The following is a 140825-nucleotide window of genomic DNA, read 5'->3' as shown; positions in this document are numbered from 1 at the left end:
GAAAATAATTTATCCCCCAGCCCCAATAGCCACAGCTGAAATGCTCAGCAGTCACATGCGGCGAGTGCAGATTTTCCCACCTCGGTGCCGGAGACATTTCGGACCAAAGAACTCTGAGGTGGGGCTGTCCTGGGGACCAGAGGGGGCTTAGCAGCGTCCCTGGCGTTGGTCCCCAAGTGCTGCCAGCCCTCCCACCCACTAGTTGCAGCCCAAAACGTCTCCAGACTTTGCCAAGCGTTCCCCGGAGGGTCTATGTGCCCCCAGTTGAGAACCACTGGGCTGGTGGCCATGGCCTCGGACAGCACAGCTGATGGAATATTTCCCTCATCACAGACCATACTATTGGACAGTCTGGTCTATAGGTCCTCCTCGTGTTGGCCCCTTTACAATGAAAACTTGATCCCCACTAAGGGTTTGGGGATGAATTTCTTATTTGTGAGCCGTATTGAGTCAGCACACGGAATGAACAAAAGTTATCTTATAAACGGGGCTATTGCTGGTCTGGAAGAACTCGTTTTCTTAAGAAAGGGTATGCTTGTTGGTCAAGAGTCGTTCTCTCTCGCTTCAGAGCCTGGCTCCGCTTGCCGCACTTAGGCATGTGCTCTCTGCCTTCTGTGCCTGCTGTTCTCACTGGCAATGGGGATTGTTTTAGCCAGCTTGGCTGCTGCCACGAAACACCGCGGACTGGGCGGCTTACACAGCAGACATTTCCCTCGCACAGTTCTGGAGGCTGGAAGTCCAAGAGCAGTGGAACGGGCAAATTCGGTGTCTGGTGAGGACCTGCTTCTTGCTGCGTCTTCACGTGGTGGGGGTTCCGAGGGCGCTCTGGTCTCTGGTGTCTTCCTTTTCCTATAAGGACACGGACCCCGTCATGGGGCTCCACTCTCACGACCTCATCTCAGTCTGATCACCATCCACAGGCCCCCATCTCCAAATACCGTCCCCTGGGGGTTGGGGGAGCACACCATTCAGTCCACAGCAACGATCATCAGGCTGAGCTGTCCAGGAGGCAGCGCCAGCACACAGTCAGCCTTCAGCAGATGGCAGGAAGTGGCTGGCACTGTTCTCAGTGAGGTGGCAGATGCAGCGACGGTGGCATGTGTGACTGCAGCATTGCTCTCTATAGGGAGGCGCTAGTGAATGTGAGCATTTGACAGATGTAACTCTCTCCGCCTCACGTGAAGGGCGATGAGCCGGCATGTCAACCCCGTGGGTTAACACTAGCTTGAGCTCCCCTTTTTTAAGCAGCCGGAAACGGTGTGGTGGGTTCATTGGCCCATTTCTTTATTAGGGCAGATTATAGGCACCTGGGGAGACACACTGGCAAGGTGAGCTGGGGTCCTGCCTAGAGGGGCTTGCTTTCTGTGGCGCTCATACCCGGCCCTGCCCGCTGCAGGCCCCGCCGGGCGGTGAATTTTGGTACCTGCTTAGCGTGAGCGGGAGTCTATCCTTCCATCCAGCCTTTTGCTTTCCGTACCGTTGCCCAGCAGCGTTCTCCGGCGATTTGGCCCACAGTGGGGCTTCCTTTAATTAGCCCTTGTCACGGCAGCTTTTCAGAAAGTTTTGCTTAAGCCAATCAAGCTGCTTTTTCAGTTTCGGCCACTGGCTTTGTTGCTCACTTCGTGCATTCGCAGCCATGTTCCCCGCACACAGCTGCGTGCTCTGTGATGTGACCCCGCACATCCCGGCAGCCTGCAGAGCACAGACGCCGGCTCGGTGCTTCTGTGCGCGGTGGCTACGCCCTCCCGGTCACTTCTGCTATGGGCTGGATAAGAAAGAAGCCGAGGCCTGGATGATTGCTCACTGATTAGAGCGTCGGCCCGGGCACCGAATGGTCACAGGTTTGATTCCCAGTCAAGGGCAAGTACCTCGGTTGCAGGTTTGATCCTCAGCCCCGGGCAGGGTATGTGCCAGAGGCAACCAGTTGATGTTTCTCTCTCTCCTTCCCTCTCCCTCTTCCTTCCCTTCCACTCTCTCTAAAAATCAATGGAAAACTTATCCTCAGGTGAGGATTTTTTTTAAAAGAGGGTGGTGCCGGATAAGAAATAAGCAGAGCCCTGGCCGGTTTCTCAGCGGTTAGAGCGCCTGGGGTGGGGGGGAGGGGGGGACCAAAGGGTTTCGGGTTCAATTCCTGGTCAAGGGCACATACCTGGGTTGTAGGTTTGCTCCCCTGTCTCCAGGCACATGTGGGAGGCAACGAGTTGATGTGTCTCTCTTAACATTGATGTTTTTTTCTCCCTCTCTCGCCCTCTCCTCCCTCCCTTCTCCTCTCTCTCTAAACATCAATGGAAAAAATACCCTCCGGTGGGGATTAAAAGATAAAAATGAAAGAGAAATCAGCAGAGCAAATCATTTAACTCGGCGGGGCCTCAGAAGTTGCCAGGACTGACCTATTAAGCTGGAGGCTGCTTTCCTCCTTCACTGGGCCACACTGTTGCTTTCTCTCATTACCAGGGAGACTCACCACCTCACAGGGCCCCTAGATCCTACTGACGTCTCACGCTAGGCATTGTGCGGGCTGTGGAGGTGACCGGGGTTCAGGGGGCACAGGACCCCTGAGCTTCAGAAGGGAGTCCGCCCGGCACCTTTCCCTGCCGGCTCTGGCTTCCACAGCCCTATTGCCAGGCCCGGCACCTGTGCCTTTGCCTGGTCACCATCACTCTGGCCCATTTCCCTTATTTGAAGACAAAGCTTATATTGCAACCTCAGCTTAAGACGGAAAGCTCTAGAACACTGATTTTCAGCCAGTGTGCCGTAGGAATGCCTAAGTCCATGGTCGGCAAACTGGCTTGCGAGCCACATGCGGCTTTTTGGTCCCTTGAGTGTGGCTCTTCCACAAATACCACATGCGGGTGTACGTACAGTGCGATTGAAACTTCGTGGCCCATGTGCAGAAGTCGGTTTTCGGCCTGGGCGAGTCAATTTTGAAGAAGTACTGTTGATATTTGGCTCTGTTGACTAATGAGTTTGCTGACCACTGACCTAAGTCATGCAACACCTGACCAATTAGTCAGGGACACCGACCTCTTCCCCTTAGGTCGTCAAATAAAAAATGACCACAGCCAATTGCCGCCCAGTGTGACTGAATCAAAATTATACCTGTTTCTTCTTGTCAGATCGACAAAAGGTATAATATACACTGAATGGCCAGATTATGATGACCACCCCATCAGTACAATGAAGTGAATTAGTTATGCAAATAATACTAATAAAACCTTGAGAGTATTTGCTTAGGGAGTTTTCAATATTCAGTATTTTTGGAAGTGTCAATGAAGTACTGATGGGGTGCTCATCATAACCTGGCCACCCAGTGTATTTTTGGTGTGCCGTAGAATTTCCATAATCAGTTTCTGTGCCATGCGACGAGAAAGGTTGACAATCGCTGCTCTGGAAAATAAAAAGTGCCAGGACTTAGGTGACCGAGAAAGCCCCTCCCCTGGGCCTTGCTGGGAAGCCGTTCAGCACTTGTAGTCAGGCGCTTTAAGACTAGGAAAAGGCGGCCTTGGTTTCTCCGGGATCCTTGGACAGGAAGCAGAGCCGGCGGGGGGAGTGTAACTTTACACCTGCAGGCAGCTCCGCTCGGAGTGTGAGTGTGCGCTGTGCTGTGCGCTGTGCAGAGGGCCAGTGTCTGCCTTTTCTTTCTCCTCTCCGTGGCAGGATCCCACGTTTGGGAGCAGCCCTGGTAAATAGGCCCCGCCAAGGGGACAGACCTCACTCCCCACCAGAGCCTGGTGGAGGCCAAGGAGGGGCAGGGGGAACGAACGTTCTGGATCTGGCCTTGGTCCTGGGACACCCAGCCCAGCTGTGCGGATGGAGCAGCCCCGAAAGGCAGTGTTTGATCAGATGTTACGATGTCACTGTACGCGTTTATTCTGTGACAAACTCGCAGGAAGGAGAGGAAACGGGCGCGCAAGGCCTTGCTTAACATTCTCAGCGAGTACCAGTCATCCGATCCCTTCCTGTGAGTGACACAGGCTGTGCACGAGACTGAGGCGCCTCGTTATTTTTCTGGTACTGAACGTGGCGCATGTTTGGAGGGAGGCATGCAGCTTGGGGTTATTTACTGAGAAAGTCTGAAAGCCTTTGGTCGGCATCGGGAAGGTGAAGAGCACACCCCTAGCGTCAGATGTTAACTCCAGCACAGAGAACCCACGCGCTGTTGGCCGCAATGGGGCTTCTCGGAGAGGAGTGCCAGCCCCGATTTAAGGCAGGGAGCCTAGGTTTTCCCTCCCAGAAACGGTTGTGCTGCGCCTGCTTCCCAGAATATCCATGTATTCTTTTCCAGAGCACCTCACCAGGAGTTTGGCCGCTCGGAACGTTTTCAACTAGGCTTGTTTATCTTGGTGAACTTTCCTGGCTAGCGAGAAAATCCATCATTACGCTGGGGTCCAAGTGAGGAAAAAAGAACCTTTTGTATTTTTTTTTTGAGTCTGTGTATGTTGTTAATTTTTGTAGATGGGAGCTGGCCATGAACACAGTCTCTGGGTTAATGATAGAATATGTACGTGTGTGTGTGTGTGTGTGTGTGTGTGTAATATATATAAACTTTTAATGATGGAAAATGTCAAACATATACAAAAGGAGAGAGAACAGTGTAATGGACCCCCTCGAGCACCCCTCGGCCCACTTCAGCGGCTAACACACAGCAGCTCACCTTGTTTGGTCGCACACCGCCTCATCCCCCAAATCTTCCTGCCTTATTGAAGCAAATCCTAGAATCATATGATCCATCACTGTCTCTCCTAAACGTACGGACTCCTTTGGAAACATAGCTCTAATGCCTATGCCCCGCTGAATAGTAACCTCTTAAACTGTCCCTTCTCCAGCGAGGTTGCCCATTTCTCTGGTTTATTGGGGTCCACGTTCAGGCGAGGCCCACACAGTGCGTTTGGCTGGTGTGTCTTAATCTCTACCCGCCTCGTCTGGGCTTTTCCTTCTGACAGCTTTGTTGAAGAAGCTGTTTGCTTTTCAGTCCCGTTTCCCTGACAGTGGATTTTGCTGCTTGACTGCGCATGTGTCATTTCACATGCTCCTGCTGTATATGCAAACTGCTGTCATTGGTATGAGGGGCTTCATCTGGTTCAAGTTCCGTTTCTTTTTCTTCCCCTTTTGGAGGGTACGTATGTTTTGTAGGTGGTGGTGGTGTTACTTCCATGTGGAGGTGCACACTCTCCAGCTGTCTGTCTGTCTGTCTCTCTTTTTGTTCATCCTCACCCAAGGATATTTTTTCCATTGATATCTAGAGAGAGCAGAAGGGAGGTAGGAGGGGAAGAGAGAGAAAAAAAGTCAACGTGAGAGTGACACATAGCTTGGTTGCCTCCTGCACGCGCCCCCACTGGGGCTGGGGAACCTGCAACTGAGGTATGTGCCCTTGACCGGGAATCGAACCTGCGACCCTCCGGTCCCTGGGGTTGACACTGTAACCACTGAGCAAACGGCCAGGGCGCGGCTGTCTGTTATTGTGGTGTGAAGATGATTGGTGGGTTCTGGCATTGTCTGCCTGGTACATCCATTTATAGTGTTGCCCATCAGCTTTTCACCTAATGCTGTGCACACGCAGATACAAAAGGTTTCAGCCTAAGTTCCCGAAACTGGGTTTGCTGGGTCGAAGGGCAAATGCACCAGTGGTATTTTTAGATATTGCCATTGCCCTCTCTAGGGGGCGCCCCATTTCGCATTCCCAGCACTGATAGGTGAGCGCTCCGGTTCCCACAGCTCTGCCAGCAGAAGGTGCTGCCAGGCTTTTGCGTTCGTGCCAGTCTCGCAGGTGAGAGATAATATCTCAGGGGAGTTGTCATTTGCATTCCTCTCGTGGTCCCGTATAAACGTCTTCAGAAAATAGCAGCAACATCTTTGATTAACAAAAGTCTTCAGCGAAATCGGGCTTTTCCGGTGAAAGCGCGGCTGGGCTCTGCGCTCGCCTGGAAGAGGCATCTCACTGGGCCTATACCAGCTCCCAGGGCCAAGGGCAGGGCTCGGGACTAGTCTGCGCTCAGTTCCCAGATGGGTGATGCGCAAGAGCGTGCCGAGTGCCAACGGGCGTGGGGAGATTTCCCTCTAGTTATTCTAGATCTCCTGCAGATCTGGAATGCGCCTCGTGTTAGATTCCCAGTTGTCCTGCAGCCAGGAGCTCACTTAGCATTGCTTCACCCCGGCTTTCCCACGCTCATGGCCCATTGAAGCCTTTTTCCGCCATGACACCTGCAACGTCCCTGCATGCTGGCACGGTGGCCCAGGACGCTGGGGGCGGGGGGAGAGGGGCACTGTGCTGACTGCCTTTTTGCTGTCTGCCTTTTCGTGGGGTGCTGTTTCCAGGCCTGGCACCCATTCATTCTCACAGCTTCTGCCGTGACCTGCAGCTGAGCCTGCCAGGCTCACCGTTCTCACACTCCAGCCCCAGGATTCTCTCTAAACGTCTCCTCTGCCGGTGACCCGCAGTGGCTTCCTCCCTCTTCCTTAGAATCCAGTCTAGACCCTCCATATGCTGGCCCCTCTCCTGGCCTCATTACCTTCCAGTCTCACCCTCACTCTCCGGCGCCCATCCCCGGCCACCCTGCTGGGTCTCCGTGCTGGAGCTGGCCTCTCCCCGCGCCTGGAACCCGCCCCCCAGATTTCCGCATGCCTGTTCCCTCCCTTCCCTAGTTGTCTGGACAAATGACATGTCAACCAGACCCTGGCTTACCCACTGGATCTAAAAAGGACCCTCCCTGCCCCATTCTTTTCCCAACCCAGCTCTGTTGTTCTTAAAACACGGATCGCTGCCCGACATAGTGATGTGTTTTGGTGTTGTCTGTCTCTCTGACCAACACTCACCTACTTGCTGTTGGGAATGCAAAATGGTGTGACACCTAGAGAGGGGAATGGCAGTATCTAAAAATAGCACCAATGCGCGGGGCCGGCATGGCTCAGTGGTTGAGCATGGACCTATGAACCACGAGGTCAGGGTTTGATTCCCAGTCAGGGCACATGCCCGGGTTGTGGGCACATCCCCAGTGTGGGGAGTGCAGGAGGCAGCCAATCAATGATTCTCTCTCATCATTGATGTTTCTATCTCTCTCTCCCTCTCCCTTCCTCTCTGAAATCAATAAATGATATTTTAAAATACTATAAAAATATAAAAATAAAAATACCACCAATGCACTTACCCTTTGACCCAGCAAACCCACTTTCGGGAACTGACGCTGAAATCTTTCGTATCTACAAGCGCACAGCATGAGGGCGAAAAGCTATAGGATGACAAGGATGCAGCCTTGGTCCCTGCTGCGCCTCAGGGCCCAGACAGCTCCCAGCGCAGGGCAGGGCTCAGCTGATGTCCCTGCTCCTGCCCCCTGAGCAGTCCCATAAGTCACTTCATTCTTGGCCACTGGGACCCCAGGGTGAGGGCCTGGGCGAGGATCTCGCGGAGGTCTCGGTACATGGCCATTCACCTTATTAACTGCCCTCTAGCATTTCCTTCTCTGCTACATACTATGTTTTAAGAAACCCCATTCCTTGTTACTGCTATTCAAGCCACAGAAAAGGGCTATAAACGAAATGTTCCAAATAACCAGTTTCCATGAGTTGCTTTCTTAGGCAGGTGGCCTCTTTCTTCCAGCCTGTTAATTGCCCGATGAACTCCTTTCCTAGTGGGGTAGTAGGAGTGAAGCTAAACCCACGTTCCCTTAAATCAGAGTCCCTGCTCTCTTCTGAGCGCTCAATACCAGAATGAGGCAGCATGAGATGTTGGAATTAGCATTTTCTGTCGGAGGGGATTTAGTGCTTTCAGAAGAGGGTAAGATTGTTCGCAGTTAGAGCGGCTTAGACCAACAATATCCCATTAACATAGCACATAAGGCACAGCCCGTGCGAAAAGGCCGGCACCGCTCAGATAACAGCAAAACATACAGCAACGGGCGGGAACAAAGGGCGCATTGTTCGCGCCGGGGGACAGGTCTGGCTCCACACAGGACCTGCTGTTGATAGAAAGCTGCCGGAAGCTCTCTGAGGCTCACGCAGGCCCCCTGCCAGCGCTGTGATGTAAAAGGTGGACTGTAACAAAACTTCTCATTCTTTCGGGTTGTAATGTGTGGTATTAACATGGAATATCTTTAGAGGCCTGGCAGCCCTGTTCTTCAAGACGTGGGTTTTAGAAGTCGTTTGGTTTTACTGCTGCCAGCGCAGTTCTCTCGACATCTGAAATGGAACAACGAGTATGGAAACTTGAGGGCAGCGGGAGTGGGGGGGGTGATGATAAACATCTCAGAAATGCCTTCTTGGTGGTGCTAGGGTCACCCTCTGAGACTGCGCCTTCTCCCCTGCTCTCAGCATTGCTCTCAAGAGCAGACCAGGAGCTCCAGTTTCGTTCAGGACATCGGACAGGCTGTGTGGGTGGCCTTCAGGTTTGACACAGTGCGAGTTTGCAGGCCTTGACTCGGAGCATATTGCTAAGCCGGTGATGAAAGGGATGCGTGCTGGTGTGAGGGGCCTCAGCGTGAACCTCGCTGTGCCTCTAACAGGCTGTGTGACCTTGAGCAAGTCACTTAACCTCCCCGAAGCTGCTGCAAAGTGCTGAGAGGTGAGAAGTGAAGACTGTGGTTCTGTGTACTGTTTTTTGTGGGTTTTTTCCCCCCATACTTTATCTAGTCCATTTGGGTGGCTATTATAACAAAACTAGAGGCTCAGTGCACAAAAATTTGTGCACTCAGGGGGGTCCCTCAGCCCGACCTGTGCCCTCTCGCAGTTTGGGACCCCTTGGGGGATGTCCACCTGCTGGCTTAGGCCCGATCACTGGGGGGATCGGGCCTAAGCTGGCAGTCAGACATCCCTCTGGCAGTCCAGGAGCCCTCGGGGGATGTTCACTTGCCAGTGGAGAGCAGGCCTAAGCTGCAGTTGGACATCTTTAGTGCTGCTGAGGAGGCCGGAGAGGCTCTCACCACCACCACTGTGCTGGCAGCCGTCAGCCTGGTTTGTGGCTGAGCAGAGCTCCTCCTGTGGTCAGTGTGTGTCATAGTGACCAGTCATTCCCAGTCGTTTTGCTGTTAGGGTCAATTTGCATATTCCTTTTATTATATGGGAATACCACAGACTGGGTGGCTCATAAACAACAGAATTGATTTCCCTTCGTTCCAGAGGCTAGAAGTCCAAGAACAGGGCACCCTCATGGTCAGGTGCTGTGTCCTGTGAGAGCCGCTTCCCAGTTCATAAATGGCCGCCTTCCAGCTGTGTCCTCACCTGGGGGAAAGGCAGGGGAGCTCTTGGGGGGGGTCTCTTTTATGAAGACACTGACCCCATTCAGGAGAATTTGGATGAGATGTTGGAATTAGCATTTTCTGTCGTGACCTGATCACCCCCCAGAGGCCCTACCCCTTAATACCTCACCCTGGGCGTTGGGATTTTAGCAAGTGAATTTTAGGGTGGGGTTGGGGGAACATAACATTCAGAACAGAGCACACTGTATAATAACGTATGCTGTCTAGTGCCACCTTTTAAATGTATATACTAGAGGCCCGGTGCATGAAAATTCATGCACTGGAGAGGGGTCCCTCAGCCTGGTCTGCCCCCTCTCACAATCTGGGAGCCCTCAGGTACGGGAGGTGACCTGGCGATCAGGGGAAGGTGACACCCCACCACACCTCTGCTGCTGCCACTGCTGGCAGCGCAAGCCTCGGCCAGCCCTGGTTACCTGAGCCTTGGGCGGCCCTGGGAGGCTGGGCAGCCACCATCCAAGGCTTGCCTGTGCCTCGGGCTGGCCCTGGGCGGCTGGGGGGCTGAGGGCAGGTCCGGCCACACCACGTGCCTGCCACCTCCCTGGCAGGGCTGCAAGGACTAAGGGACTCCGGCGGGGCTGAGGGGACTGGGCGCCGCCATCTTGTGGCTATGGGCACTGCCATCTTTGTGACAGCATGATGGTCAGTTTGCATATCACCTCTTTATTAGATAGGGTGTGTGTTTATTTATTTATTTTTTTATTGATTTCAGAGAGGAAGGGAGAGGCAGAGAGAGCTAGAAACATCAATGATGAGAGAGAATCATGGATCAGCTGTCTCCTGCACACCCCCTACTGGGGATTGAGTCTGTATCCCGGGCATGTGCCCTGACCGGGAATTGAACCCTGACCTCCTGTTTCATAGGTTGATGCTCAACCACTGAGCCACGCTGGCCGAGTAGTGCCACCTTTTGTTGAGCAGTTATCAATGTTCTGTCATGTTATTTGACATGTAAAAGCACTGTCTTAGACTCTGAATGAAAATTTTACGAAGAAAAAGACATTTCTTTGGCAGTCACAGATGTTAGGATTTTCTTTATGAAATGGAATATATTGTTATTTTAGAAAATATTGAATCATTGAGCCCATTATTTGATTTCATTCAAAGTTCTAGAGGGAATTGAAAAAAGGGAGAAAATTCCCAAATGAATCTTGTGGACGCGAAGGGAGAGCTCTCCTGGCCTCTGAGGCTCTGTGTGATGAGAGTGGATCCCACGGGGAGCAGGAACGGCCTGTGCTCTGTGGAGCATCTCTTGCCCGTGTCTAAACCTGTGGACCTCCATGGGCCGCTCTGAGCAAGGCTTCGCCTGTGGCTTTGGGGGGCGCCCGATGAAGACTTGAGAATCGGGAGATGGGGTTTGACCCCGGCTCTGCCACATCTTAGCTTGTCACCTTGGGCCACGTAGGTGCTCTCTCTGAGCCTCCATTTTTTCATTATAAAATCTGAGATTATGCTTATTTTGTAGAGCCATTGAGGGGATTAAAGGAGGTGACAACTGGGGAGCACACAGGAAGACTCTGACACCTAGTGAATCCTTGGTCCATTGAACTATTTCCATAATCATATAGTTTAATCAAATAATGTATGCTATATACGCTGTTTATGTAAGGTTATACTTATATGATATATAATCTTTTATTATGTAACTAGAGGCCCAGTGCATGAAATTCATGCAAGGGGCTCAGCCCTCGCAGCCCCAACTTCGTCCGGAATGTCTTCTGGATGGTCGTTCTGCTCTTCAGTCTAATTAGCATATTAGCTCTTTATTATATAGGATGATATGTTCTACAATAATAGAACTCTTTTGAAATGATAGTATTCCAGAGGTTCTTAGAACATCGAGATCATATTCTCAAATAGCTTGCCCACTTTTAAAAAATATACATATTTTTATTGATTTTAGAAGGGAGATGGAGTCAGAAACATCAATGATGAGAGAGAATCATGGATCAGCTGCCTCCTGCATGCCCCCTACTGGGGATAGAGCCCAAAACCCAGGCATGTGCCCTGACTGGAATAAAACCCGGGACCCTTCAGTCCACAGGCCAACACTATCCACTGAGCCAAACCAGCTAGGGCGCTTGCCCACTTTTTAACAGGGGACTCTCTTTTCCTTTCCTGCCCCCAAACATCGTCTTCCGTAGAAGCAGAGTAGCTGAGCCTGGAAGGGGGAGGTGCTGCCGAAGCAGGGCTGAGGGTCCCGGGCTCTTGTAGGCTCCCCCTCCAGCTCTTCCTGCTCACCACGTGGGGACACTCTTGGAATTGATTGAAAACAGCTGCTCTGGGCCAGTCTTCATTCTTCCTCAAGGCCTCAGAGCACTTGGGTAGAGTTAAGGCCAGAGCCCACGCCTGTGACCTTGAAGTTGAACTTCTAGGCCAGGGGTGGGCAAACTTTTTGACTCGAGGGCCACAATGGGTTATTAAACTGGACCGGAGGGCCGGAACAAAAGCATGGATGGAGTGTTTGTGTGAACTAATATAAATTCAAAGTAAACATCATTACATAAAAGGGTACTGTCTTTTTTTTTTTTTTTTTAGTTTTATTCATTTCAAACGGGCCGGATCCGGCCCGCGGGCCGTAGTTTGCCCACGGCTATTCTAGGCACTGTGCGGGTCTGCTGGTGGGGTGAAGCGCAGGCCCGCTGACCCCTCTCCCTGATGGGAACTGCAGCCGTTCCCAGCGTAGAACCTGGTGCCTCGGGAGACTGCTGGCTCCATCCCTGGTTTCCTGGTGGCTACGCTTAGGCTCTATAACTGCTCAAGCCAGAGGGAAACCACAACACAGTACCAAGCTGGGCTGACCAGGTTAGCATCTCATTGCAGCCTGAGCCGTGCTGTGTGTCTGTGGCTATCTGACTGGCATTGACTTTCAAGCAGTTGAAACAGTTTTGTTTAAGGCAGTCGAGTTTTCATTTCTCTGTGCCCGTGTCAGTGTCAGGGTGATCCATTTGCCGTCTTCATTGTGGAGGGGCCGTCTGACCTGCTTAGCAGGGGCTGTGGTCATTGCCTTGCGGAGAAGTCAGACTTTTCTGGCCTTGGGGCTTTTTTGTCTGGAAATGCTGTAACCCTTTTCTCCAGACTCCATCAGCCTATGTGGGCTGTGGTTTGTGACATCAATGAGCCGCATTGGGAAGCCTTTGATCAGAAGATGAATACAAGGAGACATTATTATGTAAATGAGTCTAGATTCCCCCCCCCCCCCCCCCCCCCCCCCCCCGCAAGAAAAGTCAGGCCACTTCCTCGCAGATGTGAGATGGATGGCTTTTTGCTGCTGTCTCGCCTTAGACTCTCGGTTCTCCATAGAATAGCTGAAGTGGAAAAACACATGGCCGGGCCATGTTGGGATTTGGGGGTGTCACCATTTAATGTGTGGGGTCCCCTGGTGCGCCTGCATCCGCTCTCCGTGGAAGAGGCCTTGGGAGCAGGTTTCATGCGTGTTTGATTTGTAACTGATGGCAGCCGCGGCGCTGCTGCCGAGCCGAGCCCGTTTCCAGGGGGAGGGCAGGCTTCCTGCTCGCGCTATTTGTCCTTCTCTGGTTCCAAGGGCGCTGACAGCTCAGCTCAGCTCCGGTGCTCAGTTTTGCTGTGAGTTGTGACGCATGTGGCCAGGAATTTGTTAATGATAATAAAGTACCGGGGTTGGTGAATTATTGACTTTTTCTCCCATGAGTAAGTAGATCCAGCATCGTCCTCATAATAGTAATGGCCACACAAACATGACACGCCAGGCCTCGGCCCGGGCGGCCCTCTCCTCCCATCTTCGCCCTAAGTGGGAGAAACATGGTTAGTGTCCTATGTGCGACACGAGGAGACAGGTTTAAAGAGGCGAAGTGACCTGCCCAGGGTCCCACTGTAGAGCTGGCGTGTCGCTTGTCCTCCGTGGCCTGCCGGGGTGCTTCCGTGAGTGCCAAGTTAGGGCGTGTGGGCTGGCCGTTAGGACCCAGGTTTTCAGTCGACGCGGGGCGACAACTCAGAACCAGAGCTGTGCGGTGGTGGGGCGGGACCTGCAGCTCAGCTAATGACCTTCCAGAGGAGCACATTCCATTTCTGGATGGAAGTATCCCAACTCCTTTAGCCCTGAGGGCTCCTACGACTCAAGGCTTAGGTATGGCGGACGTGACAGAGGACGTGCTGCCGGCCTCGTGCACTCAGGGGCGGGAGGGCAGCCAGAAGGCAGGAAAGGTGAGAAGGAAAGGAGGATGGATGAGAAGGAAGGAAAGATGGGTGAAAAGAAAGGAAGGAAAGAAGGGAAGAAGGATGGGTTAGAAAGAAGGAAGGATGGGTGAGAAGGAAGGAAAGAAGGATGGGCGAGAAGGAAGAAAGGAAGGAAGGACAAGTGAGAAGGAAGGAAGGAAGGATGGGTGAGAGGTAGGGAAGGATGGGTGAGAGGGAAGGAAGGAGGGCGAGAGGGAAGGAAGGATGGGCGAGAGGGAAGGAAGGAGGGTGAGAGGTAGGGAAGGATGGGCGAGAGGGAAGGAAGGATGGGCGAGAGGGAAGGAAGGATGGGCGAGAGGGAAGGAAGGAAGGATGGGCGAGAGGGAAGGAAGGAAGGATGGGCGAGAGGGAAGGAAGGAAGGAGGGCGAGAGGTAGGGAAGGATGGGCGAGAGGGAAGGAAGGATGGGTGAGAGGGAAGGAAGGAAGGAGGGCGAGAGGTAGGGAAGGATGGGCGAGAGGGAAGGAAGGATGGGCGAGAGGGAAGGAAGGATGGGCGAGAGGGAAGGAAGGATAGGCGAGAGGGAAGGAAGGATGGGCGAGAGGGAAGGAAGGAAGGATGGGCGAGAGGGAAGGAAGGAAGGATGGGCGAGAGGGAAGGAAGGAAGGAGGGCGAGAGGGAAGGAAGGAAGGAGGGCGAGAGGTAGGGAAGGATGGGCGAGAGGGAAGGAAGGATGGGCGAGAGGGAAGGAAGGATGGGCGAGAGGGAAGGAAGGATGGGCGAGAGGGAAGGAAGGATGGGCGAGAGGGAAGGAAGGATGGGCGAGAGGGAAGGAGGAAGGAAGTGTGAATTCATGGAAGGAAGGAAGGGCGAAGGGTGTTTGGATTAAAGACAAGAATTGAGGAGGTGCGTAGTAGAGAGAGCGAGTGATTAATTAGAACCAAGATGACATAAAAGAAAGAGGTACATAGGGAAGACATAAGAGTCTCCAGCTTTTGTACAAGGCGCCATTAATGACAGTTCACTGCTCTCTGCTGGTTCCCACATATTCTCCCTGCACACAGATCCGCTGCATGTTCATTTAGCGCCCCTTTTTGACCAGGTGCTGGGGATAAGCGAGTAAGACATGACCCTCCTCTCAAGGATTGAAAGCCTCCGGCAGGTGCTCAGCTGATGATCTCATTGCCTTATCATTAGAGGCTCTTCATGGAGCGCGGCCTCGGCTGCCCTGGCGCAGGCCGTGTCCCACAAGGCCTCGCACGGGATCTTTCTCTCCCTTTGCTGGAACCCATTTGCACTGTTCCCCACCTTTCTGGGAAGCTTTGAGTTTTCTGTGTTTAATGGAATGGGACGATCTCGCATGGAGTGACAATAGTTTTCCCCTTTAACCAGGATTGACCGCAAGATGTCAAATACTCACACCACCTACAAGCTGGATGAGGCCCAGGCTATCATGAATGAGCTGCGGACCATCAAGAAGGCCATCTGCACAGGCGAGAAGGAGCGGCGGGACCTGATGCAGGTGGGAGGCGTGCGCCCCTTTGCCCACTCGTCTAGCTTTTCTTTATGTAGAATTTTTACAATATCATATATTCGTGCCCACTTGTCTGCCTCCTTGTCTGTCTTCCCTTTGTTTAGAATTTTAAAAATATTATATACTTATTATATGCACAGTTCATATATATCCAAAGACATACATGTATATATGGTATTACATATGCATATATATCTTTAATGTGTGCGCGCACATATGTATTTAAAACAATGCATGCTAGTTTCCCAGGACTGCCATCACAGAGGACTGCAAACCGGGGGGCTGAGAACCAAGGAAATGGATTCTCTCAGAGGCTAGAGGCCACAGCCTGAAATCAAGGGGTTCGCAGGGCCGTGCCCTCTGAAGGCTCTAGGGAGGCCCCTTCCTGTCCCTTCCAGCTTCCGGTGGCCACTGGCAACCCTTGGCATTCCCGGGCGCGTGCCTTTGCTGTCGCATGGGGCCTTCCATGTGTCTCTGTCTAAATGTTCTCTTCTCATGAGGACGCCGGTCCTGGGTGAGAGCACGCTCTAAGCCAGTGTAACCTCATCTTGACTTGACTCCATCTGCGAAGACTGCAGTGGGCTCAAGTTCGCGGGCCCCGGGGGAGGACTTGAACATGGTGTTTGGAGGACACAATTCAAGCCACAGTGGGTGACACATTCATATTGCTCAGTAATCAAAATAACACAGAAAGTCTCTGATAAGTCTAGCTCTCTCCCCCTTCTCTCACGGCCCGTAACGACCCTTATTAGCGTGGTGCGGGCCCTCGGCGTGTTTCTGAAGACACGTGACAGGGCGAGCACGTGCTCAGCGGCCCTCAGGGACAGCCGGGACTGTGCCTGCTGCCCTGCACGGCTCCCTCCCGCATCGTGCCCCATCCCCTTCCCCGTGTCTGTGCACAGGGAGCTGCTTCGTCCCACGTGTCCTCCCATGGCCAGAGATTCAGCGATAAGGCTGGGATCATTGTAGCTTCATGTTGCTGTTTTTTTGCAACTTCAATTCTTGTAGTTCCTGTTGCTTTGAGAAAAAGCTGACTTTTTGCAAATGGATGCACGCTGGTCTTTCTGCTCCACATGGGCAGGCACCGGTTGGCAGCCGCTGCTCCAAAGGCTTCCTTAAACCAGCGGTCGCCAACCTTTCGGACCTCACGGACCACCAGTGCTCCACAGACCACCGGTTGGCGACCGCTGATCTGAGCGGCTTTGTTTTCTCGTACGAGCTTAATAATTCAGCCCCTTGCAGGACGCCCTGGTCTAGATCCAGCGCCAGCTGCGTTAGACCGCCCCTGGGCGTCCTGGTGTCCATAGAAACAGTCTTTTAAAAAATTGTAGAAAATCTGATTTCTCTTGAACTTTCACCCAAAGGGCTTCTATGTGCCAGAATACACACTTCCTCTGAGATCTGGCAAACTGGCGTATGTATGAGGTGACCTTGAACCATGTAGAATTATGATAGAAAGTCAGGCTGTGAAAACGTGTCAATATCATCTGGGAGCTGTCTTTGCCCCTGCGTGGTTTATGAAGATCTCAAAGTAGCATCCATCTCGGACTCCTTTACTGCTAGGACATGTGAGATGTGACTCCTTCCCCCACTTTATGGAGGCATAGTTCGCAAACAAATTTGTCTAGATTTAAGGTGTACAATGTGAAGGTTTGATACACATACAGATTGTGAAATGATTACCGCCATAAAATTATAACACCTCCACCACCTCACATAGTTAACCCTGTGTGTGTGTGTGTGTGTGTGTGTGTGTGTGTGTGTGTGGTGAGGGCATTTAAGGTTATTCTCTTAGCTGCATCAAGGCACACAGCACAGTTTAAGAGACTAAGTCACCTTGATGTATATTACGCATGTTATAACTGGAAGTTTGTACCCTTTGACTGACATCTCTCCATTTCCCCTCCCCCTAACCCCTGGCAACCTCTATTCTACTTTCTGGTTCTATGAGTTTGAGTGTTTTCTGAGGGAATGCTTTTTTTTTTTCCCCAAGAGTTTTGAAAAACAGTGAAAAGGGTACCACAGTTGTCCTCTGTATTGTTCACGCGCTACCAGGAGGACTCGATCGCTGTTTGATTTCAGTCACTGAGAGTTGTATTAAAGGTGCATGTCCTGGACATTTCTTTGTAATCCGATGAGAATGGGGTTGGGTGGCCAGCCCGCCAGTGGGGAAGCCGCCCACTGGGCGCGGAGTGAAATGCCTGCTCTTAGAGGGAGAGGCGCGCGCCCACCTCTGTCACAAGTGGCCCGTTCATTCTGTTGCAGAGCCTGGCCAAGCTCACCGACGGCTTCAGGAATAACTTCTCTCTGACCGACCCGCTGCAAGAAGTCCCTCCCCGCCCAGGCGCGGTGGGCGACTCTCACCAGTTCTGCGACGCTGGGTCTCAGACCGACATCATCGGAGAGGTAAGTCACCGGGGAAGAATCGAGCCAGAAGGGCTGCTTTTGTGTGGTCATCTCTCATTGGCTTTCCTTTTCCACTTCCTCTTCAGAAATGTTCTGGCTTTTGTGCCATTCGATTGGAAGAAAAAAATATTGTTTCTCACATCCAGCTGTGAAGGTTCAGTGGCCTGGGATACACTGAAATTGCTTATTACCTATATCTTTGTGATTCGAATTGTTAAAAATGGCAGAATCCTTTTGAGAATTGAGTTTAGATGTCTCTTTGACAAACGTGACTTTTTAGAGTATGGGTCAGCTAACTTTTCTGTATAAAGGTCCAGATAGTAAATATCTGGGGCCTTGCAGGCCATGCAGTCTCTGCCACACCTACTCTGCGGTGTTGTTATGCAAAAGCAGCCATGGGTGATATGTGAACTAATGGCAGGGGCTGTGTTCCAATAAAACTTTATTTACAAAAACAGGTGGTGGGCCGGATTGGGCCTTCGGGCCTTAGTTTGCTGATCTCTGGCTTAGACCAGTGAATCTCAAAGGCTTTGTGGCTGTGTCACCTTGGGTTCTATTTTGGTGCTATTTCTTATTCTAAAAGAATGTCAGGAAATGAAATTGAATTAAAATTAATTTTGTTTGGGACTTGAAAGAATTTCATAATACCCCTTTTTGATGATTAGTGAAACCTTGAGTTAGCCACACAAATAAAGTTGGCAGCCATCATTTGAAGCCACTACTTGAAGACACTGCTGCTGGAATGTCATTGAGTGGAGTGTGTCATTTGGTACAAATGGATAAACAGTTTATTCTGTTCCTTTGGGCTTGAAGATGAAATATCAGTAGACTACAGATTGCCCTCCTCCATATTAAATAAAAAGAGAAAAAAGAAAGGGAAGAGCCATTGACAAAAACCTCTGGGTTTTAAATAATTGGCTAATATTTTGAAATTTTAGCAGGTAGTGCTTCTTTGAGGGGACTATACTATCAGCAGATAATGACTTTTTATGCCTTGGATGTCCTGGAATAGCCCTATTTCATTATTCTTAAAAGTAGGATCAGACGTTTGAGGCCGGGCGGGCACCTTTGGTTTAAGGAATATGGTCGCCAGGAGAAGAATCTGTAAGTCAGAAATGTCTGGCATGTTTTGCCTAAAGATTTTGGCAGGAGGGAGGGAAAGAAGTTCAAGACTCCGAATTCCGTGAATAACTCATTGCTGCTTATCACAAGGTTGGAATTAGAAGTGAGGGCCTCTGGACTGGCCTGACAGAAGCAGGACAGATGGGAGGCTCTCTGATGGCGCTCAAGGGTCGGGGAGAGGCTGATGACCCGGCGCAGCCACTGAGGGGGGTGACTGGTTGCCTGGGTTGGCAGCTTCATGGCTCTTATCTGCATTTAAGTGGTTGTTTCCATCCCCTTGTGACGGGAGAGGGGATCGAGGTGCCAGGTTACCTAAGGTCACGTAGTCAGGGAGAGGCGGGCATGAGTGTGAGTCAACATCTCTGATCCCTGTGCTCTCTGCTACATCATGTTGTTCCAGAAAAATACAGTTCACCCTTCAACAGTGCGGGTTTGAACTGCACTTACATGATGTGTATCAATAGCTTCATCACTAATCATTCAGGTAGACGAGTTTCAAGTATTCGTTGACATGAAGTTATTTAAAAAAAAGCTTCATGGCCATACTATCTGGTCTAGTAAGGTCAGGTCTACAGATGGAGGTGATTTATTGAAACGAAGTCATGTGTTTTCAGGAAAGAAGGAGAAGTAACCAAGGAGAGCTACAGTCGCCTCCCAGCCAGGCGTCTCTTTCCTTCCGTTTAGGGATTTGCTCACTTCAGTGCGATCCATGTGGAAATATTTCAGCGCAGCTAGTGGTCACGGCAGAGCATGGCATTTCAGGTCTAACTCCTAAGGCGACGCTCCAGGCTCCGGCCATAGAACATTCGGAGTCCTGGTCCCTGCGTCACACAGCTAGTCTGTCATCTTAGATCTGGTGACTTCTTAGGAGAACAGCATTCTGTATTTATTAAGAAATGAGAGCATAATGGGGGGGGGGGAAGGAGACATAGGTAATACTTTGAACAATAAAGAATGAAAATCAAATAAAGAAATGAAAGAAATGAGAGAATATACTGCCCCAAATGAGCTGAATTTTTTTGCCTTTGTATCAGTTTTTATCAAGTCATTCCATATTTCCTTTAAAACGTAATTTGTTGTTTAGAATTACACAACAAATGAATGTGCGTTCACTGTTTCAAAAACGTTCACCAATGTCGGGAAAGCAAACATCCCAGCCCCCTCCCAGCGTCACTGTCCGTGGTGGCTGCTGGGTAGGATTTGGTGTGTTTCCTTCCAGGCCTTTGGAAAATGGAAACTGGAAGATGAATCACGATAGCCTTCATTGTTGCTGAAAGTTGAAATGAATGGTCTATTTTAAAAAGATGTTTCTAATATGCTTCCTTCCCCCCCCCCCCCCCCGCCTTGGAAGTTTGTCTTCGACGATAAAACAAGACTTGTGGACCGCGTCCGGCTGAACTGGCAGTACGAGGAGGCCAAGAAGAGGTAGGCCGCCCCTCTGCGCGTCCCGCTTGCTACCCCTCCTTTCTCTGCAGGGAGACTGGCTGCCGCATTCCCAGGTGTGACTGCCCACTTATTTGGAAAGCACAGTCCGACAGCATAAAAAGTAAAACATCTCCATTTCTGTGTAGCTTCTGAATACATTGATCAGACTTCACGTGCATTTAAAATGGTGACATTCTCAACGTTGCAAATAGGTATAAAGACATGATTTAATAAAAATACAGACGTTTTCAGCTTTCCTTGTCCTCTTGGGTAGTTCAGAACTTTCTACCTCCCTCCCTTCCCTCCCTCCTTCCCTTTTCTCCTTCCCTTCCTTCCCCCTCCTCCCCCGTTTCATCTGAGCAGCAGCCCCTCAGACCAGGTTAAGCAAAATGGCTTTCTCTCTTCACATGTGGCTTCTAACTCTATAGGTTAATGGGAAAAGTCACACACTGTGGGTTGAAAGATGGTTCAGTAAGGATTAGGTCCACGGGTGATAGCAGGATCCAACCCAGTTCATTCTGACGGAGAGAAGGGACAGGCGGGCGTTTCTGTTAACCTGTGTTGTAAATCACCTGCCTCCTGAACATCGAGACTTGACCTTGTTTGTGCATTTCCAAGGTTGTCTTTCCTCTCTCCCCTCCCAGCCTTAGCCACGGGGCACGGGCAGGATGGAGAGGCCGTGTGTAGTCGCCACCGGTGACACCGGAGTTCAGGGCGTCACCTCACCCCTGCAGGGTCCCTGCTTCCAGTGCTGACCCTGCCCTCGCTTTCATGCCCTCTTTTTAGAAACTCTCTCTCTCTTTTTCATTCTGGAAAGAGTCTTAAAACCAAATATTTTCGAGATATGTGCTTCGGAAAAGCTATAAAGCGTATCTTTTTAAAGTTATCTTGGGGGGGTGGGAGTGGAGGCGCGGCATGCCCGTGGGTGCAGGGTCCTGTCCGGGAGCTCAGCGTTGGGGTTGGGCCGGCTCGGTATACTGTATCATTCATGGAGGTCTGCAAACGCACTTTGTTGCCTTTTTCTAAAATGTAAAAATAGCAACAAAAGCAGATCATCTGACTCCCCGCTGGAGGGCCGGCTGGGGCTGACATGGGCCTTTGTTCGCCCGCCCGGGTGCTCTCCCCCATCTTCCCGGCTTTCCCCGAGGTGTTGGTGGGGGGCTTCCCATTCCTACATGGAGCTCGGCCAAGCCCCAAGCCGGGGCGGCCGCGTGCTTATCTGGGAGCTCAGATTCCCCGCGGCGGCTCCTTCCTCCTCCGAGCTGCTGGGCTTGGTCAGGGCGACCGTCCCTCCGGAGCGTCCCGCGTGTCGGCACACGTCCCTACTGGAGCTGCGCACTGTGGGTGCTGGAATGTGCTGTGTTGTCCAAAACGCAGACACTAGGTGGTTGCTGCACTTGGGAGCATAATTGTTACGTGTTTTGCTGTGGCATTTCCCAAACATAGCAAGTGATGTTGTTGTGTTCTAGAGCTGGTGTGCGGAGAGAACGCATTTGGGTAAAAAGTGGAGAATTTGAGAAAGTAACTCGGGAGGACACCGCCCTTCCCCAGTGTCTGTCCACTAAGAGCAGAGTTTCAGGATCGCATGGGCTGTGGCAAAAGACACTGCACTGGAGGGGGGCCCTGGCCCAGCCTTTCTTTTCTTTTTTTAAATATATATTTTGTATTGATTTCAGAGAGGAAGGAGAGGGAGAGAGAGAGAGAAATATCAATGATGAGAGAGAATCATGGACTGGCTGCCTCCTGCACTCCCCCTACTGGGGATCGAGCCCTCAACCCGGGCATGTGTCCTGACCAGGAATTGAACCGTGACCTTCTGGTTCATAGGTCAATGCTCAACCACTGAGCCACACCGGCCGGGCTTGTCCCAGCATTTCAACCTTTGTGGGACAGTAGGGGCTCCTGAGAAAGGCCTTTCGGGGCTGCACTGGCAACATTTAAAACGCAGGGATACGTAGCACAGACGTCCAGGGGAGGAGCATTTTGGCTGTGGTAGGCGGCCACCAGGGGTGCTGTTCCCCATCCTATACTGCACAGGACGCTCCCACACAAAGGATGGTCTCCCCCAGATGGCACCAGTGCCCAGCTGAGGACCCCTGCGCTGTGCTGCGGGGTTGTGACATCTTAGCGGGGCCATCCCTGGGTGGTTTCCAGCAGCTGGCCTGTGTGGATGACCCCCGTAGCTTCACCCCATAGCGACACTGCTGGGAACTGGGAGACTGTACTTCTGCTCAGCACCTGCCCTGCTCCAGGTGTTTTGAAGAAATTGTGTTCTTCGTGTGGTGCGATCACATGAGGTCTCTAACCTGTTCGGGAGATAAACTCCTTCACAACTAATGGAAATATGGAGCAGGAATACCCTGGTTGTGTATGGGTGTGTGTGCACACACGCACACACATGCACACACGCCAGGGTATACATGCTTGAACACACACAACACATTCATGTTTACATATATACATGCATACATGCACATGCATTTTCCTTATTTTTATTGCATAATCATACATGCATACACTGTTTTTGTCAAAGGCACAATCGATAGCATCCACCTTGCCCCTGTTTTACCCCCCCTCCCACTGTTAATGGCTGAGTGCGAAGCCTTGCAGTCTTTCATGTAAACATGGAATAAGCTAAGGCCACTGTAGCTGCGCAAAGGAAATTGCACAGCTTCTGTAGTGTGATAAGCACCCCTCCTTGGATGGACAGCTAGATGGCTGCAGTTTTCCCTTTTCACAAGCAGAGCCCATCTGTTAACGGGCCAGCCTTGCGATGGATGTCTGGGTCTAGAGACACGTGTATTGACCGTTGTAAAAGATGTCACCAAATCGCCTTCCGAAATGACTTACCCGCTTTACACTGCCACCGACGGGATCAAGCGTCCTGGTTTCTGTATCTCCTTAGCACCATTAAATATCATCATCCTGTAAATCTTACTAGCGTAATGGGCGGAGACATTTTCTCCGTTGCCATGGTGACAACGGTGCCGTTTCGCACTGGTGGTGCAGCTCAACATTGTTTTTGTGTGACTTTGGCTTATTGAGATAACCGTCTGAATTTTTTTTCAGACAAGTGATCCTTTCAAAGCATGTGAGATCCCATCATTCCTCTGCTCGCAGAGGCTCTCAACCATCCATGGGTGATTTTTGCCCCCAGAGGACATTTTTGTTTGTTGTGGCTGCAGGCGCCAAGTGGGTGGGGCCCCGGGATGCTGCTAGACAACCCGCAAGATGCAAGACGGCCCCAGAGCGAAGACCCAGGTGGCCCAGGCATCAGTAGCGCCACAGCTGTAAAACCTTCCTCTTGTCTTGCTCCTGAATCCCTACTGTGTGTGGACAACATGGGCCTGGAGGAGCAGGTGGTCTGCTGACTCGGTGCATTAGCCCACTGCCCCGTCCTGCTCACTTGCCTTGCTCCAGCCGCGTGGGCCCCCTTGCTGTTCCCAGACATGCCGGCCTCAGCGCTGCCAGGCAGACTGCTCACATAGCGCCTGGACCAGGCGGAATAGCGGCGCCCCGAGATGCCCATGTCCTAATCCCCAGAACCTGGCCTGTGTTGCTCTCCAAGCAAAACCTCCTGGGCTCTGCCATTTCTAAACCGGGAGAAGTTTCTGCATGTGTGTACAGCTTTGCTTGTGTATCTAGAGGTGAGATTTTTTTTCCAGAGTTGGGAAATCATCAGAATGCAGTGTCGTGGCCCGGCCAGCGTGGCTCAGTGGTTGCAGGCTCGATCCCCAGCATGGGGCGTGCAGGAGGCAGCCCATCCATGATTCTCTCTCATCATTGGTGTTTCTCTCTCTCTCCCTCTCCCTTCCTCTCAGAAATCAATAAAAATATTTTTTTAAAATATGGTGGTGTGGACAGTGAGGGGTTTCGTATGTATTTGAATTGAAAGGATGTTGGTGGAAGTGGAACTCATCATTGCAAATGGTAGTATGATTTCTAGAGACTTCTCCAGACCAAACCACCCCTGTCATGACTAGTTTTGTGTTTTCAACTCCGGTCACGTGAGATGTGTCCAAACAAGTGCCTCTTCCTTCCCCTGCAGGAGCACCGCCTTGGGCCTTATGATAGGGATATTGGTTAAACTTTATTGGTTAAAAATTTTGGAATTTTTCAAGGCCAGTTTGGAAGAACAGGTCTCCTGGAAGCAATGCCGATGACGCAGATGGCTCCTTATTTTTAACCTAAGAGCACTTGTTCCAGAACTGTGCACAAACTGTAGCTGTTTCCATAGAAACGCGCGCAGTCCAGATAGGAACAAAACATTCGGCCCATCCAGCTTCGCTGTGCCTTAGTGTTTGTTGCCAGGATGGGTCCTGCTGTTCATCCGTTGTCAGGAATGAGTGTGGTGTGAGGATTCCAGTGGAATTTGATCAGTCGCTTGGATTTTTCTTCATTTCTCAAGTGACTGTGTCTCTGGGTTGTGGGGGTGGAGCTTGGCTGTGAGAGACAAAAGCAGGCGTCCCTCACGTTGTAGCTCCCTCCTCCCCATTCAGGCCGAGAGGAGGCCTGCAGACGGCCTGCTTTTCATTTAAAGTTGTGGCTCTGAGGATCTGTAATTCAAACAGGCAAAGATGTGAGGGCAGGGAGGAATGCTGGGCTATCAGTAGACCCTTACACCGCACATTCTAGATCCAGACTTCTCGAATTTCCCATGTAGACTAAGGAGTTGAGCTGAGTGGACACTGGCTGATCGATATTTAGTTCACGCAGCTGAAGTGATCTCATCGTTCCTCTGAGATCTCAGCTGAGATGTTCTTGAGCGCTTGCTTTTCATTTAAATGGATATGTACACAAAGGAAACGAAGGAGAGCGGACTTAAGGAGCCTCAGGTCTGTGGCTGTGACTGACATCTGATGGCCGCGGCTCGGCTGATGCCGCTCCGTCACGTCGCATCACGGTCGCGTGGGACCGTGGCTTGCCTGGGCCGCCACTTGCGTTCTGAAAGCAGTATTTCCGGAACGCGCCGAATGCCTGGAGGTTACTCTGGATATGTTCAAATGCCTCAAAGCTGTGTAATACAGAAAGTGCATTTTTTTTCTTGGAAAAATTCAAATCCCATTTAAGATTTTCATGTGAATTGTGAGGGTCTGAGCAGCAGCTGCAGCATAAATGCGGTTTCCATTCATGGTTTCCTGGTGCTGGGTTGTCACCGAAAAGGCATTTGGGCCAAAATACGAAAGGAAAAGCGAGTCCTACTTCACTTCTGTCCACGTTGGACCTGTTCGGGGAATCGAACTTGGAAGTCACATAATCAGCATGAAACAGGAATGCTGGACGGAGGCTCGCCTTTCCTCTCTCTCTGCCGTGAGCATAGGGACACAGATTTTAAAGCTTCTAGAGGCATTTGTGAGAGGTTAGACATAGGCCGTACAATGTATTACCTATCAAAAGCGGGAATCAATAAAAAACACAGTTGACTTGCAGGGAGAAAAAAAAACCCTCGCCAATTTGAAGTTGCACTCAGTTCTCTTTAAAAATGAACTTGGAAAAGTTTCTTTTTTGTAAACTTGCATCATGACCTCACTTTGCTTCCATGTATTTAATTTCACTGAAGTGATTTTCAGAAAAGAGGCTTTCTGGAAAGTTTCTGCTGTGTTACCCAGAGTCGGATGATGCGCTCGCAGGAGGGTTCCGACCCTGGGTCAGCTGCTCGGCGTGGATGTGCAGGGACGTGGGGACTGCGCAGCCGTGCTCGGCCCCAGGCGGGCCTGTTTCCTCCAGTTACCCTGCCACTCGGCTGCTCCCGGGGTGGCTCGTTTCCAGGCCAGCAGCGTGGTAGACAAGGCGTATTGTTGTCAGGGCAAAGCCGTCTTGTCCGTCTCTTGGCGAATGTACAAGGGATCATCGAAGGAATCCTTCTAGAGCTTTTGGCTTCCAGGGTAGACAGACAGACACATGTGCCTCCCGACCTGGCTGAGAGCAGGCCCCCCGTGGCTGCGGCCAGAGTGTGGCTACAGGGAAAGAAATCGCACTATGCAGCAGATGCCGGTATTCTTCTAGACTCACGTACGGCTCTGAAATGGCCATGCAGTCATTCGCATCATTGTGAAATGGAATTCGTTTTTGAAAAGCACGATTCTTAAGCGCAGACATGCTGGCCTAGTGTTCGGCACAGCCCAAACAGCTTTTCCAGATGTGCTGCAGGAAGTCAGCTCCATCCAGATTTTGTTTCTGCTCCTGAGGTCGTCCCTCAGCGTGTGTCTTTGCATGTCTTTCTCGCCAGCTGTGGAAAGTTATGGTACCGTGTTGAAGTTGGGCCACGGTACTGCTTGTTTAACGCCCACGGTGGGCAGAACTTGTGAAATTTGCCCTTTGCCTCTCCTCCCTCATATAATTCCCTTTTTCTGCCTCATTTTCTTTTCTGATAGTGGTGTTCCTTGAGGTTTTCTGGGAAAGAGTAGGATTATCTAGCTTGCTGCTTCTGCCACTCTCAGCAACGAGAATCCTTGTAGGCATGGCTGCTAACCTGGAGCCAACTCAAATGCAATCTTTTAAAATATATATATATATCTTTATTGATTTCAGAGAGGAAGGGAGAGGGAGAGGGTGACAGAAACATCAATGATGAGAAAGAATCATTGATCGGCCGCCTCCTGCACGCCCCCACTGGGGATCAAGCCCCGCAACCTGGGCATGTGCCCTGACCGGGAATCGAACCGTGACCTCCTGGTTCATAGTTCGATACTCAACCACTGAGCCATGTCAGCCGGGCTCAAATGGAATCTTGATCCCATGTATAAACCTCAGAAATCTCAAAAGGCCTGATTCTAAAATATGCCTGCTTTCAGTGTACGTATATGAATTAGTACATATTACAAGGCGATGCTGACTTTAGCTGGGCTCAGCTAGGCTTCCTGTGGATCCACTAAGTTGAAATGGAAAGTTATGAGGACACAATGGATTTGCTCATTGTTCTTCATCTCTTTTATATTTATTCCTTACCTTTGACTTGTCTTGTTCTATGGTAGAATGTTCCAGAAATTTCATTGGGTATACTGTCTGATTTGGCACTAGTTTATTTGTGGGTCTGCCTGGGGTATATTTTCCTTGGGCATTGGTTATATGACTGCCATAAGTTTTAATTACACTAATTAGACATTGGTGGATGCCTAACCCCAGTTAGATTGCTAGCTCTATTCAGCTGCCTCTGTCATTAGTTTTTTCAGTGACATGATCTGGCGCCATTTTCCAACATATTCTCAGGAAATGAGTTTTAAGTTAGAAAAGAACGTGTCTAATAAAGCTACTGACATTCAACTATTTTCTTGACCGTATTGGTCAGTTGGATGTGAGCAAAATGTGTACATTTAAACTATTACCTGTCTACTGTGAGTCTTCTCATTGGTTTGGTACTTGAAGGAGTCTTGCCTGGTCAGGTAGCCGGGTCACGGTCCCCATGTGCATGTCTAGTTCAGGAGGAGCCCTACTTGGTGCAGGGCTGGCCAGCACGTCAATTGGCGGTACCTGCAGGGAGCACAGTGTTGAGAAGGATTCTGAAGTCTGGATCCTGCAGGCAGGATGCCAGCTTTGAATAGTGACACAGGCCCTGGGCACAGGAACTGGGAGTCCCAGGAGCATGCCTGCCATTCCCATTTTTGTGAGGATCGTCACATCAGTGTATAATGCAAGCCCCTGAGAGCCCCAAGGCCAGTGACCATCCTCCAGACCAGCCAGGCTGCCAGAAAGCAGAGGGTATCAAACATAAGCGGGCATTGCCGGGTGCATAAATTTTGTGCACCGGGCCTCTAGTAAAAATATTTTAAAAATTCTATTTCTGCATTCAAAGTATACTCTGAAAATACAAGCCACATCTATTTCACTTAATCTGCATTTGCCAACAACCCCGGGACACAAAAACTGGTGCATTCTGTTTGCTGGGCAAACGTGGACATTTAGGCGTGTGGAAAGGGACAACAGTCTGTATTTTGCACCTTGAGGCTGATGGTGCTGACACATTCAGTGTGGCTGATTAGCTCATGCCATGCTCATGCCCACGCTCACCGGGGCCGCCCCCCCCCCCCCCCCCGCATCTGCTGGCGCGTGTGTCCACTGCTCCATGCGGTCAGCTTTTGGTGACTGTCTGCTGTCTGCATGCGTTTGGAAGTTCACACACAGTCAAGGTCCCCAGGGCAGGAGAGAGCCCGCAGAGCCCCGGGCCCCTCCCTCAGAAGCGCTGTGATGGGTGCGCGTCGCCTGTGCTTTGTCAAGGCAGGTGTCAGCAGCTCGGCACTGCTGCGCAGGCAGGAGCTGGAAGGCCCGCCCATGTGGCCAGTGGTTTTAGCGGGCGGTGATGGGAGGTGGGGAGAAAAGAGCCAGCTGCCTCCTGCTCTGGGACAGGACCGCGCAGGAAACCACAAGTCCGAAACCACAGAGCACACGGGTGTGGGGAGGGCTGCAGCCTCATGTCAGGTCGTTGACACAAGCCCGATGTGCCAGACCGGGGCAGATTATGCAAAGGACACACGTCACTTTTTTACACATCGTTCCCCGATTCCTCACTGCTGCGACTGAAGGGTCACTCTGTGCAACCGTGCAGTGTTTACTTAGCAGAGTGAGTTTTTCGAGTCAGTGCCTGGTGCCGAGAACGCGCGAAGACGGTTTTGTAAGTTCGTGGATGTCTCTGTTTCCGTTTCTTGCAGAGTCTCAAATATCCAGCAGCAGCTGGCGCAGCTCGAGAACGAGTCGTGGCCGGGCATGGCCGAGGCCGACCGGGACCGGCTGCAGCTCATCAAGGAGAAGGAGGCCCTGCTGCAGGAGCTGCAGCTCATCGTCCAGCAGAGCCGGCCGGCGGAGGACACGGCCCGCCTGGAGGAGGAGCGGAGGCGCCTGGAGGAGGAGATCCAGCGCGCGCGGGCCACCTCCGTGCAGGGCGCCACGGAGAGGTGCGCTGGCCTCGCCGTCCGGGCGCAGCCCCGGCTGCCAGTAAAGAACCAACTCGCAAAGCGAGGCTCTTGGCTAGGGCAGCTACTGCCTGACCTGCTTCCTCCCCAAGCAGAGAAGGTGGAGGGAATGTGTGCCTCCCTTTCTGTCCGCCCACCTGTCCACCCACCCACCATCTATTGAGCTTCTGCAGGGCATTAGGCACTGGTCAGGGCACCAGTGGTACACTTTCAAGCAAGACAGGGGCAGTCTCTGTTATTTGGGCATCTAGGACTTAGACGTGCTTTAAAGAATTGAGCCATTTGAACTGAAATCACTGTGGGGAATTTATAGTTGAATTTCTTGTTAGGAAAATATACTCGCTATCTTTGAAATCCACCAATGGACTGTTCTCTTACCCACAGGATTCTACTTCAGGAAAAAAGAAATTGTCTGCTTATGCAGCTGGAAGAAGCTACTCGCTTAACATCCTATCTCCAGTCCCAGTTAAAAAGGTAGGTGCCTTTAAACGAGAAAGCTCCATTTCATTATCAAGTTAAAGGTAAGGTGCCTTTAAAAGAGAAAGCTATCCTTCACTACCATGTCATGAATACCATGTTATAATGACATGTCCGTGAACTTCACAGTTCCTTCAGCTTGGTTTTCTCCACCAGAACTTAGAACCGGAAGGGGTGTAAAAGACGGAAAAGTGGGTACATTTTATTTTTAAGAGGAGCTGCTAATACATGATTCAAGGCATAAGACCTAACTTGGCTCCAAAATAACAAGTCTGAAGTCAAATTTCTCCAAGGATTTTGTAATTCCCAGCTTTAGGGGTGTGTATGTCCATCTACAAACATGCACACAGACCTTATTATTTGAGCTTTTTAAAAAAGTGGTTATGGATATAGTTTTGTTATGGGTATTTTAAAATATGACTTGGATGCTCAATCATAGGTCTGGTTTCCAAGTCCTTACTGTATTGGGAAGCACTTTGTAAGGCTTTCTGTGTGTACTTTTCTGTTGTTCCTCGAAAGAATGCCAGGAGGTAGGAACTGTTTCGTCGCAGCCCCCGTGAGAAAGTGGGAAGCTGGAAAGGGCAATGAGTTGGCCACGTGGACTCTGCTAGCCCGCCTTGCAGCTGGACCGGGAACTCAGGCTTGACTCCTGATGTTAGCTAGTCTCCCTCCGATACCCAGGAAACAAAGGGCATATCACCGCAGGTGCCTCCTGGAGCTCGCAGGTGCTGACAGCCCCGCTGCGGTTCACGCAGGATGAGGCAGGCCCTGTTCCCTCGGGAACAGACTGGCCGCTCGCTGTGCCGGGGACAGTGGGGCTCCAGCGCCCATCGCAGGGCGGCTTTCCTAAGGGCGCGGGCGCTCTCGTTTCAGCCTGTCTGCCAGCACCCTGACAGTGTCTTCGGGGAGCAGCCGGGGGTCCCTGGCCTCCAGCCGGGGCTCGCTGGCCTCCAGCCGGGGCTCCTTGAGCTCCATCAGCTTCACCGACATCTACGGCCTGCCCCAGTACGACAAGCCGGACGCGGCAGAGTGCAGCCAGCTTTTGCGCTTTGATCTGATTCCCTTCGACTCCCTGGGACGAGAGGCCCCCTTCTCTGAACCCCAGGTTCCCCCGGGCTTCCACAAGCAGAGGCGCTCCCTGGACACGCCCCAGTCCCTGGCGTCCCTGTCCTCCCGCTCCTCCCTGTCCTCTCTGTCTCCCCCGAGCTCGCCCCTAGACACGCCCTTCCTCCCACCCTCTCGGGACTCACCCCTGGCCCCGCTGGGGGACAATTTGGAGGTGCCCGGCCTGGGCACCCTAGACAGACTACGGGCTCAGGCCTCGGCTCTGGGAGAGGAAGACTTGCAGGGCGCAGCGTCCCTGCCGCCGCCGAATGCATTCCCTGGGGATGGGGAAGGACCTCGCGAGCGAGGACCCCAAGTGGCAGCCATCGCCACTGGTACAAGTAAGTATGGACACGTCCTGGGGGTCTCCCGGGCCCTGGGAGGAAGGCTTCTGATTCAGGGAAGAAATCGTGTGTGAGGGCACGATGACTCTTCAGTGACAGCGAGCTTTAAGTTCGGGACCGTTGAGAGGACACGGAGGGGCGCAGGCCCGCTGTCACATGGGGCCTTCCCGCTCTGTCCTGGAAAGGCCATTGAAATTGGCAAAGGAGTCTTGCCCAGGCGTTCGGCTTGTTGTCAGGATGTGCTCAATCGCTGAAGACGAGAAGAGCCACACAGGCTTCTACATTCAGAGGCAGATAGAGAGGTGCCGGGGCCCAGCCGCAGGGAAATCTCTACTTCCCTTGTCTTAATGACTTCATCTCCTCATCCTGCGTCCTTGTAGTTTTCAAGGCTGTAGTTCTGTCGAGAGTGGAGTGAAAATAATTGGCATCATTTCAAAAGCTGTGCCGGTGAGCAGCCGTCATTTCTCCCAGATCCATTTCTCTGGTGGAATTCAAACCGGGAAACGGAGCCACAGGGAGCTTCAGCCATTCAGTCGCTGGTAATGCAGCTCCTGGCGGGAGGTGCTGCTGGCAGCCAGTGGGCGGAGACCAGGCTGTGGCTCAGCCCTGCAGTGCGGGGCGCCCCACCACGGAGAGAGAGTGGTCCAGCCCAGACAGCAGTAGTGCTGAGGCCGAGGTCCTGGCCGCATACTGTTGAGTAGTTTAGCAGCAAAGGGTAGAAATCAAACGTGAATACAGAACCAGGCGGTGTTGTGGGAACAGCCTCCTACTGGCAGCTCAGAGACCCGGCTTCTGAGCCCTGCCTGGTGGACTTGCCAGGTGGGTGACTTTGAGCACATCCCTGGATGTGGCTGAGTCGTAGCTTCCCTGCCTTTGAATGAGGTGATCTTTATGGGCTCTTCCATTCACCACCATTCTACCCATGAGTTTTTTTGCACATAACCATGCTGGTTACTATATATACATCTATATATATAAAAGCCTAAGGAACCAGCTGACCGGCCGACTGGCTGGTAGCTATGATGTACACTGCCCACAGGGGGCAGATTAGTGACAGCAGCTTGGTAGAGTGCCCTCTTGCACTCTGGGACCCCTCGGGGGATGTTGGACTGCCAGTTTGGGCCTGATCCCCACAGGCCAGGCTGAGGGACGCCACCTGCCAGAGGGACCCCACTCACTCTGCAGACGCCCTTCGAGCCCTGGCACCACCCCAGGTGCGGCCGGCTGGGGAGGGACCGTGGGAGGTTAGCTCCACGGTGTGTCCAGCCCATCTCGCCCTGTCCTGCCCCACCAGCCACCTTCTAATTAATTTCCTTTCAATGTGCACAAATCCATGCACCGGGCCTCTAGTATAAAACAATAGCCTCTGTTAACTCTTACATATTTAACCAGAGACTCATTCTGTTCTGAGGTAGCCCCAGGGCTTTTTGGCATCTATCATTTTATCTTCCCCTCGGTGTTTGCAAACACACCTCTCCTATCCCCAGACACACTGTTTCTGTCATTTACATAAACAGGTGATCTTCAGGCGCTTTGTTGTTCTTTATAATCACAGGTTCAGGGCTCCGTGTTTACTCCTTTCATTTCCAAAAGAAAATTCAAAATAAGGACTGAAGTGCACATCTGTTGTTGCTGAAGCTTACTGTCTCAGTGCCCCTGCCCCCATGCCAACTCCTCTTTAAAGGCTGAGACATGAGAGTATCAGCCTCATTCTGCAGGGGTCCACACGAGGCCCAAGGGCCCTTCTGGGTCAGGGGAAAGACAGGGTGGGAAAGAGAAGAGCTGACTTAATGTCTGATTCTGATTTCTTAGTTCTTCCCTTCCCCTTTGTGGCCTACATTACAATGCTTCAAGCTTAGACCGAAAGGTTGTTGCTCATGCTGTGGTCAGATACTGCCACCTGGTGGTGTATTCCTGCATAACACTGTCAGTTGACAGATCCTTACAAATTAGAAATGACCCAGTGAATGGGTCCTGGTGGGTGCCCCCAGAGGGCTGGGCTGGGTAACCAGTTTCAGGCAAGGACACGGGGTGACTCCTTGCTTCCCTTGGTGCTTGTGGTCATGCCCGATCCCAGAGTCATTGTCGCTTCGCAGAGTTGGCGAGGACCTTAGCACTCGTTATGTTACCCTGCCCTTCATTTCTGAAACCCAAGGCCACATAGCTCCCTCTGACTTTCCGTGCCAGTCTCGCTAGGTACAGTCTAAGTTTGACCTCAAACAAGCTTTAGTTAGATAAAATTTTAGGAAGATAAAATTCAAAATTGCCCAAGCATACAAGGCAAGCCCGAGGATATAATATCTTCTGTTACGTTTCAAACTAGTTTGAAGGAACAAGGTGGTACAGAGAAGTACGGCAACAGATTGTAATCTGTAACATTTTTTACATTTTTGCTACAGTGTTATCTTCCCTGAATTTCAGAAGTCCAATGTGTCATCATTTTGAAATACTTTCCATTTTTTCTTTCCCATTGGCATTTGCTAATCTAAATCCATGAACTCCTTGACTTTGCTTATCTGTTCCTTGATGTTTTTATTATATTCATACTTTGTTTAAAATTGTTGGCCCAAATTCTGCCGTTTTTTCACTTTGTGCTCTTTTTTATCTCTTTCTCATGCGACACGACAGAAGCGCTCACTGTAAGTGACCTTGGATTCTCCTTCACTCACCTTGTTGGTCAGGCTGTGGCACATCTTCATCCAGTGAACCCGTGTACTCAGGATGCTCGGGGGGTGGGCAAGGGGCACAGCTCATAGTTGTACTTTCATGAAGTTCAGCCATTGCCATGATTATGATTTCAGCATTAATATCCATGCCTACTAAAGTTGTGTAAGGAAGAACTTTTCTAAAAGCTTGAAGTCTTTATTCTTCTATATATTTCCCCCCAGACTTTTTAAAAAATATAATTTATATATATACATTTTTAATGCTTTTTTAAATTGACTTCAGAGAGAGGAAGGGGGAGAGAGAGAGAAAGAAACATCAATGATGAGAGAGAATCATGGATCGGCTGCCTCCTGCACGCCCCCCACGGGACCGAGCCCACGACCTGGGCCTGTGTCCTGACCAGGAATTGAACCCTGACCTCCTGGTTCATGGGTCGATGCTCAACCAGTGAACCACACCAGCTGGGCTCCCCCAGATTTTTAATGGCTTTCATGATTTTAATATGCTAAGTGGCAGCTTTGCTCACAGTGATCTTCATTATCTCTTCTTTTTGTCAAGTAGTGTTGATGTCCTTAGGTCTCAGTGTCTGTCTGTCTGTCTGTCTCTCTGTCTTTAATGATGAAAAGGTGAAATCTAGAAAATGACAGTTCGGAAGATGGTTTATCCCTGACCTCAGGGGCATTGCTCCCCTGGCCCATCTCGCTGCGCATCTGTTGCCTTGCAGCCTGACAGCGGGCTGCTGGGTCCGACGGGCGGGGGCTGCCGTGCGCTCTCTTCTCACCCAGGGCAACTGCTCACCGCATTCCTGCCGCCAGCTCTGCTCCCGGTTGCTCCATGTTTCAGTGGCTGAGCCTGGTGTCACTGAGGAGTAATTCCTTCATTTCCTTTGTTTCTTCATCCGCCTTGCAACGAGAGAGAAACTTGTCCGAGTCGCACCATCAGCGTTACTGGAAGTGCTTATAGCGCGGTGTTACTCCCTTAAAGCAGGGGTGGGAACGTCCGGCCCTTGGGCTCATTCAATGTCTGACCAGATAGAGCAGGCTCATGTTTAAGGTGATGATTTTGTAGGGCCCGAGAATGATGTTACAAATCTCCCCGTGGCCCTTGGCAGGAAAAGGTTCCCCACCCCTGCCTCAAAGGAACGGAAGGCCATGTCGGAGCCCTGCCGAGCGTCAGGGCTGGGAGTGGCAATAGCAGTTTTCGTGTGCTGGGATCCATGCATTAAACCGGAGGGTTCCACCTGCAATTCAGAGCCGGGGACTCTGTCCTTCCAGATGGCAGGGGTGACGACAAGAGCCGGACTTGGGAACGCTGAGCTACGGTGTGAGTCAGTGGCTCCAGCCACCGCGGGAACGGGGGCGGCTTCTGGCCCGGCCCGGGGGAGCCTCTGGAAGGCCAGCTCCCGGCTGCAGTTGAGACCACGGCCCCTCTGTTCTGTGTGTGGTTGAACATGTTTGGATTTCATTGGTGTGTGGACCGTAATTTGGTTGGAAAGGGAGATGGTCATAGGTGAACTTGTCATTTCCCTCAAGTTGGAGGTGGGCAGCTGCCTAGATTCTCAGTTTCCAGAGCTTAGATGGCAGAAGAAAAGCACAGAGACGCAGAGGGCCAGCGTTATTAGCAGGAGGCGTCCCCACGGCAGGGCGAGGCCCAGTGGGGGCCTGGGACACGTTCACACGTGCGGCAGGAACGTGATGGGCCTATTTTTATCTTATTTTTTAATATATTTTTATTATTGATTTCAGAGAGGAAGGGAGAGGGGGAGAGAGAGAAACATCCATGATGAGAGAGAATCATAGATCAGCTGCCTGCTACACGCCCCCCACTGGGGATCAGGCCCGCAACCCGGGCATGTGCCCTGACTGGAAATGGAACCCTGACCTGGTACATAGGTCGACGCTCAACCCCTGAGCCACGCCGGCCGGGCTAATTGGTTTTGCTAAAAGGCACTTGGTGCTAAGAGGGAAGGACGGGCCAGCTGAGGAAATGGTGAAAGGGAAGATGCCGTGGTCACCTTTGGCTCTTGAGTAACTTAGATAGGAGACAAAAGCAAGCTGCCCAGGAACGGGAGCGTCCTAACCCCAGGACAGCGCTTCTGGACGCGGAGCTGGGCTGCCGGGTGGGGAGGGGGGGATGGGAGGGGCGGGGAGGCCACTGCGGCTTGATGGACAGGGTTCAAGGGCACGTTTTCAAAGGCTGAGTCCGCATCCTACAGTGTTCTCTCACTCGAAAGTCATTACCTTTGTTAGGGTTTATTTGGGTACTTTTTTAAAATGTTGTTTTCTGGTTATGAAACGCTAGCACATGTTTATTGTAGAAAATACGGAAAATACCGAACAGCATAAAGAAGGAAGTGAAAAATGCGCACCCAGTCGGCCAGGGCAGCCGCTGTCCGCGTTCGGGGTGACACGTCCTCCATGAGTGCGACAGTCTCTCACGCGCAGTGCGAAGGGGCTCCACTGCCCTCACATGTCCTCTGCCCTCACTTGGGAGGTGACAGGAGACTTACAACAGTTCAAGGAGCTTTTACAGAAGTAGCCAGAAGTCGATTGCTTCGATTTTTCGTTTAAAAACAAGTCGCGTGCAGCGTATTGAAACACATGCACGCACGCGGCGGCGTGTCTCTGGGACGCAGTAACCGTGTCTGGGCTGGCACTCGGGGTGCGTTCCTGGGCACCGTGGTCCCGTCCCCCGAGCTGTCTCCTGACCCCGCATGGCTCTCGTTTGTAGCAGTGACTCTTCGAGAAGACGGCGCCAGGAGGCTGGAGAGGAGAGGGCGCCGCGTGTCCGCGTGCCTGTCGGACTACTCCCTGGCCACCGACAGCGGCGTATTTGAACCTCCAGCCAAAAGGTTAGAAGCTGACCTTCCCTCCTGCTCCCTCCGCAGCCGTCCCGCAGCGCGGCCGCTCAGCACGAAAGGGACCCATATGGGGCCTCCCACATCCTGGGCCTTGGTGTTGTGCATCCTCACCCAAAGATATTTTTCCCACTGATTTTTTTTTAAGAGAGAGTGGAAGGGAGGGGGAGGGGTAGAGAGCGAGAAACATCTATATGAGAGAGAGGCATTGATTTGTTGCCTCTCCCATGCACCCTGACTATGGCCCAAGATTGAATCCGCAACCGAGGTACTTGCCCTTGACCTGAATTGAACCCATGACCTTTCCGTGCTCAGGCCAATGCTCTAACCACTGAGAAACACCGGCCAGGGCGAGGGCAGGGCGAGGGGCGCTTCTTTTTTCTGGCTTCTCTCCAGGTTGGAGGGTGGGCCTTCGCAACCTGCACGGAAGAGTCTGGCTTCAGAGGCGTTTGGAGGCTGGGCCTCGTCCTGTGGTTCTAGGGCGACCGCTCTCTCTGGCCCTGGGGGCTTTCAGGCTTCAGCCCCGTGGAGCTGGAAAGGAGGATCCCTCCGGGGACCTATTTTTCCTTGGTTCCCTTCCCGCCATGGTTTCATCTCACTTGCTGTTAACGTTTCGGAAGTTCACGTTTGAGCTTTGCCCTGAATGTCACATGTGTCTTTGAAAGGTACGCAAAGTTCTATTCTGAAACAGCAGTTCACGGGCAGGTACCCAGTGAGATGCGGCGTGGCCCCGGGGACTGCTGCGCCCTGCAGTCACTGAAGAGTTTATTATGCCGCCATGTTTGTTGTTGCTCCTCACTTGAGGGTATTTTCCCATTGATTTTCAGAGAGAGGGGAAGGGAGGAGGAGAGGCAGAGAGAGAGGAACATCGATGTGAGAGAGACACATCGATGGGTTGCCTCCCGCAGGGGCCCCGACCAGGGCTGGGGATTGAGCCTGCAACTGAGGTACATGCCCTTGGCCAGAATCGAAGCCAGGACCTTTCAGTCCGCAGGCTGACGCTCTAGCCACAGAGCCACCCCGGCCAGGGCTTCTGTCGCAATTGAATAAAAGCTGCTCTCAGTACCAAGCACCCCTGACCAGCGAGAGCTTGCGCGAAGGCTGTGCTCAGCAGTGCCTGGGCACTAACCCTGTGACTTCCCGCTTGTGCTCAGGACCGAAGATGCCGAGGAGCCCGCACAGGGAGACACTCGCGCCATGGAAGGGCCGCAGATCCACGTGGGCTATTGGTGAGTACGGCGGGCTCCTTCCTGGTGCTGTAGCGATGCTCTGTAGATTGGGGCCACCTGGCCACTCACACCCCACGCTCAGGCCAGAAGGACAGAGGGACCCGGCGATAGGGGGCTGCTCACCCATCCGGATACCCCGAGCCCGCTGCAGCGGTCCCGGTGAGGGACACAGGTGGCGGGAAGGAGCACTGAGAGTCAGAGCTGGGAACTGGCACCTTGTGCAGCCGGGGCTTCGGGGCCATCACGCAGGGGCACCAGAAGCCCCCGGCAAGGTGGGCTCTTGGGAGAGTCCTCTGGCATGCTGGCGCCGAGTTGGTTCAGTCTGGCACAGGCAGCAGGCCTGCCCCTGCTCCCCAGAGCGAGGGACCAGCTGGTTTGCAAACATGGCTTTTTGGTTTCTAATTAGTTTCAATGGAGTTCAGACCAACAAGGCGGGGCATGCAGGCCCCAGGTTTCCTTTCGCTCGCTCTTGTCATTTCAGTGGAGTATTTCTCAGCATTGGCACCAGTGACACTGGGGACCGGACCCTTCTTTGTTATGGGGGCCGTGCTGTGCGCTGTAGGGCGCTGAGCAGCATCTCTGGTCTCCACCCACTAGCTGTCGGGGCGCCCCTCCCCAGTCCGGACAGTATAAACTATCTCCAGACATTGCACACGCCCCCCGGGGTGGGGTGCGGCAGGATCGCCCTCCCTTGGGGGCCGCTGCTGTAGTTCAGCCAGAGCATTTGTACACCGAGGGCACGTGTGGCTGAAGAATTGCTGTGTTATTTTCCAGGCACGACAGTGGCAGTGAGTGTCTCCTCGTGAAAGTGCTCCAGCTGAAGAACCTCGCGGGGCTGGCCGTGAAGGAGGACTGCAAGATGTAAGAAGCCGAACTGACAGTCAAACCAGGGAGTCCGGTTCGGAAAGCGGGGCTGTCAGTTCTGGGAAGAGTGCTTTGTTGTGCGAAGGAGATGAAGTTCATGGAGCCGGGCTGCTTGTGCTGCAGCGACACTAACAAAGGGCCAAGTGCTCCTCATTGGCCGCGTTGGGCCTAGAACACCCACCGGGGTCACTGGGCTGGGTGGTGACGAAGCCACACTCAGCTCTGTGAGCTGATGTGCCCGTGGAGGTGGCTGAGGGCTCCCTGGGACTTGCTCACCCCTGGGGACTTCGCGTGGTCACCAGTGTTTGAGCCTCCCCTGTGTGCTGACTGCCATGCTGGGGTGGACATGGCAGGACACCCCACGCCCAGGCCCGGTGGGCGGAGCCTCCACTGACTCCTCTCAAGTCCTGGCTACTGCCTCGGAAGTCTTCCTCTTGTTTTTTTAATATAATTTTATTGATTTCAGAGAGGGGGTGGGAAGAGAGAGAGAGAGAGGCATCAATGATGAGAGAGAATCATGGATCGTCTGCCTCCTGCACGCCCCCTACTGGCCCGCAACCTAGGCATGTGCCCTGACCGGGAATCCAACTGGGACCTCCTGGTTCATAGGCTGATGCTCAACCACTGAGCCACACGGGCCCAGCTAAAGTCTTTCTCTGTGTGTGTGGCTTTTCCCTAACCTCCCGGGCATGTAAGTTCCCTGGGCTCCCCCTTAGCTGAGAAAAGGACTTTGTCTGGAAGACCTGGCATTGCCACCCACGGGCGTCCAAAGAGTGGAACACGTGTCTGTGCGTGAATCGTGCGCACCCTCAGTAGCCTGACTCTGTGCTTCTCTCCTCTCTGCTTCCAGACACGTCCGCGTCTACTTGCCGTCACTGGACTCCAGCACACCAGACACTTACTGCTCCAAGGCGGTGGAATTCCAGGCCCCCCTGGTATTTAATGACGTTTTCAGAATCCCTGTGCACTCAAGCATGTTGACGTTGAAGTCCCTTCAATTATATGTGTGTTCAGTGAATCCGCAGCTGCAGGAAGAACTGCTGGTATGGCCTGCGCATGCGCAAGCTCTCCCCCGCCACCCCCCCCCCCGCCACCCCCCCCCCCCCGTCTTCTCCCTTCCCTGCTTCCCTCCTTCCTTTGTTTTTCCCTCATGCTTTCTTTCTTTGTGTGCCATTCTTTCTTCATCCTTCGTCTTTTGTTCTTCTCTGTTTCTTTCTTAGTCTTTGTCTATCTTCCTTTCTTTTCTCTCTGCTTTTCTCTCTCTCTGCTTTGCCTTTGTCACCCTCTCTCCCTCCCTTCATTCCTTCCCCTGTCTCCCTCCCTTCTTTCCTCTCTGTCCCCTCCTTCTGGTTTCCTGTGATGGGTTGCTTAGACGTTGTCCTGTTAAGGGTCTCTGTAACTGGGAGGACAGAAAGGGACGACAAACCAGCTGTGCTGTCACGTGTTTTATACATTCTCTCAAATAACACTTGCAGAGCTCCTACTTGACAGCATTTAAATTATTCCCATTTTTAGTCGAGGGAACTAAGTCGGGTTGGCAAATAAGAACATAGGGTGGTCCATTAAATTTGGATTTCAAGGAAACTGTAGATACCTTTTGAGTACTGGTATGTTCCATACAGGATTTGGGACATGCTGATACCTAAAAAACCGGTGCTTATTTGGAAGTCAGATTCACCTGGATGCCCTATATTATACCGGGCAGTCCGCCGCCAGGCCCGGGCCACCCACCGCCCGCCCAGGGCTTGCGGCCAGAGTGCTTTCTGTCCAAGGCTGGAATAGTGCCCTTTGTTCCTGGCCCCACAGCAGCAGAATTAGCGATTGGAGAGGTCAGCCAGGTCTCTCTGGTTTCCGAAATCCCTGAGGTCATCAGCTGCTCCACAAGCGGCAGACCCTGAGCCCGACCCAGCACTCCAGGGTGGCCATTCTCAGCCCCTGCTCCCCTTCTAGCTTTCTTTAAAAAAATATTTCTAATGATTTCAGAGAGGAAGGAGGAGAGAGAGAGAAATGTCAATGAGGAGAGAGAATCATGGATCAGCTGCCTCCTGCACGCCCCCTACTGGGGATCGAGCCCGCAACCTGGCCATGTGCCCTGGAACCATGACCTCCTGGTTCCTAGATTGATGCTCAACCACTGAGCCACACGGGCCGGGCTTCTGGTGCTTTCTGATTGGGCTGAACAAGCAATGGAGGAGCTGTCCCAGTCCCTATTAGGATCTTCTGTAACCGCTCTCATTTGATTGCAGCCCTTTGAATGGGGTGAAACATCTGACCTCCTCTCTGGTCAGGATTGGGGTGACCTGGATGTTCCAGAAGATTCGTGTTGGTGTTTTAGTGGAAATCACTCACTGCCTGTTCTGTTTCTTTTGAACACCGCGCAGGGCATCGCTCAGATTAACTTGGCCAACTGCAGCGGCCCGAGTGAGATGCAACTGCGCTGGTACGCGGTGCAGGTGTTCACCAGCCCCGAGCCGCCCCGGCTGAAGGAGAGCCAGCGGGCCGAGAAGAGCGGTGCCCGGGACCCCGTGCCCACCGCCGCCGCCGCCGCCGCTGCCGCCACTGCCGCGGCCGCTGCCGCTGGGAAGACGGTGCGTGCCTGGCTACAGAGCAGCTCCCTCCGCCTCCTGGCTTGAGACGGGCTGTTATCAGGGGAGGGCCTCTCAGAAGCCGCAGTTTAAGGGAAATCATAGAAATGGAATGTCTCGGTGTGCATGGCTATTCATGATAGTGTCTTTTTAAAAAATAGTTTAAATTGATTTTTAGAGAGAGAGGAAGGGAGAGGGAGAGAGAGAAACACCCATGATGAGAGAATCATGGATCGCCTGCCTCCTGCACGCCCCCTACTGGGGATGGAGCCCGCAACCCGGGCCTGTGCCCTGACCGGGAATCGAACCGTGAACTTCTGGTTCATGGATTGATGCTCAACCACTGAGCCACGCCGGCCAGGCACGATAGTGTTTTGAACACGAACACGTTCATGATCGTGAATGGCACATGGGTTGTGTTTAACCGTGAACCTTCAGCTACAGGAAGCCTGCTACCAACACTGGGGAGAGCAGCCGAGGGCGGCCACCCGCCGGGAGGAAGGGCCTCAGTGAGGGCTGGGCGCCACGCCTGTCGGTCTGAGCTGGTTCTCAGACATGGCCCTGTCCTCCCCCAGGACGCGGTGACGGTGCTGCTGGCCAGAACCACGGCCCAGCTGCAGGCAGTGGAGAGAGAGCTGGCCGAGGAGCGTGTGAAGCTGGAGTACACGGAGGAGATGGAACGGAAGGAGGAGCAGACCGAGGCCCGGTCCGAGCGGTGAGGCTGCTGGGAAGTGGCAGGGAGGGGCGAGGCGTGGCTGTGTCGGTGTCGGTCGGCTGTGGCTCTGGGAACAAGTTGCTTTGCTCATCCACACTGTGTAGCAAATGCTGGGCGATCCTCCGGAGAAGCCGATTCTCGGGGGGAACTGAATGCTGAGCTCGGGCAGGACTGTGACCCCTGCCCCTGCTCTCCGTGAAGGCTTTCCCCTTCCCCTTCTGTTCCGGGGTTTCTCTTAAAGAGCGCGACTATTGAGTGACTCTGCTCTGCCAGCAGTGAATGCAGTACGGTCCCTTTAAGTCTTTGAACAGCTGTATTGAGATATAATCTACCTGCCGTACAATTCAGCCATTTAAAGTGGACAATCCGGTGGTTTGGAGTACAGTCTCAGAGTTGCGCCACCATCACCACAATCAGTTTTCATCGGGCCAGAAAGAAACCCCACACCCATTAGCAGTCAGCGTACCCCCTTCCCCAGCCCCTGCGGCCGCTGATGCGCCGGCCGGCGGTCTGGGCATTTCATCCAGGAGGAACCTCGTGATGGCTCTTCCGCTTTGCCGGAAGCGGCCTGCGGGGGAGCCCTCGGCGCGGTCCAGCGCCGCCTGCACAGAGCCACCGTTCAGATGCCCAGCAGCTCGTGAATCGGCTTCTGTCCCATCCTTCCCAGAGGCGCGCACGTGGCTTCCCCTCCACGGTTTTCCACACAGAGCACCCCCCTTCCAGAGCTTCCCGTGCCTCCTGTCGCTCTCCCTGGCTTTATGTGAGAGGAATGTCTTTTACGGAGGGCGGTGCGTGGCTGAGGGGAGCGCAGTGTTGGGGGCCAGGCAGGAAGCTGGGAGGGGCCTGGGGAGGGGCTGCGGATTCTGGCATGTTCACGGGGTGCAGTTGGGTGATAAAGGCAGACAGAGCCTCTTAACGAAAGGCCTTGTGGCATTATCTCCCCTGGAAGCCGTGAGTGCACTTTTATAAGGAAGCCAGTCCTGGGTCTCTGCTGCTGCGCCCCGAAGGCAGCAGGGACCGCCCTGGGGTGAGCGTTCCGTGCGCTTGTGCCATGTCCGCCTCCAGGAGCTGGCAGGCCGACTCGGTGGACAGCGGCTGCAGCAGCTACACCCAGACCAGCCCCCCGCACCCGGAGCCCTGCTGCAGCGGCGTGGACCCCATCCACGGACACCCGATCGCGGGCCAGGCAGATCCTTACCACCCCGAGAAGCGCCAGCCCCCTCCTCCGAAGGTAAGCAGAAGGGATGAGGGGTTGTCAGGAATGCCCGAGGCTTTGCCAAACAGCGCCCGGCGGACAGCGGGTGCGCCCCACACCCTTCAGGTGAAACCAAGAGAACGGGTGGGGAGAGGGCCAAGGCAACCGAAGCTGACAGGCTCAGACGCAGCAGCAGAATGACACAGGTGACTGAGTGACAGCCCTGGTGACCATGAGGAATGTGCTGCTGGACTAGGGGCGAAAGGGAAGGCGCTGTTTCACTGAGAGCCGAGGGAAAGCCGGGACTGGCTTCAGCTCAGTGACCGGGCCCTTAGGAATGTGTGTGAAATTCAAATGAGAAAGAAGGCAACTAGATGTGAAAAGGGTTGACTTCCACTCCTTCACCTGCCGTCTGGGGATGACCCCGTCCCATCTCCAGGGCCTCCCACAGTGTAGGCTGTTGGGGGCGTGGAGGGGGACTCGCGGTTTTGGACACTTGCTCTTCTCCCTTCGGGATGTCAGGAACAGCGGGGCGTCCTTTTGCCCCCTCTGCTCACCTGATCTTAGTTGTGGCCATCGCCACGTCTTCAGGGAGGCCACCTTTCAGGCTTGCGGGGACAAATGTCTAAGGGAAGCGGTGCAGCTGGGAGGTGCCGCATCAAGGCTCTATGGAAACTTTGTTCCCAAACTGTTCAGCTCATCAAAACATCTTATCACCATGCACCCGACCTTACTCCCAACACAAACACCGAGAGAAGTGAAGCCCGCCCCCTCGGAGCTTCCCAGGCCACAGCGCATGCGCCGCCACCTCCGAGGAGATGGGGGCTCGGCTGACTTCGGAACCCCTTCGAAAGCGTTGGCCCAGATCCCAGGGCGTGGCTGTGGGAGGCTAGTAGGTGTGTCCCACTCCTCCAACTTCTCTTTTTTTTTCTTTTAATAGATTTTTATTGATTTCAAAGAGGAAGGGAGAGGGAGAGAGAGAGAGAAACATCCATGATGAGAGAGAATCATGGATTGGCTGCCTCCTGCACGGCCCCTACTGGGGATCGAGCCCACAACCCGGGCATGTGCCCTGACCAGGAATCAAACTGTGACCTCCTGGTTCATTGGTCGATGCTCAACCACTGAGCCCTGCCGGCTGAGTCAACTTGTCATTTTAAATCACTTCCAATCTATGGAAAAGTTGCGAGACTAATACAACGAAGACCCATATGCCTTCACCTAGATGCCCTGATAGTTGGGTCCTCACCGCGTTTGCGTTCTCTCCCTCCACGTGTGTGTGGGCAGCTGCTGGGCATCACAGAGGCAGCAGCGCAGAAACCGGAAGTCCTGCCCTGGAGGAGGCAGGCACCAGAGAGGGCAACCAGTGAAATCGGTGTTTGAGGATCAAAGGCGCTACTGCACGAGGAGATGGTAGAGACGCGGGCTTTACGTTTCTGAAAGATTTACCATCTTAGAAAGGACTGATGTTTAGAAATGCAAATTTGCATTTACATTTTAGAAAGGTCAGGATTGTAAAATGGTGTAGCCACTATGGAAAACAGTGTGGAGGTTCCGCAAAAAATTAAACAGAACTCCACATGACCGAGCAATCCCACGATTGGATATACATCCAAACAACTGAAAGCAGGTCTCCACGAGATATTTGCACACCTGTGTTCACAGCAGCGTTATTTACAGTAGCCAAGAGGTGGAACCAACCCAAGTGTGCACTGATGGGTGGATGGATAAAGAAGATGTGGTGTATGTGTGCAATAAAGCATTAGCCTTAAAAAGGAAAGCACGCCACATGCTACACATGGATGACCCTCAAAGACACTGTGCTAAGTGAAATAAGCCAGTCAGAAGAGGACACGTACTGACTGTATGACTGCACTAACCTGAGGGGCCGAGAGTAGACTCATAGAGAGGGGAAGTAGGTGGTGGGGGCCAGGGGCCGGGGGAGGGGAGTGGGGAGTGGGTGTTCAGTGAGGACAGCGTTTCCGTTTGGGAAGATGGAAAGTTTTAGAGATCAGTTCCACAGCAATGTGAGTATATTTGACACTCCTGAACTGTACACTGAGAAATGGTATGTGTTTCTTCCAATGAACAAGAAAGAAAGGCCGCGGCAGCCTCCTGGAGAAGGCGATCTTTGAGCAGAGGCCTTAAGGGAGGCCTGGAGCCTTGCGTCGGGCTGGCGAAGGGTGTCGGGTAGAGGAAGCGCAGGCGCTGGCCTGGCCTGGGGGGTGGAAGAAGGGACCTTGAGCTGAGGACAGGAAGTGAAGGGGACAGGTCATGGAGGGCCCACTCAGCACATTCCCTTTTTCCCGAGACAGGGAAACTGATGGATGGTTTGAGCCCAGAGTTGACATGATCTAACTTCAGGTTTTTTTGTTGATTATTTTCCTAAAGTCATTTATTGACATGAAATTCACATAAGACGAATTGAACAGTTCACTGGCATTGAGTGTGTTCACAGTGTTGTACGGCCACCATCTTTGTCTGGTTCCAGCACTCTTGTCACCCCAAAGTGAACCCCATACCCCTGGGCATCACTCCCCATTCCCACCCCCAGCCCCTGGCCACACCAGCGAGCTTCCCGTCTCCGTGGGTCTGCCAGTTCTGGACTGTTCGTGTAAATGGAATCAGACGATACGTGTCCGTTGGGTCTGGCTTCTCTCAGCCCAGTGCCTTCAGGGTTCATCCGCGCCGTAGGTCTGTGGGGCCGTCAGCCCTTCCCGCGGCTGGGGACTGTCCCTTGCTCGGCCGCCACGTTTCCTGTATCTCTGCCTCCGTCCTCCGTGCTGTGGGGACTGTTTCCACCTCTCGGCTAGTTCAGTAACGCTGCTGCGAACATGCGTGCGCAAGTACTTGTTTTGTCAGTGAGAAGAGGACGTGACCTTTGTAGATTTCAGAAAAGACTTCTTTATGTGGGCCCAACTGAGGACATGCCCGAGAGCAGAGCCCAAGAAGCCCGAAGCCCGGGGCCGGCTGCAGGCGAGTGAGTGGGGGGCTTTTATAGGTGGGAGGACGCAGAGAGCTTCATGAGTTCCATACGTGCAAGGAAACAGCGCCGCCGGGAGGGAATGCACAGATAAGGGAGGGTCAGCACGTATCTGGACTCAGGGAGTCAGGGAGTCATGGGAATGGGTCTGGAAGCAATTATTTTGAAACCTTTATCAGGATGTAGAAAGAACAGAGCCTGCCTTCCATAATCATTTATCTTTGTAATTGGACTGGTAGGGAGTGTACGTGACTAGCTCCACGGAAGGCCTGGCTCAGGAATTTGCCGTGTTCCCTTGGTTACTGCTCAGGTTGGGGCAGCTTAGCCGCCCTCTCCTTTCTCAGCAGCGAATTCCTATTCTCCGGTCTCTCGGGTACACTCTTAGGAGAGGAGTGGCTGCATCTGGCTTCAGTTTCAGCGGGATCCCCTGGGTGTTGAGAGGAGATTCAAGGGTGGGGACGGGCATGGAATCGGGGAGATGGGTGAGACACCTACAGCACCAATTGGGCGCAAGACCACGGTACCCCAGATGGGTTGGTGACAGGGGGTCAGAACATGCATAATCTTGAATATGGAGCCAAGAGGATTTGATCCTGGATCCGATACAGAGTGTGTGAGAGAGAGCAGGGCCCAGGAGGACAGGGGACTTTCTAAAAATTTTTAATTTTTTTTAACTTTTAATTTCTTTATTGATTAAGGTATTACATATTTGTCCTTATCCCCCCATTACCCCCCACACACTCATGCCCTCACCCCTCTGTTGTCTGTGTCCATTGGTTGGGCTTATATACTTGCATACAAGTCCTTTGGTTGATCTCTCCCCCTTAGCCCCACCCTCCCCTACCTTCCCTCTGAGGTTTGACGGTCTGATCAATGCTTCTCTGTCTCTGGATCTGTTTTTGTTCATCAGTTTATGTTGTTCATTATAATCCACAAATGAGTGAGATCATGTGATATTTATCTTTCTCTGACTGGCTTATTTCGCTTAGCATAATGCGCTCCAGTTCCATCCATGCTGTTGCAAATGGTAAGAACTCCTTTTTTTTTTTTTTTTTTTTTTTTTTACCGCAGGGTAGTATTCCATTGTGTAGATGTACCACAGTTTTCTAATCCACTCATCTGCTGATGGGCACTTAGGCTGTTTCCAAATCTTAGCTATGGTGAATTGTGCTGCTATGAACATAGGGGTGCATATATCCTTTCTGATTGGTGTTTATAGTTTCTTGGGATATATTCCTAGAAGTGGGATCACTGGGTCAAATGGGAGTTCCGTTTTTAGTTTTTTGAGGAAACTCCATACTGTTCTCCACAGTGACTGCACCAGTCTGCATTCCCACCAGCAGTGCACGAGGGTTCCTTTTTCTCCACATCCTCACCAGCACTTGTCGTTTGTTGATTTGTTATGATAGTATTATGTTTTTACTAGATGCCTGGTGCACAGCTTTGTGCACCGGTAGGGTCCCTCAGCCTGGCCTGCTCCCTCTCACAATTGGAACCCCTTGGGGGATGTTGGACTGCCGGTTTGGGCCCGATCCCTGCAGGCCAGGCCGAGGGACCCTACCAGTGCACATGCACTGGGCCTCTAGTATGCATATAAGATCTTTGGTTAATCTCTTGTCGCTCTCCCCTCTCTTCCCTCCCCACTTCCCTCTGAGATTCATCAGTCTGTTCCATGTTTCCATGCCTGTGTGTTGAGCATCTGCCCCCTGGTGGTCAGTACGTGTCATAGCTACCAGTCGAACCGTTGAACGGTCGCTTAGGCTTTTATATATATATAGATTGATTTCAGAGAGGAACGGAGAGAGAGAGAAATAGAAACATCATTGATGATAGAGAATCATTGATTGGCTGTCTCCTGCATGCCCCACACTGGGGATCAAGCCCGCAGCCCGGGCACATGCCTTGACCAGGAATGGAGCCATGACCTCCTGGTTCATAGGTCAACGTTCAACCACCGAGCCACAACGGCCGGGTGAAACAGATACTTTTTTTGCATGAAAAAGGGCAAATAGGGATCCTTGTCAGAGGAGGAGGGGCTGGCAGATAGCAGACATTCCGGGTTGGATGTGTGAAACGTGAAATGCCTGCGAGAGCTCCAAGCGGAGAAGGCAAGGACGTGGTTGTGCCTGCAAAGTTCATTGCTATGTTCTAGAAAAGTCGTGGTAATAAACGAATCACTGTCCAGGTGGATAAGGAAACCAACACAGAAGACCTGTTCCCAGAAGAACTAGCGAGCCTGCCGAAGGAGAGGCCCAGCCGCAGGGCCCGCGCCTCGCCTTTCGTCCGCAGCGGCACCATCGTCCGCTCCCAGACTTTCTCGCCTGGGGCACGGAGCCAGTATGTGTGCAGAGTAAGTTGGAGTTCCTTTGTCACCAAAAAAGCCCCCCCACCCCCGCCGGTTGTGTTTTCATTTTGGCTTTTTATGCTAAAAGACATGTGTTCTCACAGCTCGCTTGTGTGGCACGCGCATCCCTGCTGGCTTCATCTCCCCGCCGTGCCCGGGTGCAGCTCAGTGCATTTCTCTGGATTCTAATACATTTCCCGCCGGCCTCTCAGTGTTGTGCACGCGCGATGCATGGCCAGGAGGCAGGGGAACTCATTTCTACAGTCTAAGCCAGGGGTGGGGAACGTCCGGCCCTTGGGCTGTATAAGGCCCGCGAAATCATTTGGCCTGGCCCTGCCAAGGCATTAGGGGTGAGTTAATTAAATGTCTGACCAAAAGAACAGGCTCATTTTTAACTTGATGATTTTGTAGGGCCCCCGAATGATGTTATAAATATCCCAATGGCCCTTTGCGGGGGGGTGGGGGGGAAGGGTTCCCCACCCCTGCTCTAAAGGATAACAAATGGATATAGGGACTAACCTGAGGGGGTTGAGATCAGGAAGTCAGGTTGCCGAAGCGGGGAGTTCTGAAGTGGCTGTGTCAGAGCCCCCGGGGGCTCGGGACTTGCACACTCGGGCACTGAGGCACAGGGTTCCGACTCCCCACGTGTAGATTCGCACCCACGGGTGATGCGGGAGGCGCTGGGTGCTTCTCTTGGGGCCTCACGTAGGCTGGTGCCTGGTTCCACCCCCAGGGGTCGCCACTGGTCGCAGCGGGGCCGGCCGCCGGCCATCAGCTCTGGGATGCTTCCCGATGGGCGATTGGCGTGCACGCAGGGCTGAGAACGTGAACAGGCGGAGGGGAGACCCAACTCCCCGTGGTCCTTGGAGAAGGGACAGCGTGGTGGAAGTTGGCAGACAGCGGCAGTGTGACAGCCACGCACAGGCTAGGAAAGAGAAGGGCTCTTTCAGCATGAATGGTGTTGACACGATGTCTGGGGAGGACCTTGGATTGGGGAGAACTTTGACCCTCCTGCTCCCCTGAATTGGACTTGTTGAAGGGACTGCCGAGCAGCTGGCCCATCAGGTCAAAGCCAGAGTCGATCACATGACATAAAAAGCCCTCCGACCCGTGCGGGCGGCCCCGGGACTGCGGTTCAGGGCTCCCCACGCCACCCTCAGGGCTGGTGATTTGCTAGGACTCGCAGAACTCAACAGGCCCCCATTCTATTGGTGATGGAGGTGGTTTGCCGAATAGACCAGAGTCAGCAGAAGGAAGAGGCGCCTGGGCCGAGCTCGGGAGAGACCAGGCCTGAGCTGCTGGGTGATCCCAGCAGCGACAGGCGACAGCACGCACAGCATTGCCAGGCGGGGAAGCTCCCGGAGCCTTGGCCCCGGTGTCTGCGGACGTGGGGCGTTGGCACAGTTGATTGCCTGCATGGCTGACTGGTGTGCAGCCCCTGTAGAGGGTCAGCTGGTGGCCAGAGCCCCCCCGCCATGAACCACATGGTCAGCAGAGACCACGTGGCCTGGTCCAAGGCCCCCAAAGACACTTAGGATGTTCCAGGGCCTTGCAGGTCACCTCCCAGGAACTGGCCAAGGACCTTCCTTGGGGCCAGGTTGATCCTTTGCCGCAGAGTGAGCAGCAGGGCTTGGTGCCAGGTGGCCCGAGCTGCCCTGTGGCCACGTTGGCGACACCTGCTTCTCTCCTTTGCCAGCAGTGACGGGCGTGGCCCACGGCAGCCCTGGGTAGCACAGGGTTGGCCCGGGCACTCCTACCCCGTCAGGATTCAGCCCCAAGGGGGCCCACGCTTCATCAGGCGGCTGGAGGCGCTAGATGGAAGGCCACCCTCACGTCCCCTCCTTATTCTAGACTCTTGCGGACACTGGGGGGCAGATGCCAGCCCGCTCATGGGGAGGTGACGGAGCAGGAGACCCTTTCTCCCCAGGGGGAGGCTTCTGGCTCCTGCCTGCTCAGCGCCCTGCCGAGGAGCAGGCAGTTTACCCGCGATGCTTTCAGAGGCCTCTTTGTTCTCATATATGTTCCCAGTGCCGGGAGGCATGGCACGCGCTGCCTGAGTATTTGGCGTTAAGGGCGTGGACAGTCAGGCCGAAGGCAAGGCCTCTGGCTTTCACACAGTTGCACATTGATCCTGAAGCAGAACCTGCCGCCAGATGAAACGCATCTGGCAGCGTCTTAGCCGCCAGAAAGGAGGCATTCTTCCTTTTCTGTTTGAAGGCAGCCTTTCCCCGGGCCGGGCCGCGGGGCGCCTGTCCTCCGGGGGCGAGTGCTTTGCTGGGAGGCCGCTTTCCCAGATCCGGCCCGAACCAGCGGCACAGCTGCTGCCAGACAGCGAAGAGTGAAGACGCAGAGTGAAAAGTGCTGGGGACTGCTGGCTGTTCCAGCGTCACACATCAGCCCCAGGCCCCCTGCTGCTGGCGGGAAGCTCAAAGCTCGGGTGGTGCAGTTGGTGGTGCAGTTGATGGCCGAGAGGGAGGGCTGGGTGGAGGTGGGGGTGGTTTGCTCATTTATTTTTTGCGGGTTTTTTTGTCTTTCATTTTAAAAAGGCTTGTGTAGGTTTTGTTTTTACTGAAACCAGGAGTCTTGGTACAATTACACATGCATTGGAGAGCCTGTGAGGAGAAAGGAGATAGCCCAGATCAGAGCGCAGGGAGAAGGCTGCGGACTTGCGGAGAAAGCGTTTCTGACCCGCGTTGTTTTTGGTGCAGCTTTACCGCAGCGACAGCGACAGTTCCACGCTGCCCCGGAAGTCCCCCTTCGTCCGCAACACTTTGGAAAGACGGACCCTCCGCTACAAGCAGGTGTGTGCACGTAAGCTAATACGGAATCCACACTTCCCCAGGAGTTATTCTTACAAACCTTCATAAAAGCAGCCTTTTAGGTCGTATTCATTAAAAGGTCATTTATTTATTTCCTTGTTTACTTGGGTAAAAATTTATAAAGCCTAATGATGTCAAAATGTTACCCATGTTTCTTAATTTCCTACGATAATATCATGATCTGAGATGTAAAATAATTCGTGTTCTTTACATTTTTAAAAAATGTACTAGTATTTTTGTTGACTTCAGAGAGGAAGGGAGAGAGGGAGAAATAGAAACATCCATGATGAGAGAGAATCATGGATCAGCTGCCTCCTGCACGCCCTCCACTGGGGATCAGCCTGCAACCCAGGCATGTGCCCTTGACTGGGAATTGAGCCAGTTCATAGGTCAATGCTCAACCACTGAGCCACACCAGCTGGGCTCTGGGATTTTAAACAAAAACACTTGTATGGTTTATGGCATGCTTCCCCCTTATTCAGTGCATTGTTAATATTCCATGTCAATAGTTTTTTAACTTTTTCCAATGGCTACATTCTATACTAACCTTGTCATTTATTTAATAAGTTTCCTCATGTTATAGATATTTAGTGTTTTGTTTTGTTTTTGTCATGAACCTTAATTGGATCACTTCTACACATCACCAGCTGTGCCTTTCAAATGCAAGTGAAAATGAAATTTCAGAATGAAAGAAAATACACGTTTTGGCTTTTGATATATATTGTGAAATAGCATTTTAGAACGATTATGCCCATTTTTTGATCCTGCCAGCCCCATAGGGGAGGGTCTGTTTCTCCACACCTTTGCAAATACATCCATCGTCGTTACAGAAAAAAATTTGCTGTCATTAACTGGATATTGAACCAAGATTTAAATTAATCTCTCCCAAATCTATGCTGTGTTTGGTTTTTTAACACTGGGCCATGCGAAGACAAATACCTCCCTGATAACTCTACTCCATTGTCTCCTGTATTGGGGGGAAGAACCTTCTAGAAGGCCTGAGCGTGCTGGCCGCATGATGCCCGCGTGTCTGGTCCGAGTGTGTGCTCACGGCTGTGGTCTCCTGCAGTCCTGTAGGTCATCCCTGGCCGAGCTCATGGCCCGCACGTCCCTGGACCTGGAGCTGGACCTCCAGGCGTCAAAAACTCGGCAGAGGCAGCTGAACGAGGAGATCTGCACCCTTCGCGAGCTGAGGCAGCGCCTGGAGGACGCCCAGCTCCGAGGCCAGACCGACCTCCCGCACTGGGTGCTGCGGGACGAGCGGTTCCGGAGCCTGCTGAAGGAGGCGGAGCGGCAGGTGAGCGGCCAGGGCCCCGCACGGCCACTGCGGTGCCCGCGGGCTCGGAAGCAAGCCTTTCAGGGGGTCAAACCCTCATGGCAGCCGTCCCGGTTTCGTCTTGCAGCTGGGTCTCTCTGTCCAGCGCGGTGTTCTGGGCCCCACGTCTGTGAGGCGTGACCCTGAGGAGCTGCTGTGAAGGTTCCCTGGTGGGGGGGGGGGGAGTGGGGGCGGCGGGCCTTTCTCCCCTTCGTGCCCCCCGAGCTGGCAGTGGCTTCATTCATTCTTCCTTAAAACTGGAAGTAAACCGCCTTGTTCATCCAATGTTGCCGCTCCAGACCAGACAGACCAAGCTTGACTTCCACCAAGAACAGGCAGCTGAGAAGATGCTGAAGAAGGCCTCCAAAGGGGTCTGCCAGCTGCGGGGGCAGAACCACAAGGAGCCCGTGCAGGTGCAGACCTTCAGGTAGGGGCGCAGCCGCTTCCGGCTCCTCACTGTCAGGCCTCTGTCCTCATCAGCTGACGGAAGTCCCCAAACCCCCAAGACAGGGTTCCCCGTGCTGTTAGCATCTTCAGGTTTCTTCTGCTCTTTTTATTCTAGACACTTTTTTTCAAGCTGTTTATAGTAATATAGGTTCCATTCTTAAAATTTTTCCTTTTTTAGTCTCTTTTTCTTTTTAAAAATATATTTTTATTTATTTCAGAGAGGAAGGAAGAGAGAGAGAGAGATAGAAACATCAATAATGAGAGAGCATCAGTGATTGGCTGCCTCCTGCACGCCCCCTACTGGGGATCGAGCCCACAACCTGGACATGTGCCCTTGACTGGAATAAAACCCGGACCCTTCAGTCCGCAGGCCGACACTCTATCCACTGAGCCAAACCAGCTAGGACTCTTACTCTTTTTAAAAAATATATATTTTTGTTAATTTCAGAGAGAAAGGGAGAGGGAGAGAGAGAGAGAAACATCAATGATGAATGAGAATCACTGATCGGCTGCCTCCTGCACATCCTACACTGGGGATGGAGCTCACAACCTGAGCATGTGCCCTGACCGGGAATCGAACCGTGACCTCCTGGTTCATAGGTCTACACTCAACCACTGAGCCACGCCTGCCAGGCATGGTTCCATTTTGCATTTAGTTTTGTTTAAATGAAAATATCCCACGTTGCCATGCAATCCGTTCCCTTTGTTGGCTGTAGTGGCTCTTCGCATGGGTATAATTTGCCTGAATATAACCTGTTTCTTTCCAAATGTTTGCTGTTATTCACACAGTGATTTACATATATATATCTGTGTTTCACTGTGGCCTTTTTTTGTTAACTTCTGATTGAAGCATAACGCACATGCAGGAAGTGTGCATATCCTAGGTGTGAAATAGTTCAGGGAATTGTCACGGACTCCACATGGCAAGAATGAAACATCAGCAGCCTCAGACTTCCCACACCAGAGGGACCGCCGCCTTGGATGTGAATATTGTAGATCAGTGTTCCCTCATCTATTCACATAGCATAAAACTAACCATTTAAAGTGAACAATTCCATGGCACTTAACACAGCCACAGTGTTTTGTAACTACTCCCTCTGTCTAGTTCCATAACATTTCCATCACCCCCAAAGGAAGTCCATTAGTGGTCACCCCCTCCCCCAGCCCCTGGCAACCAGCAGTCTGCCCCTGTCTCTCTGGATTTGCCTGTTCTGGACGTTTCCATCAATGGAGCCATACAGTATGGAGTCTTTTCTGCTTGGCTTCTTCGGATAATGTTTTTCTTGAGGTCCATCTACATTGTAGCATGTGTCAGAACTTCATTCCTCTTTTTTGTTTTGTTTTCTTAATCTTCACTATAGGATATTCTTTCCATTGATCTTTTTAAAGAGAATGGAGGGGAGGGAGACAGAGAGAGAGAAACATCTATGTGAGAGAGACACATCGATTGGCTGCCTTGCACATGTGCCCTGACCAGGGCCGGGGACTGAGCCTGCAACCAAGGTCCGTGCCCTTGACTGGAATTGAACCTGGGACCCTTCGGTCTGCAGGCCGATGCACCAACCACTGAGCAAAACCATCCAGGGCACTTCATTCCTTTTTATGGTTGAATAATATGTGCCTGACTTTTACCCTGAATTTTTTTATACCCTGAATTTTCACATCCCCATCATAAAAGAACATAAAGCACTGTAGCTACCTTCCTTCAATTCTGATTTAGAACACCTTCATTTGTATACATTATTTATGCATTTTTTAATAAAGCGAATGTTTACTGAGTGCCTGCCGCATAGCAGGCACTGTTCTAGGCACTAGAGACAAACCCTTGCCCTCACAGTCCTTTGTAACTTCTATTCAAATTTAGAGACTCTAGCCCAGCTGGCGTGGCTCAGTGGTTGAGTATCAACCCATGAACCCAGAGGTCATTGGTTCGATTCCCGGTCAGGGCACATGCCCGGGGTGTAAGCTTGATCCCTAGTAGGGGGCGTGCAGGAGGTAGCTGATCCATGATTCTCTCTCATCATTGATGTTTCTGTCTCCCTCTCCCTTACTCTCTCTCTCCAAAAAAATAAAAATGTTTTCTAAAGTAGAGACTCCATATGCAAACAGATTTGTTGTTGGTATTTCAGTTCAGTTTGTTCTGTGGATAAGAAAAGCTTTCATTGGTATTGTGAGCCTCCTGGCAGCTCTGCTTGCTTTATGTGGGCGTCTAACCTGGAATTCTTTCCCGTCGCAGGGAGAAGATAGCGTTTTTTACAAGACCAAGGATTAACATACCTCCTCTGCCCGCCGACGATGTTTGATGTAGTGCTTTGTACACACGAAGTATTTATCTTCCTGTTTTATTTTCATGAAGTTCTTAGACTAGCTAAAGTTGTCTTTAAACTATTTGTGCAAAGCTATTAATATACACATTTTGTAAAAAAGCACACATATATCTATACATATATATTTTATAATAGTGACGGCAACAGGGCTTGGTTTTTCCTTGTTGTGAAATTGACATCTCTGAAGACAAGTTATTTTATAAGAGATCAACTATCCTGTTAAGAGTGTACAGTTTTTACGCTGTTTTATTTGATTTAAAGGCTGGAAGACAGAAACGAAGTGAGTTCAGGCAAATTCACTGTATTGTAACTTATTTATAGTACTTTTTTTCCTTGAAGGAAAAATACTGACTTTAAGATGTATTTTAAGGCTGAAACTGTATTCCTCAGTATTTGTCATGCAGTAGAATGGAGCTTCGGGGCCGGTTTTGTTTCTGACACGGACATGCAAACACTTTGTGCTAAACTCGTCACTCGTACCAGTGTCTCCTGTGTGCCTTGATTGTGTATATTGTCCACTGTCACACTCACTGTGTCCTGTTGAGATCCCACCTGGGGCTCAGTCGCAGAGCCCGGTCCCCCGCGGGGACTGGGCGCCAAAACCCCCCATTTCTGTGTTGTGTCAGCGCACGGTTCTGTGCTCCCCCCCGAGTTTGAAGCTTTGGAAACGGCCCTGGCTGGGGCCTGCCTGTCCCCAGCGGCTGCCCACGCTGCCCTGCACCGACCCGGGCACCGACTCTGCCCCTCTGGTGCGCCCCATCCGACCCTGACCTTGACCATCAGGAAGGCGGTGCGGGGCTCCCGTTCTACTGCTCTGTCATGAAGGAAAGTGAAAGAGACTTAGAAACGCACTGTCATCAGTCAGTGACTCCGCCCAGGCGACGGCAGCCTGACCCTCTGACTTAGGCTTGACCTCTGAAGGCGCTTTTCTGGGGAAGGAAGCGCATGCGCACGCGGGTGACTGCTGTCACCCAGCGAGTCATTCACAGGAGAGGATGTGAGATATTTGATTGAAATCAGAATCCTTCCCCCCAATACTGGAATCTACCCAATATTTCTTAAGAAATCTTAGAAGTAGTTCACGAGAAAATTGTTTTATGTAATAAAAATCCCACTATTCTTTTGAAATGCTAAATGATATGAATATTTTGCCTAATGCGTATTTATTGTATACGGAATGCACTCTCCCTTCTGAGGCCTCAGAGAAGTAAGTGAGGTGGTCACACAGATTAGAGAAGAAAGCGGAACTCTCTCGCCCTAGATTCCCTGCCCCTCCCTGAAGTGCCCCCTTTAATCCATGTCTCTCCTCGTTAGTCTGTAATCGCCCCCGTGTAGAGCCCACCTTCCCTTTTGCATTTATTAAAAGTGAATTTTGTAAAAGCATTTCATTGACACGCGACCTGTCACGGGCAATGGAAGTTGTCAGTGGTGGTAAGACTGAAAACTTTATGCTTTTCACCCTTGTCATCTCTTTGCTATGTATTTGTGCCTCGACTCTCGCTGGTTTGTTGTTGCGTTTTGTTTTTTTTGGCTGATTTCTCTGTGTTCATGCCCACAACAGAGATAGAGACGCGCAAAGCGTCGGGAGCCTGGAGGACAGTGGCCGGGCCCCCTCCATGCGCTGCTGAAACTTCCACCAACCACTGTCTGCCCTGCCCTCGGGGTGCGGGGCCGGTCACTGCCGCCTCGGGGTGCACGGCTCCCTCACGTGGGAGAGTCCCCTGGCCGTGGCCTGGCCGCCCCGGTTCAGTGGCTGCCACCTGAAGCCGGTGCCTCGAGGCTACTTTTCTGCTAACCTCCCCCCGCCCCGCGGAAAGCTCTCACGTGGTGTTGGCAACAAATCTCACTGCCCAGCGCGGACAGATTGGCACGCGGGGTGCCTCCCCGCCCCAGGGCTTAACAGAAACCCCAGAAGCAAGCGCAGGCCTGCGCTGCTGTCTGTCTGAGGAGCACTTGGGGCCTCCCCCAGCCCCCACTGTCCTGGCCCCAAAGGGCACAAAGCCAGCCACGGCCCAGCCGGGGTCAGGCAGGAGGACTCCGCCTTCATTCAGGGACGCTGCGTTCGACGCCACCTGCGCGTCAGAAAGTGAAGTCCTGTCGTCTTAAGGGGTGTTTTCACCTTCTGTTTCACCTGGTCCATGCCACGCCCTGGATACCCAGCACCGTGCCATGTTCATCAGTTCGAATCCAGACACGGGAAAAGGGAACTTGATCTTTACTGCATCTGATCATGCAATTGTCACCTCCTGTTGTGGGAATAAGTTCTAATCAGTAGTCATCTCTGTTCTAATTGTGCCATTTGTATTGCTTGAAAGTATTTCTTCTATAAAATTAAACTAATCTGCCTTAACAACAAAGTGCAAATGTGTGATTTTTTAAAATGCTGTCATTACGGAGACTTAAATATATAAAGATGTATATCATTTTTTTCAACATACAAATGGAGGCATAAAAATAGCGAAATGAACACACATGCAGCCATCCCGACTTCAACACGGCTCGGTCCTGGTGGCTCTTGTTTCGTCTACACCTCCCTCTGCCTCCCCTGTCCTTCCACAACTTAACTACGTCCTAAATGTCATTATCCAGGGTTCATCTCATTCGTCTCATAGGCCATTCTTTTTTTAAAGAGTTTTTAAAAAGATTGATTTTATAGAGAGGAAGGGAGAGAGAGAAACATCAATGAATCATCAGCTGCCTCCTGCACGCCCCCCACTGGGGACCGAGCCCACAATCTGGGCCTGTGCCCTGACCAGGAATCGAACTGGCAGCCCTTGCGTGCATGGGATGAAGCACAACCAACTGAGCCATACTTGCCAGGGTGATCATTCTTTTCTAAACTGAACCAGTGGTTCTCAACCTTCTGGCCCTTTAAATACAGTTCCTCATGTTATGACCCAACCATAAAATTATTGTCGTTGCTACTTCATCACTGTCATGTTGCTACTGTTAGGAATCATAATGTAAATATCTGATATGCAGGATGGTCTTAGGCGACCCCTGTGAAAGGGTTGTTCAACCGCCAAAGGGGTTGCGACCCACAGGTGGAGAACCGCTGAACTGAATGGAATCCAAATATCTGTTTATTGGGATTTTTAAATCTTTATATGTTTTTTAAATCCTTCACCCATTTCTCCCACCTCTGGCAACCATCCATCTGGTTTTCTTGGTAACAGCTTGTTTGAGATAGAATCCATATGCCATACATTTCACCCTTTTAAAGCATGTAATTCAGCAGTTTTTAGTATATGCAGAACTGTGCAAATATCGCTATTAATTTTAGAACTTTGTCATCATCCCCAAAAGGAACCCTGTACCCATTAACAGTCACCCCAATTCTCCCCCAGTCCTCGGCGATGCTGATCTGCTTTCTGTCTGTGGCTGGGCCTGTTCCGGACATTTCATATCCATGGAGTCACACTGTGTGGCCTTGTGTGCCTGGCTTCTTTCACTCAGCAGCGTGCCTTCCAGGCTCACCCGTGCTGCGTGTGTCCGAACTCCACTCCTCTTGGTTGCGGAATGATATCGCACCATGTGGATGGGCCACACGTCGTTGATCCAGCTCCCAGATGGCTGTGTGTAGCTGTTATGAATCATGCTGCTGTGGTCATTCACGTTCAAGTTTTGGACAGATGTTTTCATTTCTCCTGTGTCTCTAACAGTGGACTTGCCGGGTCCCGTGGTAGCTCTATGTTGGGCTGTTTGAGGGACTGCCAGGCTGGCTTCCGCAGCATCCGCACCATTGACATTCCCGGCAGTGGGGTAGGAGGGTGCCAGTGGCTCCACATTTTTTTTCTTTTTTTAAATATATTTTATTGATTTTTTACAGAGAGGAAGGGAGAGGGATAGAGAGTTAGAAACATCGATGAGAGAGAAACACCGATCAGCTGCCTCCCGCACACTCCCGACTGGGGATGTGCCTGCAACCAAGGTACATGCCCTTGACCGGAATCGAACCTGGGACCCTTCAGTCCGCAGGCTGATGCTCTATCCACTGAGCCAAACCGGTCAGGGCGTGGCTCCACATTTTGACGCTCGTTCAGTCATGTTGATCACAGCCGTCCTACTAGGTGCGAAGTGGTGTCTCCCTGGAGTTGTGTCTATTTTTAATCTACAGGATCCACCCCCCCCCCCCCCCCCCCGCACACACCGTGTCATTTGTCGAAGAAACAAGGACGCATGTCCTAGTCCCCCACTTTCCGGGCTTCGCTGATTGTATCCCTGCTCCTCTGAACTCTCCTCGAAATAACTCCTGGGAAGAGCCGCTGGATCCAGCCGCGTGATCAGGGTCCAGCTCCCGTCGCCCCTTCCGTTGCGGGGATGTGGGTGGCGAGACATTCATATGTTCGCCCACCAGCCGGCAATAAGGTTTCTTTTTGTAAGTTCGCAACGTCCATCAATGCTCAGATCCATGCATTCACTGCGGGTTGCAAAATGATAGCAGTTCTATCCATTTTTTAAATTACTTAAAAATATATTTATTGATTTCAGAGAGGGAGGGTGAGAGAGAGAAACGTCAACGATGAGAGAGAATCATGGACCGGCTGCCTCCTGCACGCCCCCTACTGGGGGTCGAGCCCACAACCCAGGCATGTGCCCTGACGGGGATTCAAAAAGTGACCTGGTTCATAGGTCAGTGCTGAACCACTGAGCCACACCGGCTGGGTGACACTTGGTTTCTTGGTGGTGGCGGAACCCATTGCTACTGGGTTGGTCATTGTTTTGAGGCCTTTTTAGTCGACAGACAATATTTTCTTTTTGAAGGGTAGGATACAAAAGGGATGCTACTAATCGAATCTCACATAATTGCTCCTTCGCTTTACCCCACGTCACACAGATACATAATCGTGTCCAGATAACAGTACCAATATGACCACCTGTACATACTGACAACTGCCATTTCTCTTAGTTATTTTAGACCTTAAAGCACATCTCACTAGGAACAGGTCGTCAAGTTACTGTGTTTTAAAGTAACTCGAAATATTTCTTCTCTGTGTGGTTAAGCTATCAGTCAGACACACACGTATTTCACTTTATTTTGGATTTGAAATTTGATGATTATGTAAAATATTGACATGGCCCCAAAGACCAACATATAGGGGTCTGGTGTGTGTGTGTGTGTGTGCTTGTCCTGCTACCCTATTCCTCCCTCTCCTCGCAGGCAACCATTTGAGAACTACTGTTTTTCCTGCATTATTATTTTTAAATGTTTTTATTGATTTTAGGGAGAGAGAGAGAGAGAGAGAGAGAAACATCAGTGATGAGAGCGAATCACTGATGGGCCGCCTCCTGCACGCCCCCTACTGGGGATGGAGCCCGCAACCCGGGCATGTGCCCTGACCGGGAATCGAACCCTGACCTCCTGGTTCATAGGTCGACGCTCAACCACTGAGCCATGCTGGCTGGGCTCCCTGCATTATTTTTAATATAAGCAGATATATAAGCACATATAATGCATGTCCACAGAAGTGGACACACAATCCAGGTGCACATACATGCACACATAGGAACACATCTGTGTTTGAATGTGGTCCCTCCCTCTGAGAAATGGCAGCACAGCAAGCATGCTTCTCTCCCCCTGGCTTTTGTCAAAGATGTATCTCAAGAGGCCACCGAAGTCTGTATTGGCCACTGTAACCGTGTACCACGGGCTTGGCTTAAAACAACAGACGTTTCTTCTCAACAGTCCTAGAGGCCAGACGTCTACAGAATCAAGGCAACGGCAGGGCCATGCTCCCCCGAAGGCTTGGGGTGGGGGGTGGACTCATTCCTGCTTCCTCCGGCCGCTGGGGCTGCATCCCTGCCCTGTCTTTTTAAAAATATATATTTTGTTATTGATTTCAGAGAGGAAGGGAGAGGGAGAGAGAAACATCAATGATGAGAGAGAATCATGGATCGGGTGCCCCCTGCACGCCCCCTACTGGGGACCAAGTCCGCAACCCGGGCCTGTGCCCTGACTGGGAACCGAACCCTGACCTCCTGGTTCATAGGTCGATGCTCAACCACTGAGCCACGCTGCCCGGGCCCCACCCTGCCTTTAGAGGTCCCTGGCTTGTAGAGCCATCACTCCAACCTCTGCCCCCAACTTCAACTGCCCCGCCTCAGTCTCTTGCTCTCCCGTCTGTTACGAGAACACGCGTCATTGGACGCGGGGCCACCAGTTAATCCAGGAAGATCTCACCCGAAGACCTTTACCTCCGCAAAGACTGTTTGCCAATAGGGTCACGTTCACGCATTCCAGCTGGACATACTTTTGGAGGGTCCTCATCCAACCCACTCCCAGCTGCCCTCTCGCCGCCTCGTCCATCCTACAGGCAAATTCCCTTCAACCGCTCCCACCTCCCCGCAGTCTCCATCTCTCTTCACCGTTGAACTCTGCGTTAGTGGAGCTACCATCATTTATGCCCCGTCTCCTGGTGTTTCTAGTCTTCTGCTATTAAAAGGAATTCAGTCCTGGTCGGTGCTCAGTGGTTAGAGCATCAGCCCATGCACTGAAGGGTCATAGGTTCGATTCCTGGGCAAGGGCACGTATCTGGGCTGCAGGTTCAATCCTCCGCCCTGGTCTGGGTGCGTGCGGGAGGCAACCAATCCATGTGTTTCATCTCTCTCACATTGATATTTCTATCTTCTCTCTCTCTCCCCTCCTCCTTTTCCTCCTCTTCTTCCTCCTCCTCCTCCCTCCCTCCCTCTCTCCCTTCTCCCTTCCACTCTCTCTCTCTAAAATTCAATGGAAAAGATATCCTCAGGTGATGAGTAACAAAAAAAATAAAAAAATAAAAAATAAATAAAAAGAATTCAGCCCAGCCGGCTTGGCTCAGTGGTTGAGCGTCGACCTATGAACCAGGAGGTCATGGTTCAATTCCGGTCAAGGGCACTCACCTGGGTTGCAGGCTCGATCCCCAGTGTGGGGCATGCAGGAGGCAGCTGATCCATGATTATCTGTCATCATTGATATTTCTCTCTCTCCCTCTCCCTTCCTCTCTGAAATCAATTATATATTCACTAGAGGCCCAGTGCACAGATTCATGCACCGGTGCGGTGGGGTCCCTCAGCCTGGCTTGTGCCCTCTCACAATCTGGGACCCCTCGGGGGATGTAAGACTGCTGGTTTCGGCTCAATCCCCGCAGGCCAGGCCAAGGGACCTCACCGGTGCATGAATCCGTGCACCAGGCCTCTAGTATGCATATAAGATCTTTGGTTAATCTCTTGCCGCCCCGCCCCCCCGAAATTCATCAGTCTGTTCCATGTTCCATGCCTGTGCATTGAACATCTGCCCCCTGGTGGTCATGCACGTCATAGCTACCGGTTGGACAGTCGCTTAGGTGTTTATGTATATATAGATAATTGAGCAATGCAAAGCCTGCTGCACACATCTCTTCATATTATTGCCAGGGTTTCTGTGGGATCGATCCCCTGTAGTGGGGTCTCGTGGTGAAAGGGTAAATGCATGTGGCATTCAGCTGGGCATCACCACCTTTCCCTCCTAGGGGGAAGTACCGCTTTGCCTTCTCACCAGCAATGCACGCAACAGTTTCCCCACAAGGTCATTAGTAGAACACAGTCACACTAGTGAGGCTTTGCCACTTGCAGTCTAAATGCGTGCCCTTCCCTGAGCGGGGCCGCTGTGATGACAGGTGTTCCTGGCGCGCCTCAGTGGCTGGCAGGCCTGGCCCTCCTTCCTTTCCTCTCCTGCAGTGCTTTCTTGGCTATTCTTGCTTATTTGTTCCTTGAAATGGATTTTATAATCAACTTGTTTAGCTCCGGGGGAGAAGTGAGGACATTGTTCCCGGAATTGCATTCAATTTACAAACCTGGGAGAACTGACATCTTATGATGTTTCGTCCTCTTAACCAAGCGTGTATCTCCTTCCTTTGGGCCCAGGCTCATTGGTGTCTGTCAGGAATGCTTTACAGTCCTACTCATTGATTTGGGGTATTTCTTGACAGGTTTTTGGCTATTTTATTTTCTGTCTTTATCAACAGAATGATGGAAAATAGCAATGAGATAGATACAATTATATACAAGGTTATATATATCTTTTTTCAGACTCCAATGAAAAAGTCAGTGTTTCCCCATTTAGTAAAACATTGGCTTTAGGGATGAATCTATCTATCATCTCTATCTATCTATCTATCTATCTATCTATCTATCTATCTATCTATCATCTATATCTATCTATCATCTATCTATATCTATCATCTATCTATATCTATCTATCTATCATCTATCTATATCTATCATCTATCTATCTATCTATCTATCTATCTATCTATCTATCTATCTATCTATCATCTATCTATCTATCTATCTATCTATCTATCTATCTATCTATCTATCTATCATCTATCTATCTGTTTCTCTCTCATACACACACATTCCTACTGTTAAAGATATATCTTCATCAATTTCTATTTTCTTGAGTGCTTTTAACATGAATGGATGTTGGATTTTTTCAAATTCCTTTTCTCCATCCACTGAGATGCTCATATGCTCTTCCTCGTTAACTCTGACAACATGATTGATTATATGAATGGATTTCCCAACAGAGAACCACCCTTGCTTTCTGTAAAACAAACTCCCTTTGGCCATGCTCCAGGGGTCCTCAAACTCTTTAAACAGGGGGCCAGCTCACTGTCCCTCAGACCGCTGGAGGGCCGGACTATCGTTTAAAAAAAAACTATGAACAAATTCCTATGCACACTGCACATATCTTATTTTGAAGTAAAAAAACAAAACGGGAACAAATACAATATTTGTATTTGCATGTGGCCCGCGGGCCGGAGTTTGAGGACCCCTGGTACAGCCCTGCGTGTGCTTCAGAGTGGTTGCTGGTGAGTTCTTTCTGAGTTTTGCATCGATGCACTGGTTTTTTCTAGTGCAGTTTCTGTGAGGGTGAGGATCAGGGTTACGCCCATGAAACAGACGCGCCCGTCTCTCCTCTGTGGCTCTGGCTCAGAGAGGATGAGTTTGGGAGAATCCCACAGGGGGCTCCTTAAACCATGTTCTCCATTTCCTCAATGGAAATTGAGCTTTTTGGACTTGCTCTAGAGGTCAACTTTGGGAAGTTGTATTTTTCTTAAAAATTATTTATTTCGTCTCTGTTTTCCCATGTATTTGTAGAGAGCTGTACAGAGGACTGTTTGGCAAGTCCCTTCATTTTGCTGGGTCTCTTCCCCTTGTCATTTCCAGCCTTCTGTACGTGTGTTTTCTCCCTGGTTTTGCCTTGATTGGGTTTGTTACTGGGTTTTTGTTGTTGTTTTTACTTTTTCTTTTTAAAAGAGAACTGGCTTTTGGTGTTGTTGGTTCTATATTTTTTATTTTATATCTCATGGACTACTGTTTTATTTTTATTAATTCTTTTTTTCTGTTGTTTTTTTGTTTTTGTTTTGTGTCTTACTTAGTTGCCTTTTCGTCGTTGTTTGAGTTGGGTGTGTTTATTTTTCTTTTAAGCCAATTGAGTGCTATCAACTTTTCTCTGCCAACGAGTATGTCGAGTTTTCATGATGATTATTCCCAAGAAATTCTATACTTTCCCTTTGTGCTTCCCCTTTGATCCAGGAGGCATTTATTGACATGTCTTTGAAAAATTTCTCCAGAGGTAAAGGTCTTTACAAATTTTTGTTATTAATTTCTACTTTTATTGCAAAATAGTCAGAATATCCTGCTTGTGTTGTCTTTGTTCTTTGGAATCTGTGGAGTTTTTTTCGTGGCCTATGGTACAGCCAGCTCTTGTGAGTGTTCCATGACAAGCAGGCACCCTTTGCAATATCGGGGCTCAGACATGGATTGGTTGATACATACATGCATACATACATACATACATACATGCATGCATACTCGTTTCCTGGGATTGTCATAATAAATTATCACAAACCAGGTGGCTTAAGACAACAGAACTGTTATTCTCGCTCAGGTCTGGAGGTCAGAAGCCCGGGACCAAGGCGTTGGCAGGCTGCCCTCCTCTCAAAGTCTCTTCCAGCTTCTGGGGGTCCCAAGTTCCACCTCCTTCTTCACGTGGCCTTCTCTGTGTCTCTTTGCCTCTAAATCTCCCTCTCCTTTTTAAGAAAAATATATTTTTATTAATTTCAGAGAGGAAGGGAGAGTGGGGGGGGGGAGAGAGAGAGAGAGAGAGAGAGAGAGAGAGAGAGAGATCGATGATAGAGAATCATCGATTGGCCGCCTCCTGCACGCCCCCTACTGGGGATCGAGCCCACAACCCGGGCATGTGCCCCAACCAGGCATTGAACTGTGACCTCCCGGTTCCATAGGTTGATGCTCAACCACTGAGCCAGGCCAGCGGGGCCGTGTGTGTCTTTCCTTCCATCACTGGCAGTTCCCACTTTGAAAGCTCAGTGCTTCTCTCCTTAGAGCTGCCCGCATCCATGCGAAGGACTCGTTTCCTTGCTGTCCCCATGGACGGTGAGCTCGGGGGCTGGGCCCCGGGTCACTCCACAGCCTGGCACTGGGCGCTCCGGGTGCTCCATCAACACGGACCAGTAAATCGGTGGTCAGGGCTCTGTTAGGTGACTATGGCGGCTGGAAGAATGACCACGGACTTAGTGACATAAAGCAACACAGATCCATTCTCATACTTCTGGGGGTCAGAAGTCCACTATGGGTCTCGCTGGGCGAAAATCAGGGTGATTGTTGGCGTTGGCCCCTCGCTCCGTCTCCCAGGCCGGTGGAGTGGCATCTTCAAAGGTTGGTCTGTACTCCTGTTGTCACCTCTCTCTCTGACCCTGACCTCCTGCCTACCCCTCGTAAGGACCCCTGTGATGACATCTCCCAGGATCGCCTCCCCGTCTCAGGAGCTATCACCTAAGGCAGTGGTTGGCAAACTGCGGCTCATGAGCCACATGCGGCTCTTTGGCCCCTTGAGTGTGGCTCTTCCACAAAATACCACGTGTGGGCGCGCACGTACAGTGCGATTGAAACTTCGTGGCCCATGCGCAGAAGTTGGTATTTTGTGGAAGAGCCACACTCAAGGGGCCAAAGAGCCACATGTGGCTCGCGAGCTGCAGTTTGTCGACCACTGACCTAAGGTAACATCTATACAGGTCCAGGAATTCGGGTGCAAACAGCTTGGGGGGGCGTTGTTACTCAGCCGCTCCAGAAGCCCTCATCTTTGAAGGGCCTGCTCTTTTATTCCAGTGTGTGTGCTCTTATCCTGTGGCTCAATTTTGCTTTGAAACAGATGATCGGCTGCCCCCTCTCATTCTGGAACAAGATTCGCCGGCCCCTGGGGAAGCCCAAAGGCCACACGTTCCTGGGGGTGGGAGCATCTGCCCGGGACCTGTGGCCCCTGAACTCCGTGCGCGCCTCCTGCCTCTCCCGCCAGCACATACTCTGGCCAGATCGTGCTTCCTGTCCCGCAATTACAGGCCGGATCCCCTGGGTAATAAACAGTGAGTGTTTAATTGCAATAGAATTAATTGCAAAGAAATGCTTTACAATGCATTCGGTAGGACTCCGCGGCGACGGAATGGTGGTGTCTCTGCCTTACATTTGGTGGCTGCTGGCCACAGGGGCTACAGAGCGCTTGGCATGTGGCTAATGTGACTGAGGAACTGAAGTTTACATTTTGTTCATTTCAATGAATTTGTTGTTGCTCTTAATCCTCACCCAGGGATATTTTTCGCATTGATTTTTAGGGAGAGTGGGAGAGAGAGGGAGAGGCAGAGAGAAACATCGACCGACGTGGGCCTGGGAGGAGCCTGCAACCGAGGTATGTGCCCTTGACTAGAATTGAACCCAGGACCCTTTGGTCCACAGGCCAAACCAACTAGGGCTGTTCCTCACATCTTTTATGGCAGTGGTCAAGCTGGGTGTGGGGGAAGGCATTCATTCATTCATTCATTCATTCATTCATTCATTCATTCATTCATTCTGAGAATGTGCTCAGTTGCGCAGGAGCTCAGAATATCAGAGATGAAAGAGCACCTCCAGGTTTTGGCAGACCCGCTGTTTACAGAAGAGTTTACCAGATACTCAGGCTGGAGTTTGGAGGAGGTGAGGAAGGCGCCTTGGGTGCAAATGTATGTGGGCACCAAAAAAATCAGTAATCAAGGTAATATTTATAAAAATCACATGGAGTGCAAAAATTCACAATGAGCAAAATGTCACATCCTATATAATAAAAGCGTAATATGCTGTGTCCGACCAAGTGGTTGCCATGATGCACACTGACCACCAGGGGGCAGATACTCCAGGAGGTTAGCTTGCTGCTGGGGTCCCGCTGATCGGGACTGGGCGAGAGGGTCAGACACGCCCTGGAGCCCTCCGGCAGTCCCTCTGCAGCCAGCCAGCCCCCACCGTCCCTGATCAGCCCAATCACTGGCCAGGCCAAGGGACCCCACCTGTGCATGAATTCGTGCACCAGGCCTCTAGTGTTAAAATAAAAACAGGCTGTTTTTGACGACTGCAGTCGGGCAAGGGAAACAGTCATTTCCAACAGGCCTGCGGTTATGCACCCTGCAGGTCCCCGCAGAGTGGGCTTATGCAGTTGACAATGATGTGCAAATAAATTGGTGCACCTGGGCCTTTCTTATGGCTGTGTGTGTGTTTGATTGTAGTCTTTTATTGTTGTTGTTAATCCTCACCAGAGGATTTTTCCCATTGATTTTTATAGAGTGGAAGGGAGGGAGGAAGACAGAGAGAGAGAATGAGAGAGAGAGAGACATCAATGTGAGACACACATTGATTGGTTGCCTCCCACATGCTCCCTGACCTTGGGGCTGGGGCTAGAACCTGCAACCCAGGTATGTGCCCTTGACTGAGAATTGAACCTGAGACCCTTCAGTCTGTGTGCCAATGTGGTAACCACTGAGCACATTGGCCAGGGCTGACTGTAGCCTTATTAACTGCATCCACTTGGCTCAAAATATGGGGTGAAGTTTTGATAAGCATGTTTAGGGGTTTTGACTATGTAATGTGTGTCTGCGCCTGTGACAACTTCCTTTCCACCTCTGTGCCCCAGCCACCGGATCTTGGCCCCAGAAATGACCACCCTTGGCACTGTCCACACATCGATTATGAAGCAGTGTAGGGACACGCAGGCAATAGTGTAGGGACACGCAGGCAACAGTGTAGGGACACGCAGGCAATAGTGTAGGGACACGCAGGCAACAGTGTAGGGACACGCAGGCAATAGTGTAGGGACACGCAGACAATAGTGTAGGGACACGCAGATAATAGTGTAGGGACACACAGGCAACAGTGTAGGGACACGCAGGCAACAGTGTAGGGACACGCAGGCAACAGTGTAGGGACACGCAGGCAACAGTGTAGGGACACACAGGCAATGGTGTAGGAATGTACAGGCAATAGCGTAGGGACATGCAGCCAATAGTGTAGAATGTGCAGGCAATATAGGAACAGAATTTCCAGCGCCTTATACACTGTTGTTTTTATTAAATTAAATTTATTGGGGTGACATTGGTCAACAGGGTGCACTCTTAAAAATGGCTGGAAATAAAACATTTGGGCATCAAATTATACTTTATGCGAAATTGTAGACCAGGGTCTCTCTACCTCTACCTGTTGCTGCCCTGGCCTGGAACATTCGCTGCCGTGGCGCTGCCCTGGCAGCACTCCTGGCCGCGACCCACTGGGTGCCAGCAGCGCCTCCCTCCCAGTGTGGTGGCCAGGAAGGTCCTCATCCGTCGCCAAATGTCCCAGCAGCAGATCATCAAGAGGAAAAGGATTCAAAGCGATAAAACCCGAAACCTGTGAGAAGCCAGAGGCCCGTGGGCAGGAAGGAAACCGCAGAGGTGGGAACACAATATTTGAAGAATCATGTCAGGACGGGAACAGGAACCTTCCAGCTCCACGGGGCGAATAGGATGTGAATTTAAATGGAAGAGAAGTTGAGCCGGGGCCTCCAGATGATTAAACATTAACCCCAGAGCCTGGCCGGCATCTTGTTTCCTCAAGATTTTTCTGAGCAGCAGTTCTCAGGGGCTCATTCTGCTGCAAACTGCACGGCCCAGGGTCGCGCCTCTTCTGAGTTGCCTGCGTGCTGCCAGGCTTTTCACACTTGAGCAATCACCTTGTCAACAGAAGGTGAAACTAACCTGCGGGCAAAACTGTCACCCACGAGGAGGAAGGTGCTTCTACTTTAGCCACTCCTGCCAAGAGCCAGCCGCCTCAGACGGCAGGAGGGCATTTTATAGGGACCCCCCGCGCCCCATTGGTTCTGGGAACCCCAGTCACAGAAGCCGTGCAGCCGGCAGGGCGTCCTGGGTCGGGACTCCGGGTTCTCTCTGGGCATAAACGCACCCGGTGTAGGCGAAGGAGATTGGCCTGCCCGGCCTCCAGCGGCCAGAGGTGGAGGTGACAGAGCCGGCTGGGCAGGGCTGAGTGGCTGGGCCCAGCACGTGACGCCCCGGCTGGCGGGGGGCGGGGTGGCCGGGCCTGGGAGCGTGAGGCTGAAATTGACAGTCACCCCTGGCAGGAGAGTGAGCCTGCGGCTTTCTGTCTCCATCAGACCCCGGCCCCCGCAGGAGCAGATTTCCGTGGCGTTTGAACTCTTATCTCAGGAAACTGAAGCACAAGGTAAGTTGCTGATCACTCAGAAAAACAAACGGGTGACGAGTGACCTAGAAAACCCGCACGGCCACTTTGCTGATTTGTCACATCTGGTGCTGAAAGGAATCGATGGCCCGGGGAGGGCCTGGGTGGCCTCACATGGGAGACTGGCCTCCGAGCCAGCAGCGACTGGCCTCTGGAGGGAACGGTGGTAAAATGCGGGGGTGAGATCTAGAAATAGGAAAGCCGAGGGAATAAAGAGCCAGGCAGCCAGCCCCAGGCCTGTTGGTAAAAACAATCTATTTCACATCCCTTCAGGGGCGGGAGAGGGATGTTAAAATGGTGATTCAGACCCAAGTGCAAGTGAACCAGTCCATGTGAAACTGGAATACAAACAGCTCCCGCTTGGGTCCTCGCCCAGCTCCGAAATTGTGTGGGTTGGCAAGGAAAGTTGATCTGTTCTCTGCTTGAGTTTTCAAATCTCCGAAATGACCACAGTTGGAGTTGTCTGGGGCTTTCTAGGCAAGGCTGCTGTCAGTGGTGCACGGGGAATGTTGACATTGTGCATACTTTCTGGAATAGTAAGATGACTCGCCGCTGCAGAGTGTGATAAAAATGAGAAAACGTGAAATAATGAGCGACTGGGAATGAACTCTGTCCTGTCAGGCAGATCAGATTCCCGGCCGGAGGCTTTCAGGAAACAGACATGTGTACAGCCATGCGCACGCAGCAGGGCCTGATTGGAACTAATCAGATGCTCAAGTAAGTGGTATCAATATGTTGTCACTATCTTCGTCTTTGGCAAATCCAGGTTCATATCGGAAAGTCGCTGTGGAGAGTGACCGAAAGCATTCTTCATCAGCGCACTTAGCATAATGGTCCATAATGCATAGGCTGCACATGACTGGATCTGCTCTCATGTTTCACAGACGATTTGCAACATTGACCCTCTCTGCAAAGTAGTCCCTGCACTCAGCTGGGTTTGCAGAAAATGTGTTTCCTTCTCCATTGCCTTTGCTACAGACTTTAAAACCGAATGTAATTTCCGCGAGTTCCTCTCATCACCCATCCCTTCTTGCGGGCGCTCTTGCAATCCTATTAGTGCGCGGAGCCTGCAATCAGGCGGCTTCCCCCCTCTGCGCCCCTTGTTCCCGGGCGGGGGGGGCGGTGGAGAGCCAGGCGCTGCGGGAGCTCAGCCCACCCCGCGGCTGGAGCGGGGCTTCCCGGCCACTGGGCCGCCCGCCCCTCGCCTCCTGGGACTCCCAGGCTCTCGCCCCGCCCACCCGCCGGCACCCGCTCCCGGCGCGGCCCCGAGGGGTCACGTGGCGGCGCGGGCCCCGCCCCCGGTGACGTCACCGCGCTCGCGGGCGCTGCGCGGAGGGAAGGATGCTCTCGGATGCGGTGCAGGTGGGTGGCCGGGCTGCGCGGGCGGCGCTGCAGGTAAGGGGCGCGCGTCCCCGAGTCCCCGAGCCCCGGCCGCGGGCCTGAGCCGGCGGCGCCCCAGAGAGCCAAAGGGGGGTCTCCGGCCCGCAGCGCTTTTGCAGGCGCCCCGGCGCGAGGGGGTGGGGGGGGGAGGGCCCGTGGCCCGCCACGCGGGACTCGGATCTTTGCATGCCCCTCCCGGGAAAGTGGGCAGGGGCCGGACAGGACGGCCTGGCCTCTGGCTCAGGAGGGGAGAGACTGGCATGGTCGCCGGGCAGGCATCGGAAAGCAGGGGCGGGCCTGGCCCAGATACCACAGCTGTTTGCAGCTGTCATTGTGCTGTCAATAATGGCCCACTTACCAGTTCTCCCGATGGGGACTCGTCCTTAGCCTGGAGCCCGATTTCTTTAAAGCAAAAGCTGCTTCGCTCGGAATGGAACGGAAAGTCCTTGGTCAGCAATTTAGAGAGCTAGATGTGCAAGCGAAAGCGTTCTGCATTGTTCAAGGGGATATCTCATAAATGTATTCCACCCCCCCCTCAGGTGTTTTAAGTAGATTTTAAAATAACAGTATCCAATCAAATAAACTACAATGCAATTTGATACAAGTGTGCAGTGCAGCCTGTAAGGGTAGCATGAGAGGGTAAGAGAGAGGGGATCAGCTCCTTTAAGAATACATCTCTTATGAACAAAATGGTCTTTGGGAGGGGGTGGGAGTGGAGAGGAACACCCAAACCCAAGGGTTCCCGGCGTTCTTTTGGGTTCCCTTGCTGAGTAGTTAGCTCCAAGAGAAGGGGCCATGGTGACTCAGCGGCAGATGGAAGGGGGCAGGTGACTGTTCAGTGAGGTGGGATTTGTATGGACCGGTAAGGGGCCCAGACCTGTGTTTAGATTCCTTTCTCTGGTTCAAAAACAACCCGAGGCCAGGACAGGCGTGGGCAGCCTTAGGAGGAGACCGGGGCCTTCTTCCCTGGAGGCCCGGAGCCCTCTGGGAGCTGGGGGCTGTGCTGGAACTCACACAGGAAGAGGGACCCACCAGCGGCTGGCCTGCAGTGCCGGTTTAGTTGGTAATTGAGGGGGCATGCCTCCCCCAGGGCGCATGCCCCGTGCGCTGCTGCTTTCTCTATTGCCATGCTCTTCATTTGGCTCTGGTTGGCTTCATTCGGGTCCCACCCTCGCTTCTGCCCCAGCCTGGCCCGGCCCGAGCAGAGCGGAGCTGAGGCTAGAGGGATGCGGCTGAGTTCTGGATTGCACTTCGGCTTTGGAGCTGTGTAACCTTGGCAGTCACTGTGTCTCTGGCCTCAGTTTCTTTTCAAAACATAATTTTGTATTGATGTCAGAGAGGAAGGGAGAGGGAGAGAGACAGAAACATCCATGAGGAGAGAGAATCACAGATCGGGCCTCCTGCACACCCCACACTGGGGATCGAGCCCACAACCCTGGCCTGTGCCCTGACCGGGAATTGAACCCTGACCTCCTGGTTCATAGGCTGATGCTCAATCACTGAGCCATTCCGGCTGGGCTAGCCTCAGTTTCTTTGTACTTGAAGTAACCCGGGAGTTTAGACCAGGGTTTCTCCATCTCAGCACTAGTGACATTCGGGGCGGGATCATTATGTCATGGGGGGGGGGTGCTGTGCGCTGTACGGTGTTCGGCAGCATCCCTGGCCTCCACCCACCATATGCCAGGAACAAACCTTCCCTTCTCTCCAGGTGTCCAACTTGTGACAACCAAAAAGTCTCCAGACATTGTCCCCTGGGCGGGGGGGGGGGGGGGGGGCTGCATTGACCAGCTGAGAACCACTGATTTCGAAGGTCCCCACAGGTCCCTCTGGCTCTGTGTTCTAGAATTCATCTTCCTATGGTTTGTTTGATGCGGAGCCCCTGGGCAGAGACCGGACTCCCTTCCACGTTGTGGTATATGCTGGAAATACAGTGGGAGGGCTCTTTTAGAAACAGCTGTCAAGCCCTAGCTGGTTTGGCTCAGTGGATAGAGTGTCAATCCGAGGACTGAAGGGTCCCGGGTTCGATTCCGGTCAAAGGCACAATCCCTGGCCCTGGTTGGGGAGCACGTGGGGAGACCAGCAATCGATGTGTCTCGCTCACATGGATGTTTCTCTCTGTCTCTCCTCCCCCTTCCACTCTGTCTAAAAATCAATGGAAAAATATCCTCCAATGAGGATTAACAACAACAACAAAGAAATAGCAGTGGGGGTCACGTGCTTTCGGCTTCAGCACGGGGACTTGCGTCTCTAGGCTGGCTCTGCCCCTCGGCCGGGTGGCTTTGGCCGCAGCCCTTCCCCTCGCAGGGTTTGCAGAACCCAGACAATGGGGCCAGCTGCACTGGCTGGCCCTGCTCTCTGGGCTTTTCCGGGATCAGATAGATGTGAGAGGGTCTGCATGCTGGGAAGGTCCCCAGACAGGAAGAGGCGATGGCAGTGCATTGTGGGTGGGGACTCAGAATAGCCAGGACAGTTGTCCTTGTCTGTCCGGGACTGCAGTGTGTCCCTCTGCTGCCGTTCCCTGGCCAGCAGCTCTCTCTCACTCTCCCGGCCCATGGTCTCAGGGAGGGCTGGTGTTCTGGGAAAGAGCCACCGTGCGGAGGGCTGGGCAGCTGCCACCATCCTCTCCCGGCCACTGTCCTCGCAGGTGGCATCGGGGCCGCCCAGGCAGCTCCTCTGGATCCCACGGCCCAGAGGGGGCCCCACCCCCTCCCCTTGTGTGCCTCGGAAGGCTGGCACCCAGGGAGCCATCGGGCCCTGTCTCTGCAACAGGTCACTGTCAGGCAAGGAAACAAGAAGGGGGGTTTTCCATCACATGAGACTTCCGGGAAGGGACAGCTGCCATGGTCGGCTCCGCGCGAGGGCACCGCTCCGGAGCCTGGGGATCAGGCATTACTTCCCACAGCGCAGGAGGCTGGGACCAAGGTCAGGGTGCCGGCGTGGTCGGGCTCTGGAGAGAGCCTCTTCCGGTTATAGAGGCGCCTTCTCCTGTGTCCTCACGTGGCGGGAGGAGAGCCAGCTAGGTCTCTGGCCTCTTCTTACAAGGGCACTAGTCCATTCAGGGGGATCCCCCCCTTCATGACCTGATCACCCCTCAAAGGCCCCGCCTCCTAGCACCATCCTATTGAGGGTGAGCATTGCAATCTGTGAATTGGGAGAAGACACAGCCAGTCCTTGACAGTAACCAAATATAACTTGTAGCTCTTTAAAACAAAAACAAGTTTTATTGGCTTCTTAGAGAGGAAGGGAGAGGGAGAGAAGATAGAAACATAGATGATAGAGAAACGTAGATCGGCTGCCTCCTGCACGACCCCCCTCCTGGGGATGGAGCCCCCAACTCAGGCATGTGTCCAACTGGGAATCGAACCAGCGACCTCTATGGTGCGTGGGATGACGCTCAATCCACTGAGCCACACCAGCTGGGCATAACTTGTAGCTCTTGATTGGCTCTTGGCCTGAACAGACATTTGCAGTAGGCACTATGATTGGGTTGTGTTTCTGTGGCTGCCTATTGGCTGATAGGAGGAAACTACTGGCTATTTTATGAGATGCGGCAGGCACCCAGCTACGCCCTCCTGGATCGCAAATACAGAAGCAGTGAGCTGAGGTGCTTGGGGCTCTTCGTTACGCAGCAGGAGTTGCACTCTGTGCATGTGGTCTTGTGTTTGGAGATGCATGCTGCAGTAGGCAGGGACGAAATGTCATGAGAGAATAAGTTGCTCTTACCTTTAAAAAACCATTTCTGGAGATCTCATTCACGAATGGCTAAGTAAAAGACATGAATTCTCATACCTGTTTCTACATCCAGTCTGTTGCAATATCCCATGTCATGTAGCATCTGGAAAATTCTGTACACTCACGAGAGAATCCGAATGGAAGAGGTAAATAATTTGAGATTGTGATAAAATACTTTGACAGCGTAGAACCCCCTAAAGAGTCTTGAGGACCCCCTAGGGGTCCCCGGATCACACTTTGAGAACCACTAGACTTTTCGATGGTTCCGGTGAATGGAAAGGGAGCGAGATGAGGCAAAGATGGCCCAATAGGACCTTGTTCAGTCCATTGGCGCTCTTCACTGGGTTCCTCTGGATAATGGTCTGTGTACTCGGGATGTTCAGAATAACAAGTTTTTTTAAAAGACAGGAAATGTAGACCCTTTGGACATGGCGGGTGGGGGGCTTCTGATTGAGGTCTTGCAATGAGGAGCGTTCCCACCAGAGCCCAGGAGCCCTTGTCTCCAGATGCTTCCCATCAGCACGCTGACAGTGTGGTCCCTCCTGTGGTCCCTTATTGAGCCCGTCCCCTGCGGAGGGCCATGCGGATCACCGAGGCTTTTGTCATCGGTGCTGATGGCCCTGTGTGAAGAAGAATGCTGAAGAGGAACTGATCCTCTGCGATCAAGTACAGTCAGGCCTCGTCTCTCGAACCTCTCGCATCTCAAGCAATTTGGTTCTTGACCAAGTTGTTACCAAGTTGTTCCCAGAAAGTAGAACTTCGGTTTCCCACCTGACAGCTCTCTCATGCTGAGGCCTCAGCAGGGCAACAAGCGTCTCTCAGGCAACAGACAAAGGGGAGAAATTGCTGGCGAAGTGCACAATTAGCAGGACTTTCACACACAAAGAGGCCATCCAGACAGGCCACCCAGAGAGCTGACGTTGCTAAGGGTGTGAAAGGGGCAGTGAGCACAGGCAGCTGCAGAGGCAGGGGCACTGTTGCTGGTTTGGATAAAGGGAAAGCAAGGAGCCGGGGCCAGCATTCCGGAGGCAGCAGCGTGTGAACGAGCCGGGGTGCTGCATGCTGACCTGAGGACACCCCTGGAACCGGTGCTGAAAGGGAGTCCTTTAAGGCCAGTGGTTTGATACATGTCAGAAAGGAAGTGTTTGTTTATAGATTGAACAGTCCATTAGACATGCACTGTCTGTAAGAAAGGTCAAACCAGGGAGTCATTAGGGGGTCTGGAACGGATTAATTCAATTTACATGATTTCTAATGGGGAAATATGATTAGGCGTTTGAACAAATCGCTTCTCGAACAGCCTTCTAGAATAAATTAAGTTCGAGAACTGAGGTTCCACTGTAAATGCATGGAATTTGCATGTTGGAAGCTAGCGTCAAAATCTAAGCAGCCCTGCCCGGCCATGGCGGCTCAGTGGTTGGGCGTCGACCTACGAACCAGGAGGTCAGGGTTCGATTCTTAGTCAGGGCACATGCCCGGGCTGCGGGCTCCATCCCCAGTGGGGGGCGTGCAGGAGGCAGCTAATCCATGACTCTCTCATCACTGATGTTTCTCTCTCTCCCTCTCCCTTCCTCTCAGAAATCAATAAAAATCTATTTAAAAAAAGTAAAGCAATCCTTGCATTTTACATGCGAGGAAGAGATGTGCAGGGAAGTCAGGGGACTTGCCCAAGGTCACGTGACCGGTAGTGACAGAGCTGGGGAGGCATTCAGGTCTCTGGTTGCTTCTCCGGAACCTTCTTTTCTCCCGCTAGGCTCTGAGATCAGGGACGATGCGGGCAAACTCACCACTGCAAACTCAGCCCAGAGCACGCGGCATAGTAGGTGCTCATTAAGTATGTGCTGAATGAAAAGAGAAGTGAAATATTAGTATCCTGAGAAAATACCATCAGTATCACGAGAGCCGAAAAGGCATTTCCATGGACGGGAGCCTCAGTAGTCATTATCGATTCCCTCGAGTAGCAAATATGTATTGGGCCCCTGCTCTGTATCCAGGCTGGGCTTCCTTCACGTTGACACTGTGGGCATTTGGACTGGACACTCCATGGTGGGGGCGTCCACCCGCTTGATGCCGGTAGTAACCCCTGCCGCACCCCCCCAGTTGGGACAAACAAACTCCAGACCCTGCCCAATGTCCTCTGGGGGGCGAAATCGCCCTCGGGTGAGACCTGCCACTCTAGGCGATGGATATTCCGGAACCAGATGGACAGGGTTTACGCGGGAGGCCACGGATGGACAGCGATGGGTAGAGAATGCTAGTTAGACAGGGCGGTCGCGACGGCCCCTCTGCGGGCCAGGACAGGAACAGGAGAGGAGGCGAGAGAGGGCTTTGAGAGCGTCGTGAGGGGCTCAGCTCCCTGGGGCTGAGCGCTCAGGGCTGAGGGGGTAGCAGGGCAGACCACGCGGGGCTTGGCAGGAGGGCCACCCACCTGGGCTACTCTGGGGCACCTGGGCGGGCCTTGCCTGTCAGAAGGTTGCGTTCTGCCCGTGTAATCACCATGCTTCCCCATGGCGCCTCTCGCCCCCTTCAGGGCAGCGTAACCCGGTGGGCGGTGGGCACGGGGACAGCAGAAGAGCCGGCAGGTGCTCTCTGCATCTGAGGCTGGAATGGTCGCTGGCTGTCCTGTGGTGGATGAAGTCACCTGAGTCCTCAGGCCACTGTCTGGTGGCCGCGTCTCTTGGCGTCATGGCCACGCCTGTGCACAGCTTTCTCGCTGCCCCTGGAGCCCAGCGCGTTCTGTCCCTGGGTGTGTGCGCTGGCCTGTGTCGGTGCCTGAGGGCCAAGTCCCCAGGCCTTCAGCTCGCTCTCCCTGCGCCTGCTGGGCAGTCTCTCATCATCTTCTATTTAAACAAATTGTTTACAAATATATTTTTTATTGATTTCAGAGAGGAAGGGAGAGGGAGAGAAAAACGTCAATGATGAGAAAGAATCATGGATTGGCTGCCTCCTGCACGCCCCCTACTGGGGATGGAGCCCTCAACCCGGGCATGTGCCCTTGACCAGAATCCAACCTGGGACCTTTCAGTCTGCAGCCGATGCTCTATCCACTGAGCCACACCAGCTAGGACCATCATCTTATATATACCCCCCCCCCCCCACACACACACCTGTTTCCTTCCGCAGCTTTGCTCAGGGCCCTTGCTCACTGCCTGCTGCTCTTTGCATGGCTCCCGGGACCGCAGGCTGCCGGTTGAATTGGCGAAGGCTGCAGGCCGGAGCTTTCCCTGTCTGCTGGGGCAGCGCCTGGGAGGCCGCACTCAGCCACCGTGCGCCTCCCCCAGGGCTGGGCCAGGCCTGGACCCTCCCAGCTCCCCTGCCCAGGGCAGGTGTGGGGTGTGGCGGGAGGGAGACCACACACAGGCTGCATCCTGCTCCCCAGGCAGCCCGCTCCCCGTCCTGGTGGCTTCCCCTGAGCCTGCCCAGCAGTGCGGCTGCGGGCGGACTGCACTTGCCCGCCTCCCGGCTCTGCTCCTGGCCGTGGCCGCTGAATGTGAGCGGAATTTTCCCTGCGCGGTCACCCCCGAGGTGCTGGCTGCTTCCAAGCGCCTTGTGGTTAGTAGTTAGGAGGCCGCCCGCCCGGGGACAGCGAGTCATTTCTCCTCCAGCTGAGTCACGCCTCCACCAGCACCTCTTGGCCTCTGACTTACGAAGCCACTGCCATTTCAGCCCTCCCCTTGGCAACCCGGCCCTCGGCCAGTTAGTTCCCTGCGGCCTCGCTCTGAGGACACCGGGAGGGACGCCTCGGGCTGTATTTGGTGGCCCCTGTGTGTCACCTTTACAAAGCTGCTAGTCACAGGCATCTGTTAACTTTTAAAAAAATGTATTTTTATTGATTTCATAGAGGAAGGGAGAGAGAGAAACATACATGAGGAGAGAGAATTATTGATCAGCTGCCTCCTGCATGACCCACACTAGGGATCCAGCCCGCAACCCGGCCCTGTGCCCTGACCAGGAATCGAACCCTGGTTCATAGGCTGACGCTCAACCCCCCACACCTGTTGAATTTCATTTTCCCACGAGGGCGGGCCCCACACCAGCACAGCGGGGTGCTGTGGAAGGCCATGGTCAGAGGGGCGAGTCTGAGAGGCCCCAGAGAGGGAGGGACATGGAGCAGCTGTCATGGGCTGAATCATGCCCCTCAAAACTCATGTGAAGGTGCCCAGCCCCTCAGAATGCGACCTGACTTGGAGACAGTGGCTTCGCAGAGGTCATCCGGTTCAAATGAGGTCATTAGGGGGCCCCTCACCCAGTCTGACTGGTGTCCTTATAAGAAGAGGGAGTTTGGCCCGGCCGGTGTGGCTCAATGATTGAGCGCTGACCTATGAACCAAGAGGTTAGGGTTCAATTCCCAGTCAGGGCACCTGCCCGGGTTGTAGGCTCCATCCCCAGTGTGGGGCGTGCAGGAGGCAGCCAATCCATGATTCTCTCTCATCATGGATGCTTCTATCTCTCTCTCCCTCTCCCTTCCTCTCTGAAATCAATAAAAAAAAATACTTTAAAAAAATAAAAGAAGAGGGGTTTCTCCACAGGCACAGAGAGGACAGGGTGAAGGGACACGGGGAGAAGAAGGGGAGAGAGCCCGGGGCAGATGGAAGCAGCCTGCCGTCACCATGGCGACCTCAGGCTTCTGAGCTCGGAACCGTGGCAGCCATCTGTTGGTAGAGACGCAGGCCTCTGTCGTGTGTTGGCAGCGCCAGCTCCTACCACAGTGTTTTCGGGGAAGCGGAGCCTTCCCCAGGCCGGGCGGGCAGAGGTAACCGTGCGCCTGACTTAGGCTGTGGCAGTTTCGGGGAGGGGCGGCCAGTAGGTCCCTCTCAGGGGAAGCAGGTAGCTCTCGCCCCGGGGCCTGCTGGGCTGTCGCAGAAGAAGGGCCTCGGGGCCTGGGCTCCCATCTGTGACAGTTGGGCCGGTCACCTAACCTTCCCCGCCTGGGTTTGCTTAGCGTGGGCCTGAGGGCGGCGGGGTCAGAGCCCTAACAACTGAACACTCTAGAGGTGCCCCGCATATGCCCTAAGGAAGCTGTTATTGTGATTATTATGATTGATTTTTTTAAATCCTCACCTGAGGATGTTTTTCCATTGATTTTTAGGGAGAGTGGAAGAGAGAGGGAAAGAGAGAGAGAAATGTTGATGTGATATACATCGACTGGTTGCCTCCTGCACGAGCCCCCACCTCGGCCTGGGCTGGGGAGGAGCCTACAACCGAGGTTCGTGCCCTTGACCGGAATTGAACTCGGGACCCTTCAGTCCGCAAGCTGATGCTCTATCCACTGAGCCACACCTGCCAGAGCTATTATTATCATCATCATCATCTTCATTGAGTATTACAGGTGTCCCCTTCTCTGCACCATCCAGTTCTGTTCTTATTGTGACTGGAGCGTCTGGGAAATTCTCCATCCTTGGCCTCGGCTCGGCTCGGGGTGCACGGAGACCTCCCGGCCCTCTCCCTGCCCCTGGGGTGGGGATGTGAGGACACCAAGTCCATTGTTTCACCCAAGGCCACGCGGAGTTGGCCCGAGTCCCTTTCCAGTTCGCAGGCTATGTTCCAACATGGGACAGACAGCCGCGAGGCCCGGGCCGGAGGAGCAGGCCGGGAGGGAGGGTCCTGCCCACGCGCGCCCGGGGCCTGTGGGCCTGCGGAAGGGAGCGCACCCAGGTGGAGGTGGTGGGAGGCGGGCCAGGGAGGAAGCAGCAGGAGCAGGAAGTGGCCCTCCCGGCTCTGCTGGCTCCAGGCGGATTTTAATTCTCACATGTCTTTCTGCACGTCTTGTGCCTCTGAGCTCTCCTCTTGTTGGCACTTGTGACTGTCCTTGGTGCTGTGGCCCTTGGCCCTCACCCTGTAGCCACCAGGGGCCCCTCTCACTGTCAGCACCTCTGGGCATTGTCCTCCGGGGACCCCGCTTCTCACTGTCAGCACCTCTGGGCATTGTCCTCCGGGGACCCCGCTTGGGTCTGGAGGAGGAGCTGGGCGGGGTGAGTGGATGGTGGCCCCTCGTACCCTGAAGGTGTCTGCGTTGACAAAGGCGAGACTCCCTGATCTCAGGTGAATGTGAGGTTGGTGAGGTCCCAGGCAAGGTGGGCCCCATGACCTGCCTCCTGGAGTTCATGCCACGTGTAGGCCCCGCCCACCCCGGCCCCCAGGGCTGGCCAGTGCCACCGTAGGACCCGGTGGGAGCGAGGGTGTGTGGCTTCCGGGGCTGGGTCACAAGAGACTCTACTGCTTCCACTTGTCCCTCGGGTGATTGCTCTGCGGGAAGCCAGCTGCCTTGTCCTGGGGTCACTGGGCAGTCCTGCAGAGATGCAGGCAGAACAGCACTGAGGCCTCCCGCTAAGAGCCAGCGTGACTGGGAGCCACCTGGGAAGTGGGGCCTCCTGCCCCTGTTGAGCCTTCAGATGGCAGTAGCCAGGGCCCAGGGTTTGACCATGACCTCCTGAGAGACCTCGAGCCAGGAAGACCCAACCAAGTGCTTCCCACGTCCTGACCCACAGAAACTGTGAGGTCACACCTGTCTAGGTGTAGCTGCTGAGTTCTGGTGCCACTTGTTACGCAGCATTGGTAGCAAATACAGCTGGGAAGAGCCCGGAGTTTTCTGGGAGGGGAGGTCAGCTCCGCAGGCTGTGGCTGCCGCCCCCTTGCCCCTTCTGAAGCGCCACCATTCTCCGACGGCCCCACATTTGTTCATGGTGTGTGTTTTCCCGGCGTGGGGAGGAGAGAGATTTAGGTACATTGCATGCAAGGTTTAGGTACATTGATTGCAAGTTAGGGCATATTGATGATGCCTTTGAGTGCATTGATTTTTCCAAAAAGATATTTTTATTGATTTCAGAGAGGGAGAGAAAGGGAGAGAGAGAGATAGACATAATGATGAAAATCATGGATCAGCTGCCTCCTACACGCCCCCTACTGGGGATCGAGCCCGCAACCTGGGCATGTTCCCGGACTGGGAATCGAACTGTGACCTCCTGGTTCATAGGTCGACACTCAACCACTGAGCCACGCCGGCCGGGCTGAGGGCATTGATTTTAAGTAAGTGCACAACTTCCAGTGTTTCATGAAAATGTATATCCCACGTCCATCTTCATGGCCTGGAGACTTCGGTACAGTAGCCCCCCAATACCAGTGGGGTTTGGCTGTCTGCCCGTCACTTCAAGCCCCTGGCATTTGCACGAGTGGGGTGTGGGGTGGTTTTCTATGTGGGCATCTCCCCTTTCCTCCTGCCCCCCTGGACATGCCCCGACCTATAGTGCCCACGTCCTCTGCCCACTGCATGCGGGCTTGCCACCCCCGGCGCCGTGGCTTTGGCAGGGCCGGGGCTTTTGACCTGAATGATTGCAGTGGGAGGTCCCGGTTGTCAGAGACGACGGGACAGGCATTTTACAAGAGAAAGAACTTCACGGGCGCTTCCGTTGAATAATTTTCCTGTGCACATGTGTCTCTTTCCTCTTACCGTTTCAAGCCATCTTCCTTGGCACTGGCTTAGCAGTTTGCTTAGGGCAGTGTTTCTCAACCTTCTGGCCCTTTAAATACAGTTCCTCATGTTGTGATCCAACCAGAAAATTATTTTTGTTGCTACTTCATCACTGTGATGTTGCTACTGTTAGGAATCATAATGTAAATATCTGGTATGCAGGATGGTCTTAGGCGACCCCTGTGAAAGGGTCGTTCAACTGCCAAAAGGGTCGCGACCCACAGGTTGAGAACCGCTGGCTTATGGCCTGTCCTGGTGTAGGTTTGCTGATTTTGTGAGCCCGGGTTGGTGGAGTTGCTTGTCCCTGTGGGGTTGGAGCCTAACGGTTTGACTCTGTAGGACGGGTTGCCTATAGTAAGTGTCTGATTCCGCGAATCCAGGTTTATTTCAGAGAAACCTCTTGAGAGAGTTAAAGGGCGTTTTTCACCAGCTTCCCTCTCATGTCCTCACGTGGATATGAACACGAAGCAGGTGGGATGGGCCTCGGGCGCCTTTTCTAGCTCTTCCTTGTTTGCTCAGTTTCCCAGTTGCCACGGGTGACATTCGGGGCGGGGTCATTCTTCACGTGGCGCCGTCCTGTGCGCTGTAGGGTGCTGAGCAGTGTCCCTGGCCTCCACCCACTCGATGCCAGTAGCGCCCTGTAGCTGTGACATTGCGCAGTGTCCCTGGGGGGAGCCCCTGGGGTGTTTCTCTTTTTTCCCTGCTGCCCGGCTCCCGTCTCCTGCTGGAGACACTCATAGGGCTGGTGGCGGCTGGGTTACCACCCTGAAGAGCCTTTTTAATATTTATTTTTATTGATTTCAGAGAGGAAGGGAGAGGGAGAGAGAGAGAAACATCCATGATGTTTCCCCACACTGGGGATCGAGCCCATAATCCGGGCATGTGCCCTTGACCGGGACACTTCAGTCTGCAGGCCAACGCTGTAGCCACTGAGCCACACCGGCCAGGGCCAGTGAGCATTTCAGGCAGCTCTTCCCATGTGACCGGAGGCTTTCTCTCCGGCACAGCCCCCTCGACCGGAATCTCCGGACATCACGAGTGTGGGCGGGCGTGTGCTCTAAAGAATGAGGACAATTCTGGCGCCAGCAGCAGTGGATGCCCCCGGGCAAGAGCCGCACCTGGAAACTGTGCCTAAGAAGCTGCTGTCACTGACGCGCAGGCCGTCCTTTGAAGCTTCTTAAAATTGCAAAGTATCCCAAACGCGCCAAAAAGTGCATCACACCTAAATGCGGGGCTTCATGGATTGGAGGGGGAGCATCGTGTTGCCCCCCCCGACATAGGAAATCGTTTGTATGACCCGGTAGATGGGATCACGCCCCTGTATTCTGATGCATCTGACTTGGCCAACATGTTGTGTTGAAGGCTTGCCCGTTGCCGGCGCCTTTGGGGAAGCACTTGAGTCAGAGGGCGGGTAGGAGAAGAGAAGCCCCCGAAGGTGCCCAGCTTGTCCGGCCTTCTCCGGAGCGGAGGCGGGTTCCATGTGGGAGCAGAGGGAGAAAGGGGCGCCCCCTGCCTGTTTCTGGGCCACTCCAAGGTGCTCCAGGCGGAAAGGCTGCTTGCACAGCGCCCTCTGGTGTCCACGTGGTGCAATGACACCCCCTCTGAGCCCAAGGGCTCCAAGGACCCGGCATCAGCAGATGTCAGCCCCTGAGCTCAGTGCCTTGTGTGAGCCACGCAGGTGGCAAGAAAGGGGCTCCGTAAAGGCGGCTTGCATTTGTTGTGGGAGCTTCTGGCAAGTCTGGAAGAAATGAAGCTTTGGGGGTATTAGTTTTAGCTGCCATCTAGCCGAGGGCTGGCTCTGAGGTTGATGTTCCCTGGCCCCGTCCTCTCTGTGCCCCGGCCCTGTCCTCCCTGCATTGGTGTGAGGTGGCAACATCAATCAGCTGCCTCCCGCACGCCCCCCACTGGGGGTGGAGCCGGCACCCGGGCCTGTGTCCTGACCGGGAATCGAGCCGGTGACCTTTCAGTGCATGGGCCGAGGCACAACCGACTGAGCCACCCTGGCCAGGGCGGTTTTCACATTTCTTTTTTTTCTTTTTTCTTTTTTAAAAATATGTTTTTATTGATTTCAGAGAGGAAGGGAGAGGAAGAGAGAAACATCAGGTTTTCACATTTCTTAATGACTGCAACACAACTGAAAGAAGGAAGTTTTGTGGCAAATGAAGGTGATATGAAATTCAGGTGTCAGTGTCCGTACATCAAGCGCGAGGGACACACAGGCCCACTTAATGATTTGTGTGTTGTCTCTGGCTGCTTCTATGCGACAATGGCAGAGTTGGGTCCTCCCGACGGAAGCCGCGTGGCCCACAAATCTTCCAATATTTGTTATCTGGCCCTTTAAGAGAAACAGTTTGCAGTTAGATGAGCAGAGAGAATGAATAGATGAGAACTACACTCAACAACATGGCTGGATGCTACAACATAATGTAGAACAAAAGAACTGGGGAACGTAACACCCCATTTCTATAAAGTTCAGAACCAGGCAAACCGAGGTCAGGAGAGTGGCTACGTGTATGGGTGGGGTAGGGCCAGGAAGGAGCCAGAAAGAGCCTGTGGGGGCTGGCTGCCTCCTGGCCTTTGATCTGGGTGCTGGTAATGTGGGCGCATTCCTTTTGCGAAAAAATGCTTGCAATGCTAACCACCAGGTAATCCAGACCGTCCCCCAGACCCAGGCCGGCGAGGAGGTCAGAGCCGTGTCTGGAATGTAGCAAAAGCAGGCATGTTAGATTTACGACTTCTGTTTACTAAAACTGCATTTCTACAAAAACCAGGACAGGCTGGGAGATTAGAGATAACCCGGGCTGGCCCTGCGCTTGAGCCCCGCTTAATCCCCGTTTCCCCGGCTGTTTTCCTTTGGTCTGAGGGAGAGAAATTCCCTCCGGCAGGCCTGCCTGCGGCCGTGGGCTGTTCCACGGATCCCCCTGCCTGCAGCTCACTTTTTGTATATATTTAGCGGTCTCGTCCCAATCACACATTTCTGTCTCCACTTCTAAGTGTTAAGGGCAGTAATGGTCACAGATATTAGGGTAGCTCTTTAAAAAAATATTTTTTTTATTGGTTTCAGAGAGGAAGGGAGAGGGAGATAGAAACATCAATGATGAGAGAATCATGGATTGACTGCCTCCTGCAAGCCCCCGATTGGGGATCGAGCCCACAACCCAGGCATGTGCCCTGACCCCGAATTGAACCTCCTGGTTCATAGGTCGATGCTCAACCACTGAGCCACACCAGCCGGCCTAGGATAGCTTTTGAAGGTGCGAGATTGCCACATGGAGTATCTAAAGTTTTCATCTCACCAACTGTGGACAGGATATTTTTTTATGATTTTCTGCGTTGTGATGACTGGCATAAAGAGCTGGCAGGCCCTGGCTGGTTTGGATCAGTGGGTAGAGCGTCAGCCCGTGGACTGAATGGTCCTGAGTTCGATTCCGGTCAAGGGCACATGCCTGGCTTGCAGGCTCGATCCCCAGTGTGGGGCGTGCAGGAGGCAGCTGGTCCATGATTCCTTCTCATTATTGATGTTTCTATCTCTCTCTCCCTCTCCCTTCCTCTCTGAAACCAATAAAAGTATATTTTTAAAAAGAGCTGGCAGGGAAGGTGGCTCTGAAATTTCTGGAAAGTCCCACGGGCTTGCCCAGTATCTGGGCAGAGACAAATCGTTTTGCTTAATTAACAAACGTTTGCTGGACCCGGAGGGGGTGATGGGCTGGTACTCAGTTTAGGTCCCTGGGTCATGGCCTTGAGGTCCGTCCCAGGACTCGGTGCTGGAGCCCAGGGCGCTGCGGGCCAGCGAGGGTCGGCTGAGGTCGCGCACACGCCTCGCTAGTGGCCTTCCCGCTTGGAATAGCTGCATTTATAGCTGCGTTTTGTTCTGAGGAAAGACAACAGCCTCTCATAAGGCAAATACCTCGAGGCGCTCTCAGGGAAAGACACAGCTGGGCAGAGATCATGTTCGACTGCTTTCGGGTTGCCAAGGAGGAAGCCTGGCTCATGGGTGAGGCAGGCCAGCCACGAGGGCGGACAGGAACCTTCCAGAGAGGACAGGAAGGCCTTTGAGGTGGAGGAAATGCACACTCGAAGGCATGGGCCTAGGCCCCACATGTTTCTCAGAAGCTGGTCCCTCTCACTGGCCTGGAGGGAGCGCCTTTATGCTCCACGGCAGAGCCAGTCCTGCATCTGGGTCTGCCAGTGGCATGCTGCCATCTCCTAGAAACCAGTTTTTCCTGTTAATCCTCACCCCAGGGTACTTTCCCCAGTGACTTTTAGAGAGAGTAGAGGGGGGAGAGAAAGAAGGAGAGAGGGGGAGAGAGAGAGAGAGAGAGAGAGAGAGAGAGAGAGAGAGAGAGAATGTGAAAGAGAGACATCAATTGGCTGCCTCCCGCACACACCCCGACCAGGGCCAGGGACCCTGCAACCCAGGTTCGTGCCCTTGATGGGGCTTGAACCCGGGACCTTTCCGTCCATGGGCTGACGCTCTATCCACTGACCCACACCGGCCAGGGCCACGTGAAGTCTTGAACAGAATGTCCACGTCTCAGGCTCTTCCGTCTGCTGGCCGGGCCTTTGTCAGGCTCCCCCGTGGCTCAGTAGCGGCCGCCTGACGCTCCCAGCAGCGAGTTTCTTGCCACGTGCACCGCCAGGCTCTCCCCAGCTCATTGCTGCACAAATGAGAAGGGCTCTCTGCTTGCTGATCGCACCCCTTCCTTGCATGAGGGGTCGCTACTTCCTTAGGCGACGCGGGCTCCCCTGGGCGCGCACCAGCCCGCGGAGTTTGCAGCGTGGCCCGGCCCAGCCCTCCAGCTTGTCGCCTGAAAGCGGCCGGGCTGCGCGGCGGGTCACTACATCAGTCGCTGCGGCCACTTTATTTTTTTTTTTTATTTATTTTTTAAAAAATATATTTTATTGATTTTTCACAGAGAGGAAGGGAGAGAGACAGAGAGCCAGAAACATCGACGAGAGAGAAACATCGATCAGCCGCCCCCTGCACATCTCCCACCGGGGATGTGCCCGCAACCCAGGCACATGCCCTTGACCGGAATCGAACCTGGGACCCTTCAGTCCGCAGGCCGACGCTCTGTCCACTGAGCCAAACCGGTCCCGGCCGCTGCAGCCACTTTAGAGTTTGTCAGGCGGTTTCCCCGCTTTGCTCCGATTTGATGAAAATGCAGTTTCACCGGGTGGCGGCGGAGCCCTCCACGCGGACAAATCCATGAAGCAGCGAGAGGGGCCGAATAGAGTGTTTTCATAGCTGCCCCCCCCCCTCCCCCAGCACTTCTGTGGTTCGCGCCCCGTCATTCAAATTTCCCTGCCCCTCGCCAAAGTGCTTTTCTTTTTCTTTTAATTTAATTTTATTGTTTAAAGCATTACCAATAGTAATTTGGCCTCCCCCCCCCCCCCCCGCACATGCCCTCACCCCACCCCCCAGTGTCTTGCACCCATTGGTTATGCTTACATGTGTGCATACAAGTCCTCCGGTTGATCTCTTACCTCCTCCCCTCCTCCCCTCCACCCCTCCCGGCCTTCCCCCTGTAGTGTGACAGTCTGTTCGATGCTGCTCTGCCTCTGTGTCTATTTTTGTTCATCAGTTTATAATGGTCTTTATGATCCATAAATGAGTGAGATCATGTGCTTTTCACTCCGCCCCGCTGCCAGGCCTGGTCTGGTCCCCGGGTGCCCCTGGGCCCGCAGCTGGCCTGCCGGTGCTGCGCAGAGTGGACGCAGCATCTTGGATTGTTTGTACAGTGGGGCCTTCACTTACGAGTGTCCCGACTAACGAGTTTTTTGAGATACCAGCTGTCTCTCGGCCGATTTTTTGCATTGAGTTGATAGAGTAATTTGAGTTAACAAGCTCCTTAACGAGCTTCTTAACGAGCTTCTTAACGAGCTTGGTCTCAGAACGAATTAAACTCATAAGTCAAGGCCCCACTGTAGTTGTTTTCTGAGGAGGGGAGCGGGAGAGCCTGGCTGGGTCTGGTCCCCAGGAAGGAGGGAGCTGTCCACTGGGCTACCCCCAGGCAGCACAGCCTCTTTGCCTGTATTTTAAGGAAAATTCAGCGCAAGCATCTGCACCCCGAGCTGCTTGCCCAGGGCAGCGGGCCGCCCGCCTGCGTGGCGCTTGTCTTGTCTTCGTCCGTCCATTCAGGCTGCCGTAAGGAAATACCCCAGCTTGGCCTGTGTCAAGGTTCAATTCCCGGTCAAGGGCATGTGCCCGGGTTGTGGGCTTGATCCCTAGTGGGGGGCGTGCAGGAGGTAGCCGGTCCATGATTCTCTCTCATCATTGAGGTTTCTCTCTCTCTCTCCCTCTCCCTTCCTCTCTGAAACCAATAAAAATAATTTAAAACAAACCTAGACATTTCTTTACCACGGTCTGAGGTCAAGATGCCAGCTGGTCCGGTGGGGAGCCTCTTCCCAGTCCCAGGCCTCTCGCTGTGCCCTCACCACCTCCCAGAGGCCCTCTTCCTAAGTCCCTCACATCAGGGGTTAGGGTTTCTGCCTGTGAATTTGTTGGGGGGACACAGACATCAAGACCAGAGCATGGCTTGTGGGCCAGGTGGTCCTGTCATCCGTCTCCTTGTCCACCCCCAGGGCAGCCCCTCGTGGGGAGGGCCAGTGCCCACGCTCCCACAGCTAGCTCAAGTGTCGCCAGCACTTCCGCTCTCCCGTCGCTGCGCATCTTGGATGCCCAGGGTGACGGCCACATAGGCTGTCCGCTGAGTGGTCTACTTCAGCTCCCACGAGAACCACTGAGCGGTTCGGTGACAATGACTTGGTTGTGAGTGGATTTCCTGGTTTCCAGAACTGTGGGAAAAACACTTATTTCTCAGAAGCTACCCAGTCCAGGGTACGTTTGTTATAGCAGCTGCTGTTGACTGAGACAGACGGTGTGCGCCTGCTTATAGATACATCATCGCAGCAGATGCTAGTGGGGTACTTTCCTATATAAGAAAGTAGTGTGAGCGGGTGGTGCCGGGTGTGTGCAGGCCGCCTGCTCGCGTTTTAACTGGGCTTCCCCCCTCCCCCCCAGGTGTGAGTAGCATGGTCACGTGCAGAAGCGATGAGCGGCTCCGGCAACCTCATGGATTTTCTGGATGAGCCATTCCCCGACGTGGGGACGTACGAGGACTTCCACACCATCGACTGGCTGAGGGAGAAGTCGCGGGACACCGACAGGCACAGAAAGGTAGGTGGCGTTGTGACTGACATGTAGGGGGGACTCCCTCACATGGCCAGGCCGTGCTTCCCTCGCACAGAGAGCGAGGTGGGCTGGGCTCTGAGGAAGGGAAGGCTGTGGGAGAGGCAGAGCTGTGGACAGGTCACTAGAATACCAGGTGCTCGCTTGGCCCATGTGGCTCAGTGGTTGAGCATTGGCCTATGAACCAGGAGGTCACAGTTCGAGTCCCTGTCAGGGCACATGCCCAGGTTGCAGGTTCGATCCCCAGCAGGGGGCGTGCAGGAGGCAGCCGATCCATGATTCTCATCATTGATGTTTCTCTCTCTCTCCCTCTCCCTTCCTCTCTGAAATCAATAAAAATATATTAAGAAAAACACCAGGTGCTTTGGGCGGGAGGCCCAGGGGCCTGGCTCTGTGGAGGGAGGAGGCAGGAGGCAGCCAGGAGCCAGGCAGGGCCATTCGGGGGAACAGTAGGGGGCGGGGAGGTGGGAACCAGTGCCCGACACTTAGAAGAAGCAGATAGAGGTGAAGGAGGGGAACCAGCCAGTGGTCACAGTGAGAGGAGGGCCTGGTGGTGAGGACGGGCCACGGCCAGGTCTCCCTCCACAGAGGCGGACCTACTGTGTGGGGGCTGCCATCAGTCCCAGGGACAGCGTCTTCAGAGCAGGTGAGGAGTGACAGCCAGAGTGCCACCTCATGGCCCGCAATGGCGCTGACTCCACATCTCCCTTCAGAATGGCTTGCAAATCATCAACGCTCAAATCGCACTTAGTGAGTTTGTTTAATCAAGTGGATTAAAAATTATATATTTTTATTGACTTCAGAGAGGAAGGGAGAGGGAGAGAGACAAACATCAATGATGAGAGAGAGTCATGGATTGGCTACTTCCTGCACGCCCCCTACTGGGGATCGAACCCACCACCCAGGCCTGTGCCCTGACCAGAAATCGAACCATGAGCTCCTGTTACATAGGTTGATGCTCAACCCCTGAGCCGGGCCGGCCGGGCTAAATGAAGTGGGTTTTTGAAGCAGAAAGCCCACTCCGTCGTGTGGAGGGAGCCGGAGGAGCCGTGAGTGGAAATCAGCCGCGTAGTTCCGTGGTCTCCTGGGGGAGGCGCAGGGGAGGAAGCGCGGACTGGAGCCTGTGCCGGATTAACCGCGTGTCTCGTTTGCAGATCACCAGCAGGAGCAAGGAGTCCGTGTGGGAGTTCATCAAGGGCCTGCTGGACGCCTGGTCGGGATGGGTGGTGATGCTGCTCATCGGGCTGCTGGCGGGTACGTGCCTGAACCATCTGAGAGTGAGATAGACGAGCATACAGGACACGTAAAGGCTGTCACCCATCAGGCGAGGCCCGAGGGCGGGGCCCCGGTGTGGGCATGGCAGAGCTGTGATTGGGGCGCCGGCCAGCTCTGTGCAGTCCGCAGGCGTGTGGCCACCGGCTCGTATGAAAGCACACACTCTACATTCTGTGCTGCTTGCTTAGGAAGAAGGCAAAAAAGTGTGGAGAGGTTTTGGTCTAGTAATAAAGCACCACGTGACGCTGGCCCTTGCTAATACTGGGAGGCCCTGGGATGAATTGCAAACACCCCAAGACACTCAAAATAATGTGTGACACGCGTCCAGCCGGTGTGGCTCAGTGGTTGAGCGCTGAACCAGGAACCGAGAGATCACGGTTCGATTCCCAGTCAGGGCCTGTGCCTGGGTTGTGGGCTCCATCCCCAGGAGGCAGCCGATCTGATGATGGTCTCTCTCATCAATGTTTCTCTCTCTCTCTCCCTCCCCCTTCCTCTCTCTCTAAAAGTCAGCAAAAACATATTAAACTGGCCTCTAAAAAGGCTCCATTTCCTTTATAAAAAAGTGAGACACCCCGGGAGCTAGCTGGAGCTACCCTCCGCCCACACACTGCTCAGACCCTCAGGGCCTGGGCGTCCGTCATTTTCTAGCCCCAGCACCGGGGTCCGGAGCGAGCGGAGGGCTCTGTGGAGGAGAAACCCACACTCGATGTCCAGGGCGCAGCGCTCCAGGGACGCTGCCTGCTGCCACCCCTCCCTTCCAGGAGGCTGTGCGGGGTCATGTCTGGGATAAAGAGCCTGGGCGAGCTGAGGAGACCCCCTTAATACACCCCCTGCCCATCATAGCGTAGAGCTATGGGTATGGCACTGACCGGACAGGGTCTGTAATGTGGGCGGGATACAGCAGATGCTGTGAGAAAGACAGAGCACTGAGGGGCGCAGATGGAGATTTGGGATTTCTGAGGATTTCAGTTGGATTTGTTCCCTAGACAACCGAGGGAGGGGCTCCACCGGCTCGGCCTGTCACAAAGAGCCAAGGGGTGTGCTCAGGGCGGGAGGGGGGAGGGGGGATTCCTTTCCTTGTCATCACAGCAGCTGTTCACCCATTTCTCCCAGCCGATCCCTGTCTCCCACTGGCATGCCCAGTGAACTTGAGCTTGTGGTTATAGGGTGCATCGCCACCCATTTGTTTAACCGCTTCTATGAAGGCCTTTGACGGTAGACAGGGTGGGAGCTGGCTGTGAATTTTGATGTCTTTGTTTAGAACAGATTTTTAAAACCATTCACGGTGTCATTACCCTCGGCTCCTAGGAAGGAGAAATGAATAGAGAAATAAAGAAATGCAGAAGAGACGTTCTGGCATCTTGGAGTACACCGTGCAGGTTAGATGTATTGATTAATTTGAGAGCCTGATCAGGCTGTGATCGGGCTGTCTTTAACCCGATATTGACCAGTTGGCTTCACTATCAACCCAATTTCCGCCAGTTCTTTTAAGGAGAATCACTTGGGGAATTAAAACAAAATACTGCTGCTTGGGCTTCCATCAGATAGTGTGTTTGGAGATGATGCCCTAGCATTGAGCAAAGACCCCCTCCACTTCCTCCTGCCCCTCCTGTGATACTAACGTGCAGCCAGGGTGAGAGCCACAGAAGGGGGACCCCTGCTCACGTCAGCAAGTGAAGAGGAGGAAGGTAAGAATGAGCGGATACTGCCAGTGCCGAAGTGCTCTTTTGATCTGGATGTATCTTGGAAGGAAAGCCAGGAGACTGTGTCCCATTCACCTCCCTGTTGTCCAGCTGGAGGAGAGGACTCAGGTGTCCCACTGCCTGGCCTGTCATCTCCTTAGTGGCAGCCTGGACATTACATTCTGACTCCTGGGATGCAGAGGTCCAGGGTCTCCTCTGCAGTGCAGTTATAAGAATTCAGCAGTAGATGTCGCTGTTGCACCACAAATGGAAATACCAAGAAAACATTAACGCTGCATTTACTATGAATCACCACCAGATGTCACTGTTGCTCCACGGAACGAAACATTCACCAAACATTTATTACGAATCACCACTGGGTGTCACTGTTGCTCCACGGAACAAAACATTCACAAAATATTTATGGGGAATTGCCACTGGGTGTCACAGATACTCCATTCATAGAAGGAAGCTGAAACTGCCAGCACTGTGAGAAGTCAGCCAGGAAGACTGGGTATGGGATAATGTGATTATGAATGAGTGAATGGTGGCGGGATTTGGGGTGATCATTGGGTCTCACCCCTGGCTATCTGCAGGACCCCTCCCTCACTTTCCATTTATTTATTTTTTTTACACTTACCTTCTTTAGGTCTTTGTTCAAACGTCATCTTTTGCTTGAGGTGTTCTCTGACCACCTTTTCTAAAAGTCCACTTCTCCCTCTCTGAGCTGCATCACCCCCACTCGCTGTATGTATGTATGTATGTGTGTGTGTGTGTGTGTGTATGTACATATGTAACAGCCTTATTGTGGTATAATTTACATACCATACAATCTACCCAGTTAAAGTATGTAATTCGGTGGTTTTTAGTGTCCTCACGGAGTTGTGCAGCCATCACCACAATCAATTTTAGAACATTTTCATCGGCACCCAGAGACCCTCCATGTCCTTTAGCTGTCAAGCTCCAGGGCCCGCAGCCTCCTCCCGGCCCGTCTCTGCCCGCTCTGGCCTTTACATGGACATGGAATCATACAACATGTAGGGTGCTGTGATCACCTTTTACTCAGCAGGTGTTCAGGGTTTGGAATTGCTTGGAAGGATGGTAACTGTTTAACCTGGTGAGCAACTTTTGGAAAACTATTTTCCAAAGCGTTTACACCACTGGGACCTGCTCTACAGATACAATCAGGATAACATATGTGTTATGTAGATGTCATGTCTATCACCTCATGGTATTAGAATGTGACAGGCATGCTGATGGGTAAATACCCGGGAAGCATGCTGAGCCCAAACTTAGGAAATCAGGAAAGGCTTCCTGCAGGAGGTGACGGAAGTGCCGGGATCTGGAAGATAAAGAGGAGATTGCCGGGTGGGGGAGGCAGTGCTTCCCAAGAGGGTGCACCTTGTTTCTGGAACCCGGGAAGGCCGGGCTCTGCAAGCTGCTGGGCCCCGGCTCGAGCTGGGTGAAGATGTGTGGGCCTCTGTCCAGTGTGAGGACCCAGCCCATGGCCTGTGTGTGTCCTTGGGCTGGGCTTGCCTTCCCGCGTCCCCAGTGCTCAGGGGACTGCCTCTGCGTGTGGCCCCCAGGGCGCTGGCGCCGTGCTCTGTGTCCCCACTTTGTCCCCAGGGGCGCTTCCTCTAAGAGCCTCTCGCTGTCTCTTCCAGGCACCTTGGCCGGGGTCATCGACCTGGCCGTGGACTGGATGACCGACCTGAAGGAGGGCATCTGCCTGTCCGCCTTCTGGTACAGCCACGAGCAGTGCTGCTGGACCTCCTCCGAGACCACGTTTGAGGACAGGGACAAGTGCCCCCTGTGGCAGAAGTGGTCAGAGCTGCTGGTCAATCGCTCCGAGGTGGGTTTCCGGGCCGGGCCCTGCCTGGGGGTGCCCGCCGCTCAGCGGGGCTGGGGGCCACCGCTGGGCCTGGTGGGACTGTCCGTGGTGTCAGCTTTGAGTGTCTGCTAATCACTCCGGGCTTCGCACCAGCACGACTTGGTTGTTCTAGCTCTAGTTTCAAACGTCAGGTGAAAAACCCTCCCCCACAGTTTCATGTGCACAAGACGTGTATGTTTTAGAATGGTTTTTAAATACATTTTTGTTGGTTTTTAGGGAGAGAGGGAGAGAGAGAGAGAGAGAGAGAGAGAAACATTGATGTATGAGAGAAACATCCATCGGCTGCCTCCTGCATGCCCCGCACTGGGGATCAAGCCTGCAACCCGGGCATGTGCCCTGATGGGGAATCAAACCATGACCTCCTGGTGCCTGGGCCAGCATTCAATCAATTGACACACACCCGCCAGGCAACATGTGTATATGTTTAGAAATCTTGTGCTGGGCTTTGTTTTACTTACCGAGAGTAGTTTGCTGAAGAAATAACACTGATTTTGATACCTCCTAATGAAGGGACAAGATGTTATCTCTATAAAACCACACAAGTGGCCTTGGTACTCCAGCCTTTTTATGGCTTAGTAACATTCCGGCGTATGGGCAGACCACTGTTTATTTAGCCCTCATCCGCTGGTGAACGGGACTTGCTTCCACTCTCGCTCTATTGTGGATGAGTTTGTTTTGGACATTTGTGTACACGTTTTTGTGTGGATAAGTTTCCACTCCTCTTGGGTACATACCTAAGAGATCGCTGGGTCATATGGCAAGTCTGTGTTTAGCCATTTGAGGAGCTGCCAGACTGTTTCCCAGAGAGATCGCACCATGTCACAGCCCCGGCAGCAGCGATGGAGGGGTCGGGTTTGTCCGCATCCTCACCAGCACTTGTTATGACCTGTTTTCGATTCTAGCCGTCCTAGCAGGCATGAGGGGCATCCCACTGTGGTGCAAGTTGTCATCTTCCAATGCGTTTTAAGATCGCGTCACGGAGGAGGTTTCTGTGTATTCTGTGCTGGGAGCATCCAGGCAGCGGGTGGGGTGGTGCACACAGACTGGGCGCCTGCCCTCATGGCCCTAGAGGTTCAGATCTGGGTAAAAATCTTAGTTTGGGCCCTGGCTGGCTTGGCTCAGTGGATAGAGCATTGGCCTGTGGACTGAAGGGTCCCAGGATCGATTCTGGTCCAGGGCACAGGCCCGGGTTGCGGGCTCAATCCCTAGTAGGGGGCGTGCAGGAGGCAGCCAATCCATGATCCTGTCTCATCATTGATGTTTCTCTCTCTCTCCCTCTCCCTTCCTCTCTGAAATCAATAAAATACATTAAAAAAAACCCCACACAAAAACCCCTCTTAAGTCAAAGGTCCCCTTAGATACATGTGTTTTATTTTGTTTTTTAAAATATATTTTTATTGATTTCAAAGAGGAAGGGAGAGGGAGAGAGAGAGATAGAAACATCAATGATGAGAGAGAATCATTGATTGGTTGCCTTCTGCACACCCCACACTAGGGATCGAGCCCCCAACTGGGCATGTGCCCTGATCGGGAATCAAACCAGTGACCTTTTGGTGCATGGGACGATGCTCAACCACTGAGCCACACTGGCCGGGCTCATTCCCAGTTTCCATGGTCACTGAGCTTTCACCGGTCGCAGGTCTGTGGAAAGTGCTCGTGGAGCAGCCGGCAGTGTCTGTGGGTGGAGTAGCAGTAGCAGCAGCCGATCCAAGCAGTGCTGCCTTTTCGCTGACACAGCACCCGCTGCTGCTGTCACAGCGGAGGGTGGGACCCTCGGGTCTGCCTGGCTCACCGGTTCCTTCCTGTTTTGTGTCTTGTTCAGGGTGCCAGCGCCTACATCCTGAACTACCTGCTGTACGTCCTGTGGGCCTTGCTCTTTGCGTTCTTGGCCGTCTCCCTGGTGCGCGTGTTTGCGCCCTACGCCTGTGGCTCAGGTATCCCCGAGGTGAGTAGGGGCCGGATTTCCTCTGTGCCGATCAAGAGAACAGCACACACTTCCGGAGCACTTGGCCAAGCACGGCTCCAAGCATTTGACATGTATTAACTCATTAGTCCCCACAACCGTCCTGTGAGGTGGGTACTGTTACTCTTCATTTAACACATGAGGAACTGAAGCACAGAGAGGCTCAGTAACTTGTCCTAGGCCAGTGGTCGGCAAACTGCGGCTCGGCAAACTGTGGCTCGCGAGCCACATGCGGCTCTTTGGCCCCTTGAGTGTGGCTCTTCCACAAAATACTGGCTCCTGCACATGGGCCACGAAGTTTCAATCGCACTGTACGTGCGCGCCTGCACGTGGTATTTTGTGGAAGAGCCACACTCAAGGGGCCAAAGAGCCGCATGTGGCTCGCAAGCCGCGCTTTGCCGACCACGGTCCTAGGTCACTCAGCCAGCAAGCTGGCAGCTGAACTCAGGGTTTATGCTCTGTACTCAGGATTCATGCGCCATTGCTTCTCAGATGCTTGAAGTCTTGTGTTTGCAAAGCACGCATAACCCTCAAAGCCCACGGGGGCAGCTGCATCAGCCGCACATGTGCGTGTGGCCCTGCAGGGGGACGTGACGTGGAAGTGGACGGTAGTGGAGGCTTGTTGCCCAGAAGGTTTGCTGCTGAGTAAACTCCCTTGCCACCATTTGCTCTTGTGGTGACAAGGTCATTGCAATTTTCACAAAACAGTTCCACAGAAGGGCCTGCGCTGTGAGCGCGCCCTGGGAGTCAGAGTTCTAGCGTTTGCAGCACTTGCATGCAGACACCAGAGGGACGCCTGAGACTAGACTCCAAACCAGCAGGGCCTACTGGGCGGAATAACAATAATGGAGCTAATTCCCGGAAAGCCCGGAGAGTGAACACTTTAGCCAGGAATCCAAGCAGAGCAGTGCAGTTCTCTTTCGGGTTGGGGCTGCCCGTGCCCCGAGGCAGTGGAGATGGCGAGTTTCAAGATGTGAGCGATTATGGCGACAGACCGGGCACGCACGCTGGGCCCTGCTCCCTGCTCCCTGCGCCCACACCCTTCTCTGGTGCCGCCAACACTGCTCGGGCCCAGGCGGTTCATGCAAAGGGCCAGAGTCAGTAAAAGGTGGTCGAGAGGAAAGCTTGACATGCCTTGTTCCAGGAACGACAAAAAAATACCCTGACTGTGTCATGCTGACTTAAAAAATATATATATATATTGATTTCAGAGCGGAAGGGAGAGGGAGAGAGAGAGAAACATCCATGATGAGAGAGAACCAAGGATCGGCTGCCTCCTGCACACCCCCTATTGGGGATGGAGCCCGCAACCAGGGCATGTGTCCTTGACTGGAATAGAACTTCGGACCCTTCAGTCCACAGACCAACGCTCTATCCACTGAGCCACACCAGCTAGGGCCACGCTGACTTTTAAATCAAATATATTTTTATTGATTTCAGAGAGAAAGGGAGAGGGGATAGAAACATCGATGATGAGAGAATCATTGATCGGCTGCCTCCTGCACACCCCCTACTGGGGCGGGAGCCTGGGCATGTGCCCTTGACCAGGAATCAAACCAGCGACCTCCTGGTTCATAGGTTGACGCTCAACCACTGAGCCACGCCGGCCCAGCTGGAAACCTTTTTAAATGCAAATTTAGAGAATACTTTTCTGTGTAAGAAATGCGCTTGTCTAAGCTCTCCAGAGCACATGTGAACATTTGCTCTTGGACTTGGGGATTTAGAGAGAACTGGGCGGGGGGAGGGAGGGCTCTTTCCATTCTGTTTGCTTCATTATCAGAACGCTATTGACTATGTAAGACATGTCCCCAAGTTGGTGTTTCATTATAAAACCTGAACACTCTCTTTCACGGATCTCTTTCCTAGAAAGGGTTTAAACTTCACCCCACTGAGTCACAAATCCGCCCCAGTTCATCTCATGAAAGTGCTGCTTGATTCGGTCTCTGTTCATTCAGATGAAAGCAAGTGATTGGATTGTAGCATATACTGGGAACGGGTTCACTTTCTTTAGTCCCTATTTTGATCATGACAATTTTATAAAATCATTTTAGAGAATTACAAAATACCTATTACATTGTTCAATTCACCACGTGTCACGGCTGGCGGAGGCTCAGGTAATTGAGATGTTTGTAATTTTCTAAATGGCATGATGCTCTTAAACTCTACCCTCGGGTCCAAGTCCACATTATGTAACTGACAAAGAATTAGAGATAATTTTATTCAAGGCAACACAAAAGTGCAGGATTGTGGCAGGCATAATAAAACATCCCTCAAATAAACGGATCTGAGATGCCCAGGGCGCAGGCTCAAGTAGGCCAAGTACGACTAGTTAAAGGCCGGTTTAACCACCACTAGTTAGTCTGGCATTAGTTAGAGGGTAGTGCAAGAAATGCTACCTGTTTGTGCAGCTAAAAGACCGTCCTCGCGTTCCCTGGGAAGGGGTGCCTGAGTTCCTCACGCCCGCGTGCCCGCACACTTGCTCTTGCTCTTTCTCCATCAGTAATGCTGAGATGAAAATGGCCCATTCACACCCCTTTAAAGTGTCAAGGATTGGCTCACTTCATCACCCTCCCCAAATTGGGAAAGGTGACATGATGCCAAAAGGGTTTTAAGACGATCCCTTAACTATTGGGAAATCAGGAATACCTGTACTACACTTGTCAGGAATGGAGCAGTGACTGGTTCTCTACTGGGGCTGCATTTTATTATTATTATTTGTTAATCCTCGCCTGAGGATATTTTTCCATTGATTTTAGGGAGAGTGGAAGAGAGAAGGAGAGACAGAGAGAAACATGGATGTGAGAGAAACACATTGACTGGTTGCCTCCTGCACGGGCCCTGACCAGGGCCCAGGCCGGGGAGGATCCCGCAACCAAGGTACATGCCCTTGACCGGAATGGAACCCAGGACACTGTGGTCCATAGGCCGACACTCTATCCCAGCCGTGGGCAAACTATGGCCCGCGGGCCGGATCCGGCCAGTTTGAAATGAATAAAACTATTGAAAAAAAAGACCGTGCCCTTTTATGTAATGATGTTTACTTTGAATTTATATTAGTTCACACAAACACTCCATCCATGCTTTTGTTCCGGCCCTCCGGTCCAGTTTAAGAACCCACTGTGGCCCTCGAGTCAAAAAGTTTGCCCACCCCTGCTCTATCCACTGAGCCAAACCAGCTAGGGCAAGGTCTTTCAATAGTGAACAATTAACAGTTAAAATCAATAGCTACATGTCTCTTTTCAACACAACAGAGGCTAATGTGAACAGGATAAAGTGCCACAAATAAAACGAAACCCTGATAATTACTTACTTGGCCCTCATTATGACCTTAAAATTTACTATGAATTGCACTGCTTCACATTTCCATGAATATAAGATTATGTTTTTTAATTTTTTCAACTATTTATTTCTTTTTCTTTTTATAATGTATTTCTTTTTTTAAATATATTTTATTGATTTTTTACAGAGAGGAAGGGAGAGAGATAGAGAGCTAGAAACATCGATGAGAGAGAAACATCGATCAGCTGCCTCCTGCACACCCCCCACTGGGGATGTGCCCGCAACCCAGGTACATGCCCTTGACCGGAATCGAACCTGGGACCTTTCAGTCCGCAGGACGACGCTCTATCCACTGAGCCACACCGGTCCCAGCTGTAATGTATTTTTTACTGTTAATAGTATTACACATATCTCCCAGTTCCCCCCTCTTCCCCCTCCTCCAGGCCTTCACTACCCTATTGCCTGTGTCCATGGGCTGTGTCTATAAGTATATAGGCTCTTTGGCTTATCTCTTCTCATTAAAATCACATGTTAATATAAATGCTGTTAATGTGAAATTATAGCTGAGTCAGCCCGAAAGCAGCCTCTGCCATGCGATGTAGGGGCCAGGCCCGAGCAACCCTCTCGCGCCCCCCGCGCTCCGCCCTCTGTTGCAGATAAAGACCATCCTGAGCGGCTTCATCATCAGGGGCTACTTGGGCAAGTGGACCCTGCTGACCAAGACCGTGACCCTGGTGCTGGTGGTGTCCTCGGGCCTGAGCCTCGGCAAGGAAGGGCCACTGGTGCACGTGGCTTGTTGCTGCGGCAACTTCTTCAGCAGCCTCTTCTCCAAGTACAGCAAGAACGAGGGCAAGAGGCGCGAGGTGAGCGGGCTCAGCTCCCATCTGCCAGACGGGGCCCCCTCTGGTCTCCCCTGCACGTGCTTGTTTCCCCCTCCTCCTCCCCCTCCTCCTCCCCCTCCTCCTCCCCCTCCTCCTCCCCCTCCTCCTCCCCCTCCTCCTCCCCCTCCTCCTCCTCCCCTCCTCCTCCTCTTCTTTCCCTCCTCCTCCTCCTCCCCTCCTCCTCCCCCTCCTCCTCCCCCTCCTCCTCCCCCTCCTCCTCCTCCTCCCTCTCCTCCTCCTCCTCCCCCCTAATCCTCCTCCCCCTCCTCCTCCTCCCCCTACTCCTTCTCCTCCTCCTCCTCCTCCTCCTCCTCCTCCTCTTCCTTCTCCTCTTCCTCCCCTCCTCCTCCTCCCCCCTCGTCCTCCTCCTCCCCCTCCTCCTCCTTCCCTCCTCCTCCTCCTCCTCCTCCTCCTCCTCCTCCTCCTCCCCCTCGTCCTCCTCCTCCTTCCCCTCCTCCTCCCCCTCCTCCTCCCCCTCCTCCTCCTCTTCTTTCCTCCTCCCTCCTCCTCCCCCCTCCTCCTCCCCTCCTCCTCCCCCTCCTCCTCCCCTCCTCCTCCCCTCCTCCTCCTCCTCCCTCTCCTCCCCCTCCTCCCCCCTAATCCTCCCCCCTCCTCCTCCTCCCCCTACTCCTCCTCCTTCCCCTCCTCCTCCTCCTCTCCTCCTCCTCCTCCTCCTCCTCCCCCTCCTCCTCCTCCCCCTACTCCTTCTCCTCCTCCTCCTCCTCCTCCTCTTCCTTCTCCTCTTCCTCCCCTCTTCCTCCTCCCCCCTCGTCCTCCTCCTCCCCCTCCTCCTCCTTCCCCTCCTCCTCCTGCTCCTCCTCCTCCTCCTCCTCCTCCTCCTACTTCTGTTCCTCCTCCTTCTCTTCCTTCTCCTCTTTCTCCTCCTCCTCCTCCTCCCCCCTCGTCCTCCTCCTCCCCCTCCTCCTCCTTCCCCTCCTCCTTCTCCTCTCCTCCTCCTCCTCCTCCTCCCCCTCATACCCCCCTCCTTCTTCTTCTTCTGTTTTTATTGATGTCAGAGAGGAAGGGAGAAGGAGAGAGAGAAACATCAATGATGAGAGAGAATCACGGATCAGCTTCCTCCTGCAGGCCCCACACTGGGGATGGAGCCCACAACCCGGGCCTGTGCCCTGACTGGGAATCGAACCGTGACCTCCTGGTTCACAGGTCGATGCTTAACCACTGAGCCACACCGGCATCCCCTGCAAACGCTTGTTTTCCTGAAAGGCCTCGGGCTACACGGAACGCTTTGCCTTGCAGGTACTTTCCGCCGCGGCTGCTGCCGGGGTCTCCGTTGCGTTTGGTGCTCCGATTGGCGGTGTGCTTTTCAGCCTGGAGGAGGTGAGCCGGGCTGCGGGCTGCGGGCTGCGGGCTGCGTCAGTGGTGAGCTCAGCAGAGGCTGCCTGAAGCCCTCGGAGGACCGCTGACACGATTCCTGCCGCTCATTAAGGAGCCGCGATGGGGGCTGCTCAGTACGTTTGGAAAATGCCGATATAAATGTTCTGGAAGATTTGCAGTGTCCCCCTTCCTCATAACCAAATTAATGAAGCATTTTTGTTTTTGGCAACGCGGCTAGGTCTGTTCCAGGGGCCGGCAAACGTCTGTAAAGGGCCAGAGAGTCACTGTTTGAGGCTTTGCGGGTCTCCCGGGCTGGGTCCCAGCCACTCAGCCCTGCACGGCGCAGGGAAGCTGCCACAGACAATGCGCCCGTGATCGCGCGTGGCTGCATCCCGACACCACTCTCCTTAGGAGCTAAAGCTGGAGTTTTATATAATTTTCTCGTGTCACAAAAATAGAGTTCTTTTGAATATTTCACATGTCACAAAATAGTCCTTCCTAACCATTTACTTTTTAAAAAAATATGTATTTTATTGATTTTTTTACAGAGAGGAAGGGAGAGGGAAAGAGAGCTAGAAACATCGATGAGAGAGAAACATCGATCAGCTGCCTCCTGCACACTCCCCACTGGGGATGTGCCCACAACCAAGGTACATGCCCTTGACCGGAATCGAACCTGGGACCTTTCAGTCTGCAGGCCGACGCTCTATCCACTGAGCCACACCGGCCAGGGCCCTAACCATTTACTTATTAAAAAAAAATTTTTTTTATTGATTTCAGAGCGAAAGGGAAAGGGAGAGAGAGATAGAAACATCAATGATGAGAGAGAATCATTTGTTGGCTGTCTCCTGCATGCCCCCTACTGGGGATCGATCCCACAACCCGGGCATGTATGTGCTCTTGACCGGAATCACACCCGGGACCCTTCAGTCCGTAGGCCTGAAGCCAAACCAGCTAGGGCATTCCTAACCATTTACAAATCAAAAATTTATTCTTAACTCCTGTGCCATTCAGATACATTTGCTGGGCCAGGTTTTCCAACCCTTGATCTACTCTGTTGTCTGTAGAATCTAATTCAGAGATTTCTTTGCTTTTTTTTTGGGGGGGGGGGTCCTCCATGCCATAAACAGAATTATGATGAAATGTTCTCATTTCTCTTAAAAAATAGCTGAAAAACACCTTGACTAGTCTCCATTCTACTGTCAGACACAGTTCGAGGCCTTGACATGTCTTTGTTGGTGCATTTGGGTCATAGCGAAACCCGGGTCACTCATGTGCTCCTTGTCCCCCAGGTCAGCTACTACTTCCCCCTGAAGACCTTGTGGCGGTCCTTCTTCGCGGCCCTGGTGGCGGCCTTCACGCTGCGCTCTATCAACCCCTTTGGGAACAGCCGCCTCGTTCTCTTTTACGTGGAATATCACACGCCCTGGTACATGGCCGAGCTCTTCCCCTTCATCCTGCTGGGCGTCTTCGGGGGCTTGTGGGGCACCCTCTTCATCCGCTGCAACATCGCCTGGTGCCGGAGGCGCAAAACCACCCGGCTGGGGAAGTACCCGGTGCTGGAGGTCATTGTGGTGACCGCCATCACCGCCATCGTCGCCTACCCCAACCCCTACACGCGCCAGAGCACGAGCGAGCTCATTTCCGAGCTGTTCAATGACTGCGGGGCCCTCGAGTCCTCCCAGCTCTGCGACTACATCAACGACCCCAACATGACCCGGCCCGTGGATGACATTCCCGACCGGCCGGCTGGGCGTGGGGTGTACACGGCCATCTGGCAGCTGGCCCTGGCGCTGGTCTTCAAGATCGTCATCACCATCTTTACCTTCGGCATGAAGGTGAGTGAAGGGGGAGGAGGATGGGGGCCCCCCGTGGCCTTCTGGGCAGGCGCCAGCTGGCCGCCATGGAATCGGCCTGGGAGGGAGGGGTGGACCTGTATTGAATGTTGTCTTGTGCTGGGCCCTGGACCTTCTTTGAATCAACAAGAAACGATGCTTTTGAGAAACAGCCAGCCTCTCAAATAGCTGTTATTTATTTATTTAAAAAAATATATTGTATTGATTTTTTATAGAGAGGAAGGGAGAGGGATAGAAAGTTAGAAACATTGATCAGCCGCCTCCTGCACACCCCCTACTGGGGATGTGCCTGCAACCAAGGTACATGCCCTTGACCGGAATCGAACCTGGGACCTTTCAGTCCACAGGCCGACGCTCTGTCCACTGAGCCAAACCGGTCAGGGCTCAAATAGCTTTTAATCTCACTTCACAAGTGAAGAAGCCATGGCTCAGAGTATGTCGTTCATCCAGAGACATACAAAGCTCGGCGAACTTTCCTGAAACACACACTTGTGTAACCAGCACCCACGACCGCAAGCAGAACGTTGAGAGTCCTCCCGAACACCCATTGGTTTCCATTACGATTACTTCTGTGTGCGATTTTAAAAAAATATATTTTTATTGATTTCAGAGAAGAAGGGAGAGGGAGAGAGCGATAGAAACATCAATGAGGGGAGAGAATCATGGATCAGCTGCCTCCTGCACGCCCCACACTGGGGATGGAGCCCACAACCCGGGCATGTGCCCTGACCTGGAGTCGAACCGTGACCTCCTGGGTTCATAGCTCAATGCTCAGCCACTGAGCCACGCCTACCAGGTCTGTGTGTGATTTTTATGATTTTTTTAAGTCGAAGAAACCAGGTAGGGAGTTTATACTTGAGTGTGTAATGGTCAGGCACAAACCTGAATTTTTGCCCTGAGAACAAGGAGGGGTGGACTCCATTAAACAGCTGATGGTCTGCTCTACCTGCTCCCAGCAAAGGGACTGAGCTCGTGTCTGCGGAAGGCCCTGGCCACCCCCTGGTGCCTGCTGGGACAGGCGGCTTTGAAGCTCCAGGGCAGTCAGTGGCAGTGGGAGGAGGGGCAGCTCAGAAAGGAACCATTTCCTCAGGAATGTCCCACACTTGCGCAGTCACACTCAAGGATCCGACTTAACCTGGACTCTGCTTAGAGAGCCACTTCCTTCCTGAGACTGATGACAGTTCGGGTCGGCATAGATGCGGCTCCCGCTCAGGATCGCAGTCACGTGCAGTCTCCACTGCGGAGAGCCCGGCGTGCTACCTGCTCACTAGGCCAGTGATGGCGAACCTTCTGAGCTCGGCGTGCCAGCATTTTGAAAAACCCTAACTTAACTCTGGTGCCGTGTCACATATAGACATTTTTTGATCTTTGCAACCATAGTAAAACAAAGACTTATATTTTTGATATTTATTTTACATATTTAAATGCCATTTAACCAAGAAAAATCAACCAAAAAAATGAGTTCGCGTGTCACCTCTGACACGCATGTCATAGGTTCGCCATCACTGCACTAGAGAGATGAAATGTGTTTCACACCGAAGCAGGAGGCACGCTGTTACCGAGGCCTTTCAGTCCCGTAGCCTCTCTCTCTTTTTTTAAATTTTGTTTTATTGCTTGAAGTATTACAAAGAGTATTACATTTGTCTCCTTTTTTCCCCGCCTTGACCTTCCCCCGGCCTCCCCTACCCCCCAGTGTCTGTGTCCATTGGTTATGCTTATATGCATGCATACAAGTCCTTCGGTTGGTCTCTTACCCCCCCCCCAATCCTCCCCGGCCTTCCCGCTTCAGTTTGACAGTCTGTTCGATGCTTCTCTGCCTCTGTGTCTATTTGTGTTCATCAGTTTATAATGGTCTTTATGATCCATAAATGAGTGAGATCATGTGTAGTCTCTGTCTGTGCCGCTCTCACCTGGGTTGAGCCTGTTCTGAATGCTTTTCGGAAAATGGACGTTGTCGGGAGGAGGGTGCTGCCCGCCATGAGGGCTGCGGGCTGCGGAAAGCCTTTGGAAGATGCGGGCTGCTGCGCAGCTGCCCTCGGCTTCCTTCTCCCCGCGAGCCCTCGCAGGCCCTCCTTTTCCATTGTCCCGCTGCGGCTTGACATTTCATTTGAAAAGCTAATCTGAAGGACAGGCGAGGGGAGCAAGGAGGTGGTGCGTGTCTCCAGGGACAGCTGTCGCTTTGAATGCTGTTTGCAGTGGGGCTGCTCATTCTGTAACCCACCCAGGCACGCCCGCCCCCCCGCCCGGCTGCTGAAGGCCGGGACAGGAAAGTGTAAAACGACATTCTCTCCAAGTCACAGTAGCCACGGGGGAGCAGGCGGGTGCAGCCACTTGTCCCACCTTTTCCCTGACCTACTTTGAAGGTTGCACCTCCTTTTAAAATTTATTTATTTATGTTACTCCTCGCCCGAGGGTATTTTTCCATTGAGTCTTAGGGAGAGTGGAAGAGAAGGGGAGAGACAGAGAGAAACATCGATGTGAGAGAAACACATGGATTGGTTGCCTCCTGCACGAACCCTGGTCAGGGCTTGGGCCAGGGAGGAGCCTGCAACCAAAGTATGTGCCCTTGACCGGACTCGAACCCGGGACCCTTCGGTCCGCAGGCTGACACTCTATGCACTGAGCCACACCGGTCAGGGCAAGGTTGCAGCTGCTTTGAAGACTGAAGCAAAATGCGAGCTTGTCGAGGGGTCAGTGTGTACTGGGGTGGGAGGCGGGGCTTTGGGGGTTCGGACTCCTCCCCTCATGCTTCTTTCTGTGTGTGCTCCCTGGAGATCCCGTCCGGCCTCTTCATCCCCAGCATGGCCGTGGGGGCCATGGCGGGCAGGATGGTGGGCATCGGCGTGGAGCAGCTGGCGTACCATCACCACGACTGGATCATCTTCAGGAACTGGTGCAGGCCGGGCGCGGACTGCGTCACCCCGGGACTCTACGCCATGGTGGGAGCAGCGGCCTGCCTAGGTACAGCCAGAGGGGGGGGTGAGGCGGGGTGAGGCGGGGTGGGAGGTGCAAGGAAGGGAAGACAGACTGAGCACAAGGGCCGATCTGGGTTAGAGGACTGGCCAGAGGAAGCCATGAGCACTTGCGCTTTCAGGATCGGAGAGGGTGTGCTGCTGTGACAAGTAACCCCCTAAATCCCACGGGCTTAACACACCGAGGCTTAGATCTGGTCCGTGACGGCGGTCGATCCTCATAATTCGTGGATTCCATAATTGGGCATTTGTGTACTTGCTAAAATGTGTTTGTCACCCCCAAATCAGTACCCGTAGGGCTTTTGCAGTCCCTCTCGGACACTCATAGGTGGAACACTGGAGTGATCTGACACGTGTATGTTCCCCGCTGAACTGACCAAGGTGAAGGTCTGCCTTCTTGGTTCAGCTCTCACACAGGACACAGATGTCCTTCTTGTGGTCTATCGAGTGCCATGGGATTTGCATTTTTTGTGCTTTTTGTTAATGATTTTGTGGTTTAAAAGGGTGTAGCGCTGAGGTGCTGCCTGGCGCTCCTCATGCGAGGAGCCTGAGATGTGCCTCAGGGAGAAAACACACGTTCAGAAGCTCCCTTCAGGCTGAGTTCAACGTGACTGAGTCAACTGCATCTATTCAATAAGGTGTCTTTGGCCAGAAACACACACAAATGGATTTTGACAAAAATGTTGTGACCACAGGCTCACAGAAGCCTAATCTAGGTCTCCCCTAGGGCAGTGATTAAGAATTTGCTAATTCAGCGTTTGTAGATCATAACTACTGTGAATAATGAGAATCAACGTGTGTGTGTGTGTGTGTGTGTGTGTGTGTGTGTAGTTAGTGGAAGGTTTTCTCCACTTGGTCATTCAGGGATCCAGGCTGATGGAGTCTCTACCATCTCGCAGCTGTGCCATCTAGGATAGTGGTTTTCAACTGGGGGCGATTGTGCCTCTCAGGGACAGTGGACAAGAGAGGAGACATGTTTGGCTGTCATACCTGGGGGTGGCGGTGCTAGTAGCACCTACTGGGTGGGGGCCGTGGATGCTGCTAAACATCCTACAGTGCGCAGGACAGCCCCAAGCAAAGAATTACCAGTCCCACGTGTTCCTAGTGCTGAGATCAAGGAGCCTCAGTTCAAGTTCATTGGAAGATTAGAAGTTGGTATGGTTTCTCCTGCTGAATGCCAAGGGACACAAGGCGGTCCTCTCCTGTCTCTAACCCCCAAGAGTCTCTGCAGTTTTCCAGCTTTTGGGGTTCTGGAAGGGAGCCCCACTTGCTGAGTGAGAAACCAGAGCCCGCATAGGATCCACTCACCAGAAAGCAAGGCGTGTGGTCCTAGACCAGTGGTCGGCAAATTGTGGCTCGCGAGCCACATATGGCTCTTAGGCCCCTTGAGTGTGGCTCTTCCACAAAATACCGACTTCTGCGCATGGGCCACGAAGTTTCAATCGCACTGTACGTGCGTGCCCGCACATGGTATTTTGTGGAAGAGTCACACTCAAGGGGCCAAAGAGCCGCATGTGGCTCGCGAGCCGCAGTTTGCCAACCACTGTTAGGTGAATCGACATCCGAGTTGTCCCTCAGTGCAGAAGAGCCCCCAGTCGGATGAGGCTCACGGCTCCCTGATGTAGGTGACAGAGGTCTGAGCACGGGCAGCGCGTAGAACTGTCTCCTTAGAACAGATGCTCTTCGACTGTCTCCTTAGAAACTTGAGTTTCCAGCCAGCTTGTCAGTTTCCACAACCCATGCCCTGCGGAGGGTCTGGCTTGAGCTGGGAATCCCCCTCCTCTCTCGCCTCGCAGGTGGCGTGACCAGGATGACGGTGTCATTGGTCGTCATCATGTTTGAATTAACGGGGGGTCTGGAGTACATTGTCCCCTTGATGGCGGCAGCCGTGACCAGCAAGTGGGTGGCCGACGCCTTTGGGAAGGAAGGCATCTATGAGGCCCACATCCACCTCAACGGGTACCCTTTCCTGGACGTGAAGGATGAGTTCACGCACCGCACGCTGGCCACCGACGTCATGCGGCCACGGCGCGGGGAGCCGCCGCTGTCCGTGCTCACCCAGGACAGCATGACCGTGGAGGACGTGGAGACGCTCATCAAAGAGACCGACTACAACGGCTTCCCCGTGGTGGTGTCCCGGGACTCCGAGCGCCTCATTGGATTCGCCCAGAGGAGGGAACTGATTCTCGCCATCAGTGAGTAGAGAAGGGGGAGCTGGTGGGCGACTAAGGTGAATGGCAGCCTTCTAACCCCCGCATTCTCCAAGGGGTAGAGAGAGCCTACACAGTCAGAAGGCTTTAAGCCCGGGGATCGCACACTTTTTAAAAATATATGTTTTTATTGATGTCAGAGAGGAAGGGAGAGGGAGAGAGAGAGAGAAACATCCATGATGAGAGAGAATCATTGATCGGCTGCCTCCTGCACGCCCCCCACTGGGGATCAAGCCCACAACCCGGGCATGTGTGCTGACCGGGAATCAAACCGTGACCTCCTGGCTCATAGGTTGATGCTCAACCATTGAGCCATGCGGGCCGGGCGGATCCCACACTTGAACGTATACTTGTGTCCCTCGGGGATCTGGTTGAAGTTCAGATTTGGATTCCGCTGGTCTGGGGTGCGGTCCGAGGCGCTGCGTTTCTCCCAAGCTCCTGGTTAATGTTCTGCGGCTGGTCCCACCTCGCACTGTGAGGGGCAGGGCCTTAGGAGGCCGTTCTTGGCTGGAAGGTGAGCACCACCTTTGCCAGCAGCTCCCTGGGCTCCAGCCCTGCCGGGAGGCATGTGGTGCAGCCTTCCAGAGAACGCAAAGCCGAGAAGGAAGGGATGGGAGAGCCTGAGCCGGCCCAGGCTGAGCTGCTCTCGGAGACAGACTCAGGCAGGCGAACTACTGAGATGGGGGTTCTTTGCCGCTCGGCTCCACCCAAGCCTTCCGCTTCCCGCTGTGACAGGATGTCACATCAGTTCTGTGCGATGCTTTTCCTCCTCGTGTGCGAACTGAAATCAGCTGGGCTGAGGGCCAGGCTGTTGAGTTGGGGGAGGGGAGGGGATGATGCCCAGGTGAGGTGTCCCGAAGATAAGCGGCTCCGAAAAGCAAGCCTGTGGGCCCAGTAGCCTAGCCAAGGCTGCATTGAAGGGGCTGGAGGAGGAGGATTCCAAAGAGCTAAGCCTGGGGGGAGCTCCCTGGGGAGGGAGGAGGGGGGTAGGGGAGTCCCAGCGGACCTCCCCATGCAGCGGGGCAGGGAGCAGTGAGCGCATCGGTGGTGCCCAGCAGACACGCATGCCATTCCGCTACATGCCTGCCCGTGATCTGCACACCCTCCCAGCGCCTCACCGCAGGCGGGGCCCATGATGGGGCTCAGGTTGGCATGGATGACTTTACTAACTACCCCAGCTGCCAGAGTATTTATGAAGTTTGCCAGGGGGACTCGCCTGGGTCTGATGCCAGCGCGCCTTCACCTGACAAGCCTTTGCCTCGCCCTGCCCTGGGTTAACCATCTCTCAGCTCGCCCTTTGAAGTCCCAGATCTCTTCACGTGTTAAATAGCTTTGAAAATATCTTTAAAGTATCTTCATCAAAGGCTTTATAAAAATAACCTTGGATAAGCTCGATCCTCTAATGTTTGTTGCTCAAACAGGATTACCTCCCAAAGCAACAGCTGACTTTATAGTTTGGACACGGTAGCGCGTTTGTGCTGAGATACTTCTCTTTCTTGTAGGCCAGTGACGGCGAACCTTTTGAGCTCGGCGTGCCAGCATTTTGAAAAACCCTAACTTAACTCTGGTGCCGTGTCACATAGAGAAATGTTTTGATCTTTGCACCCACAGTAAAACAAAGACATATTTTTGATATTTATTTTATAGGTTTAAATGCCATTTAACAAAGAAAAATCAACCAAAAAAATGAGTTCGCGTGTCACCTCTGCCACGCGTGTCATAGGTTCGCCATCACTGTTGTAGGTCCTGTCACTTAGCCTTTAGACATCAGTATTGCCTTAGAGAAAATGGGGTTGTTTAGAAAAGCTGTCTAAGCCCAGGCCGGTTTGGTTCAGTGGTTAGAGTGTCAGCCCGCAGACCAAAGGGTCGCTGGTTCGATACCTTGTCCTTCTAGGAGGCAAGAGGCTGCAGACGTTTAGAGAGTGCAACCTGTACCTCAGATGCAGGTTCGGTCCCCGGCCTGGGTCAGGGAGCTTGTGGGAGACAACCAGTTGATGTCTCTCTCTCTCGCTCTCTCTCTCTCTCTCTCTCTCTCTCTCTCTCTCTCTCTTCCCCCCTCCCTCTCCATCTCTCTCCCCGCTTCCTCCCTTCCCCTCTTCCTCTAAAGATCAATGGAAAAAGTATCCTTGGGTGAGGATTAAAAAAACCAAGCAACCACGCTGTATAAGTGGGGCTGGGTTTGTTTTAAAATAAGGTGATCAGCAGCCTTTAAGCAAAGGTTGAAATGAAAATCTGAAGTGATAAATGTCACAGGATCCATCACCTGCTGTGCAGCTCGGGCACACCCGCCAGGAGATGGTTTACTAACCCTGCTGCCCCCAGTGCCATGATCAGGTGGGAAGCAGCAGCTGTCCCCAGCGCTGGAGCCCGCTGCCCGCGCCCCGGGAAGCTGTGTTTGGAATGTCTGAAGGGGCACCACGCCGTGGAAATAACACCTCTGTGCTTTCAACCAGCCGGCCCGGCGGAGAAGCTGCTGTTTGCATGGTGTGTGGAAAGGCGAGGGGTGGCTTCGCTCCGAGCAACCAGAAGAGCTGTTTTCCTGGCCCTGGGAACAGAAGGCTCCCTGGGTTGCGGTGGAGACACTCGAGAGCTGCATTTGCAGGATGAGTGTGCCCTCTCGTGACGATGGAAATAGGACACCAGCATTTAGCTGGCACTGACTGCATGCCGAGTCCTCTCCCAGGGGAATGCGGAGCAACGATTATAAATAGATCCGCGGTAGTTTGGCTGAGGAAAGCATGGTGAATAGCGGTCATGTTAAAGATGGTAGCAGCCGCTCCCGGGACATGGAAGTGTGTTGTGATTTTCCGTCTCTCTCTGGACCGCAAGCCACGGCTGCCTCTTGGTTAGAGAGCGAGTCCTTGCACCGCCTGGGAGGTGCGGCCTTCACCACACACAGCACGTGGGGCGTAGGCGGCCCCCGCTCAGATTCGGGGTTCAGGGGACTTTGCCTCTTGGCGCCATTTGCAAACGCGAGGCTTTTCTGTGCCCGGCAGGGCTTTAGGCTCTTCCAGACTTGGGTTCTGCACTTAAGCAAGGACGGCTGAGAGAGGCCCCAGTGAAGCCGCAGCGGTGATGAAAGGGATGGAAAGTTCCAGTTATGGGCGAGAGTTAAGGGAACTTGGATTTTTTTTGTCTGGTGGATGATTTAATGATGATTCTCCAGGATGTGGAAGATGCTTACTTGCAGAAAGGGACTGACATCCAGGGCCTAAGAAGAAGATAAGTGTTAGCCTGGCCGGCGTGGCTCAGTGGTTGAGCGTCGACCTATGAACCAGAAGGTCACGGTTGATTCCAGGTCAGGGCACTTGCCTGGGTTGTGGGCTCAATCCCTAGTGTGGGGCGTGCAGGAGGCAGTTGATCAATGATTCTCCCTCATTGATGTTTCTCTCTCTCTCTCTCTCTCTCTCTCTCTCTCTCTCTCTCTCTCTCTCTCTCCCTTCCTCTCTGGAATCAATAAAAACATATTTTTTAAAAGAAGATAAATGTCGGATCTGTTGGACGGGCTGTTTAGGGATAAAGAGGTTTCCTCCTGGAAGAACAGCAGTGCCATCTGCTTCTGCTGGAGACTTCTCCATGCCTTAGTAAACCATGGCATCCTAAAATCATCTGCTTTTTCTTCTAAATAGTGTTTACTTTGTTATAGCATCTTGTACTGATCACCACTACAGTTGCTCCCAATTTTACACCTTAACCTTCTTGTAAATTACCTCTGTTTTTATGGAAGCTATAAGAATTTTTTTTATTGATTTCAGAGAGGAAGGGAGAGGGAGAGAGAGAGAGAAACATCAATGTTGAGAGAGAATCATGGATCGGCTGCCTCCTGCATGCCCCACACTGGGGATCGAGCCTGCAACCCAGGCATGTGCCCTGACCGGGAATGGAACCTTGACCTCTTGGTTCATAGGTCAACTGAGCCACACCGGCCGGGTCATGTGATCAGTTCTTGATTGAGGTGTGTGGCTTGATCCATTCCCAATGTTCAAATTGGTTATTGAAAGAGATGGGATTCCTGGTGTGTGGACTTCTAGAAAATCAACTGGTGTATGAACGTGAGCAAATAAGTATGTGTTGACTGTCGCCTCGACCTTAGAGCTTCAGGACAGAACCGCCTTGACGTAGGGGAGAAGTGCGCAGTGCGCGTCGCATAGCCTCTCCATTTGAAAACATGTGCCTCATTGTCACCTGCATCTGTGGTGGAATCATCTCCCATTCGATGCAACTAGATTGAACCTGAGCCAAATAATGGGCAGGCATCTGCCCAGCGGACCCCGTGTTCCTCTTTTAAACAGAGACGCCTTTTCAACCAGCCTGACTGGGGCGCTCCCTGCTCCCCATTAGAGCAGTGGTTCTCAACCTTCCTAAGGCCACGACCCTTTCATACAGCTCCTCATGTTGTGGTGACCCCCAATTTCATGGTTACAAATGAAACATAATGAAAGCATAGTGATTCATCACAAAAACAATATGTAATTATATATGTGTTTTCCGATGGTCTTAGGCAACTCCTGTGAAAGGGTCATTCGACCCCCAAAGGGGTTGCGACCCACAGGTTGAGAACCGCTGCTTTAGCGCGCTGTACTGCAGTCAACGGCCTCAGCAGGCAGTTGGAGTTTTATTTCTCACAGAACGATACAGGTGAATTGTAGTCTTTGAGAAAGGAGCCCTGTATTACAGAGGAGACTGGGATTCATTTGAAGGCAAGTCCGCCGTACATTTTCCCTAACCTCTACCCATGAACCAAAAGAAAGATGAAAATCCCGACAGAAGGAAAGCGGCCTTGGAGAAATAGCTGAGACCGATGGGTTTGTTTCACACGCGACTTAAAATAGCCCGGGTTTGTCGGCGGCATGAAGCTGTGTTCTAATGAGTTCCCGTCCCCCTGCCCCAGCCCTGTCACACGGCCTTGCCTATAGATAGAAATAGGCTAATTGTTACCAGAAGAGTTTTACTATCTTTCGTTGCGATACCCTCAGAGTGGCCCATTTTTAAGAGAGGAGATCCAAGGGGGTGGGCGATGTGGCTTTTCGCAGGGTATTTCCTGGTCCCAAGGGTCATATTTGGGATTTGAGCTAAATGTCTGGGCTGTGAGCCTGGGCTGGTCCCATTAAATTCCTGCTCCTTTCAGGACTCAGTGCCGTTTGGGCCAACTGTACGTCTGTAAAAAACCTATGGGGCAGCTAAGTGTGGTTTCTTTTTCCTTTTCAAAAATATACTTGTATCGATTTCAGAGAGCAAGGGAGAGGGAGAGAGAGATAGGAACATCATTGATGAGAGAGAATCATGGATCTGTTGCCTCCTGCACGCCCCCTACTGGGGATGGAGCCTGCAACCCGGGCCTGTGCCCTGACTGGGACTCGAACCGTGACCTCCTGGTTCATAGGTCGATGCTCAACCACTGAGCCACACCGGCCAGGCAGGTGTGGTGTTTTGTTATGTCCAACTTCTCCCATGATGAGGTGAAGAAGTGTTAGGAAGACGAGGGTGGAGGGTGGAGGGCGGAGGGCGGAGGGCGGAGGATGGAGGGTGGAGGGCGAAGGGCCTTCTGGGTGCCTGGCGTCCAGGGGAAGCCATGCATCTCCACAAAGGAGCATCCTGCTCAGGCCTGTCTTTCAAGACCTTGGCAGTGAACAGGCGGGTCACAGCAGGGGGACCCTTGCCCAGCAGGCGCCGATTTCACAGATGTTTGGCTGAAGCCCCCCATTAAGAATGTGGAGTTGCTGCCCTAGCTGGTGTGGCTCAGTGGATAGAGCATAGGCCTGCGGACTGAAGGGTCCCGGGTTCGATTCCAGTCAAGGGCACAGGCCTGGGTTGTGCTCTCAATCCCCAGGAGGGGGTGTGCAGGAGACAGCCGATCCATGATTCTCTCTCATCATGGATGTTTCTCTCTCTTTCCCTCTCCCTTTCTCTCTGACATCAATAAAAATCTATTAAAAAAATAAAAGAATGTGGAGGTGGCCCTCGGAGCCCCTTCTCTGTGGGATTCTAGGAGGCGGGAGGAGGGAAGATGTGTACCTGCAGGTCGGGGGGGGGGGGTAGGGGGAGTTGCTAAGCGAGGGACTGGGTGTGACTTCCGCTCCTGCTGCCCATTCCAGAGAACGCCAGGCAGAGGCAGGAGGGCATCGTGAGCAACTCCATCATGTACTTCACGGAGGACCCCCCCGAGCTGCCGGCCAACAGCCCGCAGCCCCTGAAGCTGCGCCGGGTCCTGAACCTCAGCCCTTTCACGGTCACGGACCACACCCCCATGGAGACGGTGGTGGACATCTTCCGGAAGCTGGGGCTCCGCCAGTGCCTGGTGACGCGGAGCGGGTGAGTGGCCGGGCTGGTGCGGGGGAGGGGGGCTGGTGCCCAGGGGATGTGTGCGGCGGCGGTGCCCAGACTGGGGAGAGCAGGTGAATGTTCCCAGTAGGGGGCGTGCAGGAGGCAGCCGATCCATGATTCTCTCTCAGTCCTCAGGGGACTCAAGGAGCAGCACGTGGTAGAGCAGTGGTTCTCAACCTTGGCTGCACATTAAAATCACCTGGGAATCGTTTTAAAATCCTGATTTCTGGGCCTCATCCTTATGAAATTCTGTTTCTTTGTTACTCATGTTGTGGCCCCGCCCCATCACAGAGAAACAGAATTTCCGGAGGATGAGGCCCAGGAATGAGGATTTTGAAAAGATTCCCAGGTGATTCTCATGTGCAGCCGAGGTTGGGAACCGCTGTGGCAGAGGGTGGCGGAAGTCCTGGCGAGAATGCTGAGCAGCTGATGGCAGCTGTGGGAACCTGGCGCCAGGGCTAGTGCGCAGGGAACATGGGAGAAGCTTCCAGGCGGGGCTGCTGTCCGGCCTGAGGCTGCAGGCTCAGCCACAAAGGGGAGGAGCCAAAGAAGGGGGCTTGGGGCTACTTTTCTTTTTTTAAAATATGTTTTTAGCCCTGACTGGTGTGGCTCAGTGGATAGAGCGTCAGCCTGCGGACTGAAGGGTTCCGGGTTCAATTCTGGTCAAGGGCACATGCCTGGGTTGCGGGCTGGACCCCCAGTAGGGGGCGCGCAGGAGGCAGCCGATCAATGATTTATCTCCTCATTGATGTTTCTCTTTCTCTCTTTCTTCTCTGAAATCAATAAAATATATTTAAAATAAAATGTTTTTATTGGTTTTAGAGAGAGGAAGCGACAGAGGGAGAGAGAGAAACATCGATGATGAGAGAGAATCATGGATGGGCTGCCACCTGCACGCCCCACACTGAGGATCGAGCCCGCAACCCAGGCATGTGCCCTGACCAGGAATCAAACCCTGACCTCCTGGTTCATAGGTCAATGCTCAGCCACTGAGCCACACTGGCTGGGTGGGGTTGCTTTTCTACCACCCTGTTGCCCTTGACTCAGGGAGAAGGCGCAGCCTGGCCCGCGGTAATGTGACATATACATTCCTCAATCATGGTGCTGATCATATGCCGGGGCTCGTGGGAAAGACAGGGTTAGGGGCACAGCACCAAAAGCTTCGTCAGTGACATGTTAAGAAAAAGAGATGGGAGGTAATGAAGACGGTAGTACCATTTCAGACACAGTAAGTGGTTAAGAAATATGTCAGTATGACAAGACATATGTCACTTGGCCTTGAGGTTGCCCGAGGTTGGCTCGTGGACGTGGGTGTCTCGAAGGCCACGGCTCGCGGGCATTTGGGTGCCCCCGGGCCCGGGCCCCGCCGGTGCTGCGTGCGGCTCTCACCTGCACTCTCATGGATGGAATCCCTAGAGGCAGAGGTGAAGTTTGCATTAAGCTCAGCCTGTTCCCTCATTTGTCAGCGTGTTCCCGCCAGTTCACGCTTTCAACACCAGCGTTATCGGAGGGCTGAGGCGTGGCGGCCCTGGCATGATCTTTGCCAGCAAATTCCTCCGCTTTCTGTTATGCCAGCCGAGCAGATTGGAGGGTCATGATGGTGTGGGAGGTGCCGTGCCCTGAGGGCCAATGTTTGGGCTCAGAGGCGCACCCCAAATTCCATGGCCTCAGAAGCTTGGCAGGAGGAGGAGGAGGTCGGCTCAGTCAGGGTTGCCTGGAACCTAGGGTCGTCTGCCCAGCTCATTCCTTTATGGGCAGCAGTGGGGAACGTCCGGCCCTTGGGCCGTATGAGGCCCTCGAAACCATGGGGTCTGGCCCTCCAAGGCATTAGGGGTGAGCTCATTCAATGTCTGACCAGATAGAGCAGGCTCATGTTTAAGGTGATGATTTTGTAGGGCCCGAGAATGATGATACAAATCTCCCCGTGGCCCTTGGCAGGAAAAGGTTCCCCACCCCTGCCTTATGGGCTGGGGCCGGGGCGGGGAGTGGGGGTGGGGGATGGGTTGTGGAGACGTTGGTCCCCTGAATATAGCTCAGGCCCCTGTAGGCTCCAGAGGCTGCACTCTCTATCGTAGTTCACATTTCCCGGGCCACACTGTGGAAGTTGAATTCAGCACTTCTCACCCCTGGTGGTGCTGCCCCCCACAGAGATGGGGTGTCACAGCGGGGAGGAGGGGGTGCTGCTGGCATCTGCTGGCATCTACAGTGCACAGGGTAGTCCACACATCAGCGAAGAGTCATCCTGCCTGAGATGTCACCGGTGTTCCAACTGGGTGACCCCGCACTGGATGCCAGAGAACAGCCGAGTGAGCGGGCCTTGCCCAGGCGGCCTTCTCCCCACTCCTGCCCAGAGCGGCCGGGCTCTGAGGGGCTGCATTTGCTCCCTGACCCGGAGAGCTCCTATCGACAGGACCAGCGTCCCCCCCCACTCCTACCCCGGCTCTGACACAGCTACGGGGTGTCTTGCACGTGGGAGGGGCGATCAATATGGAACAAATGAACTACTGTTTGAGGCTGGAGATTCTTTTAGCTGTGACTTTTAAAAAATATTTGTATTGATTTCAGAGAGGAAGGGAGAGCGAGAGAGATAGAAACATCAATGATGAGAGAGAATCATTGGTCAGATGCCTCCTGCACGCCCCCTACTGGGGATCAAGTTTGCAACCCAGGCATGTGCCCTTGACCAAAATCAAACCTGGGACCCTTCAGTCCACAGGCCGAGGCTCTACCCACTGAGCCAAACCGGCTAGGGCTTAGCTGTGACTTTTTAAGGAACTCAGTGGTCCTCAAACCTGAGTGTGCATCTGAGTCTCTGAGGATTGAGCCTCCAGCTGAAACCCAGGCCCCGGGAACAGGCCTGGGTGGGGGGCGGGGAGCGGAGAATGTCTATTTCTAACCAGCCCCCAAGGGCTGTCGCTGGTCGCGGGACCCCACTTTGCAAAACACTGAAGCCCATTTATGTACTTGAATTTCCAGCGCTCGGTGTAAATACTACTGTGATCACTCGTGTCGTCTCAAGTGGATCGCAGTTTCTCTTTCCCTTTAAAATAATAATCCAATGTCAGTTATCCTCGGAATTTCCAGCGCCGGTGGGAATTCTGCCCCGAATGCCCGCTCGCACCTCGCGGAGCCCCCGAGGTTTCCCTGTGAAGATCTGGGCGCTGAAATTGGCTCCGAATGTTCTGCAAGAAAACAAAATCGCACTCTCTCTCCCTCTCCCCCTCTCGCTCTACATATTTTAAACAAACACAGATGCTGATACGTTAGTGCTGGCAAGGGGGCCTGGTGTGCGGGCCTTTCATCTCCGGCTCGCGGCCAGGGCAGGCCCCTCTGAAGCCAGCGCGGGTTTTGATTATTCTGTCGCCATGCGCTTTCCTTGCTCGGGGCCGAGAGAGCCCAGCTCATCCCCTGCGCCAGCAGCCGCGGCAGGATTCCTCAGGGCCCGGGGTCCAAGGTCTTTGGGAAAGCAGACCGGGAACCAGAGAAGTCTTTGTCCCCTGAATGCCGGCGTCTAGGAAGCCTCCAGGGGCCAAGAGTGACTCGGGGTGGGCTTTTCCGTCCACGGGACCGAGGAAGGAAGGACAAGCAAGCCGGGGAGATGGTGTCAGCGGCCCCAAGTCCTGCTGGGTGGCCTCCTCGGAAGAGCTCAGTGCCTCCAGCGGATAGATCGGCCGTTTACCAGGCACCGGACTCACTTGAACTGCTACCCCAAGGGGCTGGAAGTGTAAGCTCTTGATGTAAATGAAATAGGACATTTCCCGGCTCTGCAGATCCCTGCCGGCTTTGATGTCGCCTCCTTCCGGGTGGCTGTGCGGTGTCCTGTGATAATGATTGTCGTGGGCCCGGGCCCCGTTGATGCCTGCACCCCAGGCACCCCAGGCACCCCAGGCAGCTGCTGCGTGTGTGTTTCCCCAGCACCATCGCACCCGGCGTGACTCTCAGACATCGTAGCCCCAGAGCTCGAAGGGGAGGTTGTCAGGACTGCTTTAGGCAGATGCCTGATCTTTGATGCTGTCTCCAGGGTGAAGATAAGGAAATACAAACCAGGCTTTACAGACATGGGAGGGACGTGGGAGGCGCGTGTGTGTGCGCGCACACACGTGTGTGTGTGTGGTGTGTGGTGTGTTATAGTAGAGTTCTCAGCACTTTGCAAACACTAACAAGTCGTTTTTTCCCAAGCAGCATTGTTTTAATCATCGTCCTGAGCATGTTTTGGACAGAACTGGAGAAGGCTCAAAAATGTTTAACAAGTAAAGCCAGGGAGCTCATCTTAAGGAACATGCTGAATTGTGTCCCCCCCGCACCCCAAATTCTTGTGCTGAAGCCTCGACCCCCCAGTGTGACTGTATTTGGAGGTGGGGTCTTTAAGGGGGTGATTACAGTGCAATGAGGTCATAAGAGTGAGGCCCTCATCTGATAGGACTGGTGTCCTTAGAAAAAGAGGAAGACACACCAGGGTTGCTGGGACAGAGAAAAGGGCCATGGGAGGTCACAGCAGAAAGGCAGGTGTCTGCAAGCCACGGAGAGAGGCTGCTGCAGAAACCAGAACTCGGACTCAGCTTGGCAGAGTCAGTATAACAGCATTTTGCTTTCTGGGGCACCATCAGTTGGACTGCATTTGGATCAATTTCAGAAATGTATTTAAAGTACCATATGAACATGCGAAAGTCAAGTAGCTCTAAACAGCTAAAATGAAAAGCAACATTGTCCAGCCGGCGTGGCTCAGTGGTTGAGTGTTGACCTATGAACCAGGAGGTTAAGGTTCAATTCCTGGTTGGAGCATATGTCCGGGTTGCGGGCTCCATCCCCAGTAGGGGGCGTGCAGGAGGCAGCCGATCCATGATTCTCTCTCATCATTGATGTTTCTATCTCTCTCTCCCTCTCCCTTCCTCTCTGAAACCAATAGAAATATATTAAAAAACAACAAAAAACCCCACAACAATTCCTGGCTTTATCCTTCCTCACTAACCCCTCCTCTCAGGCAACCCCTCCCCCTCCAAGGGTTTTTTCTTTAATTAATAGGCTTTATTTCTTAGAGTGGTTTTTTGTTTACAGAAAAGTTGAACAGAGCGTATAGAGTTCCCATATTCCCTCTCTTGTTCCTTCAGTTTCCCTTCTTGTTAACATCTTCATCGGTGGGTTATATTTGTTGCCATTGATCTGTCGGTCCAGTATTAGTAACTAAGGTTCATAGTTTGCATTAGGGTTCACTCTTGGTGTTGTACATTCTGTGGGTTTTGACAAATGGAGAATGACATGTACACACCATTATGGTATCACACAGAGTAGTTTTACTGTTCTGAACACTCCACCTTCCCACTTCCCCTGGCAACCGCTGATCTTTTACAGTCTTCCTAGTTTTTCTTTTTCTTTTTGTTGTGTCTTTTTTTTTTCTTTATTGATTAAGGTATTACATATGTGTCCTTCAGTCTCCCTAGTTTTGTCTTTTCCAGAATGTCGTAGAATTGGAATCACACAGCCTTCTCAGATGCGCCTCTTTCTCTCAGTGTGCCTTTAAGGTTCCTCCATGCCTTTACCTGACTTGATAGCTCATTTCTTTTTAGCCCGAACAATATTCTATTGGGGATGTTTGTTTGAAATACTTCCCTGCCTCTTTTTTGTTTGTTACTTGTGACACATATTTTTTTAAGAGTCCAGACCAGTAGTCTCACATTTTGAATATGTTTGATTGCTTCCTCATGGTTTGATTTGGTTTAAGTGGTTTTTGGCAACATTTCAAAGTAGATGATGTCATGATGTCAGCCTTTCCGACTTTGTTGGTGATAAGCTCCATCACTCGGATGGGATGCTGATGGCCGGAACCTCGCTTGGGAAGGGACATTTTTCTCTTTGTACGTCATCGGTGGCCGGATCCTTTGAGACCATGTGAATTTTCTGGTTTCCAGCAACCATTTACCCAGCGGTTTTGGAATTCATTGATGATAATTATTGGCTAACCTCATTATTACATTGGGGGTGCAAAATACTGGTTTTCTAATTCTATTCCGCTCTCTACATTGTTCTTCAGTTTTTGGTTATCATGATAGTCATGACGCTGTCTTTCAGTGTTTTGTCAGCCATGTGGTCATTATTATTTTTGCTTAGCATGCTTTCAAAGGCCCTGTTGGCTGTTTTCCTCTCTCCTGAAGATGCTCCCATGAGGGGGAGGGGAAGAGGTAGTACCTGCTGTCTCCCCTAGTGTGACAGAAGGAAAACTAACACAATAAATCAGTCACTTTTTTAAGCTCCAGGGTGATCAGGGACAAAAGTCAGAATTCTGGCTTGACAGTTTCACTAACCAGTGTGCATCTCACCAGATGCCACTGACTTGGACACTGCTCTGAATACTTGAATTCCCTTTGAATATTTACTTTCTATTAGTAGCAGATGAGTTTGAGTTTGACTAATTTGGCGTTACTTAGATAAATGACAGTGTATTACAGTTGTGCTTTCTGATTTTTTGTGTGTATTCATCATTTTACACAGATGCAGAGAAGCCTGTCATTTAATAGCTGTCCAGTGTCCCGGTGTCCTGCCATAGTTCACTTCTCCATTCCCCTTTTCCTGGGTATAATGGAGCCACAGTGGGCAGCATTTTGCAAACGAATTTGGCTATGGAACTTCTTTTCTCCAAAGAAGTTGTGTACATCCCCTTCTTTCAAGCCCTTCACTGTACCTAGAGGGCGTGACTTGTTCCAGCAGGTGGCCACTTAAATATTTAACAGAATCAAGAGTGAGGCAAGGGCTGTCGTGAATGGTTGTCCAAGTGTGTACAGCATATTCTAGGGGCACTCGTGCATTGCAGTGTTTGTGAGCAGTGCTCCCTAGAGTTGTGCGATACATTGTCTAGGTGGCCCAATACAAGCAATCCTGGGAGGTGGTATTGTTTCTGTAAGTTGAAAGCAATGGCATTTTGGAAGAGGAGGTAATTTACATATATGGTCAGAGATGAATGTCAAACTTTCCCCTTCTAGTAAGATAGATTTAAAATAGAATCAGTTGTTATACTTAAAATACCTTATACTTGGGCCCTGGTCAGTGTGCTCAGTGGTTAGAGTGTTGGCCTGAACACCAAAGGGTCTTGGGTTCAATTCCAGGTCAAGGGCACGTACCTGGGTTTCAGGTTTGATCCCCGGCCCCAGTCTGAGCACGTGTGGGAGGCAAACAGTTGATGTATTGATGTTTCGCTCTCTTTAGCTCTCACGCCCCCCGCTCCACTCTCTCTAAAAAAAAAAAAAAAAAAAAAAAAAAAAAAAAAAAAAAAAAATCAATGAAAAAAATATCCTTGGGTAAGGATTAAAAAAACCAAAACCTTATGGTTAGAATTTCCATGGTGTGGGCAAGTTTTGACAATGGCTTTCATAAGCCCTTTTATTTTATTGATTATAGTTTTAAAATTTAGGAGTGTATATCAGGCATCGTATGTAGCTTTACTGCTGTAATAAACAATTTGGAATCTCAGTGGCCGGATGTGTCAGGTTTATTTATCTCCCGAGTCATATCCAGTATCAGTCACAGCAGGCGTGGGGTCTGCAACACAGTCATTCCAGGACGCAGGTCTTTGAATCTGGTGGCTCCTTGTCAATCCCTTGTGACCTCAGAGTCCTTCACTACTCCTCTGCCTCTGCCTCGCAGTTGAGGAGAGAGAGTGTGAGGAAATGTGTGGGCGGCTCGGGAGGGGCACCTCTCATGTCTGCCCATACTCACTCCATGGGCCAGGCTCACTCAGCTGGCCGCACCCACCCGCAAGGGACGCTGGGGAATGTCGTCTCTCGGTGTGCCCAGGTGATAAAGGCACTGGTGTTCCGGGAAAGGCATGAGTCGGTATTGCGAGGTTGACCTCTTTTCTCTATTTTGTTTCTTCTCCAGGAGACTTCTTGGCATCATCACAAAAAAGGATGTTCTGAGACATATGGCCCAGATGGCAAACCAGGACCCTGAATCCATCATGTTTAATTAGAAACAAGATGGCAGTCGTTTTGAGAAAAACACAACTGTGTCATTTTAAAAGAAGTAAACAAGTGATATGTTATTTTCCTAATGAATGACCCAGAAGCTTTGTTTGAAAGGAAGGGAAGAAGGATGAAACATTTGTTAAAAAAATACACCAATGAGTAGGCATTTTATAGCTTTAACTCCTTATGAGTTTCAAATCGTGTTTGTTAATGAATTTACTAACTGCTACGGGGCATGTGGGTGGGTGTGAACGATGGAACACAAATGCCGAATCAAGAAATGTTTGCCCTTCTGTTCAAGGCTGGTGTTTCTGAAGCTTTGAGTCCAAAAGGCAGAGGGGTACCGGGGTGCCAGTGCCCTTATTCATTGGTTCCTGAGGTTTTGCTGCTATGTTAGTGTGTTGGACTAAATGTATTTGCACTTACTTTGTTGGAAAAGGAAAAGAATTTAAATGTGAACATAGTGAAAGCTGCAACTATTGGGTCACGCATGAACATCCCCTTTCTTGCTCCTGTTCTCAGTCTAATTTGCTTAGCCATCAGTTTCTAAACCAACATCAGGATCATGTGTTATGATGAGTCTGAAGAAATCATTTCTCTATGCAAGACCAGCACCTTGGGCCAGCCCGACGGACCATTGGAGCGTTTAGTGCTGCACTGTATTTCCTTCCAGGCAAAGGGATTCATCCTTATTAGGAGAATGTACTCACCCAGTCACCGATTCGCATCCCCATTGCATTTGCTTCATTTATTTATTGCTGTTGCCTGTGCATTCTTACATATCGATCAGTCCAGCACTTTCCATGGGACACATCCTATATGCTGCCAGCTCGGCGTACGTGTGCGTCAATTTCCAAATAGCCTAGACAGCAGTCAGAGCAGGCTACCCAGTGCGACTACTTCTTTTTCTTCTCCGATCTTATTAAATACGCTGCAGAGGGGGTGAGGCATATGACTTCTCAGTGGGAACTCCTCCAAATGGATTGCAAGAGAAATACCAAATTGATTCTAAATCTGTTCCATTCTCTTCTCTGTAGGATGCAAACCGCCCAGCTTTAATGTCTAAGCATGCACTCTCATCCCAGCAATCAGAGCACAGAAGGGCAGTTACATCCTAGACAGCCAGTTTGAGCACTGGGCATCTTCGTAATGAGGCAGTGATTCCTTTAGGCAGGACTTCTGTCCTTCCTGCGAGCAGGAGTGAAGCTGGGTGTTTTAGGTCCACTGTGATCAGCGTGAGTAAGAGTTACCTCGTTTGCTCTTTCTCTTTAGCCTTCCTTCTTCCCTTTTCACTGAGTCATCCTCATCCTTCTCAATCTCATCATTGGGTATTGATGTGCCAGGTGTGCATTTGGCTGCAAATCATAGGAATCCCAACGAACAGTGATGAGCTGAGTAGGAAACCTGGGGTTGGGCACTCAGGACTCTCGTCATATCATCGAGGGTCTACATCAGTGATGGCGAACCTATGACACGTGTGTCAGAGGTGACACGCGAACTCATTTTTTCGGTTGATTTTTCTTTGTTAAATGGCATTTAAATATATAACATAAATATCAAAAATATGTCTTTGTTTTACTATGGTTGCAAAGATCAAAACATTTCTCTATGTGACACGGCACCAGAGTTAAGTTAGGGTTTTTCAAAATGCTGACACGCCGAGCTCAAAAGGTTCGCCATCACTGGCCTACACTCTTTGGTATGTTTTCTGACATCCTTTGTCCTTTGGTTTATGGCCTCACAGTCACAAGCTGGTTACTGAGCTGCCAGGTGCCATGTCTGCTTTCTAAGCAGGAAGAGGCAAGTAACAGGTGCAGTGCTAATCTCAAGAAAGCACAGCTCTCCCAGAGATGCCCGGCTTTCCTCATTGGCTAGAATTCTGTCACGTGGCCCCCACAGCTGCACGGGAGTCTGGGAAGGACAGTGTTTAGCAAGGCGTGACTAATATTTCAATTCTCTTAATGAGGAAGGGGGGGTTGGTTCTTGGGAGGGAAGTGGTGTCTGCTGTGTTGGATGCCATCATTGTGTCCCTGTCATTGTCCTCCCCGTCCTCTTTACCCTTGCTTGCTGAGCCTCTCTGAAGACTCTCTTCTAACCTTAGAGTTCCCGCTCCCTCTCGGATGTGACAGAGAATTCCCAATCAGAATCCGTCATTTCTTAGCCTCAATAAAAATGTCCATCTCGGATAAAAACCTGGCTAACAGTGGGCTTCTATGAGAACTTCTAGTTGATGTGCTTAAAGTTTGTCAGATCATGCTGCCAAACGATGGAAAATTTGTTTCGGGAATTGCCCCTCCAAGATCATATCAGATAGCCACTTCAGTGTGGAAACACTCCGTCTGCCGTAGAGAATTCAGTGTTCCTTCTTATAATAGAATGAACTTTGTTATCTCATTCACAGCACGTAAGTATTGAGCAACAGAGCCAAATATGAGTGTTGTTATTGGGTTTCCATGGAACAAATGCAAGTGAAGCTGGACTTTCCTGGACTTGAAATTCTAGGATTGCCTCACATAATTCCCCTCTTACTCCCACGTGACCTCCCCACAGAGCATTAGTCATAGCCGGGGTGTAGATAGTCCGGATGCCCTTTCAGCTGAAATAAGGAGCTGCAAAAGGGGCCACGAAACAGTGGACAGCCAGCCAACGGTCAGTGACACCGAAGAATGGCCTCATCTTCCATCCGAGGCCATGGGATGAGGGGCTAGTTGACTCTGGGCCAAGGTCACCAAGGGGAGTTGTGTCTTTCTCCCCAGTGCTTAGCGCAGGGATGTCTGTGGATTCAGGGGGAACAGTTGGAACTGGTTCTTGACCTCAATAGCCTAACCTTATTTCCCTTCATAAGTTGAACCGCCAGTGAGTTGTGGAGTGCAGGCTGGCCTCAACTAAAGGCCAGGGTCAGGCAGGCAGATGCAGGTCAAGGACGGCGTGTTTGCCATGGGGACCACCAGAGCCAGCTGCCTTCCTCCCGGAGCCTGAACTCCGCCCACCGGTCACTCCTTGTTAACAAAGCACGTGTGTGGGGATTGGGAAGGTATTGCCTGTAACCAAATGCAGAACTCTGGCACTTTCCCAGGTGACCTGATGAGCAAGATGCGCAGACTGGGCTGTGGAGATGGAATCGGCCCTTTTTAGAGGAATGCTTTTGTTTCCTTTTTCCAGAACCAAAGGCTTTAGACCAGCGGTTCTCAACCTGTGGGTTGCCACCCCTTTGGCGGTCGAATGACCCTTTCACGGGGGTCGCCTAAGACCATCCTGCACATCAGATATTTACATGACGATTCATAACAGTAGCAACATGACAGTTATGAAGTAGCAACGAAAATAATTTTATGGTTGGGTCACAACATGAGGAACTGTATTTAAAGGGCCAGAAGGTTGAGAACCACTGTTTTAGACATTTGTACAACTTACTGGATTCTTCCAGAATCAGTTTTTTATGTAAATAAACCTGAACACCCAATGCAAAAGGTGTTCTCTAACCAGGCATGTCGGCCTCTCTGTTGCTCTCCCTGTTCCTAAGGACTCTGCCGTAGAGTCAGACCCCAAATAAAGTGTCCCCGAAGTGGCACGGGGAGTCCTTGTTTATTCAGCGCGTTCCCTGGGAATGCAGGTGTGTGCATGGCCCGTGGAGAAAGGGGACGCGCCTGAAGCAGAGCAGCGTTCGGTGTTTGCTGTTCCTTTGAAGGAGGGAGCCCTAGCCGGTGTGGCTCAGTGGATAGAGCATCAACCTGCGGACTGAAGGGTCCTGGGTTCGATTCTGATCGAGGGCACAGGCCCGGGTTGCAGGGTTGATTCCCAGTGGGGGGCGTGCAGGAGGCAGCCGACCCACAATTCTCTCTCATCACTGATGTTTCTATCTCTCTCCCTCTCCCTTCCTCTCTGAAGTCAATAAAAATATATTAAAAAAATAGAAGCAGGCAACCTGAAATTTCTTCATCCGGTCCTTCCCAAAAACCTTATAGCAGCGGTTCTCAACCTGTGGGTCGCGACCCCCTTGGGGGTCAAACGACCCCTTCACAGGGGTCGCCTAAGACCATTGGAAAACACATATAGAATTACATATTGTTTTTATGATTCATCACTATGCTTTCATTATGTTCAATTTGTAACCATGAAAATACATCCTGCAGATCAGATATTGACATGACGATTCATAACAGTAGCAACATGACAGTGATGAAGTAGCAACGAAAATAATTTTATGGTTGGAGGTCACCACCACATGAGGAGCTGTATGAAAGGGCCGCGGCCTTAGGGAGGTTGAGAACCGCTGCCTTACAGAGAAGACAGGTCACTGGCTACATGCTTGGCCCCGATGAGTCACAGACACTGAAAAGCTTTGAGCAGCTTCTTGCACGCAGGTGAGCTGTTACTTTAAATGATCCGCACGTGCAGTGCTGCTCCGCGTTCGTTAGCAGGGGCTGGGCTAGAAGAGGAGAACCGAGATGCAGAACGGAATCACTCATGGTCACAGGACACGCCTTCCCTTCCTTGGAATTCCGCTGGCCACTGCTTTATGGGCCTCACTTCCAGCCGCCGGTGGTGCACAGGGGGGCAGCCTGTGCCCCTCCCTCGGGGAGCATGAGGTGGTCATGGCGATGTCTGCGCTGCCCTGGGTGTGCTGGGAATGAGCCTCCGTGAGTCTTTTACGAGGTCTATTCCCATTTGGTGTCGGAACGACCACGAAGCATTTCTTTTTATTGTAACACTGTGTAAACATTGGCACCTTATTAACAATTAAGTATTTGAACTCTATTTAAAAAAATATAACAACACAGTCCCCCAGAAGCATGTAAATGAAGGAGATACTGATGTCACAGCGTTTCCGCCCAAGGGAACCTCTGGTGACCCCGGAAAGGCGATCCCGGTGGCGGCTGAAGTATCTGGCCAAGCTAAAGACCTGGTGTTCACATTGTCATGCACGGTTGTGACATTAGCTCGGTCAGCTTTAAAATCGCGTGTTCTTAGCCTGGGGATGATGGCCAAGTACAAATTCAGACGGGGCTATACATTTCCAAGGAGGGGGTGGGACCACTGTCCCAGGCCACCTGGGGGAGCCTGGGGAGCACAGCTTGGATGGTCTAACATTCATTCTTTCAACGAAAAAAAATGTATTTATTACTTTGGGAACCATAGGATTTGAATTATGTCCTTTCCCACCAGTTTTATTTTTTAATTTAAAATTTTTGACTTCACAGAAAATTTGAAAAAAGAAAACAGCACAAAGAATGCCCACGTACATTTAACCTAGAGGAGGCAGAGAGAGGAGTCCCCTCCAATGAGGGGAGAGAGCCAGTCCTAGGCACAGCTTGGGGGAGATCATCCTCAGCAGAGGGACAGCAAGTGCAAAGGTCCTGAGGTGGGAACAGGCCCAGCCTGCTGGGGGGCTGCCGAAGTTGAGAGGCTGCAGGATGTGTGGTCCTTGGGAAGGAGGGGTGTTGGGGAAGAAATTGGTTTTGTTTTTCCTCGCGGGGAAGGGTAGACACAAGTAGCTGCTTCCAGGTCCTGTAGGGCAAGGTAAGGACTCGGAGGAATGACTGATTTGATCTGCGTTGCACACGAACCATCCGGCCGTCATATGACAAGACTAGAAGCTAGGAGGCTGTTGCCAATAGGTGAGTTATGATGGAGGCTTGTCCCAGAGTTCCAGAATTCCAGATATATTTCCAAGATGGAGCCAACAGATTTGTTGGTGGAGTGGCTATAAAATGGCCCAACTAAGTTGCCATTTACTGGGATGGGGTAGACTAGGTGAGCAGCTGCGTTTTGGAAGATCTACATTGGAGAGAGCCATTGGACACTCAAGTCCAGAGTTCAGGGGAGTCATTGGGGTTGGAGACATACATCAAGCCATTGTATATCAGTGGCATGAAAGCCACACCTGCAGACTTCTGTGGGATACAAGCGCAAGCAGAACCAACACGTAACAGAATCTCAATTTTGCATTGTCAGGGAGTTACACTGCCCAAGACAACTGCACTTGAATCCCAGCTCCTTTGCCTCTTGGGTGTGTCGGTCAAAGGGATTGAAGCTCCTCGAGTCTGCGTTTCCCCATCTCTGTATGAGCTACTGCTCTCGACCAGCGGCATGGCTATGAGGCTTACGTGATGTAATCATTGTAAAGCACTTGGCTTGGAATAGACCACGCACATGGTAGATATTATTTTCTCATGGTGTGAAGCCCTCCCAGTAGCTTTCATGGGAAATTAATGAATTTTATGTTCTTTTAAAAAATATATATTTTTTATTGATTTCAGAGAGGAAGGGAGAGGGAGAGAGAAACATCAATGATGAGAATCATTAATCAGTTGCCTCCTGCATGCCCCCTACTGGGGATTGAGCCCGCAACCCAGGCATGTGCCCTTGACCCGAATCAAACCTGGGACCCTTCAGTCTGCAGGCCAACGCTCTATCCACTGAACCAAACCAGCTAGGGTGAATTTTATGTTCTTAAAGGACACATTAAACTTTAGTGTAATTGTAAGACCCCCTAAGACTAGACACAGATTGGACTAACCAATTGCTTTAGTTTCCAATTCTTTCTGAGGCAATTTTTCCAAAAATCAAAATGAAATAAGCAAACTCACATCTCTTAAGGGATGTGAAAAAAACAACAAACAAAACTTCTCTCTGACTCCAAATTAATGGGAAATTATTAGAAAAGAAACCACTTGATAGGAAATTCCATTTCTCTGTAGCGTTGTACTAGCTTGGAGAACAGAAAAGCACAAATAGGTGAAAATACTGAACTCTTGATTAGCTTAAAATTTGGAGCAACAGTTCATGAAACACAAGACTGTGTGTAACTTGCTTATTTTCAGCCACCCCATACCCACTACACTTCCAGACAGAAAAATCTCACCGGCATCATGTGGGGTTAGAAATGTCTCATTAGTAACACTCGTGAGCCTTTTGTGGGCCTTGGATATTTCCCTTCAACACGATGTAAAAACCGAAAGGGGAGCCCGGCTGGTGTAGGCCAGTGGTTGAGCATCGACCTATGAACCAGGAGGTCACGGTTAGATGCCTGGGTTATGGGCTCGATTCCCAGTAGGGGGCGTGCAGGAGGCAGCCGATGAATGATTCTCATCATTGTTGTTTCTCTCTCTCTCCCTCTCCCTTCATCTCTGAAATCAATACAAACATATTAAAAAAACACAAAACAACCAGAAGGGAGAAGAAACAAACAGGATTTGTCCGAAAGGTGACAGCTCGTCAGGCGTACTTCTGGGCGCTTAGCTAGAGCAGCCGCATGGCCTTGCAAAGAAACGTGTGGTTGGGCAGCTTCTTCGTGGGCGTCCGGGAGTTGAGACGGGACCAGATGACAGTCCGCCCAGCGCAGGGGCTCGGCGGGCCTGTTGTCCCAGCTCCCAGTTCACTGCTCGTCAGCTGGCTAGAACGGAGCTGCCATCTGCGAAGGCAGACAGGGAGCAGCCATTTGTGGCAGTTTCTTCACAATTGCACTTCGTCAAAGAAACAGTTATTCTCCTTCCGAATGAGCAAGAGCCACAGGCACCTTGGGATTTCCAACCCCCAAGCCCAGGGCTGGGCTCACGGGACGGAGGGAGCAATTGCCCTGTGCTGCCGGCGCTGGCGGTGGAGCCCACACGTCCGAGAGGAAACAGCCGCCCGCCAGCCACACAGATTGGGTCCGAGAATAAAGCACATCCCTGAGTTCCCGGCGCGGGAAGCCTGGCAGGTGGCGTCCAGGGGGCGCTGCGGGTGGGAGAGCGCCCCCTGCCGTCCGCGGGCGCCGTGTCGGTTTCACGTCAGTTTCACGCTCTCACCCACGCTCAGCGCTGCCCCCAGTTCCCGCCCCACTAACCAGCGGAGGTGGGCGCCAGCGTCCCTCCCAGGAGCACGTTCCCTTTGCAAGCGTTTCTCCAACTTCCGCCCGTCCCAGGAAGGCCAGAGCCGCCCAGGAAGGGATGTGGTGGTTCCCATGATCACCAAGGAGCTTTCTCCAGCGCGTTGCCCAGCGCCCAGCCGCTCCATGGGCGGGAGTCTCAGCTGGTTGGTCAAGGGCGGGGAGGGCCAGCGGGTCTGCACGTGGTGGGGGTGCATCCCCGGAGTGCTTCCGGGAGGCCGTGTTTCTGCAGGACGCTGCCAGGTGCCCAAGGAAAAGAGAGGATTGTGTGGCTACCTGGACTGGTAAGTTCCAGCGCACGGCCGTGGGGCCAGGAGTGGGAGGGCCTGGGAGTTGTGGTGAGTTTTCAGAAGCTGCTGAAAAATCCGTGGCGTTAGGCAAAGACCGAGTGCGCAGGCTAAGGCCGGGGGACAGGCTTTAGTGTGGCTGGGGAAGAGCCCGCCTCCAGTAAGCAGAAGGCAACAATTTAGAGAAGAGGGGACATTTGCTGGGGCACGCGTTTCACACCAGCTGGGGAATGTGGAGTGAAGGCCGTCGGGTTCAGCTGCGGTGGCCTGCCCTGCCCGCTTCCTCGGTGATCTTGGCTTGTTCCATCTCATGAGAAAGGTTGCCAGGTGCCTCTTGAGTCAACTTTGAATATTTTCGTGTCTTTATTAAAAGTTTGAAGCCGTGGTTGGCAAAGTAGAGCATGAGGGCCAAACCGATCCTGCCACTGTCTTTGTAAATAAAGTTTTGTTGGCACGTGGCCATGCCCACTTGTTCTCGAATGGTCTCTGGCTGCTTCTGAGCTATGTACAATGGTAGTTGCAACAGAGGCCGCGTAGCCTGCAAAGCCTGGGATATGGACTATTTGGCATTTTGCAGAACCAGTTTGCCACTCCTGGCTTAGAGGAGATCAGGACCACCGACCCACCGGCTGGCCGTCGGGGGTCATTTAACTTCCTTTCTAAGACTGGATGGGAAATCTGAAGAGCTTTTCACACAGAAGCAAGGAAAGATGTGTGTGTTGCTGGAATAGCATGGACACGTTCAAATGCTTTTCTGTCTTCCAAGGTTCTCCGTCCGCTGAATCGAGGCCAGAAACCTCTGTCCTGAGTTCGATATCACAGAGGTGTCGGTGGCCTCTGTTACAAGTTCAGTATGTTTTCTGCGAGGGAGAGTAACACCTAGCCGCTGACGTGGCGCTTTGTCTTTCATGAGGGGTTTTCATGTTTACCTGTGTTTATTCCCCTCGGTGCCAGGGCAGACTCACCTGTGTGGGGTCCAGCCTCACTTTCAAAAGGCCTGCCAGGTGCTTCTAGAGCAGTGGTTCTCAACCTTGGCTGCACATGAGAATCACCTGGAAATCTTTTTCAAATCCTGATTTCTGGGCCTCATCCTCCGGAAATTCTTTGTTATTCATGTTGTGGCCCCGCCCCATCACAAAGAAACAGAATTTCCGGAGGATGAGGCCCAGAAATCAGGATTTGAAAAAGATTCCCAGGTGATTCTAATGTGCAGCCAAGGTTGAGAACCACTGTTCTAAAGTGTGCTCAGCCTTGCCTGGGCCGTGTGGCTCCGTGGCTGTGCGTCAACCAGAAACCAGGGGGTCACGGTTTGATTCCCGGTCAGGACACATGCCTGGGTTGCAGGTTGAATCCCCAGCAGGGGGTGTGCAGGAGGCAGCCAATCAATGATTCCTCTCATCATGGATGTTTCTCTCTCTTCTCTCCTTCTCCCTTCCTTTCTCTCTAAAATCAATGAAAAAACATATTAAATGTATAAAGTGTATTCAGCTTTGAGAGCCCTTGGCTCCAGGACTCAGGCCGGTTGGTGCAGCCAGGTGCGCGTCTGCCTAGAGCTCCAGCTTGCCTCTTCTTGGTGCCTTTAAGTCCAGGGACTTTTTCCCACAACATGACAACTCACCTGAGCTCAGACTAGACTCTGAGTCGAACTGGTTGGCCTAACCCGGTGGTTCTCAAAGTGCGGTCCCTGGACCATCGGGTCAGCGGCCGCTGGTTAGAAATGCACACTTTCTGCCCCACCCTGGGCCTGGCAGCCGGAAAGTCCGGGGCCAGAGCCGGCTTCCTGAGTTCTCACCGATGACTGGGACGCAGCGCCAGGTTGGGAACACACACCTGGAACAGGCCTCGCGTCCGAGAACTGAGCCCTGGGCGGAGGGGCAGAAGGAGCTCGGGAAGGGATGGGAGAGGTAAGGGTCCGTGGCCGGCTGGCCAAAGATGAAGACACCAGGGCAGCCAGGAGAAGAGATCTCCCCAGCGCCGGCGAGCCTCTGCTGACCCACGTGGGCCGCCGGCACCCACGCGGCAGCAAGAATCCACGCGTCCCTTTGTGTGCTGGCCAGTGGGCGGGCTTCCCGGGTTGCGTTTCGCTTTTTGTTTTGTAAAGGTTCGGGCTTTTCTGAATTAAGCACTTTGTAGAGACGGACCTTCTGGCGTGGTTCAATGCGCCTCTTCTGCTGGGAGCCAACGCCGCGCTCTGTGCTTCGGTGGCCGCCCAGGTGCGCCTTTTAATTGCATTTCGTAGTCCACTGGGCAGCCAGCCCCTCCCCGCGCCGGGGCCCCCAATCACTACTCCCTGCAGCTGGAACTTCAAAGGCCCCCGAAGCCACACTGTAAGGTGAGCTCCGAGATGGAGCACAGCGGCATCCGCCAGGGGAGGACAGGGCGTGGCATGGGGCCGAGAGCTCCCAGCCTTGTCCTCGGTCCCTCCAAAGCGTTGCCGTTCCCAGTGCGCAAACCGCAGCAAGACACGCCTCTTCCAGGCGGCCACGCACTGGCCGCCCGGAGCGAGGGGACAGCCGTGCAGGCTCCGGGAAAGAATGTTTGTTTCAAGCAAACATCCCCAGCACCCTGCCAGGGGGCGAGGAGCAGCAGAGGGGCCTCCCGCAGACTGGCATGGGAAAGGATCAACAGGGCCCGCAGACTCCGAGAAAGGGCTGGTGTGGGGGATCTACACGCCGTCTGAACTGGGCATGTTTGTGCAATGACTGTGCCTCGAGACGCTCACGGCCAAGCAGGGTGCCAGGGTGGGTGGGACACGAGCTCAGGACGGGTTCAAGTCTGCGCTTGGACCTTCAGGCCTGGCCCTCCGAGTTCGCAGAGCAGGCCTCGCTTTGCATGGGAGCTTCATTCTGAGTTCCAAAGCCCAGTCTCGAGGCAGACGTGGTTAGTTGGGGTTCTAGTTGCCTTCTTCAGATCAGAGCTAATAGGGAATATTGATTCCTACAGTGGGAATTGCGAAGGGGGAACTGGGATTGGGTGGTCAAACCTATGAGTTTCTCAAGGTCAAGGAGCTATGTCTCGTTGTCTCCCTTCGGTGTCAGTTCTAGTATTTTGCATATTGATTCATTATACATTTCTGCAGAATGGATAAGGGCCCGAAACCTGACCTGTAGTTGTGATTTTTTAGAGTAAGTTAAGAAACTAATCCTGGCAGAGTTTCCTGGAGACAGAGTGTTTCCTCGCAAGAGACAGACCCGCCATTGTGTAAAAGGTCACAGAAAACAGCCCATGTCACAAGAAAATGGTAATGGCCTTGGTGTGCCATGGCCTGAGAGGGCCACTCAGCTGAGAGATCATCAGTGTCCAAAGGCAGAATGTGAAAGAAGACTCTCTGAAGGCAGAATGTGAAAGAAGACTCTCCAAGCCGGGGTGTCCCTTTGATCGAACCGAACCCGCAGAGAAGTGTGACAGGTCTTCGTGCTGCTGAGGCTGGCGGCTCAGGGGGTCCATGCCCGTGACTTTGCTAAACATGTCACATCACAGGGGGAAAATGCCCCACTGACTGGAAAATGCTTTTGGTGTTCAGTGTTGAGAGAGCATGGAAACGAGGTTACATTTCAGTATTTCTGCATTTGGTGAATAGATTTCGTCTTTTAAATACAAGAAAGTGATTCTGTTTATTTAGCAGAAAAGTATCCAACAGGTGCATCTAATAGCCAAGTGTGTCGGCCAAGCATGTCAAACTCAAAGGCTAACACGGGCCAAATAAACAAGGGGTAAGCGCATGTGGCCGCAAAAAAGCAAAAGCTACAGTTTTCATAGAAACGTAGGTCTATTTCGATAGAGACATGCTGAGTACAAAGGGCTGAAACAAATGAGTCTCGTTAACATAAAATAGTAGAACATTTTAATAAAAATTTATATTTTTTTCTTGAGCATTAACTTACCAGACACTGAATAACTGCACAAATTAATAAGCGTAACGCAAATAAGCCTATTTTTCTTGTTCTCTGAAAGCGAAATATTTCCTGTTGCGCACACCAAACAAGTCAGTCCAGGACTAAGGACGTGGCCATCGGCTGCTAAAATACACTGCTAATATTCGCTGCTAGTATTTCTCTAATGGAGAGAAATGGTGTGCCTGTGCGTAAGGGAAAGGAATGCAACACGATGATAGTTCGTTGTAGTTCGTTATTAATAATGATGTATAACAGGATATTATAAAAATTAAGTGACGAAATTTTTATTAAAACATTTCTTACATACCATTATATTGGCTGGGCCGCAAAAATATCGTTGTGGGCCGTGAGTTTGACATGCTTGGTGTAAGGCTGTGGTTGGCAAACCGCGGCTCGCGAGCCACATGCGGCTCTTTGGCCCCTTGAGTATGGCTCTTCCTAAGCCTTAGGAGGACCCTAATTAAGTGAATAACAATGTACCTATCTATATAGTTTAAGTTTAAAAAATTTGGCTCTCCAAAGAAATTTCAATCATTGTACTGTTGATATTTGGCTCTGTTGGCTAATGAGTTTGCCGACCACTGGTCTAGGGGAATGAAACTATAGCCATAGACAGGATGAGCGTGGCAGTCTTTAGAGAAGTGACATCCAAGATAGCTGAGTTCACCAGCTCAAAACTCTCACAGGGTGACTCTGGCTTGGTGGGCAAATCCCAGGATGCTGTTTGCAACTTTGACTCGAGGAGGCCGAGGCCAAATGGTTTTGTAGCTCCATGCCACTAGTTGTGCCTTCAAAGCACAATAATATTTTTAAAAAATATATTTTTATTGATTTCAGAGAGGAAGGGAGAGGGATGGAGAGATAGAAGCATCAATGATGAGAATCATTGATTAGCTGCCTCCTGTTTGCCCCCTACTGGGGATCAAGCCCGCAACCTTGGCATGTGCCCTGACTGGGAATCGAACCGGCAGCCTCTTGGTGCACAGGATGATGTTCAACCAACTGAGCCACACCAGCCGGGGTCAGGCTGAGCACTTCTTCCATTCATCACGGTTTTGAATGCTCACTCTGAGCTCAGTAGGCCATGGCTCCCCCATGGTACACATGAGGACCGTGGGGTTGGGAGGTTTGGGGGCTCCCGACAGAACTCTGCTCCGAAACCAGGCAGCCTGATTCTCAAGCCCACTTGTAACCAGCAATGACCCTGCCACCCTTTTTGGAAATGGCCTACTGTGGGAAGAGCTCAGGAGATTTATCTCAGTGCAGTGGCGGATGCAATGGCGTGAGCGCACTCTGCCTGTACAAGCTTCCTCGGCACACCGGGAAGTGGCAGCGCCCGCCTGAGCAAGCCCCCTAGAGCCCCTACACAGTACCCTGATCTTTCCTACCATTGGTTGCCCTAAGGATGGTGTAAACTTCTGATTGGTCCAAAAAGTTATATATGTTGCTGCACTTACACAATAAACTCAGACTGCGTCTTGAACCTGTCTCCGGAGTCGGGCATGCTTCATTAGGACTCCGTCGGCCTCACCCTCGCGGGACCCCCTGCCTCAGCCTACTATTTCCCCAGAAATGGAGCTGAAGTGAACATCTCCATTTAACTGGTAGTGGAAGAGGCCCCTTTGTGCGTTTGTCCTGGAAACACGCCTAGTGAAGGAGAGACTCCCTGGGTGTGCGATGGGTGCCGAGCCCAGGACGCTGGACTTGACCTCCCCCTCGAGAATGAGTGAAGATGACTATTCTCTTAGTGTTCAGTGATCAAAACGTGTTAAAAAGGGTTCCTGTCCCTGTCCGGTGGCGGTTCAGAGAGAATGTCTAATGAACAAAGAGAAAGGTTCTGGTTATTTCTGCATTTCAACTCCCTCAATGCAGTTGCCTTTCCTGTCTGCCTAGCAGGTGGAAGGTCTTTAATATATATGTATATATTGATTTCAGAGAGGAAGGCAGAGGCAGAGAGAGAAACATCAACGATAAGAGTGAGATTGATTGGCTGCCCCCTGCACACCCCACACTGGGGATGGAGCCCTAAGCCTGGGAAAGTCCCCTGACCGGGAATCAAACCGTGACCTCCTGGTTCATGGGTCGACGCTCAACCACTGAGCCACACCGGCTGGGCCAGGTGGAAGGTCTTAGCCCGGGTTCAGTTCGTGTGATGGCTGGCTAGCATTTACCATCCTGTTAGCTGGGAAGATTTCTTCCCTGTAGTTTTAGAGCGTGTATCGCTAACGCAGTGGTTCTCAGCCAGGGGGCTTGCTCCCAGGGGACCCTTGGCAATATTTGGAGATATCGTTGCTCCTCACAACAGGGGGAGCAAGCGCCTGGCATCTAGCAGTTGTACTAGTTCCCTGACGCTGCTGACACAAGCTACCACACCCAGGGTGGCTTCAATGACAGAAGTTATTCTCACCTTTCTGGAGGCCAGACGTGGGAGGGGTTGGTCCCTTCTGGAGACGGAGAGGAATCTGTCTCATGTCTTTCTCCCAGCATCTGGGGGCAGTCGGTGGCATGCCGTGGCTCGTGGCTGCATCGCTCTGCTCTCTGCCTCACCTTCACGTGGCCTTTCCCCTATGTCTCTGTGCCTCACACCTCCCTTCCCTTTCTCTTAGATCAGCGGTTCTCAACCTTCCTAATGCCGTGACCCTCTCATACAGTTCCTCATGTTGTGGTGACCCCCAACCATAAAATTATTTTCGTTGCTACTTCATCACTGTCATGTTGCTACTGTTATGAATCGTCATGTAAATATCTGATATGCAGGATGTATTTTCATTGTTACACATTGAACATAATGAAAGCATAGTGATTCATCACAAAAACAATATGGAATTCTATATGTGTTTTCCGATGGTCTTAGGCGACCCCTGTGAAAGGGTCATTCCACCCCCAAAGGGGTTGCGACCCACAGGTTGGCGAGCCACAGGTTGAGAACCGCTGTCTTAGAAGGACACCTGCCAGTGGACTCAAGGCCCACCCTCAATCCAGGGTGATCTCCTCTCAAGTCCCTTCACTTAGTTCCATCTGCAAGGGCACTGTTTCCCAATAAGGTCACGTTCCCAGGTCCTGGGCGTTAAGACTTGGACCTACTTTTTGAAGGGGACCCAATTGAACCCACTAAGTGGGTAGAAGCCAGGGCTGCTGAGAACCATCCGACACGGCACAGGCCAGCCCCGCCACTGAGAGGCGGAGACAGGCTGCTTGGCCGTGACTGAGAAGTCTGATGGTGGCAGAGAATTCCTGCGGTGGCTGCAAGCTCCTCAGCCAGCTGTCACCAGCAGTGTGCCCCAGCACAAGCAATGCAGCAGCTGTTAGCTGTCGCTGCCCTGCTCTAGAGTATAAGTAGCCCGGGCTTGTGTGGCTCAGTGGATAGAGCGTTGGCCTGTGGACTGAAGGGTCCTGAGTTCGATTCCCACCAGGGGCACATGCCCGGGTTGTGGGCTTGATCCCCAGTAGGGGGCGTGCAGGAGGCAGCCGATCCATGATTCTCTCATCATTGATGTCTCTCTCTCTCTGTCCCTCACCCTTCCTCTCTGAAATCAATAAAAATATTAAACAAAAAACAAAGTACAAATGATCCTTTCCAATGAGCAGAGGCCCTTCATGCCCAGTAGGTGGCATTCAAATACCCAATATAACCGAGGCTGGTGCGCAAATGACGCAGAAGGTGAGGAAATAATGCAGCTTTTAGAAGTGTGTGTATTCTGCTATACATAGCATGTAGAGCTTGTGTTTCTTTGCTCAGTGCTTAAGAGCTTCTGATTTCCCAACATAGGCTCTCGAGGCTTCCCCCTTCTTCAGCCCCCCCTCCTCACCTTGATGATTAAGCCCTTGGAGAAAATATTTGGAAACATTTATACCAAGAGTCTCACGCCTTTTCTGTGAAGGGCTAGGAAGAAAACATTTCTGACTTTGAAAACTAAGAGGCAAAACAGAGGCCATTGTATAGGTTCTGATGTAACAAGGGAGACACGCCCTGCCCCGCCCCATGTGCCTAGGGCAGTGGTGGGCAAACTGCAGCTCGCGAGCCACATGCGGCTCTTTGGCCCCTTGAGTGTGTCTCTTCCACAAAATACCATGTGCAGGCGCGCACGTACAGTGCGATTGAAATTTCGTGGCCCATGCGCAGAAGTCAGTATTTTGTGGAAGAGCCACACTCAAGGGGCCAAAGAGCTGCATGTGGCTCGCGAGCCGCAGTTTGCCGACCACTGGCCTAGGTGGCTGGTCTTGGGCGGTGGGCAACTTTGTGCCCAGTGCCGTCTGCTGGAGACTTCAGAGGAAGAGTGACCAGCCCTAGGGTTGGTGCCTGGCCGCAGTGGAGCAGGGGTGGGGGCGGGTTGAAGGGGGCGCGCTGCCTTGATCAGTTTCACTCTCTGCCTCAGGGACCCCCAGGTCCCAGCACACTCCTCCCTCCTCCCTCCTCCCTAGGAGCCAAACCAGCTCATCACAGGAAGCTGGCCGGAGGGTCCTGGCTGCTCCCTGCTCAGCAGCGGCTGCCAGCAGAGGCCCCGGTGTGTAGTTGGCAACCAGGATGGACCCCAAGCGGCAGCCATTTCTGGGAGCAGAGGAGGAAGAAGGGGTGGCGGGTGATGCCCTGGCTGGTCTCCTGGGTCCAGTGTCAGCTTATCTGTGGGCACACGAGCAGATGGTGGGTGGCATTTGGCCCGTGGGCCATAGTTTGCCATTCTCTGGCTTGACCTTAGGGCAGATACTCAATTAGTCCTTTTCGGCTTGACAAGTTGTACGCCTCATTTGTAAAATGATGATGTTAAACATAGTAAGAACCATCTGACACTTCATGCTAAGCTAGCTCATGGATTTTTTGTTGTTAATCCTCACCAGAGGGTATTTTTCCCATTGATTCCCATTGATTTTTAGAAAAAGTGGAAGGGAGAGAGGGCAGGAGGAAGGCAGGAAGGGAAAAAGAGGGAGGGAGGGAAGGACGGAGGGAGGGAGAGAGAGATTGAGAGGGGGGAGGGAGGGAGAGAGAGAGAGAGATGGGAGACAGACACATCGATTGGTTGCCTCCCACATGCATCCCGACCAGGGCCAGGGACAAACCTGCAACCCAGGTATGTGCCCTTGACCAGGAATCCAACCCGAGACTCTCCAGTGCTTAGGGCAGTGCTCTAACCACTGAGAAACACCAGCCAGGGCTCACGGACTTTATAGAGAGTACATCAAGGCTGAGAAAAACGGGTGCTGTAAAGCTTCTCTTTGCAAGTGAGCGTGTGGGCCAAGGAGCTACGCAGAATCAGGGAGGTGAACGGAATGTTTCGCCTTTGGCAGTTTGAAGTTTAGCTTCTCCCCTCGTTCTTCATCCCCAGCCATCTTTTCTTTTTTTAAAAATATGTTTTTATTGATGTCAGAGAGGAAGAGAGAGGGAGGGAGAGAGAGACATCCATGATGAGAGAGAATCATGGATTGGCTGCTCCACACCCTCCATCGGGGATGGAGCCCACAACCCGAGCATGTGCCCTGACTGGAAATTGAACCGTGACCTCCTGGTTCATAGGTCAACACTCAACCACTGAGCCACGCCGGCGGGGCCCAACCATCTTATTGGAGTACATATCCTGCAAACACGCAGGCATGCGGGCTCAGATGCGCCTTATCCTTGTGACATATAGTTTAGCTTGGGCACACGAATGTTTTCGGAATGGTGAGCAATGAACTTATCTTGTCTTTTAAGATATAATCCTCTAAGACAAATATTGGGAGCAGTCGGCTTGGAAAGGAAAGAGCAGA

The 140825-nt window shown here is 52.4% G+C and overlaps 2 protein-coding genes across 6 annotated transcripts in view; both read left to right on the top strand.

Moving 5' to 3' along the window:
- The window catches only part of WWC3 (WWC family member 3), a 111176-nt gene extending 53755 nt beyond the window's left edge, over positions 1–57421 (top strand). Inside the window, exons 6-23 of one of the 2 annotated variants that reach the window (XM_036304624.1) lie at positions 14792–14921; positions 17199–17339; positions 19813–19886; positions 28532–28774; positions 29177–29266; positions 30143–30714; positions 36115–36235; positions 37396–37470; positions 38245–38331; positions 39185–39377; positions 40716–40922; positions 41495–41634; positions 42700–42865; positions 47998–48162; positions 50865–50957; positions 52045–52272; positions 52590–52717; positions 54974–57421. In XM_036304624.1, the coding sequence (XP_036160517.1) occupies positions 14792–14921; positions 17199–17339; positions 19813–19886; positions 28532–28774; positions 29177–29266; positions 30143–30714; positions 36115–36235; positions 37396–37470; positions 38245–38331; positions 39185–39377; positions 40716–40922; positions 41495–41634; positions 42700–42865; positions 47998–48162; positions 50865–50957; positions 52045–52272; positions 52590–52717; positions 54974–55040 (2920 nt within the window). In that variant the 3' untranslated portion in view covers positions 55041–57421. Of the gene's footprint in view, positions 1–14791; positions 14922–17198; positions 17340–19812; positions 19887–28531; positions 28775–29176; positions 29267–30142; positions 30715–36114; positions 36236–37395; positions 37471–38244; positions 38332–39184; positions 39378–40715; positions 40923–41494; positions 41635–42699; positions 42866–43525; positions 43726–47997; positions 48163–50864; positions 50958–52044; positions 52273–52589; positions 52718–54973 lie in introns of those variants that run through there. The other variant, XR_004966897.1, reaches the window with a different exon arrangement.
- A 12027-nt stretch (positions 57422–69448) lies between these two features.
- Positions 69449–124601, top strand: CLCN4 (chloride voltage-gated channel 4). Of its 4 annotated transcripts, XM_036305466.1 has the most exons (13): positions 69449–69617; positions 70257–70352; positions 89240–89395; positions 90562–90661; positions 94029–94216; positions 96078–96200; positions 100154–100360; positions 101636–101716; positions 103006–103551; positions 106344–106530; positions 108338–108736; positions 114847–115063; positions 122945–124601. In XM_036305466.1, exons 3-13 carry the CDS (start codon positions 89270–89272, stop codon positions 123033–123035), a joined length of 2265 nt encoding a protein of 754 aa, XP_036161359.1. In that variant the 5' UTR covers positions 69449–69617; positions 70257–70352; positions 89240–89269; the 3' UTR covers positions 123036–124601. The 4 variants fall into 4 exon arrangements, with proteins under 4 accessions (XP_036161359.1, XP_036161356.1, XP_036161358.1 ...); XM_036305463.1 differs by lacking the exon at positions 70257–70352; XM_036305465.1 differs by lacking the exons at positions 69449–69617; positions 70257–70352 and adding an exon at positions 70895–70997.
- The last annotated feature ends 16224 nt before the right edge of the window (positions 124602–140825 follow it).

This window comes from Myotis myotis, unplaced genomic scaffold (assembly GCF_014108235.1).
Source record: "Myotis myotis isolate mMyoMyo1 unplaced genomic scaffold, mMyoMyo1.p scaffold_m19_p_4, whole genome shotgun sequence".
NCBI classification, from domain to species: Eukaryota; Metazoa; Chordata; class Mammalia; order Chiroptera; family Vespertilionidae; genus Myotis; species Myotis myotis.
The sequence above is the reverse complement of the archived record's forward strand: the minus strand, read 5'-3'. Positions and strand labels throughout refer to the sequence as shown.

Bases quoted from the DNA above. Each gene is read 5' to 3' on its own strand.
- CLCN4 (XM_036305463.1), top strand. From the start codon at position 89,270: ATGAGCGGCTCCGGCAACCTCATGGATTTTCTGGATGAGCCATTCCCC. The intron at 96,201-100,153 runs GTGAGTAGGGGC...CCTCTGTTGCAG, and splicing joins GTGGCTCAGGTATCCCCGAG to ATAAAGACCATCCTGAGCGG. The intron at 106,531-108,337 runs GTACAGCCAGAG...CTCGCCTCGCAG, and splicing joins GGGAGCAGCGGCCTGCCTAG to GTGGCGTGACCAGGATGACG.